General features: G+C 38.2%; 6 protein-coding genes and 2 long non-coding RNA genes across 14 annotated transcripts; 1 reads left to right on the top strand and 7 right to left on the bottom strand.

Annotated features, from left to right (window-relative positions):
• Window positions 1-2254: 2254 nt before the first annotated feature.
• On the bottom strand, window positions 2255-8068 carry zbtb26 (zinc finger and BTB domain containing 26). 2 transcript variants are annotated; one of them, XM_038273651.1, is made up of 2 exons: window positions 7929-8068; window positions 2255-3697 (listed from the first exon to the last, which is right to left on the bottom strand). In XM_038273651.1, the coding sequence occupies exon 2, from the start codon at window positions 3667-3669 to the stop codon at window positions 2329-2331; it is 1341 nt and encodes a 446-aa protein (XP_038129579.1). In that variant the 5' UTR covers window positions 3670-3697; window positions 7929-8068; the 3' UTR covers window positions 2255-2328. The 2 variants fall into 2 exon arrangements, with proteins under 2 accessions (XP_038129579.1, XP_038129580.1); XM_038273652.1 differs by lacking the exon at window positions 7929-8068 and adding an exon at window positions 7766-7906.
• A 2306-nt stretch (window positions 8069-10374) lies between these two features.
• susd1 (sushi domain containing 1) lies at window positions 10375-39120 on the bottom strand. 4 transcript variants are annotated; one of them, XM_038273648.1, is made up of 18 exons: window positions 38730-39120; window positions 38448-38591; window positions 36011-36166; window positions 35760-35912; window positions 35038-35217; window positions 33245-33385; window positions 31376-31555; window positions 31123-31280; window positions 29487-29508; window positions 26970-27149; window positions 25407-25586; window positions 24841-25020; window positions 24331-24495; window positions 22611-22705; window positions 22330-22516; window positions 22104-22197; window positions 10638-11009; window positions 10375-10513 (listed from the first exon to the last, which is right to left on the bottom strand). In XM_038273648.1, exons 1-17 carry the CDS (start codon window positions 38788-38790, stop codon window positions 10748-10750), a joined length of 2538 nt encoding a protein of 845 aa, XP_038129576.1. In that variant the 5' UTR covers window positions 38791-39120; the 3' UTR covers window positions 10375-10513; window positions 10638-10747. The 4 variants fall into 4 exon arrangements, with proteins under 4 accessions (XP_038129576.1, XP_038129575.1, XP_038129577.1 ...); XM_038273647.1 differs by having other exon boundaries at window positions 33245-33424; window positions 38730-39119; XM_038273649.1 differs by lacking the exons at window positions 29487-29508; window positions 31123-31280 and having other exon boundaries at window positions 33245-33424; window positions 38730-39098.
• Window positions 39121-43905: 4785 nt separating this feature from the next.
• Window positions 43906-52728, bottom strand: si:ch211-12e13.12 (paralemmin-2). The gene is made up of 2 exons (XM_038273658.1): window positions 52572-52728; window positions 43906-44654 (listed from the first exon to the last, which is right to left on the bottom strand). The coding sequence occupies exon 2, from the start codon at window positions 44548-44550 to the stop codon at window positions 43981-43983; it is 570 nt and encodes a 189-aa protein (XP_038129586.1). The 5' UTR covers window positions 44551-44654; window positions 52572-52728; the 3' UTR covers window positions 43906-43980.
• Window positions 52729-60811: 8083 nt separating this feature from the next.
• Window positions 60812-67287, bottom strand: LOC119775600. Its single transcript, XR_005279677.1, has 4 exons — window positions 67253-67287; window positions 67000-67163; window positions 62663-63200; window positions 60812-60876 (listed from the first exon to the last, which is right to left on the bottom strand). It is a non-coding gene; the product is annotated as an uncharacterized LOC119775600 (long non-coding RNA).
• Window positions 67288-69380: 2093 nt separating this feature from the next.
• On the bottom strand, window positions 69381-70563 carry LOC119775599. The gene is made up of 5 exons (XR_005279676.1): window positions 70321-70563; window positions 70159-70222; window positions 69901-69954; window positions 69667-69693; window positions 69381-69561 (listed from the first exon to the last, which is right to left on the bottom strand). It is a non-coding gene; the product is annotated as an uncharacterized LOC119775599 (long non-coding RNA).
• Window positions 70564-77435: 6872 nt separating this feature from the next.
• LOC119775612 (immediate early response 3-interacting protein 1-like) lies at window positions 77436-78993 on the bottom strand. Its single transcript, XM_038273657.1, has 3 exons — window positions 78824-78993; window positions 78566-78667; window positions 77436-77741 (listed from the first exon to the last, which is right to left on the bottom strand). Exons 1-3 carry the CDS (start codon window positions 78912-78914, stop codon window positions 77686-77688), a joined length of 249 nt encoding a protein of 82 aa, XP_038129585.1. The 5' UTR covers window positions 78915-78993; the 3' UTR covers window positions 77436-77685.
• Window positions 78994-82060: 3067 nt separating this feature from the next.
• On the bottom strand, window positions 82061-95224 carry LOC119775604 (mothers against decapentaplegic homolog 2). Of its 3 annotated transcripts, XM_038273643.1 has the most exons (11): window positions 95056-95224; window positions 93186-93585; window positions 91431-91520; window positions 91054-91247; window positions 90335-90469; window positions 90114-90188; window positions 89286-89339; window positions 88941-89153; window positions 87732-87869; window positions 87364-87508; window positions 84099-84222 (listed from the first exon to the last, which is right to left on the bottom strand). In XM_038273643.1, the coding sequence occupies exons 2-11, from the start codon at window positions 93416-93418 to the stop codon at window positions 84099-84101; spliced, it is 1401 nt and encodes a 466-aa protein (XP_038129571.1). In that variant the 5' UTR covers window positions 93419-93585; window positions 95056-95224. The 3 variants fall into 3 exon arrangements, with proteins under 3 accessions (XP_038129570.1, XP_038129571.1, XP_038129572.1); XM_038273642.1 differs by lacking the exon at window positions 95056-95224 and having other exon boundaries at window positions 82061-84222; window positions 93186-93418; XM_038273644.1 differs by lacking the exon at window positions 84099-84222 and having other exon boundaries at window positions 87360-87508.
• A 2715-nt stretch (window positions 95225-97939) lies between these two features.
• Window positions 97940-106155, top strand: lrp13 (low-density lipoprotein receptor related-protein 13). Its single transcript, XM_038273645.1, has 21 exons — window positions 97940-98074; window positions 98171-98317; window positions 100094-100309; window positions 100380-100577; window positions 100731-100946; window positions 101019-101248; window positions 101373-101502; window positions 101663-101853; window positions 101941-102127; window positions 102288-102500; window positions 102570-102753; window positions 102823-103024; window positions 103195-103359; window positions 103479-103679; window positions 104154-104697; window positions 104771-104890; window positions 104985-105086; window positions 105163-105390; window positions 105460-105817; window positions 105922-106021; window positions 106103-106155. Exons 1-21 carry the CDS (start codon window positions 97984-97986, stop codon window positions 106124-106126), a joined length of 4047 nt encoding a protein of 1348 aa, XP_038129573.1. The 5' UTR covers window positions 97940-97983; the 3' UTR covers window positions 106127-106155.
• The last annotated feature ends 1776 nt before the right edge of the window (window positions 106156-107931 follow it).

The raw sequence follows: 107931 nt of genomic DNA, 5'->3' as shown, positions 1-107931 counted from the left end.
AACATACAAACAGATACTTTACATGTTTCTGTTGATTTTTTTTTTATGTAAGACACAACACACAGAGCAGGATTCATCACCAGAAGACTTAGTCATTAGATTTGCGGTTCAGTGTTTAAGTTTCAAGTATGACACAAAGGCATCTGTACTACATTGTTCTAAAAAAAAAGGGGAAAAAAAAGTTTAAAGCAAAACTATCTGGTTTGTATTCACAAAGATTTTCAATCCTTTCAGAGAGCTCCTAACCAGTGGCGCCTGCAGAAATGTTTGATAGAGGTGGCCAGATGGGGCCACTAAAATTCTTGGGGTGGCACACTAAAAATAGAAGCCATAATTTTAGGGTTTGAATATACTATTGTAGTAAACCTGACTGAAAATCATAAAGACTTAAGTAAACACCTGCTCAAATCTTGATTTATTGTGTGATTTTTAATGTTACGCTGCTGGCAAAATTGAATGAAATGCTTAAACTGATGCTACTACAATTTACACTGGCCAGTGGGGTGGCATCGGCCCTGGTGGCGCCACTGCTCCCACCTTGGCCTAAACATTCCTGACAAGGGATTTTAGCAGAAGAGGGAATCAGACATCATCTGAGTGAGAACAAAGGAGCGATGAGAGGTAAACTGGTCCCAGGACAACTAGATTTTTTCTGAACATTTTTTTCTCAGCTTTTAAACACCTGATAAGTTTTCATGTACAATATAGCAGATACTTTCTCACCTCCTTTACAACTTTCCTCTATGCACATAGAGAATATATTATTGTATTTAATGGTTTCATTATTTGTAGATTATTCTGTATGCAGAAAAATCACAAGAAAATTTGTCTTGGAGGGATAAGACTAGAAAAGTGCTCTGAATTCAGTCTGAATCTTAGTGTTCACTGAAGTGTGAGCTAAAGGTGCAGAGGCGTTCAGGTGTTGCTGTGGAATCGATGGATATGTGACCGCCTGTAGAGGAATGTTAAAACTTGAGGCTATAAAGTATATTAACATTAAGTACATAAGCTTTCCCATCTACTGTTCTTATTGCTAGCATGTCCTTTTCTTTCACAAAATGCCCTCGATGTTACGCTGCTCCTCCATGCAACACAGCTAATTGGACGCCATTTAGGGGATAACTTAAGCAGTTTATTTAGTGTTTATATTTGCAAACAGAACTGCATAGTCTTCTGCATCCCTGTTGCATATTCATTAAATATTCCCTATCAATTAATCGGATAAGAATTTTTATTGTAGTATTGATCAACAATTAGTACCCTGTCTGCGATTGGTAGAAACGGGAATTTTCTTTCCCCTTAATGTTCTACTAGGAGGCTCTGGGGAGGATTCACTAGAAGTTGCTGTAGATGGGGTTAGTCAACCATGCCAAGCAGTTTACTTTGAGGCATTGCGGGACGGTGTTAAGCAGCTACTTCCACTGTCGCCATCTGGCTCTCTGACTGTTCTGCAGTACTGCCAGTAGATGGTGCACATGTTTATGTCTGCCAATAGTGCCAGTACCAGCTCAAAAATTACTAAATTGGATCTAAACTAGGGATGAAAAAATTAATCAGATTAATTGGTTATTGAAATAATCGTCAACTAATTTAGTAATCGATTTATCGTTAACTGGACTATAGAGACTCTAAAACAGGCCTTTAGCTGACAGAGCAACCCACTTAGAGCAGCAATTATGTCAAAATTGTATATATATATATATATAAACATTTTGCATTGAAGAAAAAAAAATGATTTTTCGTCTGTCAATATGCAAGTTTTAGTTAGTTTTACGTTCATAAAAAATCTTTTTTAAGGAACCTTTTGCTATCCGATTATTATTGATTACTATTGTTAATGCAAAATAATTGTTAGTTGCAGCCCTAGTCTAAGTGCTATCAAGATGGAGGCTTGGTGTTTATCACCCTATTTTATTCATGAATTCTTATTCTTAATATCAAATGGTTTTGAGTATTTTTTTTGTATAGACATTTAACGTAACTATATTCCTATAAGGCTTTGTGAATACCTTTATCACTCCGGGGTAAAATTCTGAGAAATGACTTGGAATTCAGGAAGTTTTAAGATTTTCCCTCAATCGACATCATCATGTATTTTCAGTTTTAGGATTCTTTGTGAATATAGACCTTGGACCTCCGTTCTGTGGTTGCAAAACCTGCAGACTGTCACCAGTATACAGTAAAATACAACAGTCCTTTGTAAAGAAGCCATGGGGAAGTGCAGATATGAATAAATTCCTTTTTTTTAAAAGCATAAAGTCAACCACAGTGACGATCTTTGAGAACTGATCACCTATATCTGAAGAAATAAGATAATTCAAAGGTATTCTACATTCGCCCAAAATCAAACTCCAGGCCGCTCTCATGCAGGCTGCCTTCATTTGCGTTGTCAAAGCTGTTCTTGCCGTGGATCTGTTTGAGGTGCTTTCGTAGCACAGGCTTGTGAGCAAACACCATGTCGCAATAGTTGCAGCGGTGCGGCTTGTCCCCACTGTGCAAGTTTAGGTGATCCAAAAGTGAACATTTCTGGGTGAATGTCTTGCCGCATATTTTGCACTGGAAGGGCTTGATGCCAGCATGGACGCGCATATGTCGGTGCAAGTTTCCCTTCTGGGTGAAGGTCTTCCCACACAGGAGGCACATGAACAACTTATGCATCTTGAGGTGGTTGGCATAGTTCTCCAGCTGGCGGAAGACCCTGGCACATTTAGGGCACTGGTGGTACCACTGCAGCGGTTTGTCATAGTTCCTCTGGTGTCCGCTGTGCTTCTCCGTGGGCGGGGACGAGGGAGGGGGGCTAAGGGGATAACCGGCCATGTCAGGTGGGACTGCTGTCTCGCTGCCACGGCTGTCCACAGTGGAGTTGATGAGCGAGTGTTGGGGCTCGGGGGAGTGCAGCGCAGCGGGGGGGCTGGCAGAGAAGTGACCAGTGATTGTGTTTTCGGTGACATCATTTACAGACTCCACTTTCACTATGGTGATGTCATTTTCCACCAAACCTGGCCTTGGACGCTTCCTCCAAACCTGGACAGGGCTCTTGGGTTGTATTATTACATCATCATCCTCATCATCTTCATCATCACTCTCAACATTGTTTTCTCCCTCAACTTTTCCCATAACTACTGTTTCATCCTCCTCGTCCTCCTCATCCTCCTCCACTCCCTCAGGTACGGTCCGCACCTGAGTACGCTCAAGCTCCCTCTGAGCCTGGGAGGAGGAACCTTCCCCTCCTTTCTCTCTCCTTATTTCCACATCCAACTCCAGCTGGCGGGAGGCCTGAGGTTTGATGAACTTGTTGAGGGCCTGGGTGCACTGCTCCACAATGTGGCCCATTTGGAGAAAGCTGGCCACTGTCAGGTAATGCACAAGCTCCAGTTCAGGAAACTCCAGCTGGCCGGTGTAACAAGAAAGCAGCAGCTGCCTGCCAACTTCTGCCTCTTGGATCATAGAGATCTGGACCTCCTTGGAGTCCTGCTGTAAAATAAACTGGTCCCTCAGGAAGGACGAGCCAGCAGCAAACACTACTTTATGACCAGGGACCTCTAACTGGTTGATGCGGACAATGACGTCACAGAAGCGTCTCTGGTGTCGAAGAAGATTCATCTTCTGCAGCATAGAGTCTCCAAACGTGGCGAATCTGAACTGCAGGATCACCTGGTTCTGGGCCATAGTGAACCACTTGGCAGCAGCAGCACAACTAGTGAGGAGAAATACAAAAGACTGCAATAAATATCCAATTTGAATTATCAACACAATACTAATATGTAGGGCTGTGAATTGGCAAGAAGTTGTCAAGCTGAATAATAGAAGGGGTATAGTTTACGTCAGCCAATCAAGTGACATTCGTGATTCCGACTCCTTGGAGGGCAAAACAAACCTTGAAAAAAACTAGAAACTATTGGAGTTTTTTTTGCATATTATATGGTTGTTCTGCAAAGAGGTCTGCACATGCAATTAATACTCCTACGAGAAGCTTTACTTCATACAGATAATAAAGTACTCCTCGTGGGCATGTTGAGCATGTTACGTGTATAAAGAGTACCAAGGGGCACCCAATATATCACATACGCGTACTTGTTCCTTCTTGCTTCTTTTCTCCCTCTTCCTTGCGGTTGGACCTGTTTCTGTGTGCTCATGTCAATTTCTGACACTTTGAAGGCGTTACCCACCAGACAAAGCAACCTGCCTGGGATTGGGTACGTTTTAGGAAATTTCTCAGCTTTACTTGTGACGCGTTGCCCAGATAACCAGCATAAACTGGCTGTTACTCTTTTCACAAGAATGTGAGTGAGGACTCGTGTCCTTGCCAAGTATGTTCTTGAGATGAGAACAGGAAAATATGGGCTCGGGGAGAACGGGAGCACACAACATAAATAGAACAGAAGCGTACTTGTGACGTCACCACACGCTCGGCTCATCTGGAGCTGCATTTCACCTCCTGTTATTAATAGTCTCTAGATAATAATAAATTATTACTTCCTTCATTTAGTGTGAAAATAATAGTTAACACAGTCAGATAAACACAAAAAAAATGAACATTTTGGCAAAAAAAAAACACGCTATGCCGAGAGAGGGCTGCTGCAGATGGGCAAAAATACACCCTGGCTGCGGTTAGGCTCGGAGGTCCGCTGGTTGCCGCGGTCCTCTCAACATCAGGACTTTTTTTTTAAATGATGCTCTAAATCAGTAAACATACTGAAAGCTTAAAAGTATAATGTTCCTGCCTCAAGTTATCTGAAAATGTACTTTTATAGAACAACAGAAAAGAGAACTTTTAACTTAATACTCTGAGCTCAGCGAGCACTGCCCTGGAAGATGCAGCTGCCGCAGTGCATGCTGGGACAGCTGTCATTCTCAAGAATTGACAAGTCTGCTCTGATGCATACTCCATAAAGGGGGAAGGGCGAGAATTATACCCGGGGACTTTGTCCGTTCTCGGTCTTCATGCGAACTGGAACAGTACTAGGGCTGAGGCTAATGACGTTTTTCGAGTACACGAGCACATGAGAACGCACAAGTACACATTTTGAGAAACGGCCACCGTCATCCCGTTTCCAGCTAACGTTTGAGTTAGCAGAAACTATCAGGCTATATGACGGGAAATTTTTTGGAGGTGTGCTATAACCCTTTTTTTTTTTTTTTTTATCCTACAGCCAGGCAGAATCCAGCTTTGATCCAGACCATGTTATATCTTACTGCTTACCAACTTCTACAGAAGCAGTTGGCCTGAAGCTGCTTTGCTAGTAGGAGAAAGAGTGCAACCTCAAGAGGTGGGATTTCCTGAAAAGTAGGGTGGGTTGTTGGGTGGGTAACGCCTTCAAAGTGACAAAAGTTGACATGAGAACACAAAAACTGGTTAACACACGAGGAGGAGGTAGGCTGCACACGTGGAAATAAACACACGCATCATTTCCACAAGTGTAAAGAAGGAACAAGCACTGCAGTACTCTGTTGCACATGTAACATGTTAAACAGAGGTGAGGAAGAGTTAATGAGTGATATATCCATCCATCCATTTTCTGTCACGCTTATCCCAGGGTACACCCTGGACAGGTTTCCATCGCAGGTGTTTAATATAACGATGCTCTATTTCCACATGTAACATGATAAACATGCACGTGAGGAAGAGAGTGTCTGTATGAAGTAAAGCTGCTTGTAGGCATATTTATAATAATAATAATATATAACAATAATATTAGCTTAAAAACACCTATAAAAACATATCAAACAATCCCATACTCAGCATGTTGATTTACCAACTGATAAGGAGGAAGGCATCTAATTCCCTAAAGACCCAGAAAGGCAAGCGACATGGGTGGCTGCTGTGGAGAGACACCGCTGAAACCAGCTACAACTAGCAGAATTTGCAGTGATAACTTCATAAACAGTTAGTTGTTATGCTCAAATCATTTTTCTTGTTTGTTTTTTTTAACATTCAAACGGATGTGCCTCTGACATGGGTCAAAAACAAGACCAGAGTTTCATCTTTTTGCAGGGTTTCACCCAGCTATCATAAACCTGGAGGGAGGCCAGGATTTTCTTGCACCCCCGCTAGGATGAGCGTCATCTTTACATTTTAAATGCATCAATATTTGAGAGTGAAATAAAACTGAATGAGGTTCCAGTCTGTGAGAAAAACTCCAGGTCCGAATAGCTAACAGGCTATTTGTTATTATAACCTAACACATAGTATGTCCACAACACTGCTGCTTCCAGCCGCATGACGCAGTTCTAATTCACTTGGTATACACGAAAAAGCTTTCTAAACTTTCTTAAAAAGGAAGATTGGATCTTTAGCAAATAATTGTACAGGTTACAGTGGGTGAAGTCGGGGATGTCTGACGGATAGTCTGGTATTGGTAAATAACAAGCAAGCAGGCAAATTATATGGATCCTGCACTCCAACAAGAGAACTTTTTGCTATAAAGTGCTGTTTTAACATCTATAGACAATTTTGGGTTAACTGATTCTCCACTCATTTTGAATTATATCTCCCTTTACCATCAGGTGGCACGCAGGGATTTTTAATGCTGTACAGCATGGCAGCGTAAACAGACAGCGGCCAGGTAAATGCAAACCAGCTGCTGGAGGTTAAACAGTTAGAAGTAAGAAAAAGTCATGGATGTTTCCCTACAAATATTTTATTTTATATTTAAGATCCATTCTGCAGTGTTTTAATAACTATATCTGCTCATGGACTATTACATCATTGGACGTAGTCTATTTTCTCTAACACCCCTACTACTGTGAGGTAGTAGGGGTAAGGTATTAGCGTAAATCAAACATATTTTTATTACTCAGTTCTTAGAATGAAGAACATTAGACAAGGTAAAAATAAAAATAATATTCAAACAAGGAACAATAGTCAAAATTAAAGGTAAAAGAACAACTTACCAATATCTTTTTTTAATAAAGGGTTACATAAATCATAAGTAGAGTTCTTCCATCAGTCTGAGATATTAGATGCAGGCTGCAATATACATTGTGTTTTTTTGACTGATGTCTGCTATAAATACTGGACTGGGATATCACTAATATATTCATCAATCTACTAGATTTGTTTATCATTTAAGTTTAAAGGAATATTTGCTAAATCTAATGTTTTATTAAACATTATTACAAACTTTTAATTAAAAGTAAAGTCTTTTAATAGATGTGTGCAGCATGCACACTTTTGTGATCCAAGGCATGTTGGATAAAAACTTTTCTCATATTTTTAAATGGACACAGATGTACATTTTACATTCTTCTTTTGTTTTTACTGCCTTTCTTACCTAGATGTTTGTTTACAAATTACTGTTTAGAGCCAAACCACGTTACCGCCACTGCACTAATGAAGAAGAGCTGTTCGGGGACTCAAAAGAGTCTCGGTTCCTGTTGGGAAGATGAGCCAACTGATGTGGATCTCGGAAAGATTCCTGCAATTCTCATCGTCACAATGTGAATTAGCCACACATATAAACATAATATTAGACATTGGTGAACAAAAGGCGCCAGCCGAGAGCTGTGATGCACTAAATGATTGGAAATAAAGCAGCTGTTGTTGACAGCTTCAGTCTTATTGAACGTGTTATCCCTGTTCTTCTTTCAAACCTGTTTTTCGATGTCCGAGCACATCTGAAAACTAGATTATCAGTGTAGCTAACGGAACGCTCGCGCTCACTTCCTATTGAGGAAAACATGCTTCCCTAGAACGTTCCCGGCAAAATGACACAAAAATCATCCAGTTTGAAGTAACCGGGGTTTTAAAGATAAAACAACATGCCTGAAATCACCCAAAGAGCCCCGGTAAAGGCCTACTCAGTAGCATTGCGGCTAACAGCTCAGGTGGCTCGCGCGATCATTGCAAACAATGCATCCTTTCTGCCTTCAATGCAGCTTTTAGCTGTTATAAAGCGCTGTTTACAAACTACCTACTGGTTACCAACCTAGTTGTTACTGGGTTGTTGTTGGCAGGATCCTCGCTGTGACCTCCTGTGGAAAAGAGGAAGCTGCTCCGGATGCAAAACAATTAAAGGCCCAGTACCTGTGGACCATTTTTTTTATAGCGAGTCACTGTGGACAGTCAGTGTGGACACAAAGCTAAAAGAATTTGATTAACACTGTTGGATAGCAAAGCCAATCAATCAATCAATCAATCAATCAATCAATCTTTCTTTCTTTCTTTCTTTCTTTCTTTCTTTCTTTCTTTCTTTCTTTCTTTCTTTCTTTCTTTCTTTCTTTCTTTCTTTCTTTCTTTCTTTCTACATATGGCATGGATATTTTCAATCCATCCATAAATATTTTACTAATATGTCTTTTTTGCATTATTCTTTCCAGATGTTTTTTTCGATTTCAGAATATTTTTGATGAATCATAATAGCACCTGGTGTCAAATATGGTGACATTTTTTAAGTTAATGAAAACCTTATATAAAGGGAAGTGGTATTCATAATATCTTCATATTATGTCGAAATTCAGATAATTATAACGTCAAAATTAATAAGAATCGAACCAGTAATTATTGGAAAACAATCATTTATTAGATTTGAGTGTTGTAAATTACAATATGTGAATTAAGTATTTACAGAATGCACAGCTTGGGATCATTGTTATTCCCACTATGAATGTAGAGGCTGGGCTGTGGGGGCTACGTCTTGTTCACACACCTAAAAGAGAACATAGAATAAAATTAATTTCCAAGCTAGATGGCTTACCTTAACTTTGCAGATTATACAGATTTCTTTGTGGAAAATACAAAAGCTGCATTCTCACTGTAGCTAAGAATTACTTGGATAAGAAAAGTCAGAATAATGTAAAGGAAACAGCTAATGGCCATGAATACCTTTAAAAATATATATATTTCATTAGCTATAAAGATTGTTTTAAGCTTAAAACAGGAAAAAGCCCTCTGTTTAACTAGAGTCAGACAAAAACTGACTTTAGTTAAACAGAATAAAATATGAGACATTAAAAAGAAATGTGTCCTCATCTTCATCAGCAGTGATTTAGGTCTCTGAAGTTTCCGACTGAGGCCTTTTTATTATTCTTAATTGTGAACTTAACCAAGGCATGTAGGTAATCCTTTTACTCCTGTTGTGACCTCCTGGATGAATCATTCATATTCTCTTGGAGTCATTTTGGTCCACTGACCATATTTGCTAATGTTTACAAGTGTTCCATGTTTTCTCTGCTTGTAAACAATTGATCTGGTTGAGGTTCTCTGACGTCCCAACAGTGTAATGTTATAACCCTTTCCAAACTTATAGATTTTAATGACTTTTCTTCCTACCATATTTGATTTTTTTTTTTTTTATCTCAGAGCATAAAATGTTGGCTTTGGAATCTTTTTACTAACTGTGGATTTTCAGATTGGTTCTTCTCCAGATTGGTTTTGAACACCAAAATTTTTTCAAAAACAACTTCATGTATTTACTCAGTTCATCAGATGTGGTTTTCTAAAACACGAGTCTGACACAGATTATCTGCCTACATGACATCTCTACATGAGCGACCATCTTTCACTGGGATGAAGACATGAAAATAGTGGTCGACGTTCTTCAAAATGTTTTGAATGGCCACAGTATGTGTGATGGGACCTTTTGCTGTTGCTGTGAGTTTTTGATTTCTGAATCTATCTCTATTCTCCCACTCTGCAGAATCTGTTAGTTCAATCTCTAACGTTCTGCTCTCTCTGCTTTTTCTCATAGTAGCTTCATCTGGTCTGTTCCTGTTTGGCTGTGACTCCATCCTGGAGAGAAATATCAGCTGTGCTGCTTCCATCAACAACCTTGTTTATAGATGTTGGTGATCGTCCTGTTTTCCAGTGTAGTCCTGTTTCTCTGACTGTGACTGGCTGGATGTGCTCTCTTCAACCTCTGACATGGGAGCTGGCTCGGAGCTCGTCTGCCTCGCTGTGTGTTTCCTGGATGGGGCCGCCTTTTACAGCTGCTTTTTGTATCTCTGCTTCTGTCTCCTTGAACCCCAGCCGCTCACACTGAGCCTGGTTCTGCTGGAGGTTTCTTCCTGTTAAAGGAGAGTTTTTCCTCCCCACTGTCGCCACAATTGCATCCGAGTCAATGAGTCTATGCAATCACCTGGTTTTCCTTAGATAGAAAACTTTGAATCGATTTGACTGTATGAAGTGCCTTGAGATGACGTGTGTTGTGAATTGGCGCTATATAAATCAACTGAATTGAATTGAATTACTAACATATTCATACACAAACCCAACCAATCTTTACATTCCAATGTATTTTCTTAATGTTCTTTGAAAATGCTGTAAGAAGAACTCATAATTTTAAATTGTAACAGAAACAGAAGAATAGGAAATGAATGTTTTTAAAAACTTTGGTACCATTAAATATAAATTTATAAACTGCAATAAATATTATTCTAAAATAATTTTAGTGAGAGAAAAAAAAACTATATTGTTCATACCAAGCTAAGCGGTATCCTACTAACGAAACCAAGGCAGCCACTGCTACACATGCAGCAGCAGAGAGTGATGTCACCCTCAGAACGTAAGATGTGCCTGGAAAAAACAAATACATTTTGATGAGTAAATAACATCAGATTATGTTGCTGTTTTTGTACATTCTGCATTTTAAAAGACTAGGTTGTCTTCATGTGTAGGATCAGCAAATAACGTCAGGTACCTGCTACTTTAGCCCAAAGCACACAGCAGCTTCTTGACATCTTGGAGAGAAAACCCTCAAAATAAGTCAGCTGTTTAGTTCTATTATTTGCAATGTTGTATGGAGTTATTTCAACTCACCGTTTTCCACTGACTGATAACTCTTAGGACAATAAAGTAGGTGTTACCACTCTCCAGTGGAGCATTATAGAAGCCACCATAGAGGAATCCATCTCCCACAGTAAAGTTCACATCCGTCGTCAGATTCTGGACAACAAGCTGGGCAGTCATGTACTCAGCTGGTGATTGTGTTATGCTTGAATTTAGGCTTCGTGGAGAAGAGCAGTCAAACAGCAGAGTCTTCTCGACAGGAAGCACAAAGATTTGGTAGAAACTGCCAAATCAAAACCACAAAATGCAAAATTTGATCTTCATTTTTTGCTATAATTTTCAAGTTACTAGCAAACAGATTGTTCTTTTTTTCCAGACATTCATATGTCTGGAAAACAGAATGGATCATTCTAACAACTATCATTTTACTATCTCTGCTATTAACCTACTAGTCCCCGAAAAGTAAATGACCCAACATTTAATTAACATTAATATTTGTAATCTAAGAAGGGTGAAGCACTTTATTGTTTTAGGAAATCTTTGACTCGGAGCCGAGCATAATCTACAACTTTGAGAGTGCAAAAACAGACATAAAGATCATATTTACAACTCCTGTAAAAACCACTGTGCAGCTATATTATAGTTTTTTTATTTATTGACTGTGCAATATCCTGTGCAATATGCTGACTGTCCAATATATGTGAATATAATAGTCATACCACTACCTCACCGTTGTTCCTTACCTAATACACTTTAATGTAAAAGTCAATCCACCTGTATATAAGCCATCCTGATTGTACATATGACACCTCAAATCTCTGTGTTACTCCCTTGTATTTTTTAATTTCTTATTTTATTTTGTTTTTCACTGTGTGTGATACATGTACACTTGCACCTTAATCCTTATTTATCTTGATATACTGTATATACCTTGATATACTGTATATTTATTGTTTATTCTTAATGCAACTTTTTCCTCCTTGTTTGCACCTTCTTTAATTACTATGCCAATATGTGACCAGTGAATTTGTCCGCTGTGAGATCAATAAAGCTCATCTAATCTAATCTAATTTATTGTTAAATTAAGTTAATCAGCAAATTAGGAGACAGAATGTGATATAAATGAGTCTAGTCACTTACTATGACTTTAAGAATTTCTAGGCCAGAAGTTTAGTCTAACAATATAATGGTTTAGATAAAATTTATGCAGATCTACATCTTATGGAGGATCTGTGTCAAGACTTTGCAGTCACTCTTGCAACCTAACAATTATTTTACTGCCCACCCAATCGGCATAGCTGGTTTGTGTGTCTGCTGTTGTGAAGACAGTTCTGTGACGATGTATATCTTGTGACAGGAAAAGCTAATCACTGTAGAAAACCCCCATATATAACAACCCAGTCTCATGGGAAAATGTACCCCCACTACGTTGGTCCACACTGCAAAACGTAGTGGAGGTACATTAATGACCATTTTTTTTTTGTGGTACTGTTACATTTCTTCTGCTTATACGCTTTCTATTGTTTTACGTCCTAGTCACGTGACTTTCAAGATTCCAGCTGGGAGAAGAAAAAAAATATATATATGGCCGACATTCGCTCATTTTTTTTTTGTGGAAAGATTAATAACTTGAGTTTGTTTTTGCATTAAAATGAGTTTTGATTACATTTCTAGTGAGAAATGTATAGTTTGTTGCCAGAATATTTACTCAGGGAATGTACATATTCACTTGCTTGTTCGTTTCTTGCAAAGATTTTTCAAGATAATGTGAAACTGTAACATTTTGGTATAAACATGGCTGAGATTTCTCTAACTTTTAGTGGGAAAATCAATAATTTCAATCAGTTTCTGCATTTAAATGGGTTTTGATTACATTTATAGCGAGAAGTGTAGGGTTTATTTACATAATATTTACTTAGTCAACATACATAATCACCCGCTTGCTAGTTTTTGCTACGTTTTTCGGATCTCGTCAGGATTATGTGAAATTGCAACGTTTAGGCTGCTACCCATCGCCTAGCATTTAGCTGCCGCCCCGATTCAACATTGAATTCTTTGTGATTTAACTCCATCTGACGGATCAAACCCTCGCCACTGCGTGCGTTGCGTCTGAGGTTGATTTTCCGATCAATGCATTACGTCGTGGCATACGGGAGAAACTAATTACAGTAAACTAGTTAAAAAAAGGATCATGGGTTAAGATCGGATGTGGGGTATTCCGGAAAGTTCTACGCCTATTTTCAGCGTTACTCTTGTGTTTGCGTAACAATCCGGCGCGAGGTGGCTTGAAACAAACGGTCAGTGGGTGAGGCCCGGCGTGCAGCGAGCAGGAGAAGGTCGTTGGTTGTGCTTGGAGCGGAGGTTTTTCGGAGAAAAAACTGCCCAGGGAAGAAGGCGGAAAATCAAATTACAAATTGAAATTGTCAAAGGCGGATTGAGCATAAACTGGTATGTGAATGGTTCGGTTGGTAATGGAGTTAGGAGATGAGGAAGATATGGGTTTTGATGGGTGGACGCCAGTGGGGAGAGGAAGAGGGAGAGGACGTGAAAGAAACAAAAAAGACGAAGGAAAGGGAATGAGTGAAAGTCAAGGAAGTAAACGAGAACTGGAAGAAAGTAGCTCAGAGGAAGAAAGGATAGTTAGGAGGAAAGTTGTACGAGAGGAATTTAAAATAATATTAAAACTAAAAAATGAGGAAGGACAAGATAACATTAGCCCCATTGTGGTGTCAAGAGAAATAAAAAAGAAAATTGGGGATGTTGAAATGGTAAAGATGTTGAGAGATGGGAATCTGTTGGTGGTTTGTAAAAACGAAGAACAAAAGAACAAGGCTCTTAACGTGGAGAGTATTTGTAAAAAGAATGTGTTAGAGAAAAGAATCATTGGAGAAAATAAAAAAACTAGAGGAGTGATTTATGGGATCCCTCTAGATGAAGATCTTGATAAAATCAAGAAAAGTGTAGTTGGTGCCAAAGTGAGTAACTTAAAGAGACTGTCAAAAACAATAAACGGGGAAAGAGTAGGGAGTCTGTCAATACTCATGGAATTCGAAGAGAAAGAATTACCACTAAACATCAAAATAGGTTATCTCAGTTTTCAGGTCAGGCCTTATATCCCTCCACCACTTCGTTGCTTTAAATGTCAAAGATATGGTCACATAGCAGCAGTTTGCAAAGGAAAGCAGAGATGTCCAAAATGTGGAGAAGATCACAAATTAGAAGAGTGTAAAGAAGAAGTACAAGAAAAATGTTGTAACTGTGGAGGGAATCATAGAGTTACATTCGGAGGATGTGAAGTCAGGAAGAAAGCAAAAGAAGTCACTCAGATTAAAATGACCAAAAATATAAGCTATGCAGAGGCAGTTAAAAATGTGAAAGAACAGAAAATAAGAGAGGTTGAAAAAACGAGGCAAATTCCACTGCAAAGTGAGATACAGACAGAGGAAAAGATCGTGATACCAGTAGAAAAACTAATATTATTCATGGCATATGTCATCAACTGTACTGACCAAGCCAAGAATAAAACGGAGAAGATTAAAATTATAGTGAGGGGAGCGGAAAAGTTTTTGGGGTTTAAAGAGGGATCATGGGAGAGCATAAACAAAAAATTGGAGGTAGACGGGAAGCCAGGAACGTCTGGTGGAAATAATTCATGTTAATACTACAATGGAATGCAAGAAGTTTGATTGCTAACGGACAGGAACTTAAAGGATATATTGATAGTCTTGAGGAAAAACCAGAAATTATTTGTATTCAAGAAACATGGCTAAAAGAAACGTTGGATTTTGTGATTAACGGATATGGTAGTGTAAGAAGAGATAGGCAGGAGGGAGGAGGAGGTGGATGTGGTATATTTGTAAAAGAAGGGATACAATATCAGGTTTTAGGGAAAGGGAAAGAACTTGAATATATAATAATTGAAATTTGGGAACAAGGTGGTAAAGTTAAAATAATAAATTTTTATAATCCTTGTAAATTATTATCAATTGAAATAATGGAGGAATTAACTGAATATTTGGAAGGAAATGTAATTTGGTGTGGGGATTTTAATGCTAATAGTACATTATGGGGTAAATGTAATGATAGAAATGGGAAAATAATAGAAGAATTAATAGAAAGTAAAAATCTTGTATGTATTAATGATGGGAGGGGAACTAGACTTAATATAAGAACAGGGATGGAATCAGCTATTGATTTAACAATAGTCTCAAATGGGTTAGCTAGTAATTGTGAATGGATCATTGATAAAAATACAACAATAGGTAGTGATCATTATCCCATTACAATAAAAGTAGGATTAAATATAAATAATAAAAATAGAAAGGTCAGTAAAAAATGGGATTTTAATAAAGCAGATTGGATTAAATTTAGATTTTTAAGTCAAATAAAATTAGAAAAAGTGGATATGGAAATGAATATAGATGATATAAATTTAAAAATTTGTGAGATAATCTTGGAAGCAGCAGATAAATCTGTGAAGAAAGTAGGCTGTAAAAATTCTAAGAAAATAGTACCATGGTGGACAAATGAATGTAAAGAAGCAATAAAAGCAAGAAACAAAGCATTTAAGGTATTAAGAGGTAACTTAAAGTATGAGAATTTAATTGATTATAAAAGAAAGCAAGCTATGGTAAGGAGAATAATTAAGAATACAAAGAGAGAATACTGGAGAAATTTTTGTAGCACAATAGGGAAGGAAACAAAAATAGAAAAAATTTGGAAAATGATTAGAAGAATGAATGGCATTAAAAGAGAATTCGAATATCCTATATTAAAAGTAGATAATATAAATATAGTTAAAGACGATGATAAAGTAGAAATATTGGCAAGAACATTCAGTAAAATCCACAGTTCTGACAATATTAGTGAGGAGGGTAGAAAAGGAAGAGAAAATACAAAACTCAAATATAAAGATGTGTTGCAGAATGAAGAAGAAGCAAATAATTTGTTAAATGTTGAATTCACAAAAGCTGAATTGAACTCTACATTTACAAAACTTAAAAATACAGCACCAGGGAAAGATAAAATATGGTATAGAATGATAAGTCAGCTCAGTGAAAAATCTAAAGGGATAATATTGGAATTTTATAATAAAATTTGGGAGGAGGGGAAATTACCAATGGAATGGAAAGAATCAATTATAGTACCAATAGCAAAACCAGGGAAAGATAAATCAATACCAGGAAATTATAGACCAATAGCTTTAACATCAAATTTGTGTAAAATAATGGAAAAAATGATTAACAATAGACTAATATTTTATTTAAATAGCAAGGGGTATATAGTAAATTATCAAAGTGGATTTCGAAAAGGGCGGAGTACTAATGATCCAACATTATGTCTAGAGCATGAAATTAGAAAGGCACAAGTTAATAAAGAAAATGTGGTGGCAGTATTTTTTGATATAGAAAAAGCGTATGATATGATGTGGGTAGAGGGATTATTAATTAAACTATATAGGTTGGGCATTAAAGGAAAGATATATCAATGGATTAAAGACTTTTTACTAAATAGGAAAATTCAAGTTAGAATCGGTGAAGTAACATCAGGAGTATATAGAGTAGAGAACGGTACACCACAGGGGAGTATAATAAGTCCGTTATTGTTCTCTGTTATGATAAATGATATTTTTAAAGGTATTGATAAAGAAATGGGATGTTCACTCTTTGCGGATGATGGAGCGGTTTGGAAAAGAGGGAAGAATTTAGATTTCATTGTTAAAAAATTACAAGATGTTATTAATGAGCTAGAGAGATGGGCATGGCAATGGGGATTTAAGTTTTCAGTCGAAAAAACAAAAGTAATGGTATTTACTAGGAAAAAAATAAACAGGGAAGTAAAATTAAAATTATATAGTCAAGAGTTAGAGCAAGTAAAATGTATTAAATTTCTAGGATTATGGTTTGATGATAAACTAAAATGGAATGTACATATCCAGAAAGTTGTTGATAAAAGTAAGAAAATCTTAAATATTTTGAGATGTTTGGCTGGAAATGATTGGGGAGCAGATAGGCAATCTTTGAAACAGGTTTATACAGGTATGATAAGAGCTAACATAGATTTTGGTTGTATTGTTTACGGTTCAGCAGCAAAAGCACATTTGGTTAAACTAGAGGTAATACAACATCAAGCATTAAGATTGTGTTCTGGAGCGTTTAAAACCACACCAAGAGCAGCAATGGAAGTAGAGATGGGAGAAATGCCATTAGAATTAAGAAGATTAAGGTTGGAATTAAATTATTGGTTAAATTTGCAGAGCAATAATTCAGATCATCCAGCTATGGAAATTTTAAAACCATGTTGGGAAAAAGAAACAAAAGATATGGGGAGTCTTGGATGGACAATTGAAAATAAAATAAAAGAATTTAACATGAATAATCTGGAAATTAGTCATACAACACCAACATCAGTAATACCGCCATGGATTTTACCAGAAGCAACAGTAGATATGACAATCATGGAAAAGAAGCAGGATAAATCTTTCATCATTGATAGTAGTTCAGTACAGGTACATTTAAACAATTACTATCAGTATATTCAAATCTATACAGATGCATCAAAGATAACTGGAAAAGTAGGAATAGCGTTTGTTGTACCAGAATTCAATATAAGAATAGGAAAACGAATTACAGACGATTTATCAGTATACACAGGAGAAATGATGGCAATTTTATTGTCCTTACAATGGGTAGAAGAGATAAAACCATTAAAAACAATAATCTGTTCAGATTCAAGTTCTGCATTATTAAGTATTAAAAACAAGCAATCGGATAGTAGAATGGACATATTATTAGAAATTTTTCACACATTATATAGAATTAAAAATATGGGTGTGATAGTTATTTTTGTATGGGTTCCAGCGCATATTGGAATAGAAGGAAATGAGAGAGCAGATAAAATAGCAAAAGGGGCAATTCAAAAACCAATTAGCATTAAAGTTAAAACAAGTAAAGCTGAAGGAAAGAGTATGGTTAAGGAAAAACTGATGGAAAAGTGGCAGAAAAGGTGGGATGAAGAAATAACAGGAAGATGGTTTTATAAAATTCAGAAGAAGGTTAAAGAAAGAAGAAAGGGAAAAAGAAATAGAAAAGAGGAAAGAGTGATAACCAGGATAAGATTTGGGCATACTGGACTTAACTACTCACTTTTTAAAATTCAAAAACATGCAACTGGTAAATGTGAATATTGTGGAGAATGGGAAACAGTAGAACATGTTATTCTAGAATGTGATAAATATGAAAGAGAGAGAAGATGTATGATAAAAGAGTTTGAAAGTATTAAGGTAAAATTTATGTTAATAGATATTTTGAGGGAAAGTTTGGAGAGCAAACATATACAAATAGTTATTAGATTCTTAAAGAAAACTAAGATATTCAGTAGAATTTGATAGAGTAGACATAAGAGTGAATGTGTGGATGATAGTGATGAGTAGAATATAAATATGGATGTAAGTTTGTTTGTGTGGGTTGGTAGGTGTATGTATGAGTATATATAGATATATATATACAAAAAGAGCGTTAGACCAACGAGAGCCACACTCCATACCAGTAAGTGGCGGTAATGCTACTATTAAGTTTGTTGCCAACCGCCAATAAACACAACAAGAAGAAGAAGAAGAAGATCGGATGTGTTTTATTTGGAAATCTACCGGATCCTTTGTGCATTTAACTTCCTGTTTAGTGCGATCTCATTGATGGGTTTTGACCAGATTTTGACCAAAGAGGAACTAAAAAAAAAAAAAAAAAATTTATATACACAACCAGCATATCTGGAATCAATGACAGAGAGCATACATAATCACCCGCTTGCTAGTTTTTGCTACGTTTTTCGGATCTCGTCAGGATTATGTGAAATTGCAACGTTTAGGCTGCTACCCATCGCCTAGCATTTAGCTGCCGCCCCGATTCAACATTGAATCCTTTGTGATTTAACTCCATCTGACGGATCAAACCCTCGCCACTGCGTGCGTTGCGTCTGAGGTTGATTTTCCGATCAATGCATTACGTCGTGGCATACGGGAGAAACTAATTAAACTAGTTAAAAAAAGGATCATGGGTTAAGATCGGATGTGTTTTATTTTGAAATCTTTCTCCCCACTGATTTCCATTCAAAATGTTTTCTCTCCCACCGGGCTCTAGGGAAGGGGCGTGCATACCGCCACCTGCTGTTCATGAGTGTGTAGCAACATTGTTTTACATCTATTAAATTCTATTTTTTAATTTTGTATTCTGAAGATAAATAAATAATTCTTTCCTTAATCTATAAATATCTTTTATATTTCCTTTATTTCCCAATAATCCTTTAAGACTCCATTCTTGGCCTGTCCTTTCAACTCTTTTCAATTTCTTCCTTTCAGGTCCAGATGTTTTAAAGTTCATCAATACGTGTTCTACATTTTCTATCTCTCCACATCCTTCACATTTATCATTATTTTTCCTCCCTATTAAGTATAAATTGTCATTTAAATAAGTATGACCTACTCTTAATCTGATCATTATTATTTCTTCCCTTCGGTTTCTCTCATTAATATTTCTATTTAATACTGACTTTTGTACTTTATATAACCTTCTTCCTTTTTATCTTCATTCCACCTTTTTTTTTTGCCATTTTTCGATTTCTTTCCTGTTAATAAATGATTTTCCTTCCCCTTTCCCTAAAGGAATTGTAATTGTTATTGCCTCCTCTAATTGCTAATTTGTCTACTACTACCCCACTACTACCCGTAGTGGGGGTACATTTTCCCACTTTGACCTTTTAAGGTTAGCATATTGACCAAAAGCTGACACCAAAAATAAAGCAATCAATTATTTGCAACAATATGCTACATTTAATGAAGACTAATACAGATTTTACTCTCTTATAAGAATTAGTTTTAGGTTTTATAGGGGAGAGTTTGTATCGGCAGTCATCTGGGAATCTTTTATGTATTTACTGGTAAAGAACAACCTCTCAACCCATTTAATGTAAATGTTGAGTCGAACCAGAAAGTTATTTGAAGAGCATAGATGCATAAATATGTGCATAGCTTTAACAAGGGCCTCATGAAGGTCTGTTCTGTTATTCTCTTTTGGAGAATATAGACATTGTGGGCATTCATTTCCCTGATAAGCTGGTGAAGATTCTTAGACATCCAGGTCATAATCATTCAAAAAAAAAAAAAAAAAAAAAAAAAAAAAACTTTGGACTTTGTTTTTCAAGTTTGAAGACTTCCCATTCAGGACGTTTTTCAATTCAAAATTACAGTAGCCCAACAAATCCTTGTTTTGGCTAAGAAAATATGCAAATTGAACCTGATGCCTGATCCCAATAGCTTGACTGAACCGAATTTGATCCCTATTACTTTTTGGCCACATGCACATTATTGTACTGCCTGGTCAACCCTAAGAAAATGTTCTGGAACTGCCACTGAACTGACACCCAATGCATGGAGGGTAACCCAAAAAGGGCCATTGTTAGAGAAACTGGGTGCCTACAAAGTGCTGTTTTCAAGCTAATTAATGGAAAGTTAGGTTGAATGAAAAGTAGACAAATAACAATTACAATTCCTTTAGGGAAAGGGGAAGGAAAATCATTTATTAAGAGGAAAGAAATTGAAAAATGGCAAAAAAAAAAAAGGTGGAATGAAGATAAAAAGGAAGAAGGTTATATAAAGTACAAAAGTCAGTATTAAATAGAAATATTAATGAGAGAAACCGAAGGGAAGAAATAATAATGATCAGATTAAGAGTAGGTCATACTTATTTAAATGACAATTTATACTTAATAGGGATGAAAAATAATGATAAATGGGAAGGATGTGGAGAGATAGAAAATGTAGAACTTGTATTGATGAACTTTAAAACATCTGGACCTGAAAGGAAGAAATTGAAAAGAGTTGAAAGGACAGGCCAAGAATGGAGTCTTAAATGATTATTGGGAAATAAAGGAAATATAAAAGATATTTATAGATTAAGGAAAGCATTATTTATTTATCTTCAGAATACAAAATTAAAAAATAGAATTTAATAGATGTAAAACAATGTTGCTACACACTCATGAACAGTAGGTGGCGGTATGCACGCCCCTTCCATAGAGCCCGGTGGGAGCGAAAACATTTTGAATGGAAATCAATGGGGAGAAATTAATAAACTTCTGGTCCCAGTCGCTCTCTGTCACTGATTCCAGATATGCTGGTTGTGTATTTAAATTGTTTTGATTTTTTTGAGTTCCTCTTTGGTAAAAAATCTGGTCAAAATCCATCAATGAGATCGCACCAAACAGGAAGTTAAATGCACAAAGGATCCGGTAGATTTCCAAATAAAACACATCCGATCTTAACCCATGATCCTTTTTTTAACTAGTTTAATTAGTTTCTCCCGTATGCCACGACGTAATGCATTGATCTGAAAATCAACCTCAGACGCAACGCACGCAGTGGCGAGGGTTTGATCCGTCAGATGGAGTTAAATCACAAAGAATTCAATGTTGAATCGGGGCGGCAGCTAAATGCTAGGCGATGGGTAGCAGCCAAAACGTTGCAATTTCACATAATCCTGACGAGATCCGAAAAACGTAGCAAAAACTAGCAAGCGGGTGATTATGTATGTTCACTAAGTAAATATTATGTAAATAAACCCTACACTTCTCGCTATAAATGTAATCAAAACCCATTTAAATGCAGAAACTGATTGAAATTATTGATTTTCCCACTAAAAGTTAGAGAAATCTCAGCCATGTTTATACCAAAATGTTACAGTTTCACATTATCTTGAAAAATCTTTGCAAGAAACGAACAAGCAAGTGAATATGTACATTCCCTGAGTAAATATTCTGGCAACAAACTATACATTTCTCACTAGAAATGTAATCAAAACTCATTTTAATGCAAAAACAAACTCAAGTCATTAATCTTTCCACAAAAAAATGAGCGAATGTCGGCCATATATGTATTTTTTTCCTTCTCCCAGCTGAAATCTTGAAAGTCACGTGACTAGGACGTAAAACAACAGAAAGCGTATAGGCAGAAGAAATGTAACAGTACCACAAAAAAATGGCCATTAATGTACCTCCACTACGTTTTGCAGTGTGGACCAACGTAGTGGGGGTACATTTTCCAATGAGACTGGGTTGTATATAAGTACTGATGTGAGCTCCAATATCCTTTGCAGCAGTTTCAATACCCTGTTACTGTTTTTCTGGCCCTGTTGTGAAATCCCAGAAATCCCACTCCACAGATATTCCAGCTGAAACTATTTGATAGTTATGTTTTAAAGTCAAACAATCTAAAAAGGTTGAAGAGGTATAAACATTATAGCACTGACTACACAACCAATTGAAATTTCATACACACTTTGTCATAACAGAGCCACAGAGTCAGTGTTGGACAGTGAGATATTACCTAATGGGGTCCAACGTGTTGGGAGATCTTTTTAATCTCAATGTTGGCACTGGAGTTTCCAACTCCGTGTAGTAGACAACTGGTGATGGAGGTACTTCACAGAATAAAGATGTATATATAGTCAGTATTTCATGTTCACTGGTCAATATGAAGAAGGCAACCTATAATTATAGATGCATGAATGTAAAATATTCATAATTTATTAATGCTGGAGATTGCGTCGTACCTGTTAAAGAGGTGTTGGTTGTGATGGTAGCTGTGAATCTGGCTTTTACTGCTGTGATAGAAATGCTGTAGTTTGTCAACGGAAGCAGCTTTAGGCAAACCCTCAGCCAATCATCTTTGGACCTCAACAAACGTCGTCCTTTGTCTAAAAATGATTTCAGGTAATCCCTGGATCCTAAATAAATTACCTAAAATAATTGAATCCACATGCACAGTAGGAGTTAAAAAAGTTCTCTTTCGATACACAGAGAAAGATTATATATATATATATATATATCTTGCCTTATAAAACTCTGTATCTTCCTCATACTTTTCTGCCTTCCACTCCAGACAGTGTCCATTATGAAGCCTCAGCTGGTTGATAGGTGGCTTGATTTCTGTATTACATAAATAGATACCAGTTGTTTTAGTAAGATGTTTACATGTACTCCAAAATATTTAATACATATTTGTTATATTTTATTTAATGCTCATGCATATGTATAGTGAGTATAAGTAATAAGTAAATATTTCTGATGGGACCAATGGCATTAAATTCACAGTATCGCTTGCAACAACTAATAAGTCTTCACAAAGTTTATTCTTTTAAAAATGGATTGGTAAAATATTAGAACACAGTAACAGAAATGTATAATGTACTTTATGGGGGAACTTTTTTAGCAAAGGCAATTTAACGGTATGTGCTGGATAGAGAAAGTAGAATAACTCGCATTCCTTAGCTGGATTTAGACCAATTTTTCACACAAACTGCCCTAAAATCTGGACGTTTCTGAGGATCCTTGTTATGCATCTGATCACCAATTCTTTCCATAGAACTTTCATTGAATCCAATCGAGAGGCTGACTGGGCGTCTCTAGCGTTTTCATATTTTTCTGATAAACAAATAGTGTTTGTTTTTTTTTTGGCTGTGTGTTTCAAACTATTTAATACTTGGAACTAGACTTTTTCAGTCATCAGATTTTCATAAATTTCTGAACATTGCTCTGTTAAGCTTTTCTTTAGTTGCTGTATATTTAAGTCAGCCAGTAGGAGATGCTGTAAGTCAGCTTCCACCATGATGTTCCAAACTGCAAATTTTATATTTTCCATTAGGATGGATCGCTCCATAGTATGTTCAATAAAATCCAAAGGCTTCTTGACCAAATCAGCTGCAGCACATTCTGAACAAGCCTCAATATACATTTTCTTTAGCAATAGAGTTGTTCACAGTGAGTATTCATAGAATAAACTGAGTTTTAAGTCATTGCTTTACCATCATCTACTGATACTGGTCAGAAGGCGCCAGTGTACAGCTTGCTTCTGTCAGGGCAGGGCAGCTGTGGCTACAATGTAGTTTGTACTGTACATCATCAGTGTGTGCGTGAATGGGTGAATGACTGAATGTAGTGTAAAGCGCTTTGGTCCATTATCCTGACTTGAAGAAGCGCTATATAAGTACAGGCCATTTACCAATTGTTTTTATTCGAAAAACGTTTTTAGTCTTTTATTTAAAAGTGAAAAATGGCACACACTGGATAATTCAGAATGCTTAAACTTAGCTAAAGGAATTGCCGTGAGTTTGCATTTTATTCTATGATGCATCATTCTTAAGACACTTTGTGGGGGATGCTTTTCTTTGTTAGTTTTTTACCAATCTAAACTTTCTGTGTAAAATTTTAACAATAGAAAATATCCTTAAGGCCATAAGGTAACATTAAGTCAGCTGATACTGGTTTGCTCATAGCAGCAAATGTTTTTTTTCCTATATGTTTTTCAAATTAATCAACCAAGTGGGTTTCTTTACTTTCTCTGCCTTTTTGCACATTTTCACCTCATTTATTATTCATTCATACTGTGATGTATTCGTATACTGATAACTCGGATTGAGGCAAACATCTGTTGTGAATTTTGTGTTAATGAAATAATTAAGAAAATAAAATAATCAAGAAAAGAACAAAACATCTTAATACCTATTATATTGTTTTACACATGATGACAGCCATACTGCTACCTTTAGACTCACCAATGCATTTCAGAGTAGCTCTCACCCACAATCCAGAGCCGCTGCACAAAGACATGTTGGTGCCCCTCCAGCTGTGATATCCCACTGCACAGCGGTGGACGACCGTACTTCTGTTGTGCCACACTACCTCTGAGTGGGCAAGGAAGGGAACAGGGCCACATTCAGCTGGAAAAAAACAATGCAAACATGCATTCAGAGATATCATAAATCATTCCTCACAGAAAGGTCATCTTTTGTTTTCAGCATGCACCCTAAGGAGAATACAGGTTATATCACTAACAATCTATCTAGTACACACTAATGTGTCCTGTTGTGCTGGTTAAAGTGGATTGCTGAAAGTTGACGGAAAGAGAGTCACATGCTGTTTCTGAAATTGGCACAACTCCACATCTTAAACCCCAAATCCCAGCAAAGTTTGGAAGCACTGACATGCTGGAGAACATGCGGGAAGATCAAGGAAGGGACAGCGGTGAAAAAACATTGTCTGATATATGGAGAACGTGACCCTACCTTTGCATTTTACAGATATTTCCCCCCAAACTCCTGACTTTAAACATGTTGATAAATTATTTCCACTTTCTTGGTAAAATCCATCCACACATGCACACTGTGCAACACTGCCGGGTGTGCTGCTGCCGTCCCACAGCAGCTTAGTGTTGGGAAGACATGTTGGGGGACCACAGTTTACTTCTGTATACAAATAAGAGTTAGTAAAAAACCCATTTCCCCTCTGTTCAGCATTATATCAGCAGCTTATTTAGCTACGATCTTTTGTGTTATGCGCTCCTTGTGGGAAAAAAAAATGATATTCATCTAAAGTATCAGACATGAAAGCTTAAAATACTGCATGTTCTTCTGAATGTATTGAATCTATAAATGAGTTTCTCTTTTTGAAATGAATTTCTGATGAAATATGAATCATTTCCAATTTACTTAAATTCTGCTTTATAATTTTCCAAAAATCTTACAACAGAAACATGTTTAACATATCCCCTTTTCATGGGCTCACAATTATGACTGGGAGTCCAGCATTTACACCAGTAGACCCCCAAACTCATGGTGATAAAAAGAGGCACCTTCACACAACAGATCCACATCCTGCCACAACCCATTTTCTCCACACTCTGAGTAGTTTCTCAGGCCTGTGGTGTAATATCCTTCTTCACATTGGTAATATACCACACTGCCGACTCGTTGTTTGCCCTCCAGCTGCATGTTAGCGTGGTCTATGAAAGGAGGCTCAGAGCAAATGATTTCTACAACAAGAAAACAGCAATTTACCGTATTACAGAGAATTGAAATCAGGATGCATGGTGTTCAAAGTGAAAACATTCACAAATTACAAAAGTTTAAACAAGTTGATGGGAGGACTTTTTTTGGTTTGTTTACTTCTGTTTGATTCAGTAGAGGTGTTGTTAGGACTCGGAAGAATTGAGGGCATTGCCAAGCTTTTTATATAACTACAGTATGATTTATGACTAATTTGAATTCAAAACATGATGAAAATTGTTGTAACAAATATCTGCCAATACCACATTAAATAAAATAACCAAAAAACTACTATTTTGCTGGAGCAAAGAATTAAGGAAACTTTTGAAGTCAGTTGCTGAATCTGTTGCTGATAAATTTTACTGTTTCAAAAGAAAAAAATATCCAATTTCATTGTCAAAAAAATCAGTAAATATGATTACAAATGTTGGTCTCTCTGTTCCTTTTAAAGCAAACAGCTGATTTTCAAAATACATTTCTGACAATAAAGGAGGAGTTTATGTGACTTTCTTTTGTAATTATATTCATGTGTTTACATTTATATTTTTTTTACTATTAGGAACTTATTAGGCACCCCTGAACTTGTAATATCATCTGTTAAGGTTGTTTTATAAAATAAACATTAAATTTCACACATTTATTTTGCTTTAATACACTTTACCATCAGTATTATTCATGCCATTGATGTCCTTTTAATTTTTATTTTCTTTTCAGTGTATTTTTTGCTTTCACTCACTCTGATGTACAGTAAATTCAATAGATTTCCAATCTCTCTACCTCAGCAAACTCTTTTTATTTCTTGCTGTCAAGCTGGTGCGGACAAGTGGTTGAACGCACCACTGTCAGTCTGAGAACAGCAGCCTGTTTTAGCGACATGTCAGCCCTGTTCAACACTGCTAACGATTAGGTACCAAGAAAGCAGGACATTGCCCAGGGGTGCATGTTGTGAGGATGAGCATCTTGATTCTTTAAAATGAGGCCTTACTCTATGTTTAATTAAAAAAGTAGGCGGGTATATGACCCAGAAAACTGTGCTTTGTTTTTTTTTTTTTTATCAAGCTTATACCGTTAATATTCTATATAAACAGATTAATGCATAATTTTGTTACAATCAGAAAATACTTCAAAGCTCAAAATAAGCCCCAAATATTCCAGTCCAACAACACCTTTGAAAAATGAATTCAGAAAAACTTTAAGAAAGTAAAACATGCAGATTCCTCTGTAAGTGTTTTAACTTTGATTTTTTTTATTATGTGGCCAAAAAACAAAACAAAAAAAATTATATGAATTTCTAGGGTTTTATTATACTATAAAAAAATCCAAAATTAAAACCAAAACAATCAGCTTTCTTGAATTGTAAAAAGTTGCACCTTCACACAACAGCTCCACATCCTGCCACAATCCATTCTCTCCACATACTGAGTAGTTTTTCGGGCCTCTGGTGTAATATCCCGGCTCACATTGGTAAAACACCACACTACCGACCTGTGGTGAGCCATCCCATTGCATTGTAGCATGCTCTATAAAAGGAGGCTCTGCGCAACTGATTTCTAAAACAAGAAGACAGAGGGTGAAAGGAGGAGCCTGGAAGCTTGATTTCACATTAAGCAATACCTTGCAAAACTATCCACACCCTTTGATAAGGTTGACTTTTTGTTACATTTCAAACATTTTAGTAAAGTTTATTGGGATTTTATGTGATAGGCCAACCCAGAGAACTGCTTAACTATAAAGTGAAGGGAAAACAATAAATAATTTTAAAAACATGTTAAAATCCGAAAAGTGTGATGTATGTGATTTACTTTTGTTGTCAGCTGCTGATTTCATACTTTGTTGACCCACAACTGTTAGTTGATGTCTCAATTCGTCTAAAATATTTTGCAATTCGTTCTAGCGAAACAAGTTTTATATAATTTAGATTTTGGTCTTGTCCATTAAAACATAAATACGCTTTGATTTGTTTTTAAATGTGTTGTTTTTTTAAGGCTTAAAGGAAAACCACCTTTCAAAAGGATGCATATTTTTTAAAATTACGACAGAACTTTCTTAAATTAAGCTGTAGTTTAAACACAGAGACACCAGAAAGAGCAGCTTGTTTAAATGATTTATTCTATGTTTGTGTGGTTTAGAAAGAATTGTCTTTCTTTCCAATTAGATTTTATTGCCAATGAACTAGATGCTGGTGTAAAGATGTTTCTAATCTTCAGAATAATCTCAGGAAAGAAGCTAGAAGTCTTTGCAGGTTGTCAACCATGGAAAAGAAGACACAATTTTTGTTGTTGTTGATGATTTCGGAAAGGAAATAAAATATTCCCTTGGATTTTTTGTCCTTAACACTAATCTTTTTCACTTCTCACTGATGAATAATTACTTCATGGTTATTGTTTTTGTTATCAGAGGAAACCTTCGACTAAATGGCAACGATGGGATTAATCATGTCTGAAATGTTAGAATGGAAGAAGCAGCTCCTTTCACTGAGTCACAGGACAAAGTGAGAGTGGATGAGTAATCTTGGGTAAAGTTTCAGTTGCTTTGTACTTAAATAATTGTTTTTGAATAACATCATTTTGTCTAATTGATTCAATGGAAATGATGCCTTTAAAAAGTGTTAAGATGGGTTAAAATCATCTACAGACACCTTGGAAATGTTTAGAGCATTAGTAATGATGTTTAGAATGTTTAGGCTACCATGCCCTTGCTGTGTCATGGTAGGTAGGTGGCTGTGCTTCCCTTCACATTATTTGGACTTAACAATGCTTTCATCAATTATGTACAAAACACTACCAAGATTCTCCTTCAGTTAGAAATTATGTTCTTATTTCTTCTGATGTATCACATAAAATCCCTTTTCCTTTAAAGTAGCAAGCCACTTTAAAGGAAAAGTCCGGTCATGTTCAGAATTTTTCTGAAAGTGCTTTAAATCTATAAATGTGTCAGTTAAGAGTAATTTTCATTTGATCGTGCTTTACTGGAAACTTCTATGTTTGTCAAAGAACACTACTGCCACCTTGTGACGTCACGGTGCGTTATCGGCTGTTGAGCAAGTCCCAATGCTGTATCTGGTGCTTGTCACAACGCGCTTTTATCCAAGTCATCTTGTAAACATCTTTCTTCAAAATGTTGGAAACATATTAAGTTTTTTCTCTGGCCACACCTTCAATGGCAAATCCTCCGTCTTCACGTTGAAGGTGAACTGTAAAGTGCCTTGAGATGACATGTGTTGTGAATTGGGCTATATAAATACACTGAACTGAATTGAAGTTGGCAATCAAACGACCAGGACCGCAGTAACCCTTCAGTAGAGGATCATGAATCGGAAAGGTGAAATAACAAAAATTTATTTCACTTTTACCCTATGTATTACAACATCCAACTGCCATGCACTTGGGCATTGTCAATTTAACAAAGTTCTCATAAATTTCAATGGTGAAGTCCTCTCAAAATGTTCAATAATTGTTGTTGATTACAGATGTGTCTAGTAGATCTAGACCGAATAGATCTAGTAGATCTAGCGATTTTGCTTGTAATGCTTGGAGAATGGCGCTAGACTTACCGCACCGTGACGTCACTGCCGGAAGATGTCAGGAGTGAGGTGTTACTATATTTGGGCAATAATGGCCTGTCCCAGACTCAGAGATCACAACGAAAATTATTGTTTTTACGTTTTTACTGATTAATGCTAAATTCTTTAAATCACTGCAAATGTATTAGTTTTAGGTATAGATAATGATGCATTGATTATTTATTGCTGACCGGACTTTTCCTTTAAACATGGTATTTGAGTGGTATGCAGACACATTTGATAAATCTAAAAAAGGATCCAAAAGCCTTTTACTATGAAATAATAACTCATTACACTTACATAAGGATGAATAAATAAATATCACCTTGGCAGGACAGAGAGGGTACAGGTGCTGGTCATAAAATTAGAATATCATGAAAAAGTAGATTGATTTCAGTAATTCCATTTAAAAAGTGAAACTTGTATATTATATTCATACATTACATACAAACTCATATATTTCAGATGTTTATTTTGTTTAATTTTGATGATTACAAATGACAACAAATGAAAATCTCAAATTCATCATATCAGAAAATTAGAATATTGTGAAAAGGTTCAAAATTGATGGCCCCTGGTGCCACACTCGAATCAGCTAATTAACTCAAACCACCTGCAAAAGCCTTTAAATGGTCTTTCAGTCTAGTTCTATAGGCTACACAATCATGGGGAAGACTGCTGACTTGACAGTTGTCCAAAAGACGACCATCGACACCTTGCACAAGGAGGGCAAGACACAAAAGGTCATCGCTAAAGAGGCTGGCTGTTCACAGAGCTCAGTGTCCAAGCACATTAATAGAGAGGCGAAGGGAAGGAAAAGATGTGGTCGAAAAAAGTGTACAAGCAAGAGAGATAACCGCACCCTGGAGAGGATTGTGAAACAAAACCCATTCAAAAATGTGGGGGAGATTCACAAAGAGTGGACTGCAGCTGGAGTGAGTGCTTCAAGAACCACCACACACAGACGTATGAAAGACATGGGTTTCTGCTGTCGCATTCCTTGTGTCAAGCCACTCTTGAACCACAGACAGCGTCAGAAGCGTCTTGCCTGGGCTAAAGAGAAACAGGACTGGACTGCTGGTGAGTGGTCCAAAGTCATGTTCTCTGATGAAAGTAAATTTTGCATTTCCTTTGGAAATCAAGGTCCCAGAGTCTGGAGGAAAAGAAGAGAGGCACTTCATCCACGTTGCTTGAAGTCCAGTGTAAAGTTTCCACAGTCAGTGATGGTTTGGGGTGCCATGTCATCTGCTGGTGTTGGTCCATTGTGTTTTCTGAGGTCCAGGGTCAACGCAGCCACATACCAGGAAGTTTTAGAGCACTTCATGCTTCCTGCAGCTGACCAACTTTTTGGAGATGCAGATTTCATTTTCCAACAGGACTTGGCACCTGCACACAGTGCCAAAGCTACCAGTACCTGGTTGAAGGACCATGGTATCCCTGTTCTTAATTGGCCAGCAAACTCTCCTGACCTTAACCCCATAGAAAATCTATGGGGTATTGTGAAGAAGAAGATGCAATACACCAGACCCAACAATTCAGAAGAGCTAAAAGCCACTATTAGAGCAACCTGGGCTATCATAACACCTGAGCAGTGCCACAGACTGATCGACTCCATGCCACGCCGCATTGCTGCAGTAATACAGGCCAAAGGAGGCCCAACTAAATACTGAGTGCTGTACATGCTCATACTTTTCATGTTCATACTTTTCAGTTGGCCAACATTTCTATAAATCCTTTGTTTTTATTGGTCTTCAGTAATATTCTAATTTTCTGATATGATGAATTTGAGATTTTCATTTGTTGTCATTTGTAATCATCAAAATTAAACAAAATAAACATCTGAAATATATGAGTTTGTATGTAATGTATGAATATAATATACAAGTTTCACTTTTTAAATGGAATTACTGAAATCAATCTACTTTTTCATGATATTCTAATTTTATGACCAGCACCTGTACTTCCCATCCTCCATTAGGAGCACAAACCGACAGATTTCCTTTACCAACATTGATATATCCATTATCACACGTGTAAACAACCTTAGAGCCCACTGTGGACATTTTATCCCACACCATTATTGCATTAGGGATGGATACAGGTGTTCCACAGTCAACCTCTACAAAGAGGGACATTTCATTATTTAGCAGATTGAGATATTTCACATACAAATATCAAACTGAGCTACATGGCATTCTTTTGAGAAAATATTACCTTTGCACAAAATGTCAGGCAATGTCCAGTAACCGTTTTCTGCACACACTGACACATTGCTACCATCATGATGGTAAAATCCTATTTTACAGTAATAGGTCGCTGTGCTTCCAAAGGTGAAGCTGCCATCCCACAGTTGTGCAGTGTGAGGCACAACAGGTGGATCTCCACACAGCATTTCTGAGACAGGGAATGATGCACAATTACAACACAAACATCTCACAAATCAAACCATTTTTAGAAACCTGAGCGGGGCAATTAAGGAAGCTAGTGTTTATTTCTTTGTTTTAACAATGTTTCGTGTTGATTATTTAGGGTGGTAAAAAGCCGCATTTCTTGGAAAAATATATCTGGTCGTTTATTCCCACATAAATTAGTTGGAGAGACATTGAAAAGACGACACGATTTACCTCCAAACAACGTCTATATTTGTTTAAAATGTGAAAGATGAAAATCTGTAATTTTCAGATCGTTGAAAAAATTTAGAAAATTGGGTTTTCAATGCCTGTATTTCTGGATCTAATCAAGACTATTGAGAACAGACCAGATTTAGTCTAAGAACCATCGTCTAAATGACAGAGATGGCCTGTCGATCATCCTTAACACAAAAGGAACCCATCTGGATCTTCTGTTCCTTTCGACAGACTAACACAACCACACTGGTTATTGATAGGGAGGTCTCGTTTGTTAAACTAATAAATATTTAACCCAGTATTGTAGCAATGGGTATCAGCAAACCTCAATAATTCATTCAAAAATATACGGCACAGAGGAAGTATAAAAAGTAGAATAAGCTGTTTGGCAATAGCATGGAGGATTTTAAAAATGTCATATGGTTGGAACCCACATACTCAACTCTGCAAACAATTTAAAATGTCTTCAAAAAGAACCATTGAAAGGTTAAAAGCTAACAAATACAAAAGAGGCAAGATCTCCTATCACATAAAATCTGAGGACATTGAAAATTGTTACAACAAAGAAATAATAACCTAAATTTGGATTTCCTTAGGAGTTTTTAAATTATAAGCATTTTAACAGGCAAACAAAAAAAAAAAAAAACACCTTTTTTAGACAAAGCCTTGCTGAAAAAACTGAATCTATAATGTTAGATTTCTCTCCTACCCCATTAGAAAGTTGCCGGAAGTAAGAACCCATGAACTTATGAGGCTGAAGATAAAATCTTTGTTTTTGAATTTGAATTCTGGCTTACAGTCTATATTAAAACATTTTTTAATTAGAAAGATTCTAAAACAACTGACTGAACATCAGTTTCTCTGCACAGGAATAGTAAAATATGCAATAATAGAAGCTAAAAAGTCCTAATTTAAAGTGTACAACAGCTTTTCTGCACTTGTGCGCTAACATATGTTTTGTACATTTGTGAAAATTCTTAAAACTATGAACTACCCCCACTGTTGTACCAAGTTTCTGTTTCAAACAGGTTGTTGTGTTTTACATTTTGACTTATCATTGCAGGAAAAGCACAGCTGTAACCAAGATTACTTAAAATAAGGTCTAGAAGATTTTTAGAATCACTTTTGTTTTTGTTGTATTCCTGTTTTTTTTTCTTTTTTGCTATAACATCTTGATGACATTCTCCTTAATAATACATGCAGTTGCGTTTCTCTTTTTAAGTACCTTTGATAGGTTGGTTGTTCCACAAATACATTATGATTGAATGGATCTTTTAGCTGTTGATCCAGTTGATTTTTTTTTTTTTTTCTAATTTCTTGCTGGGAAGCTTAATGACACTGTGCTACTCTTAGGTAAGAAAGACTGGCTATGTTTTTGCTGCAACAACTTGCCAAAACGGTTCTATGACAGTTTATGAAAGAAACTTGAGAATATCTTTTTCTTCTTGTGTGTTACCTTGACATGACAAAGTTGGGGATGTCCACTTTCCATTGTTACTACAGATGGATACATTGTATCCTCCATTACTATGAAAGCCCTCTTTACAGAGATACAGAACTGTGCTGCCAGGCGACGAACTTTGGTTCCACACCTGCTCTGTGAATTCAATTAAAGGAGGATTCCCACACAAGATCTCTACAAGGAAAACATTTACCAAGACATATTATTCACGCTGACAAGTACAAAAAAGTACATAACAGGAAAAAAGCTTAGAAGAGAGGGCCTGCATGGGATAGTGAGGGGCACTAAGAAGGTATTTCCTCCTCCATCAACACAGACTTCTCCAATCCACTCAGTGAAATTTAAACCTGTTATTACAATGCAAATCATCCAGAAACATTTACATTTTAAAATCATTTCAATTGATCCATTGGATTTTTTTAAATATTTGACAACAACAGGGACATTGACCATTTGGTGGTTATTTCTACCAAACTAAGGCCATTTTTGGTTGTAGCAATATTACCGAAATGTTAGGGAATATTCACTTAATTTAATTTTCAGCAAATTCTGTTTTTGTTTCGTTTACTTGCATTCTTTGATTTAAAAACCTTTTAAAAATGTTTTCTTTATTTTCGTGTGGTAAAATACAAATTACTGCATTGTCTTTACATATTTTTCAGTTTTATATTGCTTAAATTTACCTCTGATTATACAAATGATATTAGTGGCTTGTTAATCTGGTATTGTCCATTGGAATTTCTATTTGCATTCTTACTGTTTTGTTTTAACTTCTGTAAAGCTATTCGAGTCAAAAAGAAAAATAAAGTTTTTTTTTATTATGATATATCAAACTTCCTTATTTAAAGGCTCTGCCTTCGTTGTACTAAATCTTGTGTTTTTTCCAGATTTGAACACATTCTTGCTAAGTTTAGATCTTCAGCTGCGTCATTGCCTCATCATCTGGTAACAGTTTCAGTTTGAGGAAAGTTTTTAAAGGGGAAAATGAAGCTTAGAATGAGCATTAAGGTGCAATCCACCTATGCTTGGAAAGACGAAATTATAAAAAAAAAAAAAAGTCGAGTATAGACTCTCTCAGAGCCACCACTTAAATATTCTGCGAATTTTGTTTTAATATTTGATAATACCTAATTTAAATCATTTGAAAAAACATTTCTATTTTAGAAAATGCAAAAACTACACTTGACATAAAGAGGAAAGGGACAATTTTTATATTGTGTTCCGTTTGCTCGCCTGACACAATGAATCCTGGTTGCGTTACATGAAAATTCACAAATTGTGTCCCAGAGTGTATCAGGTTGATTGTGAGCATGACAGATTAAGGGGAGACTTATCTTTTTCTTCACTGATTGTAATATTAATAAACGTTTATAGTATATTTTCAATAAGTGATTTATCAGAAAATGTCTCAAATAGCACCAGGTTCAGCTTCTTAAAGCTGCACTATTTCATCAGCCTCTTGGGTAAAACAACACAGCGCACTGCAACATGTTCCTATTGCATTCAAGAAAATGTGTTCCTTAAATTATTTCACACTCAGCAGACAAAAAGTTACATTAATGCAATTTTCACTGTGGATTTTAACACTTTTAATCTCCACTCCACCCTATAGCCAATAAATTTGACCGACATTAAAAATAAAGACAGGTGCTCTCTGCTGTGAAAAAAAAGTGCATTCTTAAGGTGAGTTAATCTGTTGAACTGAAACTGACATGAATTGTGTTTGTTTTAGACATTTTGTGCTTGGTTTAATGTTATAAAGGCATAAAGTATCACAGACATTTTACCTTCACAGACTAGAGTGGCCCCGCTCCACGATCCATCTGCTCGACACACAGAGCTGTTGTCTCCTCTCCGCCACACGAAGCCTTCATCACAGCCAAATGAGGCCATGTCGCCATATTTGGTTCCTGTGATAGACAGGAGAACTGTGTCCTCCACTAAGGAAGGCTGACCACAGTCAACCACTGAGGACAGGAGAAGGAACAGCTTTAATTTTCTGCTTTCAGACTGATGCTAGACATAAAAGAATTCGTGGGAAACACACAGGATGCACAGCACCTAGCAGATGTATCCATGACCCTTCAACTTGTTATACTTTGTCACTACAAACTAAAGGATTTTCTATTTTCCTACAAATTCACATTTTCATGGATTATGATATGAACCTTTGACTCAAATCCCAGTTCAATACGTCTGTATTTAAGAAAATAAAGAAAAATACACATAATTATATATTATCATGATTTAGGGGATTGGTTAACATCAAGCAAGTCACAACTGTAAAGTGGAAGGGTTTTAATTGCTGCAACATTCAAAAAAACCTTTCTCCTTATTCCTCCAACTCACAGTTAAGCACTGTGTTTTGTTGATCTGTCATATTAAATCCATTAATTCATGGTTTGCAGATGTGAGAAGGTTTAAGGAAATATGAACACCACTGAAAGATGGTGTATATTATAAAACATGCATTTATCAGCACCCTTAATGGGGAAAAGACACTTTTAACCTCTACAGGAAGCTCCATCTCTCTGAGGTTGAAAAGGCTCTGATCCGTTGTGGACTCTGTATCCAACATGGCAGCTGCAATCAAAGCTGCCCTCAAGGTTTCTGCATAAACCTCCCTCTCCACATAGCCCTGTGATCCTGCACTCATCAATATCTGCAGAGACATAAAGAATATTATTTATACAAACACCCATCTGTTCCACTTATTCAGACCTACATTTTAATAGCTCACTAGGTGAAGGCTAAACTCACCTTGGCAGTGGGTTCCATCATTTGGGATGAAGACAGCCATGTTGTTGGATGGGCTGTAGCCAGCCAGGCAGGTACAATAGTAACTACCATATGTGTTGTGACATGTTGTGTGCTGCCCACAGATCTTAGTGGCTCCTATCTGACACTCATCCTTATCTGGAAGAACAGCAGAAACAACAATGTCTAAAACAAACCTGGATGCAGAGATATCTTTAAATTCTGCTGCCTTTATTTGAGTCATCTGCTGTGTTTTTTCTCTCAGACCTTCCTGAGTGAGAACTTTGGACGTGGTGCTTTTTAAAGCCATATGCTATTTTATAAATTTCAGTGAGCAACAGCAAAGGTGGTTCCTTGCCTTTATTTGTTTTTGTATTGTGTGTAGGTTTTGCTCCACTCTGCTTTTGTACAGCTTTGAACGCAACCAACTATTTTGCCTATTTTGATATAATCTTGTTATAAAGAACAACAATATTAGGGGCATAATGATCAGCTGGTTTCATCAGGTCTCTTCTCTTCTGTTCTATTCTATTCTATTCTATTACTGAGCTGGTGTTTCTGGTCTTCGAGTCAAAGTGTCTAAAACAAAACCTGTCACTTTGCTACCACAAACATTACAGGCATCTCAGGTATCACCTTCTTTTTTCCTATGCTTGTTAGATATAATCTTTATTATTCATGAAAAGGTTTGAAATAGCTATTAAATGTAATATACGTCTTTACATCTCCATTTATCATAGATATTTTTTTCCTACTCATGCTAAAATGCTTTTAGGTATAAAACCAGCAGCTGGTAGTTCTAATGTTTTATTTCCTCTCCCTCAAATTACAGAATAGCTAAAACAAAAAATATATCCTTTTTCTCAAGAACCGGGTTTGGAAGTAGAACAAAATGTCTGTAATCAGGCTGGAGGAGAAGCCACAGCAACGCCTAGATTAGACTCTTGATAATTACACAATCTTCAGATAATACTAAGTGTGGTAACACCTTGCTTTACTGGCTTTTATGAGAAAGTGGACGCCTCTTCGTGAGGAGGTAACCCAAGATCATAAAAGTCTAATGTCATCATAATTTAAAGCTCTTTGTTAATTTTATATGGCAAGAGCCTCAGAGCTGATTTTGGTAACTATTTCTCAGCTGGGCTTCGAATAAAAACTGTTTAGTGGAATCTTGGAGTTCTCCATTTAAACAGATGTTATTACGGGGGATAGTGACTTTAGTAGAGAACTGGGAGGACCGTATCCATGGAAACCGATCTTTAAAGAAACAGCAACCATTGCCTCTAATCCTATATTCTAGCCTTATCCCTGCTGGGGTAGTGAGGGGTGTCTCCAGCTGTCAAAGGGTGAGAGGCAGGGTACACCCTGGACAGTTCACCAGTCTCAATGCATTTCAAATTTTTCTTATTTGGATCTTTTATTTTAGGCCAACACAGGAGTGCATATCTATAAAACACACCATAATTTTTTAGAGAACTGTTCAAACTTGTGTGAGTATGGTTAACTAAAAACAAAAAACAAAATAAAAAAGTCATGGCCATCCACCTAAACAGATAAAGGAACACAAAAGTAGAGCATTTCTCAGAAAATAAGCCAATAGGCTCAATGTTGATTATTGCAGAAGCTGCAGAGATCATCTTAGTTCCATCTGCTTTGAATTCAGTCCAGCAGCTACACAACAGTTAGTGTCCAAATAGATCTATAAAAATTCTCTGAGGTTTGCAAAAAGCTGTTGGTAAAAAGCAACCATTTGGAGGAAGATACTGTAGTCAGATCAGAACATTAACATTTTTGACTACCTTTGAAAAAAGCTATAAGCAAAGAAAAGTAACCTGTAACTACTTAAGTAACATCATGATGTGGAAGGAAAAAATCAATTAAATACAGACTACTTTTTACTTTGTGGTGGTCTATCACTTAAAATAAAAAAATACAATGATAAATATGGTTTTAATATTTTAGAATGAAAAATATAGATGCACAAACTCCACTGAAAGGCACCGTATTTAATTTGCAGCTGCCCATTTTATCCATTTTAATAATAGGCATTAGGTTAAAAGAAAGGCTCAAACTTTGTGGAAAACAGAGTTTTTAGTCACTTTTACCTCTGGATAAAACACAATAAATGTTACTATTATAAGCAGAACATGACTAGATCATAGAAATGTTTTGATGTTGACCAGATTGGAGCAAAACTAAACATTCAAATTGTTGTTGCCACAAAAAACCATAAGGCACAATTTTCGAAAAACTTAATCTTATAAAATTTACTTTTTTTTAACATTTTAAACAAATTCAAATAGCATGTGGTACAGTCGGGTTATAGTCATCAGATGTTTACATTTTGTATGGCTCTGAAACTTCAACTTGTTTGAAAAAAGCCGATTATGATGAAATGGCCTAATCTGATTTCACATGACTATTGCTGTTTTCTTTTTACCTTGACAGAAGTGTATCCCATTTCCAACAAAGCCGTATTTGCAGTTACAGACTTTACCAGAGCCATCTGGCTTGTCCTCACATGTGGCATTAACGTGGCAGGTTGAACACACATTGCGCACCGTTTGACTCCATAGTGGGATGGCTGAAAGATAGAAGGTGCAACCACTGCTTCATAGATCTGTCCCATCAATCTCCACCAGAAAGTGATATTTTAAAAATTTAAAGACACTTATTGATCAGCAAACCTGAAAGATGGCATGCAGGAAATATGTTTACTCACCTGAAAAGATGAGGAGCAGGAAAGCATTAATCATCAACATCCTTCTGTTTCTTTCATTCATCTTCGCCTTTCAGCAGCTCTCTTCTGTTCATGCAACTCCATCTCACTCCTTCCTCCTTTATTTTTACACTTCCTCTTCTTGTGCCGGTTTGGCACTGAGCTCACTTGATAACTGCTGATAAGACACTGCTGAGAGTGGGTGAACTGAGGTCATACTGAGGATGACTTCTTTTCTCAATGGCCTTCATGCAGCTGCTGCTGTCAAGGCTTCATCAGTCCCCCTCTCTGGCACGGGCTCACTCTGGTGAACTGCACACTCATCCTGCAGCAGCTGATAGTGGCTATATTTGGCCTAACAAACTCTCTGGATTTTGATCAAAGCCAAAGATAGGGTCAACTTTTTTTAGTTTGTCTATGGGATGTTTGGGTATTTAAACTGTTTTATGTCTCATTTTATAGATATAATTTAAAATTATTAAAGTAAAATGAAAATCATAATACTCTTTTTTTTAAATCATGTATTTGGTCCTCTTTTGTTGTCGTCTGACATATCTGGTATAACTTTTAAAAGACCATTACTCTTTTAATTAAATAAGTACCCTAACTCTGTTTAAACCTAGAGCATCTTCAGTATAACACTATTTTTGTGTGTGTTTGCCAGTCACTGACACCAACATCCGTTCTGTACCATTCTACAGTGCAAGTATTCAGAGGGGAGTATAAACTGGTGAGCTGTGGGAGGGGGAGATAAGTGTGGTAAACTCCTATCTTAGCCCAGCAGGGTCCTAACTGGGGTTTTGCTGTCATTCAGAGCAGTAAATAGTTTCACTATCCCTCCCTCTAAAGGGGGGGTTTCTGCCAAACCTCTAAGTGCACAGTTCAGGTTATGAACCTCAATCTAAGCAAATGATAACGCAGAAGATATAATGTGATACATATTTGAGAATTCGTTAGTTAATGCTGTCAGCAGGTTGTACACAATATTCATGTAAAAATAGCTATGCATAGATCTACTTTAGTTTAGTTTGTAAACAATAATTATATTTAAATCATGTTATATTTAATCCCTTCTAAGGGATTTTATGCAAGGAACACATTATGCTCTGATTAGAAAATCAGAGCTTACTTGTATTTAGTGTGCAGATTAAAATGTTGTTTCACATGGCTTCACGACACACATTTGCAGAAGAAAACTGGAATCAAACACCTAAAAAACAGAAAGATGCATTGAAACTCTTATAATGAATTCAGTCTTTGCCATAATGTCCGACTAACATACTTAAAAAAATCCAAACACTCTGAGTACTTTTTCAGCTGAAAGAAAAAAAAACCCTATTAAGCCTCTTTCCCACTGAAAATAGCGCGCTAACAAAGGTTTTTTAAATATGGATCGACCTGCAAACAACCGGCATTTGTCTCCCTCTTAAGTTGGTATTTTAGTTGGTATGATGTTTTTTTTTATTTTTTTTTATTAAATGAAAAGGAAAGACAAGGGATTTTGTTCATTTTGATTTATTTATTTTAGCACCATATGCTGATATGTATGAAATGTGTAGCTTTCACTAACTCTTTCTCTTTTATCAGATCTTGTTTTGTCAAGTGTACAATGATTAGAAAAAAATAGATACTGTACATTTGGTGATTGACTAAACTTAGATTTATGATTTCTATGAATGGAAATTGATTTAATGCAGCATGCAACACTCTGCAGGATTTAACACTCTGGGCATCTAACCTATATTTCAGTGCAAAACACTTACAAATGTGCATAACTTCAAAATGTAAGTAAAAGTCTCCTCAAAAAAAAAGAAAGGCTGCAGGGGAGGTGAGTAAAGGAAAGAAAACAGTCTCATTAATTTTTCCCACCTTGGAGAAATCTGTTCCCTACAATGGGGAGTTCATTGAGCATTCTGCCATAGAGGATCTTGCTTAGACCCAATTTGATGCCTTGAATTTGAACCGGCGACCCTCATGGTCTTTCCTAGACACACTTGCTCTAACCACTGAGCCAGCACTCCCAAGTACTGTCCAACAAGCAGTATTAGTTGCAGTACATTTTTCATACATATGAAGGTTTTACAAAGAAGGAAAACTTGTGTTGAAATATCTGCCTGGATAAATCTATATAAACCTGAGAGTTTAGACTATGGCGTTGTCCAGGACTGCTTCATAGGCCACATGTTAGAATAATTCACTAAAGTATTTTTTGCAAAAGTAACCACAAATCTCATTATACATCATTGGGATTTTAGGTCACAGCACAAACTTGAACATTGCATAGTTTCTCATTTTTTCATTAAAAAAAATCTAAAAAGTTATCAACACTTTCACATCACCCAGTGAACACCATAAAGCATGATGAAGGCAGCATCATGCTGAGAATTTTTTTTGTTTTGTTTTATGAATTTACACAAATGTGTAATAAATAACCTCACTCTTTGCTAATTAAAAGTACAGAAACCTGTGTGAGAAAAGACTTTGGTAAAATTAAATTTACAGATTGAGATCTACATTGTACATAAGTACAACAGTAAAATTAAGTTTTTGCCTTAAAACATACAAAATAACTTTTAAACTTAAAAACTATTCTTAAAAAATACTTTTCTGCAAAGAAAACAAGCTAATTTTCCTCTTTTGGTCACCATATCTGTTTTTTTTTCCTAATTAATACTTCAGACAGGATGCAATAGTAAGAAATGTTGGTGTTATTTTTGATCAGGACCTGTCATTTAATCACATATCAAAGAGCTTTCTAGAATTTCCTTCTTTCATCTGCGGAATATTAGAAAATTAGAAATATCCTGTCCAGGGGTGATGCTGAGAAACTAGTCCATGCATTTGTTACTTCAAGGCTGGACTATTTTAAATCTTTACTATCAGGAAGTCCAAAGTAAAACTGTAGTTAAAAGCCTTCAGCTGATCTAAAATGCTGCAGCCAGAGTTCTGGTGAAAATTAAAAAGAGAGATTATATCTCGCCTAGCTGGCGACCTGTCCAGGGTGTACCCCGCCTCTCGCCCATTGACTGCTGGAGATAGGCACCAGCACCCCTCGCGACCCCACTTGGGACAAGCGTGTAAAGAAAATGGATGGATGGATATCTCGCCTATCCTGGCTTCTCTTCTCTGGCTTCCTGTTAAATCCAAAACAGAATTTAAAATCCTCCTTCTCACATATAAAGCCTTAAATGGCCAAGGTGCTACTTATATCAGAGATCTGATTGTTCCTTATGTTTCTTACAGAGCACTTCACTCTCAATCTGTAGGTTTACTAGTTGTTCCTAGAATTTCTAAAAATAGAATGGGAGGCAGATCTTTTAGTTATCAGGCTCCTCTCCTGTGGAACCAACTACCAGTTTTAGTCAATGAGGCAGACACCCTGTCTACTTTTAAGGCTAGGCTTAAAACTTTCCTCTTTGGTAAAGCTTATAGTTAGAGTGGCTCAGGTTATCCTGAGCTATATCTATAGTTATGCTGCTATAAGCTTGGACTGCTGGAGGACATAGGGACCCTTTTTCATCATTCTGCTTCATTCTGTCTCTAGTTAGTTCAATCTCTAAAACTATGCTCTCTCTGCTTTTTCTTATGGTAGCTTCATCTGGTCTGTTCCTGTTTGGCTGTGACTCCATCCTGGAGAGAAATTTCAGCTGTGCTGCTGCCATCAACAACATTGTTTATAGATGTTCGAGATCGTCCTGTTTTTTAGTGTATTCCTGTTTCTCTGGCTGTGACTGGCCAGACGTGCGCTCCTCATCCTCTGACATGGAAGTTGTCTCGGAGCTCGTCTGCCTGGCTTTGTGTTTCCTGGATGGGGTTTCCTGTGGAGCTGGTTTACCGCTGTCTTTTTTATTTCTGCTTCTTACTGTATGTCTGCTTCAGTCTCCTAATACCCAATCGGCCTCGGCAGATGGCTGCTCACACTAAGTCTGGTTCTGCTGGAGGTTTCTTCCTGTTAAAAGGGAGGTTTTCTTTTCCACTGTTGCTACAAGCATTCTTAGTGTGAGGGATTGCCTTCGAGTCAGTGAGTCGAGGCAATCAACTGCTTTTCCTTAGATAGAAAACTTTGAGTCAATTTGACTGTATGATCTGGTTGAATTATAAAGCGCCTTGAGATGTCATGTTTTGTGAATTGAATATAAATTGGATGGAATAGAGGTCCCCCATGAGCAGTGAAACACTTTTAAAGCTCTAGTATTCACATCATAAATGTTGCAAATTTAGTTCAAACTGAAATCAAACATCTCCTCATCAAAGTCAACATGTAAATGATGATTATGTACCATTTAATAAAGTCGGAATTGGGGGGGAAGTGTCTTCTGTCTCAGAAACTGATCTATCATATGCAACCCGTCATTATTCGTGTTGCTTTCGATGTTTCTCTATAGACAAGCTGGGCTCTAAATAAACAGATTCTCTTTGGGCTCTAGATTTCCCTTCAGTATTTTTGCAGCTGTAATGTCCTGTTGTCAATATGTATAAAAGTAATGAGTTGGTTTGGAGAAAGTAGCGAATAAAAAGTAGAGATTTGTGTTTACATATAGGTAGTAAAAGTAAAAAGACTAAAACACTCAAGTAGGTAAAGTACAGATACCATAGAAGTTACAGCATTAATTAAGTCTTTATATTTAGTTATGTGACACCTCTGTATAAATCTTGAGCCTGGAAGCTTAGCTTCAAGAACACCTTTTAGTCAGGGCTACAATTGGGTATTTTGAATCACAGCCTTTTCTTACGATAGAATTGTCAATTTGAAGTCCAGATCTAAATAATTAAAGATTTTGAAAAAAAAAACTTGAAAAGTAAAGTTCACAAAGACTCCTATTACAATCTGACTGAGCTTGTTTGCAAAGAGAACTGGCTTTACAGCTAATTTTACAGTAAGAGGAGGCTCCACCAAAAAAAGTCTCAGACCATCCATTATAAATGCAGATCAATCAAACAAGATTGCACCTCCACTTCAAAATAACTTACTGCTATTCAATTAAATAAATTGCAATTGAAATACCTAGATTCTTTGTTTTTGTATTTAGGGAAACTCCATATATTATCAGCAACAACATTGGTGCAGGTACGTATGTTTGGATGTATATGTATAATATCTTATCCGTTACATACAATCAAACCTAGGCTAAATCCATTAGTAGTAATGAAATCCATATTAAAAGTTATTAAGAGTTATAACAGTTCAGCAAGAATGAATACTTTAAAAACAATTGTTCTGGCTATAAAGAAGTTAGTCTAGGTTTTACAACAGTCACAGCAGGGTGCAGAAACAGCAGTTCTTTTTGTGCTCTGCCCCGACCTCCTCAGGTGAAGTGGGACCATGAAATGAAGATTCATCCTTGCAGTCAAAGCCAGTGGATGTGGACAGGAGCCTCCGACACACTAGGTCTGCAGCTTTCCCATCCCTGACTGAGAAGTCTGTGACTGTTTTCTCTCTCAGCGACATGTCCCCATCTTCATCGTCATCTATCAACACAAAATCCTTGAGGTAAATCATCCCAACTTCATTCAGACTGTGATTATCCACAGACTCCTCCAGAGTGTAGCTGTCAACAAAGGTAACATTGGAGGAATCTGTCAGGGACTCGTGTGGCTCTGTTGAATTGTCGTCCAGCCCTGAGTACACTTGACTACTTGAATCTAAGATCAGTGCAGAGTTTTTGTAAAATCTTTCTTCTTTCGTGCTCAGTTTTAGCTCCTTTTCGGTATTTGGAATGAGATCTGGAGCAGATGAAATCTTGAATGTTGACTCATCACGGCTTCGTGTGTGAGGATTGTTCTCCATAGCATGGGCATTCTTGGGGTACATTTTAAAACCCATTTGTTGCAGTCACGTCAGATTAACACAATGCTGATCCCTGGTGGAGGAGAGAGGGAGGTGCTGGTAGTGATGTCCACTAGCTTCTTTTATTTTACCTGGTTAACCTAAAACAAAACACAAAAACAGAGAGTAATTTATAAAAGCTAATAAGTGAGGTCTTTGATACATCCAATTGATTTAAAAAAAGGCCTTTGGATATTAGGATAGTTCTGACAAAGAAGCTACATACAGAACAAGTTGGGAGCATGAGAAGACCTGCAATAAATCACCTTTAATGTTCATTAAGACACCTTTAACATAATGCACAGAGGTTAGGAAGAGATTTGGCTCCTCAAAGTTCAAATTATCTGCTTTAGGACGGGGTCTCCTAATTAAGCTCCATTTTTACACCATCTATCATCCATGAACAGGTGGACCATCGGTTTGACAACCTTTGACATAAAGAAAAAACAAGTCTCTATGATGACAGCAATACACATTAGACATTTGCTGTTGCTTTTTACTGCAGCATCCTTTAACAAGGCAAGTTTATGCAAGTATTGAGCAGGGATCTGTTCCAAAACCTCCTGGCAGAACTATGATTAGTGAGGATGTGGGTCCTCCTTGGTCACACACAACTTTTTAGGTGTGAACATTTTCTGAAAAACTGACATCAGGCTTTTTGTCTGCCATTCTAAAGTAATGCTTTTCGTTACTCTTAAAACACAGTTTTTCCACCCAATTCACTTTATTTATATAGTGCCAATTCACAACACATATCATCTCAAGGCATTTTACAGTTCAACCAGATCATACAGTCAAAGATCATACACTTTTCGTGGTGGATAGAGTATTAAAACTGTACAATCATGTAAAATAAGAGCAGGGTCCTATAGGTACATTTTTGTTTGTGATGTTGGAAAACCTCTCTTTTGTAAAGGGAACATGTCTGGCCATCTCCCAGGCTGTTTATACTTACTGATACAACAGATAAATGTGGAACTTTAGGGTATTGAAGACAATAATATGCCAGACTGGTGGAAGTCTACAATCCTCCTTTTTTTATACACTAGAAAACCTGTGAAATGGAATTTACAGCCATCCTGTCAAAGCATATGATTACAGAGGGAAGGAAGAGCTGACCTTTTTAACTGCAAGAGACCAAGGTTCAACACTGGTTGCTGCTTCCACTGTTGCTGCTGCCACTCTGAGGCAGAGTTTAAATTTCAGTCTTCTCCAAGAATTTACTAAATACGACGGAGTATTAGGGCCAGGCTACAGATTTTTTTCCCTTCTATTTCGAGAATAAAGTTGTAATATTATGAGACAGAAAGTCAGAAAATTACCAGAATAAAGTTGCAACGAGAATAGTCCTAAAATTACTAGAATAAAGTTGTAACATTACAAGAATAAAGTCATAAAATTACTAGAATAAAGTCGTAACATTACAAGAATAAAGTTGTAAAATTACATGAATAAAGACGTAAAATTACGAGAACAAAGTCATAAAATTACGAGAATAAAGTCATAATATTACGAGAAAAAAGTCACAACAAGAATAGTCATAAAATTACAAGAATAAAGTCGTAATATTAAGAGAATAAAGTCCTAAAATTACATGAAACCGGTTGTATTTTATTCTTATATTACTCTTACAAGAAGCACTTTCTTCCCTAAAATGAGGAATGTTGCGGATTATGTGAAGTTATACTTTAGCTCTGGTTTCACAAATAAGGAAATCTTTTAGCACACCAGCATCAAATTGGGCAGAATGTCAAAGTGGACTCAGGTTGATGTTTGGTGGTGCTGTTCGTACATCATATGGTGGTCTGAGCTGAAGCTTTCTTCCTGAAATAGGTTGTTGTATGATGACTTCATTCTCCTAATATTACGACTTTATTCTCGTAATGTTACGAATTTATTCTTGAAATAGAAGACAAAAAAATCTCTAGCCTGGCCCTAATACTCAGTCGTAACTAAAAGGTTAATTTGATGTGAAAATACAGTACAAGACTGTTCACTTTGGATGTGGTGGTGACGGCCTGGTGACCTTTACTGCATGTCTTCCCCCTCTCTCTAATCCCATTTCCTGTCTGCTTACTTTCAAAATGATTTTTAAAAAAAGGCCACTAGAGCTTATAAAATAATCTTTTTAAAAAAATCATCCCGTATATGGTCACAGTAATATTTTAATGCTGTAACATAATTTCTGCTGTTTGTTTCATGTACAGTATTACAGTTTGCAGATAATCACATCAAATCATCACAATGTTGTATCAGTGCTATGTTTCAAATGGAAGTCCACCTCAGACCATATTCTGCTTTAGACCTGATTCAACAATGAACAGACTCAGAATCACAGACATATTTGAACGCCATTTTTAAACTAGGAAACTCACTTTCAATATCAAAGTCAGTTATATCTGTGAAAATTCTTTGTCATCCAGGTCATAGTCAAGTTTAAAATTTTAATCTGGGCAACTGAATGTGAAGTTTCCTGGAAGATGTTTTACCTCTCATCTAAGAGGCTTCTTCATTTCTAACTAGTGGTGAGATTAATAAGAATTAGCGGGAACAAAAGGTGGCTCTGATCCCTCCCACTGGATTGGCCATGGAGGTGACCTGGGGGTGTTAAAGAAAAAATCCGGAAATTTTTGCATACTGCTCATTAAATGATAAGTGTTTTTAATTAAGAGTAATTTCATTTGAATGTGCTTTACCGGAGACATCCATGTTTGTCAAAGAGCACTACTGCTACCTACCAGTTTGTGACATCACGGTGTGGTATCAGCTGTTGATCAAGTCCCAATGCTGTATCTGGTGTCTGTCACAATGTGCTATTATCCAAGTCATCTTGAAAACATTCTTTTTCAAAATGTTGGCTATGTATCACATGTTTTTTCTCTGGCCAGAAGTTCGATGGCAAATCCTCAATCTTCAAGTTGGTAATCCAATGACGAACCTGTCACTGGAGGATCATGAATCAGAAAGGTGACTTAACACATTTTTTTCCCCCTTTTACCCGATGTATTACAACATCCGACTGCTATGCTCGTGGGTATTGTCAATTTATAGCTATATAAACTAACAATGCTATAGCTCTCATTTCAATAGTGAAGTCCTCTCGAAATCTAAAACAGTTGTAGTTCATTGCAGATGTGTCTTGTAGTTCCCATTGATTTTGCCGGTCCCGGGCTCAGTGATCACAACAAAAATCATTGTTTTTATTTTATTATTGATTAAAGCCAAAAATTATTAAATCACTGCAAACGTATTAGTTTTAGGTATAGATAATGATCCACTCCTAATTCCTTGGTGACCGGACTTTTCTTTTAATGATCGTTAGGGCGTTTTGAAGGGTCGTTGACTCTTGTCAGATGGTTTCGGTCACATGCCTCATTGAAGTGTGGGTCAGGTGAGGGGTGAGTCTTCTGGGTATTGTTCTGCTTTGTAAGTCGGTGAAAGGTCATGTCTAAGACATGCAATATTCTTGGTCATGACTTCACTATCCTGCTGCAACAATACTCAAAGTAAGCTGTGGTGTTGGAACTAATTGGTAGTACAGAGCCAAAATTGTTTCCACAAAATATGCCCCCACAGCATTACGCCACTAGCAGCCTGAACCATTGGTACAAAGCAAGATGGATCCATGCTCTCATGATGCTGATGACCCTACCATCTGAATTTTGCAGCGGAACTCAAGACTCACCAGACCTGACAACATTTTTCAAATTTTTTTGTCTAATTTTGGTGAGTCTGTTTGAATTTTAAGTCTGTCAGGTTCAGCAAAGCAGTCTGGAGCTCCTTTCCTACCTACAATAGTGCCTTTACTGTTGATTCCATGAAAGGTGAAGGAATTGGAGCATGGAGGTCTAATTTGCCAAACTCATAATCAGCCAATAATTCACTCTATTATACAAAGGGGCAGTCGGATCATCCCAATGAACATGAATTCATCTATAAACTTAACTATTCTAAACTGAAATGTGGACTATGCTAAACAAGTCAAATCTCTTTATATGAATATGTGGCACCCGAGAGGTGCGATCATCTTAAAAACAAACCATAAAAACCAAACAGACTGCGGCGATTGTGAGCAGGGCTTTAAAAAGTTTAATGGATTAAAATCCAATAAAAAAAGAGATAAAAAGATAAGTTAAAAGGGAAAGATTAAAAGAAAGATAAAAATCCAGATGGTGGAGAGCAGCAGAGTCAATGGGCAAGTCTGTTAAAAGACGCACTCTTGGCGGGTATAATGGAGGGCACCGTCCACCCCAGCGCTGGATCCTAGTTCCGGTACGCTGCGCGTGTGGGCCTCTCCAGCGTAGCTGGCCTGCGAGGTCTCCTCCAACACGCGCCTCTCGCCAGCGTGCCTCTGCGCCTTGCTCCATGACGGGCCTCTCTGCACCCCGCTCCGGTGCGCGTCTCTCCGGCGTGCGTCCTTGCACCTCGCTCCGGTGCGTGTCCCTGCACCTCGCTCGCTCCGGTGCGCGTCTCTCCGGCGCGCTCCTCTCCGGTGCGCGTCTCTCTCTCCGGTGCGCGTCTCTCCGGTGCGCGTCTCTCTCTCCGGTGCGCGTCTCTCTCTCCTCGCACCGGTGCGCGTCTCTCCGGTGCGCGTCTCTGCACCTCGCTCCAGCGGGCCTCCTGCCGTCAGTCCCCAAACCTCTCCCGCTGCTTCACTCTTTCACCCGCTCCGTCCGGCTCCCTCCATGATCGGCCTTCCCCAACCAAACCTTCCCATGTCAGGTGTGTCTCTCCCCAACCAACCAGCAGCCCTTTTTAAATCAGCGTCCCAGTCGGCACGCTGCTTGGTTGATTGGGAACACCTGTGCCGTTGCTGTGGGCGTGTCCAGGTGTGAGTGGCAATGTGGCCTCCAAACAAAATCCAAACAAAAACATGCAATACACAAAATTGAAAACAAGCAAACAAGTTCAAAAATAAAGAAAATCAAAAAATTAGAATACATGCAACTAAACAAAAAGGCCACATTACCACAAATACACGTCAGGGTCCAGAGACCCCTGAGCACGCTCTCTGCCATTCAGACACCCATGAACCCAATCATGGATCTTGTTGTAGAACAGAGCTCCAAGGCTGTGAAAGCTCCAAGGCCCCTCAGAGGGAGCTCCTTGCTCCAAGGCTCCTCAGCGGGCGCTCCTCACCTCTGAGGCTCCTCAGCGGGCACTGCACCGCCTCTTCATGGGTCCCAAGCTGCACCGTAAATTCATAGGCACCTGTGCTACATTTCGCGGTCCCCAAGGCTCTGTGCCTAAGTCGATGTTCCCAAAGGCTCCCCAAGGCTCCCAAGGCTCTAACCCGCAGAGACTCTGCCTGGCATCCGGCCTCACAGCCAGCCTTCACGGATTCTGCCTCACCTCTGGCCTCACAGCCCATCTCCTGGGATTCTGCTTAGCCTTCGGCAACCAGAGTCTCTGCCTCACCGTTGCCCAGCCTGGTTGGGTTATTTTTTGTTTATTGGATACTGATTTCGGTTAAGTTCTTCCCCTCCTTCAAGGGCTCCTGTCCGCCCAGCCAGGGTGGATTGTTTTGTGTTTTTAGGACTTTAGGTTTGCGTTTGGACTTTTAGGCATCTGGTATCTGCCCTTGAAAGGAGGTACTGTCAGGGTTCTGCCCTCTGTTTTGGTTTATTTTCATTTATTTTTTTGTAATTTGGTGTCTTTGTAGTTGTTTTCTAGCTGTGTTGAATACTTGAATTACTCTCCTTTGCTCCCTGATCAAATCAACAAAACTCACCTCGCCTCCTCATCTCTGCATTTTGGTCCTCAAAAACCTCCACTCAACCATGACAACACACCTTTCTTTAACCACCAGCCTATCATGCATTTTTATCAAAGTGGGTTTAAGAGTGATAAATCTGAAACAATGACGAAGCAAACATTTAATTCCACACCATATTTTTACCCAGAACTACTGGATCATTTAGGTCTGTAACTGCTGTGCCAATTATAAGTTAGTACTGCAGATAGTCTTGGACAGATTATTTCTTTCTGATATATTCTATTTACAGTAGTTCATTCTCTGCACAAGTCAGCTCTTTTCACCACTATTAATATATATCACTGGCACAGTAACTGGAAGTCATAATAGTAAGTGCAGTGGATCTTTTTCATAAACCAGACAGCTGTCACTTTGGACAAGACTCTTTAAATAAAACGCCTACATTCCTGTAAGAAGCAGAAAATAACTTTCCCTCCCAGAGGATTAGCTTTTTGAAGACAGATACAGCTGATTTGTTCTCTACACAAAGGAGACTGATTGTTTAATCTTTTTAGAAAGAACGTCTCTATTTCCTTTTGTAGAAACAGCCCACCTGAAGTGAAAAAGCTGCAATCTGAAAAGGATGGGTTTGGGTGTAGAGGACATAGTGAGACCCACAGATGCTGGTTATTCGTTAGCCTCCTAGTAATGATATGAATCTTTCATAACAGCTGTCAAATCTCACACCCAACATTTAAAAGAGTCCAACCCATGACTTTGTTTATGGCAAGTGGGTAGCAATGTTGCCTTGCAGCAAGAAGGTTCTGGGTGTGATTCCTGGCATGGGGTCTTTCAACGTGGAGTTTGCATTTTCTCCCTGTGCATGAGCAGGTTTTCTCTGGGTACTCTGGCTTACTACCACGGTCCCAAAACATGAATGTTAGGTTAATTGGCTTCTCTAAATCCACCTTAGGTGTGAGGGTGAGCGTGTCTCTGTGTTACCCTGCAACAGACTTGGGACTTGTCCAGGGTGCACTCTGCCTCTTGCCCATAGAATGCCGTGTTAGGCACAGGCCCCGTCACGACCCTTACAAGGACTAAGTGTGAGAAAATGGAAATAAAATGGAAATATTTCAACAATATTATCACTGCCATGATTACAGGTACTCCAGTTAGTACATGACGTTATTCCTTTGCAATAACATGGAGGTTCCAGTAGGGTGAGGCTTTGAAAGAAAGAGGCATTCATCCTTTCCTCTTTGTAGAATTGAAAAAAGTCAGACTGTTTCTGTGTTAATGGCCTTATTTGTTTTATCCTTCTACTACTAAAAAGGACCACTAATGACCCATTTCCAGTGCATTGGCAGAGACAAATAGGCATTTTAAGTGAAATCTTCAAGTATTTGATGACACCAGGCAAAAACAGACTCGCAGCGGGCATGAGATGTTTTTAGACCTATCATCTGATCAAAGCACATAGTAGGAGTAAAGTAAATATAGAGTTGGACAAACTCGTTGTGTTCATATTTATGATAGGACAGAAAACTTTTTCTGGCATCACTTCCATAAACCAGTTAGAATATTGATAAAGTTAGACAGTTGTTACTGTGTCTTTGCAACAATTGGATTGATTGCTATATTATTTGTTACACTTTAAAATAAAACTGCTCGGTGGGACTGAAGGTAAGATAAACAATTGTTTTATGTATTGGGAGGCAAAACATGGATTATAAATCAAATCTTCATAGATACTGTAATCAGGCTAATGTAGACAAATAAAATGTAATTAAAAAGCTTTAGCTAAGTTTAAGAGTATAGGTACCAATAATTATGGAACCTGTGGCTTTATCTGAATAATGAACTAAAAAACATAAATGCCAACCCACTAAACAAATATACTAAATTCTTATAAATTCATGATAAGACATGTTTCTATGCTCTTGCTTTATGATGCACATGTATTGCATTTTGCACAACAACTGGACAAAATGACGCCGTTACACTTGACTGATTCATATGCATGACAGAATCGGGACTCTATGAGTGAATAATATGCATGTAAACACCAGCCAACTGAGGTTAGACAGGCTGTGGAGTAAAAAAAACTGATAAATGATTAAAAGAATTTTAAATGCCTGGTTAGTATTGCTGCTTTATTTTTCAATGGTATGAAACAGTTTTGTTTTGGGAATGAGGATAAATTAGTTTCTCTGCATTGTGCAAATGTAACTTCCAGACTGATCTATCAAACATGCACATCACAGCACTGAAGCAGATTCAGGTTAAGCATGATGACAAAAGCCACTTTAAAAATGTCTTTTACCTGACGCTTTCAGAGCCGAACCCTTCTGTGGTCAGGGATGATCCTAGCCGGGCTGTGAGCTTCTTTCTGACCTTCCTCTCAGCAGACTTCAAACATTTTCTTAGACAAAGATCCTGGAAACAAAGACTCGTCACAAAAGCCAAGCCCTCCTTTTAAGAACTACAACTGCTCCAGCTTGCAGAGAGGCACTCGGAGAACAAACCACGCCCTTCAATCATATTCATAAACAGGATTGGTTACAAATGTGTAATCTTTTTCTGTATCAGTTGGAGTATAAAGATGTTACTGTAAGATGTAAGGTAGATATATATATATATTTTTACATACAGGCTTCTGCAGTAATTTGGTCATATATAGACACATTAAAAATAGACTGACAGATTTACTACAGAGAGATATATATGGCTTGAAGTTGATAGTTTTGAAGTAATGTCGTCTGCTGTCTTTTATTTAGTGTACATAGTAAACACGGCCATCTATCAGAAGGTATTGGAGCTTCCCTCTTGTGCACAGCTTTAGGAATGCTCTTTGCAATTTCCTGGAGGATTTGACAGTAACCCAACATGCTGATTGTCTCCATGCTTCGCTGCAATGATGCAATATATCCCTATAGAAACTTCAAACCGAAACACCTTATAGTCTTTCCATCTCTATTTCCACCTAACTTCAATTTCTTTTTTTGTTTTATCCATCCATCCATCCATCCATCCATCCATCCATCCATCCATCCATCAGCTCCAGCCGAGAAACATAGTTTCTCTAGCGTGTCCTGGATTTCCTGGAACAACTCACCAGGGAGACATTCAGGAGGCATCCTGAGTAGATACCCAAGCCACCTCTCGACGTGGAGAAGAAGGACTAATCTGAGTCCGCCCCTCTCTCCCGATCTCTAAGAGAGAGCCCAGACACACTACAGAGAAAACTCACTTTGACCGCTTGTATTCAGGATCTGGTTCTGGAACATAACAAGGGTAGAAACTTATATCGACCTGTATATTAAGAGCTTTGCCTTTTGTTGAAGCTCCCTTTTCACCACAACAGACCGGTGCAGCACACACTTCACAGCAGACACCGCACCAATTTTCCTATCAATCAGAAATTCTGTCCGTAAAAGTTATGAACAGAATCGGTGACAAAGGCCGGTGGAGTCCAACCGTCAAGTGTAGCCTTGCCCACCTTTATTCTTTTTGCTCCAGGGCAGGTGAGCAACCCACCTACAAGATTCGCCGGCGCTGTTGTGGTTGCAGAGACTTCCTGGACAGAGACTAAAACAAAAAACAGAGTTTGTGCTAAAAAAAGTAAAATAAAATAAAACAACACTCAGCAAGAAAAGCCATGTTATTTTATTTATAAAAAATAGTCAGAGACCTATTTCATGTTTAGCTCCAGCAGATGATCTAAAGGTTTCAGCTGCTTTAATTATCCAAAAGGCAACAGAAGCAAAAGTCCACAAACCAAATACTTTTGCACTTTTTCAAAAAGTCCATTTTGGACTCCTGCATTTCTGGACTCCTGTCCAAAAACAATATTATGCTACAGTACATGACAAACGTTGAGCACTATCACCAAGTGAAAAACTGCAGCTCAAACTCCACCCCTCTTCCCTGAGTTTGGGGTCCCGCTAAGCTCCTGATTGGCCCTCCGTCTTCTCTTGTATGATTGGCTGCCACGGTTGTCCTCCTGAGAAGCTCACTTTACAAACATCTGAAGCACCACTGAATCGGGTCTTTAATTAGATGGTATAATCCTATGCGCTACTGTACATAGAACTGTAGTGTTGAAAGTCTTTATGTTTAGCTTTCTGGTAGCTTTTGGATGTTTTAAATATCTTAAGTGTTCCAGGATGTGCAAAGACAACAGTTGGTGCTTCTGTAAATTAGGCATTTTTTCTTCTCCTGGGTCACATAATCTAGATTGATGGTAATATCAGATGTAATGATTTACACAAGTCTTTGAATAGGTTTCATGTGTGTGCGTGTGTTTGTGTTTGGTTATTAGACTTGCCGCCAGGATGTCTGAAAAAAGAAAGAGATTATGCTGTTTCAAAAGCCAAAGAGTAAAAGTGGGTCTTAAGAGAAGACTGAAAACACTCCGTTGTGGAGGCTGTTCGTATATGGAGGGGCAGAGTATACCAAAGTATGGGAAAAGGCTTTGTCCCGGCCAGTTTTAATCCTCATCTTAGGCTCAATTTCCTGAGGGTGGCTCCCAGACCTCAAAGCACGTGCCGGAGAGTAAATCAAGAGGCGGTCAGTAACGTATTGAGAGGCCATATGCTCTAAACAACAGCTGAATACAACAAACCACACACAATAAAACATATCACAGAAGGTCGGTATTTCATGGTTTGTTTGGTTTTTATTTTATTTTCACTCAACCAAGAATGCATGCTTCACATCTGATACAGATTTATATGACTCCCTACTCCTGGGGTACTGCGGTCATGCTTTCATGCAAGTCCTTGTTTTCCTTTCATGTGCAGCAGCGGTTTTTTGATACTTCAAAAGGTTGTTAATCTTAAATAAAGATTGAGATACAAAGCATAAAAAACAAATGTATTTTATTTTCGCTTTTCCAAAACTAAAGATAAACAGAAATAAATAAAACACATGTGGTACAGGGCAATGTGTTGACATAGACACAGAGAGCTTTTTGCTGTTGATCTGAAGGCGGTCAGGAGAAAGCTAGAATCAATGGTTCTCTTTTCTTACTGCTTGTACTTGCTGTTTAGCTCACAATAGCTACTTGATTACAATGTGCTCCAACTTCAGTGATAAGAAGTCTTTTTTTTTTCTTTTACTCTCAAGTCATTCAGTGACAGTGCTTTTGCATTTCTGCCTGGGGGCATGCTTGTCTGTGTGCATTTGGATTGAAAAACACATTTAAAAACACCCGCACTCTGTAAACCATCTGTATGAAACCCAGTTGCACTTTCAAACATCAGTTAAAAATAATGTATTCAGCAGGAGGCATTGTGACTGACCTCCCAGTTTCTTTTGTTGTTTCAGCCCAAATAGAGACAATTCCTTCTCTTTCTGCTGGGAACAAAGCCTTTGTTTTAACTAAAATATTTTAGCAGTGCAGCGATGCATGAGCCACTCCTCTCAGTGCCAAGCACTAAGGTTTTCATATGAATAATCCAAGAAGGCAGACTCTCAGAGCCATGAAGCTGAATACTGAATAAAGAAGTGATGAAATATTGAGAAGTGCAGGAATGATGTTTGTTTTAATCTAATAAGGTCAGCGTGTAGACATGGTACCCACAAAGTCTACAATAGGTCTACAAAATGTCCAGCACTCAACAGAAGCCCAGTCTGACTGGCAACATGAAACTCAGACACTTTGCCACAGGAAAATAAAATTCCCTAATTACATCAACTGATTTTTGTAAATATGTCGAAAATATTTGATGATGACTGAAGTTAGTGAGAGATTTCCTGAACCAAGTGTTTTTTTAATATGTTTACTTCCACCAGCCCTTTATTCTACAGAATGTCACTAAACCCATTGCTATGAATAAAACACTCAGAGTGAAACATAGTGGAGCCTGTGGAGATGCATTTCCTAAGTAGAAATAGTAAAGCTCTGCAAGTGGATAAGGTGAAGCTGATTACAGTGTACACAACCCTGAAGGGAAACCTATGCAGAAGAGCATAGACAAGTGTAGAGGTCTGACTTCAAGAAGTACAGCAAATTTAAACATATAGCCAGAGGTGAAACTAAATGTTCTAGATCTAAACATCTGTGTTAGAGAGACATAGTTGGAGCAGAGTAAGAAAATAGGTGGCTATGTTTTTCTTTACAAGAGATGTTGAATTTGAGCCTGGAAATGAAGAAATGCACAAAACTTACAGTTCAGATTTGCCAAACTGGCTGAAATATAATCTAAAAGTAAAAACTCTGTTACTGACAGAACATTAAGATCTAATAGCATTGACTCAGTGTGCAGTTTTCAGTTTATACTGGCATAAAAGGGCTTTGGGTTGGTAATTTTCTTCCTCATCTCCCCCTGCCTATGACATGGAATCCCAATAAAATACTAGGAGTTTGTTATAACAAGAAAATTATTACTTATTAAGTTTAGTATTATTTTAATATTTAATACTATTAAGTTTTTCTTTTTTAGAGATTTGGAAGTTCATAGTGTTCAAGTACAAAGCATTGTGCACCTTGCCAGTAATCTTTTAGTTTCATTCAGTTTAAGAGCCTTAATGTATTTCTGTATGTCTAATATGTTTCAGTTATTCTGGGCTGTCTACCTGCATAATTTTCTGAAATAGGAGCCGACGGGAGTGCTGACATCAGACTTCCAGCGACCAAAAGCTAAAAACTGAAGTTAATGCACAAAGCTCTAAAATAGTAACTGGTTAATGACATTAGTGTTTACCTCAAACCTGCTGTATCATATGCAATTCAGACTGTATTATTTTTGAGTCTGTAAACATCATGAAACAAAGTGATGGGAAACACTAGGTACAACTTTTTCTGCTTCTAAAGAATTTAAGAGGAAAGGTAGAAGCAGGCATTTGATCAGCCTATTAGAAGCAGAAGGTGTGCTACATGCATGGGGTGGAGAAGGCTAAAAAAAAACAGCACCAGACTAAGCTGAAATGGCCCAGTTGTACTTTGGAGCCCACCCCTATTAAAATGCAGTAACAGCACCTAAAGAGAGCATCAGAAGTTAAGATTTTATTTAAGATGAACAATCTTAAAAGATGCAGCTCCAATCAACATTCAGATAAAAATAATATTGATGCACCTTTCCTTCATACATCCTGTATGAAATTCAGGGCAGCTTCAGGTTCCAGATAACCATTCAGGCAGTCGGTAAGGAAGAAAAAAACAGAATCAGTGACTAATAAAAACTAGTGCAGTGTTGGAGGTTTAGGAAATGAGTAGAATTTAGTGATGGGTTCATGAAGCATCTTGAAGCATTTCATCACATTGCCAAACTGTATTGATAGTGCGTTGATACTGTCTCCCAGAATACTGACACCTGCTGGACATTTAAAGACACTACAGGAAGCCTATTTGACAGACAAAACTTAAAGCTACAGTGTGTAATAATTACAGGGATATACAGTCAGAAATGTAATATATTATACATAACTATGTTATTTATAATCATCTACGAGCTCAGCCTCTTAACCTTAATGCCTTAGAATTCGTTATTTCTAATTACATAGGAGCGGGTCTCGCAGCCATGGAGGACGACATCTTTGCGCTACGGCAGCGCAGAGCCAACAAACTAGCGATTGCAAGATCGCCCATTACGCTCGAAAATAACTACGGCAAGTTGTTTAAGTCTACATGAAATCTATACCCTACACAGACTAATGAAATACTATCTGTAAAATTATCTATGTAAACAAACCTCATCACTTGAGAAGGTAGGTGATGCGAACGTCGTGGAAGACATTTTGTCCCGTAACGCTCGCCGTACTGTTGGGGGGGAGAACCGGTGGGGGGGAGATGTTCATGTTGCTGCGGTCTGCAGTCTGGACGTTAGATGTCGCTGAAAATTACACACTGTAGCTTTAATTAATTTGATGACCTAGTACAATGATATAATTAGTGTTGCACTAATACCAGTATTGGGCGGGGCCCCAATCCAGCACTAAAATTATGGTATCGGTATCGCGAGTACCAACAAATAGGGCACCGATACCATTTTGAGAGCCAAAAGTTTATTCAACTATTGTCACCCATTCCAGGTAGGTAATAAAAAGTTCTACTGGATTCACTTTGTATTAGTCTTTTTCCTGCTTCACGAAGGTAGGCAGTAGCTTTACAAAGCCATGATGGCAATTATTTAAATCAAAGTAGTATGCAGTTCTTCATATACACACACACATCAATTTAAAACAGATGGTATCGGTATGGTATCCGTATCGGCCAATACTGCACAGCCAGCTATCGGGGTGAAAAAATGGCATCGGTGCAACACTAGTTACAAATATATCTGTTATTTGTGTGTTTTTGGCTTTCTTCCTACATGGAAAGTTTTTTAATTTGAATCATATCTATACTGCCAAAAAAATGGCTTCGGCACAACAACATAATTAAAGTTATTGTAGATTATATTGTATTATTTCATATCTAAGTTTAAATTGAAAATATCTTTGGTATTTTTAGATACAGCCAATGTAATACAAACAGTGTAAACATATAGCCTATCATAACGTGAAAATTAAGGGGAACATGAATGATGCTTGTGGACTAGGATTTTAAATCATATTTTTGAAACATTAACTATAGTAAAAACGGTATATAAGCTAAGAGTCAATTTGAAATGAACTTTAATTCAGATAAGTTGAGTGATAACTGAGAGGAACAGGATGACACAAGAAAATGAAAATAAACAACAGCAACGGCTGAAATGTACCTATTCCTTTTAGGCTGCTCCAAAATTCTTGATCATTTTAATGATAAACAGCAAAATATGAGACATTTTTTTAAGCAGATGCATCATGTTGACAGATACGTTTTCAAACACATAGTTTAGTAAGTCGGTCATTTAGAGACAACTCCTGTATTGGTCACATGACTTTCTTGAAACGACAAGTGCACCGATAGTGTTTCGTTCTATGGGCTCGACATGGACCCATCACTAGTAGAATTATACAGCAGTCATTCCTCTGGTACAATTTTTATGCTGTCAGTGGTCCACCAGGGTCAGAAGCACCACATGCCTTGAATGTTGAAAATCATCAGTTCACCTGGGAGCTCAGCAATGCTGTGCTGCAATCACAGTGAGAATTGTCCACACTACGAGAGGTATTCATATTCATATTTTTAAGGGGTTCTTCAACAGGTTGCAGATGTTGATTAAGGAGGTTTCTTCCTGTTAAAAGGGAGTTTTTCCTCTCCACTGTCGCTACAAGCATGCTTAGTGTGGGGGGTTGTATTTGAGTCAATGAGTCAATGCAATCAACTGGTTTTCCTTAGATAGAAAACTTTGTATCAATTTGACTGTATGATCTGGTTGAACTGTAAAGTGCCTTGAGATGACATGTGTTGTGAATTTGGCGCTATATAAATAAACTGAATTGAATTGAATTGAATTAAAGGATCCTCTGCAGTGGTTTGACTTATGGAGAAGCCTTTGGTTGAAGATACTCTGTTGTTGTTCGGCAGAGATGGGAAGTAACGAAGTACAAATACTTTGTTACTGTACTCAAGTAGATTTTTCTGATATTTTTACTTTACTTTACTACTTATTTTTATGGCAAATTTTTACTTCTACTCCTTACATTTTTACACAAATATCTGTACTTTCTACTCCTTACATTTAAAAAAATTGGCTCGTTACTTTAGTTTTGAATAATTTCAATGGAGTTACCATTATTATTTTTCACGTCATCAATACCAAATTCAATCTAATTGGATGGGAATCTACGTTGAATTTGACGCACCACTACAAGATGAATCGACAGATTCTGCGGTATTCATTCGTGGCAAATCATTGCAGCTTGGTGGCGGTGGCGTTAGAATAGTAGCATGGACGACGAGATGATTTAAAATGAACACAACGTAGATCTAGTCCTATTGGCAGACATCCATTTAAAATGTAGGCAACGACATGAAAAAAGTGGTTTCTACTTTTACTTTTATACTTTATGTAAATTTACAGCCTGTACCTTGTTACTTTTACTTGTGTACTTCCACTTTTACCAGAGTATTTTTTAACACAAGTATCTGTACTTTTACTCAAGTATGGAAAGTGAGTACGTTGGCCATCTCTGTGGTTCGGCAGTCTGATGGAAGAGGATGCTCAGGATTCTTTATAATGTTCTTCAATTAGTTAGCAATTTCTTAAAACAGGTCAGAGGCCTACATATTTTACCACACATTAATTTTTACACATGCAGACCTGAGAGTGAAATATTGGGTTCGATGGCTTTTTCTGTCTTCAAACATGAGGCGCCTGGGCAGAAATAAAACCTCAAACAGCTGAAGCAACTTGGTAAAGAATGTGACACAAGCATGTGAGAGAGGTGGATGGCCTAATGGAAAACTGGAGTATTTAAAGTGTTGTTCAGACCAAAACAGAACTAACCAAGTCGAAGAAATAAAAAATGCAAAAATTTAAATCATCCGTGTTACCGTAATTAAACCTTGGAAATCAGTCCCATCATGTGAGAGGTGCTCTGTCCTTGCAGATGCACCTGGAAACGTAGGTCTTTGTCAACAGACTGATCCAAATCTTTGCTGGTGTCCCAGAACCTGACTGTTATTTTTCCTGACTCTGGCTCAGTCTCATTAAACTGAACGGTGACATTGGTAGGAGCTGTGAGGATTTCAACACCTGGAGACACAATAGGACAGTTAATTCAATTCAATTCAGTTTATTTATATAGCGCCAAATTCACAACACATGTCATCTCAAGGCACTTTACAGTTCAACCAGATCATACAGTCAAATTGATACAAAGTTTTCTGTCTAAGGAAAACCAGTTGATTGCATTGACTCATTGACTCAAATACAATCCCTCACACTAAGCATGCTTGTAGCGACAGTGGAGAGGAAAAACTCCCTTTTAACAGGAAGAAACCTCCAGCAGAACCAGGCTCAGTGTGAGCGGCCATCTGCCGAGGCCGACTGGGGTTCAAGGAGACGGAAGCAGAGACACAAAAAGCAGCTGTAAAAGGCGGCCCCATCCAGGAAACACACAGCCAGGCAGACGAGCTCCGAGCCAGCTCCCATTCCAGAGGACGAAGAGAGCACATCCACTCAGTCACGGTCAGAGAAACAGGACTACACTGGAAAACAGGCCGATCTCCAACATCTATAAACAAGGGTGTTGATGGAAGCAGCACAGCTGATGTTTCTTTCCAGGATGACGTCACAGCCAAACAGGAACAGACGAGGCAAAGCTACCCTGAGGAAAAGCAGAGAGAGCAGAACGTTAGAGATTGAACTAACAGATTCTGCAGAATAGGAGAACAGAGAGAGAATGAAGCAGAATAATGAAATGGGGGTCCCTATGCCCTCCAGCAGTCTAAGCCTATAGCAGCATAACTATAGAGATAGCTCAGGATAACCTGAGCCGCTCTAACTATAAACTTTATCAAAAAGGAAAGTTTTAAGCCTAGCCTTAAAAGTAGACAGGATGTCTGCCTCACGGACTAAAACTGGTAGTTGGTTCCACAGGAGAGGAGCCTGATGACTAAAAGATCTGCCTCCAATTCTACTTTTAGAAATTCTAGGAACCACTAGTAAACCTGCAGATTGAGAGCGAAGTGCTCTGTTAGGAACATAAGGAACAATCAGATCTCTGATATAAGATGGAGCTTGGCCATTTAAGGCTTTATATGTGAGAAGGAGGATTTTAAATTCTATTCTTGATTTAACAGGAAGCCAATGAAGAGAAGCCAGGATAGGCGAGATATGATCTCTCTTTTTAATTTTCATTAGAACTCTGGCTGCAGCATTTTGGATCAGCTGAAGGCTTTTAACTACAGTTTGTGGACTTCCTGATAGTAAAGAATTACAATAGTCCAGCCTTGAAGTAACAAATGCATGGACTAGTTTCTCAGCATCAACCCTGGACAGGAGATTTCTAATTTTTGCAATATTCCTCAGATGAAAGAAGGATATTCTAGAAACCTCTTTGATATGGGATTTAAATGACAGGTCCTGATCAAAAATAACACCAAGATTTTTTACTTTATTATCTGAAATCAGTTTAATCCCATCCAAATGAAGTGACTGGCTAATCAGCTTCTTTTTCAGAGACTCTGGTCCAAAGACTATAACTTCTGAGCAGAAAGTTAAGAGTCATCCAGGTTTTTATGTCTTCAAGACATGCCTGTAATCTATGTAATGGGTTAGCTTCATCTGGATTTATAGACAGATATAGCTGGGTATCATCAGCATAACAGTGGAAATTAATCCCATGCTGTCTAATAACTCTACCAATTGGGAGCATGTATAAAGTAAAGAGAATTGGTCCTAGCACTGATCCCTGTGGTACTCCACAGGTAACCTGTGAGCATGTGGAAGATTTGTCAGCATGTGGAAGTTACAGTTTTATATCACTTTTCCGCCCACAGATTATTACTCTACTTTCACAGATTGACTGATGTCCTACCTTTGTGCTTTTCTATTTCGGCCAAGCAGACCGACATCATCCAGAACCTTGGTGCTGTTTGAGTCTTTAGACCACAGATCATGGCTGGCAGAGAGAGGAGGCGATGTGGGGAGTAGTCGGTGAAGGACCACAAGCACTGCAGGCCGGTAGTCCTGGGAACTCTGACCTCCACCCGCTTTATGTTTTCTTCATCATTTGGTTGCTCTTCTAGAACAAGAACATCCAAATGTCCTCACACACACAGGACAGTTTTTTTTTTTCATTTTTATATAAAACTGTCATAGCTAACTGTCATATTGGTCACACTTGCCTTTTTTTCTCAGTAAGTGTCTATGGAGCCTGTTTTTGGACAGCAAAGTTAGGACGCTCTCCCACACAGGGCATCCAGAACGGGATGTAACAGACAAACAGACGCCCACCTCGACTCCTGAGTCAGTCTTCCGATATCCTTTGATTCTGACCTGCAGCATAAAAGGACCTTTCTTCACCTCATCGATTGGTAGAAAGGTTTTCAAACTCTGATGCACACGAGTCAAACCTAGAACAGAAGATCGAATGGAAATCAGCCAGGGTCATCCTTTCCCGCAGTTCCTTGGAAGAGTATTTACTACCTTTTTATGCTGATACAGACATATAATTCAATCTATGTTAGATCTATGTGCATGTAGCAAACTATTCTGAAGCTATTCTAAACTAGAACTTTTTTCCTCTTTAAATAAAACTGTAAATGGAAAAATCTGTGGTTTGAGCCTTGACTCTGATGCAATTAAATACTTCAGTAGATTGAAACGCCCATATTATTCGAATTCACTGTGAAACTCGACACAAAGTCTGAATGTTACAAGGCCTCGCTCACAGCAGTGCGCTTGAAACACTTCTCAGTGACAATTCTGCTTCAAAACGTTCAAAGCTGTGTCAAGCTTAACATCATTAGTGGCAGCTGCCAAGCAGCTTGGTGAAAAAAATTATACTGTTGAAAAAATTATTAGAAACTGGGAGAACCGAATCAGGAAGAAGCGTCAACTGGAAGAAGATCCTGATGCTCAGACCGCAAGCAGCAGAAGCAGTAAATACACGCTTTTCATTTTTAAAGCTTGTACAAGTTTAGTTCTAATGCACGTTGGGCAGAGCTACCTTATCCTTTCTTTGCCAATAACAGTGGCGGATGAAATCGAGAGAATTGCTTGACTTATTTTAATGAATAATGTTAAGTTCAGACCGAAAGCACTGCAAGCAGCAAAAAGCTTCTGCTGCTTCATTTTTGATGCCTGTCCACCTTAAGATCCGACGTCCAATAAATGTGCCCAGATGCATCTGCCGCGGCTTTACTATATTAGCTGTTATAAATGGGTAACAAGTAGTTTTAATATGCTAAGTGAGAAAGTCCACCTGAAAACTTCATCTGCACAGTCAGTTAATCGAGATTACGATCCTGACTTCAAATATTTTGCTGTCAGAGCCGCTCAGACCCCTGTACAGCGGCAGTGCGCGGTCACTAGGAATCACGTTCTACAGCAGCCTCTGGCCCGCCAGCCTCTTTGCGGTTTTCCACTACTGTTCGCTGCGATTGGAAGGTGTTTTTCACATACATAATCCAAATTGCAGGCACCAGAATGATAAAATTTAACATATTTTGCCGGCAAGTTTCTACATTTTAAGTTAATTTAGACATTCATAAACTGTTTCAGAGCAGTGACCATAGCGATCTTCATCAGCAGTGCTGTGTGTCTCTCCCTGCCAGCTCCCAGATCAGTTTCTCTGATTGGTGGATGTGGGGCGTCGAGCAGCAAAAGTTAAATTATTCCATATCCAGCAGCTGCTGCTTTTGAAGCACATTGCATGCTTCAGTTGCTCAGAAGCTCTCAAGGTGCGGCTTCAGCTGCTCAGCGGGACCTATTGCTGTGCCTTAATGCACATCAACCATTGACTTTAAATGTAAACTAGCTGCATCTGCTGCATCTGCTGCCTCTGCAGCCTGCTGTCTGAATGTAGCATAAGAAAGGTGAGGAATCAGTCCAGAGCTACACAGGAGGAGCTGGTCAATGACCTGAAAAGAGCTGGGACCCCCGTTACAAAGGTTACTGTTGGTAATATACTAAGACATCATGGTTTAAAATCATGCATGGCTTTAGTCAGCACAGTTCAAGACTTGTCTTAAGTTTCCTCATGATCATTGAGGTAATCCAGAGGAAGTCATAGGAAAAAGTTACGTGGTCAGATGAGACTAAAATCAAACATTATGGTCTAATTTAAACTTGCTGTGTTTGTAGAAAGAAGAATGCAGAATCCCCCCAAAAAAACCACCCCTACTATGGAGTAGTGATCAAAATGAAGCCTCAAAAAGCAATGAAGCCTTCATACCTAAAGATTCATTACTTGATGCTTCATTCATTGCTCACTAGTGACATCTACTGTAGCACAGACATTATGACAGCCCTCATATTTAAAAAATCAGTAAACAGCAATGTGTCTAATATTGTCAAAAAAAAAAGGTTTTTGTTATATACATGTGTAATTATTATTATACTGTATGCTGCTGTATCTCTGCTGATTTGTAACCCAACTACCTACAACAACCCACAAAGCGGAAAGTTTCTTTGCACTTTTACTTTGAAATCCGACACGAGAAAATAAGCAGTGACATGTTAACAGTAATGCGTAGCATCGCTTCTTCCTGGTCAAGCAATCAGCACCTTTATTTATAGATGTTCCATATCGGCCTGTTTTTCAGTGTAGTCCTGTTTCTCTGACTGTGACTGGCTGGATGTGCTCTCTTCATCCTCTGACATGGAAGCTTGCTAGGAGCTTGTCTGCCTGGCTGTGTGTTTCCTGGACAGGAAACACACATACAGCTGCTTATTGTATCTCTGCTTCTGTCTCCTTGAACCCCAGTCGGCCTCAGCAGATGGCCGCTCACACTGAGCCTGGTTCTGCTGGAGGTTTCTTCCTGTTAAAAGAGATGTTTTCCTCTCCACTGGGACTACAAGCATGCTTTGTGAACCTAATTGAATTGAAGCATTAAAGCAGGGCTTTGTTAGACATGCCCCAGTTTTACTGGCTTCAGATGTCCAATCACTACTGTGGAGCATAGGGGTGGAAGCATCATTTTTTGGGGGGTGGTTTTCAGCACAGGACGACTGCACTGTATTAAGGTGAAGGAACAACCTCCTTCCTTAATTTAGAGTATTGGAAGACCCATCCACAACCCGAAAATGATTTAAAGCACACAGCCAGGATAACCAAGGAGTTGTTCCGGAAAAAGAAGAAAATGTCAAAGCCCTCCATGATTTGTCAGTGGGATGACTTGCAAAATTGCAGGTTGTTCAAATACTAATTTTCCTCACTGTATTTGTATTCAGGTCCCCTTATTTACATTAATCCCATTAACAGTGAACATGCCGTCATTCCTGCTTCGAGATTCAGTGGCTACAACATAATGTGCTTGGAATGCTTTTTCTCAACAAAGGAAGACCATAGAAACACTTTGCAGTACAATTTGAACTGCTAACCCTTGTATATTCCCAATAAGTTCCAGTTCCATCAAATCAGAACAGATTTCTCTGACCAGTTTCTTGGACATGCAGCGCTTGTCTTTGGTGCTTATATTATCGGTACAGGTGCAAAGCCATGTCTTAACGAATTTCAGATCTTTTTTTTTTCAGATCATGGAGTAAAATGCTACTTAGTTAAATACTTTGTGATAGGATTTAAACACTTTTTGTTTTAACCCTCGTTTTATCTTCAACATTTAATCTCTGACCTGTCTGCTCTGTTCCTTGATGCTGTCCTAATGCTGTTGCCTTCTTTTCTCCATCTTCAAACCCCTGAGACGGGACCGCTGAATTATACTAAAAGAACATGAAAGTGGACTGGATTTTATTTCTGGTGCATAAATGGAACTGAATACACAGCATTCGTGATATTTATTTTTTTCTAATGGGGGGGGGGTTGCAAATTACTGCACTGCCTTCTTTCTGTTAGTCTGGTTTGCTAAAACATCCATATAGTCCATGATATTTATGTTTGTAACGTGAAACATATTTAACAGGTTCAACGTTTATTGAATACTCCTTTAATGGTCTAGTCCAGGGGTGTGCAACTTCAGTCCTGGAGGGCCTGTATCCTGCAACTTTTAGATATCTCCTTGACCTAACACACATGTATTAAGTATATAGATAATTAAAAGGATTGCATGTTGCATACTAGGGAGGTAATTCAACCATTTGATTCAGGTGTGTTGGACCAAGGATGGACCTAAATGTTGCAGGAAACAGGCCCTGAAGGCCTGGAGTTGCCCACTCCTGATTTAGTTTGTCCACTGTGACATTTCCTCGTACCTGCTGGGTTGAGCCTAAAGTTGCGATCAGTTAACAACATGAGCATGAGTCTGGAGCACAGAACCTCCGGGAAACACAGCGGGATGTCTCTGTATTCGGTGTCCGGATAATCCCAACCATATCCTGCTGCGCAGCAGAATCTCCTCAGCAAGGATCCGTCCAGCCTTAAAAAAAGCAAAGACAAACCATCTGAAAAGTAAATGTTCCACAGCTACCTGCTCTTCCTTTAAACAGCTTTCTTCATGCTGCTCACCTGCAATTGAGGACCGTGTAAACGACGGCGCGCGCCTCGCATACAGCTGCCCTTTCCTGCGCGTTACAGCTCTGCTCAGGTATTTCATGTAAAGATACACTAAACTTGGAAGTTTGTCGCTATTTAGCACATTCTTATCTAGCAGCTTATGTGAGCGGTAAATGTATATGTAACCTAAATACAAACAACCAACCGATAGCGGCGCAATAATAAAGCTTCGCGCGTTTCCCATGTTGGTTAGACTGTTTTTGCTCGGAGGCCACAGCTCTGGACTGAAGTACACTTCGCTGCAGCTAACAGAAAGGGGCGGGGACGGACCACTGTCAGTCTCATACCTTATATGGAAATGGGACCATTTCATTCCGGAACTGACGGGGGCGCTAGTGACACTATTTTCTGTACCGACCGTTTCATAATAATTATAATAATAATAACGTATTTTATTTGACAACGCCTTTCAAAACACCCAAGAACACTTTCAACATTAAAAATACAAATTAAACAGTAAAGAAATGGCTACAAAACGTGATATGTCACGTGGCATGTCTGTCACGTGGTATGTCCCTTTTTTATTTTGAAATCTTTATTTAAAATTATCTTAGTAACAAACAATCTAAAATAAGCAACAATAAGGAATCATTATGGAGATGTATTTATCTATCCTTACACCCTATATATCTCTAACAAAAGTCATAAAAAATAAAATAAATATTTTGGAGACAAATGTACATTACATTAAGAGCACATTTATCCATCCATTAATTTTTATGAATTATCCTCAAGTGGGGTCATGAAGGCTGCTGACCCTGGACAGATCCCCAGTCCATCGCTGATTAAGAAAACAGATATAAACAAATACATGCTGGTGCTGAAGTTCAAATAATATATTTTGATGTTGTGAACGGTACTCTTAAAATAAATAAGTTAAAATCTAAAATATAATAGCCTTTGGCTTATTTAATAAGAACTAGATGGAAAAGAGGTTTGGTCTGTAAAACATTTAGTCGACAATTTTGGCCAACTTAGTACGTCCATTCATGGTGCACTTTTGCTGTTTATTTGCCAAATATTTTTTCTTATTATTCTCATTGTGAATATAATTTACAAACAAACCAAAGGACTTTTGAACTTTTAACAAGTGCCATTCGGTAACTAGAATATACTTGGTTGCAGGTGACCTGGCTCAATTATTATCATTATTGACCATAATGTCTCCTATAAGGACTCCAGCTCAACTAGTAAACTGACTGGTGTCCCACTATTCCATTTAGAAATACCATATTAATTTTATCAATATCAATAAATTCATGAACTGCACTCCAAAAACATGAATATCCAATTGTAGGAAAACCCAAAGTGATTAATTAAAACCTTAAATGTAGCTTCAACCTGGAAAGACTCGCACAGAAAGTAGGTTTTAGAAAGTTCATTTGACAATAATCTTCAACTTTCTGATCCCGGCAGTAGACACTGTACTGGTAACCACCAGAGAGAATGATCTTTGATTCTACATGAAAACCTTTTTGAATAAAGTCTGTCTTCATCTCACCTGCTCAGCCAATCACCTGCTCAGGTGCCTCCCTCCCAGCCTAACGGCGCCGGTCTCAAGTCCTTCACCCTTCATAAAGTCCAGCTTGATGTGTGCAACTGCTCCTCACCTGAGCTTCCATCACCTCCACCCTGATTACACCTTCGCATTGCTCGTTTAATCTTATGTTTGTATCTGAACAATATGTTTCTGCAACTTATTTTTTATTACATAAAACAAGTTGATTCTAACTGTTAAAACATAAACAACTTGTCTGTATGTCAGGTTTGTAAAGAAAATTTGTATTGATTCCAGTGATTGTTCAAAAATGTATAGGAAACATTGTATATTGCAAGTTATTAGCTTTGCTTGCATTTAAAATTTTCCAATTGTCAAACAACGCTGTTACAATATATTTACAACTACTTTATTGGTTCTACTGTCTCTCCAACAAATTACAGCCACAATGTAACTTTGTGGAAACGACACCATTTCTATGAAAACTAAATGATGTAAATCAACTGAGCTACAACAAAAGGAACTTTCAAAAATGTAAATAATATTGAAAGAACACATTATGAAAAAGGAGGACTGCACAAGTCAAAAGGTAAATATTCTTTATCAGAAACGATTTCAAATGGCATGTCACAAAAAAAACTAACAATATGTGACAGATTGTGGAAAGCAACTTATATTTTCTTTGAATTCAATGTTGGCACTCAGGGCAAAGTCCAGGTATGCCATCACAGTAGTAACGAGGGTACTCTCCTCTCCTCCGCATCTGAAAATAAAAAAATAAAAAAACAAACAAAATAAAAAACAGGTGCATTGCAAGACTGTAATACAGGAAGAATGGGTGATACATATGATTATGAATGAATCTTACCTGTAAGATTGGCGGTATCCTTTCTACCTGCATGGTGAAGAGCATTAAACAATAATTAATACTTTATATCTCTCAGTATCTTATCCTTTCATCTCTAATGATATAAAAAAAGTTGTCCAAATAATGAATTTTAATAAAAAAAAAAAAAAAAAATCATTTAGGGTTTTAGTCTCATTTGCACATAAAGATACACAAATCAAAATTACTAGTTATGTGTAAATTTAAAAAATGAACCTCAATTTGTGCCTCGGCTCCTTTGGCATAGGTGTGGTCATCAGCACACAGAGTCTGTAAAAATACAGATATGTTCTAAGTGAAAGATGAATGCAAATCCAAATAACATCAAAACTGCTTCAACCCTTTTAATTCTTCTATACTGATTTTCTTTCAGACTTAAAAAAATAAGCATAGAACAAAAGTACACTGTAAATGGACATAATACAAATTCTATGACTTAAAACAACAAAGTGATGAATTTTAGCTACAGCTTACCTCACATTTTGCCCTCTCATGAACTTTTTTCCGCTTTCTCTCCTTTTGTAGTTCTTCTCTGGACCTTTTAAAAAGGACAAATTGAAGGTTTTCTTAAAAAAACTGAATCTAGAAAACGCATTAATTTACTATGTGAAAAAAATTTTAAGAAGGTAAAATTACCTTTTGTTGATTTTGTGGGTTTTGCATTATGGATCGTGTGCCGAACACCAGTGCAAAAACTTTTCAAACTTCTTTCTTTCTTCTTCCTTTCCTCTTAACCCCGCGTCTTTAAGGCATTTATACTAGTGATTATGAAAATAGCGCCCCCTTCATTTCCGGAATGCAATAGTCCCATTTCCAAATAAGGTATGGGACTGACGGAAAGGTCCGTCCCCGCCCCTTTCTGTTTGCTGCAGCGAGGTCCTTCTCTCTGGACTTCGGACGCCTCTGGTTCTACGGCAAGCGCGTTAAGACAAAACAAGTAGAGAATTTCGAGAATAATGAATCAAAAGCGATGCAATAGTAGGCTTCAACTTAAGCAACCAGTTCTAGTGTGGATTTTAAACATCAAGTCGCACATTTCTAAAGAACGAACATCAGCACCCTTAATTGCATATGCCTCTCAATAATAAAAGTAGTCTGTATGACTTTTAACCACTTTGTAACTCTTAGAATGTACATATTTTACGTTACATAATTACGTTAAAACAGCAGAAGGTTGGTGGAAAAAAAAAAGTTCACGTGTGAAATCTAAGGAGAGCATTAATCAGAGAAGTAGAATAGAATTCAACTTTGTTGTCATTATGTCACAAGTACAAAGCAACAAAATGTAGACTTTGCATCTATCTAGAAGTGCTATACAGGATATATTTATTTACATGTGTACAGAGACTATTTATGCATGGACTATAGATGGTATATATATATATATATATATACATAAACAGAGTAATTGTAAGAGGATTTAAAATAAATAAATAAATAAATAAATAAGGAAGCTATATACAGATTCATCCATCCATTTTCTGTCACACTTATCTCCAGCTGTCTACTGGGCGAGAGGCGGGGTACAACCTGGACAGGTCGCCAGTCCATCTCAGGGCAACACGTAGACGCACAACTATTCTCTCTCACACACTCACCTAAGGACAATTTAGAGAAGCCAATTAAGCTAACAGTCATGTTTTTGAACTGTGGGAGGAGTACCAGGAGAGAACCCACACATGCTCAGGGAGAACATGCAAACTCCATACAGAAAGAGCATGGACTAGGAATCAAACCCAGAACCTTCTTGCTGCAAGGCAGCAGTGCTATCCACTGCCCACCCCATATACAGATTGTAACATTCTGACAGAATGTATTGTTTATGAATGCTGTTCCTCATTTACATATAACGTTGTGATTCGTTTACATAGTCACATGATACAGCACGCATGACGTAGTTGGACATACGTAGTGACGGTTCACGTTGTAACTGTATTCTGAGTATCTGCCGAATAAAGAAGCAGCTCAACAAATTAGCTCATGTCGATTTATGTACACACTGTACACGACGCAGAACACAACATGGTGTCAGAATAAAAGGCTTATCGACGAAAGATGGACGCCTCAGGAGTACCTTCGCCCCGCATGGACTGGGATGCAAAAAACTTGCCCGACGCATGGCGGAAGTTCAAGCAACATGTCGAACTTATGTTCTCAGGGCCTCTAAAGAAAAAGGGGGGAAGACAAGAAGTGCAGCTACCTCCTCCTCTGGTTCGGAGAAAAAGGCAGGGACATTTTCAACACATGGACATTAACCGAAGACCAACATAAGTTATTAAAAACGTACTATGATCACTACGAAGCATATGTTATGCCAAAGAGCAACATCATTTTCGCCCGATATAAGTTTAATGAAAAACTACAAGGGCAAAACGAGCCTTTTGAACAGTTCGTCATGGATTTGAGGCTGCTAGTAAAGGATTGCAGTTATGCTAATAGCGAAGAAATGATACGTGATCGCATCGTGTTTGGGATCCGTTCCCCACGAGTTAGAGAGAAGCTGCTTGATGCCGGATCAGATCTAACGTTGGATAAGGCAATAGACATTGTACGTTCTCATGAAGTCGCACAAGAACAACTCAGAACCATATCAGGCAGCAGTGAACAGTCAGTACATGCTGTTAGCCGACAGCCGCCGAGAGCAGCGCCATGGAAGCCGCACCATTCCAACAGAGGAAATGGTGGAGCAACAGGCTTCAACAAAGCTGATGGTGACAAAAGAGTTAAAAACACGTGTGGCTATTGTGGAAATAAGGCGCATGCACCAAAAGAAAGCTGCCCCGCAAAAGGAAAGCAGTGTAAAGTGTGTAACAAATGGAATCACTTTGCCAAAGTATGCCGCTCAAAACTGAGGAAAACCGTGCATGCAGTATATGAAAAGGAACAAGACGTGTTGACAGATGAGGAAGATCTTTTTATTGATGCGGTAACACAGAAACACGACTGCTACGACAGAGAGCAGGTTTTTGCAGACATTCATGTTGGCCACACTAAAGCTGCAGTCAAATTTAAACTGGACACAGGTGCTTCAGCTAATGTAATTCCTACCAGCGTCTTCAGAAGGCTAGGAATACAGCACACCATAGAGCACTCATCACGCCCCCTCTATGGCTATGGAGGTGAACCGCTAGCAGTGAAAGGGAAGTGCAGCATCGAGTGCCGTTACAAAGACATTAAACTGCCATTGAAATTCCATGTTGTCGACACCGCTGCACCGCCAGTATTAGGACTCAAAGCATGTCTTGACTTTAAGCTAATACAGCTGATAATGTCAGTCTCAAACAACCCAGGCATGTCGATCATGGAGGAGTTTTCTGATGTCTTTACAGGAATAGGCCTGTTTCCTGGTGAATGTACCATCCACATCGACCCTGATGCAGTTCCAGTAATACACCCGCCAAGACGCGTTCCAATCGCACTGAGAGACCGTCTTCACGAGGAACTGAAAAGTATGGAAAAACAGGGGATCATCACCAAAGTCACAGAACCGACTGAATGGGTAAACTCGATGGTCGCAACAGAAAAACCACGCACGGGCAAGCTGCGAATATGCTTAGATCCCAAAGATCTCAACAAAGTGATAAAGCGCCCGCACTATCCACTGCCAACACTAGAGGACATTACATGCAAACTAGCAGGAGCATGTTACTTCAGTGTAATGGACGCCAGATCTGGGTACTGGGCAATTAAGCTAACTGAAGAATCTTCAAAGCTAACCACCTTTAATACTGTGTTCGGCAGGTATCGATTTCTGCGCTTACCATTTGGACTTAAGTCATCACAAGATGAGTTTCAGCGCAAAGTGGATGAGACCTATGAAGGTCTAAATGGAGTCACAGCCATAGTCGATGACATCCTCATCTACGGCAAGAACAAGGAGGAACACGATAAAAACCTACGTGCAATGTTGCAGCGCTCCCGTGAAAAAGGAGTCAAACTTAATCCTGACAAGAGCGTTATCTGCGCCACAGAGGTTAGTTATTTCGGACACTTGATCACAAAAGACGGCATTAAGCCCGACCCAGCCAAGATAAAAGCCATCAGAAATATGGAGCCACCTAAAGACAAAGGGGAACTGGAAACCATACTTGGGATGGTCAACTACTTGTCAAAGTTTGCCCCCATGTTATCAGACATCAATGCCCCCCTCCGCCAGTTACTCAAGGAGTCGAACGAGTTCGTTTGGGACACACAGCACGACAGAGCTTTTCAAAACATGAAAGAGCTAATCACACGTCAGCCTGGACCAATCCTCACATACTATGACCCCAGTAAAGAACTCAGACTGCAAGTTGATGCATCCAAGCACGGTCTAGGTGCAACTCTGCTGCAAGAGTGAAAGTCCATTGGCTATGCCTCCAGGTCACTCACTGAAAGTGAGGTGAATTACGCACAGATCGAGAAAGAGCTCTATGCCATCTTATTTGGATGCAAGCGTTTTCACCAGTATGCATACGGACGACACATCATAGTGGAAAGTGACCATAAACCACTGGAGTCCATTCTACGCAAGCCGCTCACTGCAGCACCCCCGAGGTTGCAAAGAATGATCCTCCAATTGCAGCGGTATGACGTCACAATCACCCACAAGCCAGGTAAAGACATTCCGCCTGCAGATGCCCTCTCTAGAAAGTCTCTACCTGATCCAGACAACAGTCTCTCAGAAGGCATGGACTTACAAGTACATACAGTGTATAGCAACCTGCCAGTCAGTGATGCTAAGCTGAAAGTGATACAAGCCGAAACTGAGAAGGACACACAATTAACGCTCTTAAAGAGGACCATCAAAGATGGATGGCCTGAGGAAAGGAAGCAATGCCCCAAGAGCATTACAGAGTACTGGAATTACAGAGACGAGCTGTCCCAGATGAACAACATCCTGTTTAAAGGGGAAAAAATAATAATACCAACGTCACTACGTGCAGAAATGCTGTCCAAAATCCACACAGGGCATATGGGCATAGAAAAGTGCAAGCAATGTGCACGTGACGTTTTGTTCTGGCCAGGGATGAACCAGCAAATTGAACATTTGGTTGAGAAATGCTCTATATGTTTAGAATATAGACCGTCAAACATCAAAGAGCCCATGATAAGTCACCCCATCCCTGACAGGCCATGGCAAACGGTTGCCACTGACCTCTTCACGCTGGACAACGAGAACTACCTAGTCACAGTCGACTATTACAGCAGGTATTTCGAGTTAGACAAGCTGTCCAGCACAACCGCAACCGCAGTAATACACAAGTTTAAAGCACACTTCGCAAGACATGGTATTCCACAAACTGTGATCTCTGACAATGGCCCCCAATACAAATGCAAGGAGTTTGAAGAATTTGCAGACGCATGGGAGTTTAAACATATAACTTCAAGTCCACACTACCCGCAGAGCAATGGTTTGGCAGAAAAAACTGTGCAAATCGCCAAGTCGCTCATACAGAAGGCAAAAGCTGATCATAAGGATCCATATCTGAGCCTCCTGGAGTTCCGCAACACACCTGTGGATAACTTCAAAACACCAGCCCAGCTGCTCATGAGTCGCCGCCTGCGCTCAATTATTCCTAACACGCATCAGCAGCTCAAGCCCAGAGTCGTCAGTTGTCAGGACACTCGCACCAGAAGAACCCTCCGTCAGGACCACCAGAGGAAATACTACAACAGATCTTCAACACCGCTTTCACCGCTAAAGACAGGACAAAATATTCGTTTTCAGGTACACGGACATTGGAAACTAGCCGTTATTGTTCAACCAGCTGATACTGCCAGGTCTTACCATATTCGAACACCAGAAGGAGCTGAGTACAGGAGAAACCGCCGCCACCTCATGGACACTGGAGAAGCACCCCTTGCTCAACCCAGTGACCACTCCAGCAACCAGCATACACCTGAAGAAACAGCTCACACACCACCAACACCAGCCACTCCAGTGCCGATCACATACCACACACGATTTGGCCGTGTGGTTAGGCCCCGAGACATTTTAGACCTCTATAATTAGTTAACCACTTTGGTGTTTTTCTCTTATATACTAAGATCTCTGTGGTATGTGTGATGATGTACTGAATGATTATGCGCATACTCAGAGGATGTATATTTCGCCTGGTGACAGTTTTGAGTTTCTAGTTCACACTATCAAGCTTTTCAGACGTTTCATATAACCTGTTGTAAAATGTGTTAGTTTGGAATACTTAGCACTCTAGTGCAACATCTTCCACTTCTATGTACAGTAGTTTATACCTTTAAAAGGAAGGGGATGTAACATTCTGACAGAATGTATTGTTTATGAATGCCGTTCCTCATTTACATATAACGTTGTGATTCGTTTACATAGTCACATGATACAGCACGCATGACGTAGTTGGACATACGTAGTGACGGTTCACGTTGTAACTGTATTCTGAGTATCTGCCGAATAAAGAAGCAGCTCAACAAATTAGCTCATGTCGATTTATGTACACACTGTACACGACGCAGAACACAACACAGATTATTCAAGACAATTAGTGGGGTTATAATATAGGACAGATAATAGCAGATAAAAGATTTACAGATTATATACAGCTATAGTTGAGAAGTACAGTCCTTATAGTGTCAGGAGGCGTTCAGGAGCGTGAAAGCTGTGGGGAAGAAGCTGTTCCGGTGCCTGGTGGTTCTAGTCCATAGTAAGTTTCTGTAACGCCTCTCAGAGGGCAGGAGAGTGAAGAGTGTGTGTTCAGGGTGAGTGGGGTCTCTGGTGATTTTCCCAGCCATTTTCAGACAGTAGCAGAGACCCTGGAAGATAACCCTGGAGTGGCAGAGCTCTTTGTCAAATACTCTTTAATTCCAAAATGAGAAGTATAGTTTTCCAAAATGCTGGTGAAGATTCTCAGTCATCCTGGTCACAGATATTCCAAAAAAAGTAAAAAAAAAAGAAATTCTAAAACAAACCACAGGACTTTGTTTTCCAAATTTGAAGATGTTTCCCTTACCATCCAGGGAGCTTTTTCAATTCAAAATGTCTGGATTAGGTTTGAGATCCCAGCGTTATAGAGTAGCCCAACAAAGCCTGGATATGGCTTAGAAAACATGCAAATTAAACCGAAAGAACCGGCCCATCCCTTAGTAATAGGGAGTCATTGGGGTCTTTGTTGGCCTTGCTGTCCAGACGAGATGTTTTGGAATAAAAATTAATATTTAACTTTGACCAAGGAAAACCGTGTCTCAGGCAAACCTAACAGACCCATTCACCCTAAGAAAACAATCCTACACAGTGAAACATGGCGGTGGTGACATCATGCTGTTGGGATTTTTTCAGGTCAAAGTTGAAGAGAGATTAAGATTCAGAAGGAAATCCTGTTTCAGCCTGCCTGAGACTTTAGACTGGGATGCAGATTAATCTTCCACCAATAGGAAAATCGTCAAATCATTCTGCTAAAGCAACACTTAAGTAGTTTTATGGGAATCATTTGGATGACCGAGTCAAAGGTCCAGACCTAAAAAAACGAATGACAATCTTTGGTTAAACATAAAAAATGTTGTTCATAAGCAACAACATCCAACATGAACAAGCTAGAGCAGTTTCACCTTCAGAAATGGTGAAATATTCCAGTGACAAGATATAAGCACCTACTTATTCAAATCAACTTGGAGCTGAAATTGCAGTTAGACATGTTGAAATTGTCTATTGTTCTCTATGGTTCTGTTTACACTTCACAATAACACACATAATATATCTTCAAAGTTAAATGGACAGAAAAGAGGAAAAGCTAAAACAGTTTATTTCTGATCTGAAAAACTCTTTTATTCTTAAACATTGTTACAAAAAAAAACAATATTTATAACAACTTATCACCAGCAATTGTGAGTTTAAATAAACTTTGTGAGCGAAAATCTCAGACAATAAATTGTAAGACAAGTAATTAGCTAATCATTGACTTTATCCCATTTGAAGGAAGATATTTTTCGTCAGAGTGGTTCCTCAGCGACGGCAGGAGGCGGGTTTGGCCAAACTTGATTCACTGCTCTTCATCCAAACAGAAGTAGAAGCACGATGCAGACTGAATTTACTCCTATAAGCGGCACTGCAGGGGGACATGGATAAGGACATTATTTAAAGGAACAATTAACACCTTCAATGGAGATCTTGTATAAGTTCCTGGGTCTAATAAATGATCAGGATGCACATTTTTTTCTCTCCAGCTTTTAGCTGCCTTATCGAACAAATAGAAATCTATCTCCCTTTAATTCAGTTCAGTTTATTACACCCTTTAGGGGAGTTTTGGGTTTTAAATGCTAATTCAACGAGTATTTTTGTATACACTGCATTTGCTGAAATCACTTTATAATCCAATGTTTTGTTTACCAGCATGTCAAGATGTATTATTTATTAGATTTATTGATCTCACAATGGAGAAATTTACCTCTGCATTTAACCCATCACCTTGGGGAGCAGTGGGCTGTACTTTTATAAATTTGAATTCTGAATATGAGCGGACTTTTCCTTTAAACCAAGCCACACACAGACCTTTTTTGTGTGACTTCACTATATTTAAATTTCACTTCCGTAAAGCTTTAAGCTTAAAAACATTGAGGGCTGTTGTCTAAACCTATAGAGACGAATAGACCAAATTTTATTTAATTTAAATAATGACATTGTTCATAGGAGAGAGATACAGCAAATGCTTTTTATTAAACCTCTGGGTTATCTACATGTTGCTGCCAATTTATAATCCCAGGCTCGGATTAGCCAAGTCTTTTTTTCTGAAGAAATACATCTTTCAGATCCTTACAATAAATAAATTTAAAAAAATCAACGATATTCATCCAAATGATTAAATATATTATGTATAATTTTAATGGAACTCTTTAAAAGAGCCACTAAGTGGCTTAAAGAAGGAGCAGGCACCTCTCATCACTGTCCTCACGGAGCGGATCAGGTTCATCAGCTGGACTTTGATGCCTGGTTCATCACCGAACCCCCCAACACTTTGCTCCACTCCCCAGCCGACTAAACAAGGTGGAGAAACACACCGAAACAAACAAGGTTATGATTCTGTAGCATCCTGCTAGCTGGTCACAAAGATAAGCGATCACATCCTGTTTAGGAGGCTAGCACCGGCTAGCTAACAGCTACAGGCAGCTGGTTTGCTTCCGAGCTACTTACTTTTACTGAGAAATCTTTCTTCGTGTAGAACAGCAACGGCGTTAATACACAGAATGGCTGCTTGGATTAGAGAGTACAAAGAGAATGCCATAGTAGGTATCCAGCAGTTCCCTGCAGCCTAGCCGTTTCTATTTACCTATGACGTGGAGTACGGTGGCCGAGAATGGGAAATACTCCCAGCCGTCTAATCGCGTTCGTCTCTGTTCGCATTTTCTTTGGTTACAGTTTGTACAAGCATTTGTAGTCAGTAATTTTTTTTCTGTGCTATTTTGAAATAAAGGGAAATATATATTTTTTTTTTAATGTAAAAATATAAAGATTTAAAGTGTTGAATCCATTTGTAATCAGCACCCTTTATAGTTTATATCCACTGTGCTTATAAATTCCCCTAATCTACCTTATAGATTCAGCCTCATTATAATGTTTCAAAGGCCTCAGAGGTTCAGAAAAAAATAAAAGGCAAACAGCATGATTAAGACCAAGGAACAAATGAGACACCTGTAAAGTTTAAAGCTGGGTTAGGTTCTATTACTATATACCAAGCTTTGAACATCTCTGAGACCAAAGTAAAAACGATCACCTGAAAGTAAATCATGGTATAACTGTTGTTTTCCTACAGTCTAATTAAAAGTTGAATGACATTTTAAAGGCTTACAATTTTTGCTTATGGCATAAACAATTAATTAGTTATGGAAATAATCTTCAACAGATTTGGAAATGGCGTGGTTGATTGTCCCCCTGTAGAAATGGTTTTGGCCCCTGTTATGTCTCCTGCACTGAAAACACACACAGCAAAAATGTTAATGAATAATTAGGTAAACGTTGGAAATGTATTTTCCCATGTATTAAGACGTTAAAATCTCCTCTCCTATCCTGGCTTCTCTTCATTGGCTTCCCGTTAAATCCAGAATAGAATTTAAAATCCTCCTTCTCACATATAAAGCCTTAAATGGCCAAGCTCCATCTGATATCAGAGATCTGATTGTTCCTTATTTTCCTAACAGAGCACTTCGCTCTAAATCTGCAGGTTTACTAGTGGTTCCTAGAATTTCTAAAAATAGAATGGGAGGCAGATCTTTTAGTTATCAGGCTCCTCTCCTGTGGAACCAACTACCAGTTTTAGTCCGTGAGGCAGACACCCTGTCTACTTTTAAGACTAGGCTCAAAACTTTCCTTTTTCATAAAGCTTATAGTTAGAGTGGCTCAGGTTATCCTGAGCTATCTCTATAGTTATGCTGCTATAGGTTCAGACTTTTGGAGGACATAGGGACCCCCATTTCATCATTCCGTCTCTATTCTTTCAATCTGCAGAATCTGTTAGTTCAATCTCCAACATTCTGCTCTCTCTGCTTTTCCTCAGAGTAGCTTTTCCTCGTCTGTTCTTGTTTGGCCGTGACTCCATCCTGGAGAGAAACATCAGCTGTGCTGCTTCCATCAACACCCTTGTTTATAGATGCTGGAGATCTGCCTGTTTTCCAGTGTAGTCCTGTTTCTCTGGCTGTGACTGGCTGGATGTGCTCTCTTCGTCCTCTGGCATGGGAGCTGGCTCGGAGCTTATCTGCCTGGCTGTGTGTTTCCTGGACGGGGCCGCCTTTTACAGCTGCTTTTTGTATCTCTGCTTCTGCCTCCTTGAACCCCAGTCGGCCTCGGCAGATGGCCACTCACACTGAGCCTGGTTCTGCTGGAGGTTTCTTCCTGTTAAAAGGGAGTTTTTCCTCTCCACTGTCGCTACAAGCATGCTTAGTGTGAGGGATTGTATTTGAGTCAATGCAATCAACTGGTTTTCCTTAGATAGAAAACTTTGAATCAATTTGACTGTATGATCTGGTTGGACTGTAAAGTGCCTTGAGATGACATGTGTTGTGAAATTGGCGCTATATAAATAAACTGAATTGAATTGAATTAAAAGAATGTGTAGATGGAATAAGGTGACTTATTTTTTCCAATAAGAAAAAGAAACCATCCATATCATTATTTTAAGTAATTATATACATTTAAAAGCAAAAATACTCATTCATTTGGCAGGTCATCTTATTTACAATTTATGGAAAATTTCAAGAATATTTATACTTTGGATCAGCTGTTGCAGTGTAAGTCTAAATCAATTTCTTATGATATGCGTTCAGAGACTGTTACTGATTCATCCATTGGACCTATTTTTTTATTAACTGTAGCAATTTCCTTTAACAATTATTTAGAAATTGCAGTTTTACAGCTTTAGATTTACGAAGATAGGATCACAGTTTTCATCTTTGCAGCCGTGGCTTAGCGGCTTAACGTTTTACTAAACAATGTGCTCTTACCCTTGCTTCTCTGTGTGTTATTCTATTGTTCTGTGCTTCCATGACAAAACACAGGCCCCTCCCTGGCAAATATCATCTAGACTGTAATTTTCCTTTTTATAAACTAGAGCCATTGATAATTTAAAGTGTGCCATAAATGTTTATACTTTAAACAATATTTTTCATTAAGGGTAATTTACAAAAAATATATTTTTAGATTGTGTACAAATATAACTAATAGGCGCTGAACTATTTTTTATGAATATCTACAACAGGAAGTGCATTTTAACACAAATACAAATACAAAATGTTATGTGACAAAAAAAACAAAAAAAAACTTGCACATCAATTTGAACAAAGCATCCCCACTACTGGACAGGGTACTGCTGGCATCCTGCCATGGAGAAGCTTTTATATCAGCGGGTAGAGAGAGGTTGCCAAGGAGATGGATGGCAAAAGCCTTAAGGGTGAGGGAAAAAGAAATAAGCAGTCTGAAGATATGTAAAGCTAGTAGTCAAATGACACATGAGGCAATAAAGGCTTATAAACAAAAGAAATTAGTCCTACACAATTAGAGTGGGACTGAATTTGTCATTTAAAATTTAGTTCAGTCTGTGTTGCAAAATGCAGTATCCATTAAATGTTAAAGAAAAAAAGTACATCTTCCGTTAGCATTGAAGCTCAAGCTGTAAATTGTTTAAATAATTAGAAATCAAAAGTAATTGTATAAAATTACAGATATTAAGCCTTTATATTTAACTATACAAATGGAGTATCAAATATTAGCATTATCTCTGTCATGTAGGTCACAGAGAGGATTTAAGTGCAATCTGTAATGATTGTAACAAACAACACAAGACCCAATATTTGGAATGTATAGTAAACATCTCAACATATTTATCAATGTGCAAATAATTCAACAGTAAACTGAATTCAATCAATAAACACTGCCAAGTTAATGAGAATAAAAATCTTTATTAGTGTTTTATGAAGTCTGCATAATATGCCACACGCCTGAGAAGCTCATGGTCAAAAAAAACAGAAAGAAAAAAAAAAGAACTCTATCAATACCGCCCCCTATTGGTAAAACAACTGCGACTTCTACAGTACTGACTGGTTTGCAAAAAAGATAACTGTTAAATACACACATAATGTACTACTTTTATGCATATGCACATCTGGTCCACATTGGTTTTTGTATTGTATCTTTTTTTCACATTCATATGTTGTAGGCCAAAGATAAGAACAATGTAACACTGGACCCAAACAAAAGGTTCAGTTTCCCCAAATATCCAAAATTCACTAGGTGCACTTCAAGTACAATCTCTAGTGCCATATGGTAAACACATGTACATTAACAGATGAAACTGGGGACATATCAAACTTGCAACAACCAAGTAATGAGTTTAAGGTAGTAAGTTTCGTTGTACAAGCTGTCCTTTAAAGACTGAACGAACACAATACGCACATTAATACATAATGTCCCAGTGTGCAGGCACATTCACTCCCATCCAGGTTAGCTGTAACATTTTAAAAGCCAATTTTGTGTTTGAGTCTAACTTTCTTGACAAAGCACTGAAAAGTCAAAGGAGGACAAATGTGCTTGGACAAAAATTACAAAAGAGAGAAAAAAAACTGGAAAAAGCAAAACTTAAACCATCTAAAATATCACAAAGAATTGGATTTAAACTTTCGGTCACAGCTGTTTTGCACCAGATTTCGTTGGGGGGAAAAACACAGAGGCTATATATAGGCTACATAAGGGCAGTGATTACTTTGTTTCTCTTCACTGAGATGAAGATATGCCATAAGAATTTGGGATAAAATGTAGGAATGATCTAATCTCTGTCATTTTAGAAATTTCTAAGCTTTTAAAGTATTTTAATAAAAAAGAGGATGACAGAAATTAATATATATAAAAATACACACAAATACAAAAAGTAGCAAAACAATCTGGATGTTGGCTATGGACAAAACAAACTCATTGACGCCTTCAAAAATCATCTGATGAGGCCCTGAATGCTTCGCCTTAGAGCTCAAAGAGTCCCAGTGTTGAATCAAAAAACACCAAAACGGCAAAGAAAGAAGCTTTTTGATACCTCCTGATATTTTCTGGTCCCTGCCCAGCGTGCCCTGTAGAACCTGGCTGATAGCTATAAAACCGGGCAAATATTTTTGGATTCAAATCAGCTAAAAGACTGAGGTCCCATATGACGACCAAATGAAAAACAAAAACAACCAAAATAAACTACAGCCAGTCTGATGTGCAGTTACTTTAGAGCTTTGGAAATATTTATTTTACTAACATTCCTATATGTCTATTTTGAAGGTATGTCTTAGACCGACACACTGCGTCAGTTAAAAAAGGGGCCATTGTGGCAGAGGTGATTGAATTAAATTTTATTAACACATTGTGGTATTTCCTTCAGGAGAATAACGGCAACAAAGGCCATAATTTTTTTCATAAGCCATCCTCCTTCAACAAGAGATAGGGCCCCAAGTCTCCCATAGAGAAGTAAACTTATTTCACAACAATGGTTGTGGTGGGCTGGAACAAAAATCACTTCAGCATTCAAGCAATCTTTAACACTGAGAACCTATTCACAGATATTTTTGGTATTTCCTCTATTTCCCAGACAACAACCAATATACATTTTATTTGTACCACAAATAGATCTAGTATTAAGGATTTGGGGCAAAGCAATTTAACAAGGTGCAAGACATAGATGGGTAACAAAGTGCCAATCTCCTTTTTTTTTTTTTTTTTTTTTTTTTTTCAATAAAAACATCTGCATGTGTTTATAAGCATGTGGAACTGTGTCGATGCATTTGTTCCTCTGCAAATGTGTGTATCAAGTTAAAACTGGGATGTGGAATCAGGCCACAAATACTATGAAACATTTCACAAAAGCAAATTCTGGTATGGATTTTTTTTCCAGTTTGGAGTGTAGTCATCTTTGTAATGGGCTTATTTTGGGTCTTTTTGTTGTGGTTTAGGACATACTGGAGCAGCGTGCAGATGGTGAGCCCATCTGGGTCAGAACTTTGTCCAACCACTGAAGCGGGCCGTTCAGATGCAGTTCGATCCAGCATGGAGTACTTGTGACAGTTTGCCGCCTGGAAAATAAAAGAAACATTCAGTTTGGGGTTTTGCCACCATTACATCATCTGACGTTTAGATCAGAGGTCCTAAACAAGGGGATCATGACCCCCTAATGGGCTGCAGAGATATTGCAGCGAGGTAAACCATAAATTGGACCGAGGTCAGCCTTGTTTGCTTTGCTGTGTTTTATCACAAATAAATCAGGGATAATAAAATCTGCAATGTTGGATTAACTGCCCTTAAAAAAAAGCTGTCTACCTACTTAAAAAAATATTAAATTATTTTTATTTTCTGTACAAACATAATTTAATATGAAAAATTTACTTAAATCAAGATTACAGTGTAAATTCTTAGAATAATAAGTTAAATTATCCAACCCATCTAAATAGATATTTTTTTTGTGGTAGGAACTAAAAAGAAAATGCTTTTGTGTGTTAGCTAAACATGGATCTTTGACGAAAACATAAAGAGTCATTTGTCATTCGTTGATGGGATGAGACAGAATAAAAACATTAGTGGGTGGCCTGTCAGGCATTAAAAATGCATCATTGTGTTGTAATCGGTTAGACAAGCTAAGCAGTATCAGCCGTGCTGCTGCATCCTGGCTGCAGTGCACATTCTGCATGACCACAGATGGACAGTGGCAGCAGCAGGGGTGAAAGTAATCCAGAATGGTCCAGTACAGTATGCACAACTCTGAAAACTTTGAGCTAGCATGCAGACAGTGATGCATTTCTGCACAAACACAGCTGGAAGAGCAGAGTCGGCGCTTTACGATCCACATTGATGGTTGGCTCTCAGCAGTATGGCTCTTCATTCGCTACTTACTAAACTATATCAGGCCGATTATCCTTTGCTAAGCGTAAAAAAAAAAAAATCCTTTTTGTCCGACTATCAGGATTTTATTTCTTTCAGCTCACAAGAGGTGTTGCTAAACCTCCTTTAATTGTATCCAAAGCAAATATTTAATTGCACACTATTTATTTTTGGATAAAGCCCCAGATGAAAGGGTACAAAGATCTTTGAATATTTCTCTCTCATAGTTCTTGTTTCTATCCATTTGAATATGATGTGAATGTTTCTTTGTACTGTCTTTAAAGCATTTTCTCTTTTTCCTTTGAATATTTCAACGTTTTAGGTAACATATTTTAAAAAAATTTAGGTCTGGATTGCTATGAGAATACAAGGCAATTATGTAGGTTCTCTTTGTATTAGGGTTATCAAAAGTATCGAAACTCAAAAAAGTATCGATACTGAAATGTTGTATCCGGATACAATACTCGTTTTTAAAAGTATCGATACAGTGCTACCACCAGTGGCACCTAAACAGTCATTCATCTAAAGTGCAGAATAGAGGACAATGCACTTTCAGAACTCTGTATGATTGAATAATTCTACGCATTTTTCAGTTTCAGACTTTTTTTGTGACAGGTGCAGCTGCTGAGAATTATTTTTGCTTCTTAACCGGTTTGGCTAGTGTCATTGTTATGTGTGCAAAGCATAGCCAAGGAAGGAACACTTAATTTGAATTTTATAAGTTTTTTTATTGAGCTTGCTTAATATTGTGCACGGCATACAACCTTTGTTGTATTTTATTTATTAATGAAAATATTTCTGTAGAATTTTGGAGTCTTTGTTTTTATCCTTGTGGTATCGAAAATGGTATCGAGTATCGAATATTTTCCTTAGTATCGGTATCGAGTTGAAAAGTTTAGTATCGTGACAACCCTACTTTGTATTGTTTTATATCAAGTACCTATGAATTTAAATCTAGTTGTTTGGCTTCTTCGTTAGCCTGCAATGCCCCATACCTATCTATGTCTCTAAAAGGGGGTTGTTAAAGGGAGTTGTTGGCCTTGCTGAATAAGGCTCGCTTTGAAACATCTTCAAACTTAAAAAAAGTCCAGTGGATTCTTTTTTTTTGTTTTATTTTTTGGAGAAACTGTTAAACTATTCCTTTGTTATACATTTATTTAGCTTGTCTGTCTGCTGTTTCAAACAAAATATGACATGTTGAACTAGGTCAGTTATTTTCACAACTTCTGTGAAACACTTTTGTATAAAGTAGGTAGGGTTGTCAAAAGTATCGAAACTCAAAAAAGTATCGATACTGAAATGTTGTATCCGGATACAATACTCGTTTTTAAAAGTATCGATACAGTGCCGTCACCAGTGACACCTAAGCAGTCATTCATCTAAAGTGCAGAATAGAGGACAATGCACTTTCAGAACACTGTGTGATTGAATAATTCTGTGCTCTTTTCAGTTTCAGACTTTTTTTTTGTAAGTGGTGCAGCTGCTGAGAATTAATTTTGTTTCTTAACTGGTTTGGCTAGTGTGATTGTTATGTGTGCAAAGCATAGCCAAGGAAGGAACACTTAATTTGAATTTTATAAGTTTTTTATCAAGCTTGCTTAATATTATGTACAGCATACAACCTTTATTGTGTTTATTTATTGTATTTTATTTATTAATGAAAATATTTCTGTTGAATTTTGTCTTTGTCTTTGTTTTTATCCTTGTGGTATCGAAAATGGTATCGAGTATCAAATATTTTCCTTAGTATCGGTATCGAGTTGAAAAGTTTAGTATCGTGACAACCCTAAAAGTAGGGCATTAATTCATAAAGATTTTATTGGATTTATAGAAATCAGTGTCTGCCAAACAGCAATAATGAACTGCATGGCAGCATCAACTGTAGTATCTAGGAAATAGCTGTCAGTCTGGTTGTTATTGAAAATTTTAAAGGTTAGCTGTTCTTTGAAGTGCAACATAAAGCTAACTAAAACTAGAAATGTATAATTTGGAACGCCATTATGTATTTGGTTATAAAATGTACAGTTCTCCTCCACAAAATTAGAAGCTGAATAAAAGAAAAATGTTTATGATCAGGCACACAGCCATTTTTGGGGTATGATGTCCAGTACTTTATCATTTCAACTTATGTAGTGTACCACCCCCTGTGGTTCTGGAGAGTACTGCTACAATGTCTGATTTAGGACCATAAGCTATAACTGTTGCAGCTTTACCACTTTCCACTAACACTGGATCAAATTGAAAAAAGTTTTCCCAGTAAGTATGAATTAAAATTACCAGTGTAAGTGAGGCAGAGTCTTATTCTGATTGTAATGAATGTCGTTTGAGAAACATCTCACCTATACTCAGCTCCCCAACCTTTGACAAAGCTCATTCGAATGGTGCACATCCTGGTGAGCTGGTAGACGGCCTCAAAGCCCTGATTGACTGACTGAGCCAGTAGGGCTGCAAATTCCTGGTTGTTGAAGATTTTTAGATTACAACCTGAAAGAGAACAAGCAGACTATCAGTTTAAGAAGTGAAACATGTCGAAAAACATGCAAATCTGTGGCCAGTTCTGCTCAGCGAGTTTAATGAGATTTCATTTGACAACTTTTCTGATCAGTGTGGTTAAAAACAAAATATTTCAAAAGAATTTTTATAGTTTAGTAAATTCCACAAAAAGAACTCATTTGAACACTACATGGTGCTATTTTCAGCCTCTTACCTGGAGGAATTTTACACACTGTTGCTGGATGCCAGCCATAGCGCTGGTTGCAGTTTGGACTCTGTACAAAGATAGCACTATCACTCAAGCATTCAGCAAACACCTCGCCTCCAATATAGTACAGTCTAACTCCTCTTCCTGTAAAAACAAACAAACAAACAAACAAAAAATATCCAAGAATGATTATTAGAAATATAAATAATGTATAAACATGTACAGAGAAGTTCTAAAGTCTTTAAAGAATTCAATCCCTCGGTCGTAGATTGTTATAGAACGTAAACCTAATTCTGAACATATAAAAGAATGAAGAAAAATCACTCATTGTAATTTTCTAAAAAACATTGGACAATACTTTGTTAAGCAGTGTTTTGGTGACATATTTTAAAGATTCTAGCAACAAGTTATTAAAAAAACAAAGACAAAAAAAGGTGACCAGAATAAAAGCATTAATTTCACAGAAAGAAAAATATACATGTAATTGTTTCATAAATGTCGACAGGTTCAATTTATATAAATATAAATATGGTTACTATAACTGTCTTTCCATCCAACTGAAATACACATTTTAAGAAAACCTTTAAAAGTTTATACAAAAAAAATAAAATAAAAAAAGCAATGCGAATTTGCGGTATTTCCCTTAACCAAGCAGTGCAAAGTGTAATATTGTCATAAGTCGTTGTCCGCATTACATCAACCAACTGGCTTCAACCAACAAAAACTACAGGCTGCAATCCAGCACTGATCACAGATCAGCAATGGAGGAAAGTTTAACTAAATGTGTGGCGATCAGGCAAGGCCATCATATTATAGGAGCATCCAGGAAGACGTCGACAGCTGATGGGTCATGTGAGGTCATTTTTGCTATTTTAGAGCTGATACAAAAAAAGCTTTCCCATCTTGCGTTTTGCGCATTAACCCTTTTTTTATTATAATTTATCCAAAAAATACCTCAAGCTAGCATTAAAAGCTTTTTTTTGTTGCAAATTTCAGGGAGATTTTTTCCTAATTTTGCAGTGTCTGTCAAGCTTTTTTAAATGTAACATTTCAAAATATGCATTAGAAAAAGCTGATGGAAAGGCACCTGATGTCAACATCAGGTGGAAGGTCGGCACAAGCATGATAACAGACTGCACCATAAAACCTTTAAGCTAAAGGTAACTACACTAGGTTAGTTACATCAAATTGAAGCTGCTGACAGCCGGGCCATACCTATGTGTCGTCGAGTCATCTCCACGGTGGCGTTCCTGTTAACATTAGAGAGCAGTCCGAGGCAAAACCGTTCAGAATTTGATGGGTCTGTGAAGCCATCGACTGTCAACGAAGGCTGAGAAGCGTGGAACGTCTCCCCCACACGTTGGTTGAGCTCATAGTATGCTATAGAGCACCAGAAGGCTGGCTCAGAGTACGTCACTGGCTGCAGGTCTACAGGAAGGGATCACATGAGCTGGTAATCACATTCAGCACGAGATTTCAGCAGTGAACAACTTCCACATGCCATCTGTTTGCAAAATGCTGCTATTTTCCTCATGAAGGCCTTAGTATTAGTACACTCACCCATGCTGTGGTTGACGGGGGACAGAGAGCTGGGAGAAAGTTCTGGTGGTGAACCTGGCAAGGAAAAACAGAAACAATATAATTTTAAAGCAGATGACCACATTACAACCATTGTGTTAGTTTATCATCACTAAAAATATCCCTCTGTGCAATACGGACACAGCAAAGAACTGCTTTGACAGCAATTTGCGTTAGCTTGTTATATTACCACAATACATTTAGGCTCTATGCCTGTAATACATTTGGTCAAGCTTGCTGGTTAATTCAGTATAACATGTTTTAGAAAGTAAAGAGGTAATACGTTTGGGAAAACATTTGAAAATGCCGGCCCAGGTGACAGTATGCTAAAGCAGCTGATGCCGTCAGGAATATCTTCCTCAATGAAAACTATGTGGTTAAGATGGAATATCAAATCTTATTTATTAATTTAACTTTTGCAATAAGTTAAATAGACTTTGTGTTTTATTGAGTTACGTCTGTGTCTTTAAAATTATCCTGAATCCTTGTTACATCTGGACTGAGTCTTTGTACACGCTGTAATAAATTGTAGTGGTGAGTTTTAAGGGAGCAGCCAAACGGACCAACTCATAGAAGTTGGACTGACTAATATGCCTTGAATCCACAGCAAAAAGATTTTATCCCGTTTGGTTTGCTCTCAAATAAAATTGTATTGTTTTCACAGAATTCAATGTTCATTGCAAATGTTTATTGGATCTAATCTTAATATCCTGCAGCTTTTAACAGGTGGGTTCTGTTTTCTGGTTAAAGCCTAAAGGTACCACCAAACTAACCAAAACCCACAGGAGAGGGTTTACCATTCTACAGTACCTGTGTCCATACTTTGATTCATCTGCTGATCACTTGCCTCTCCATCCTCACTGATGTAGCCAGGCGGAGGCGTTTCTGTTGAAAACAACCAGGCTGATCATTTAATACCAACCATTGCGTCCATCACACCAACCAGAGGATGGTGAATTTAAGTTGTAAGCAAATGTAAAAAAAAAAAAAAAAGTTAGGTTTTAAGTGCAGTCAAATCCGTATAGTCCCACCTGGTATATAGTTGTTTGGAGGTTCGATTCCTGCAGGGAAGTTTGTGTTTTCAGGTATGGAATGAGTGTAGTCGTCAAGAGGTGGCAACTCTGACAGGATTTCCGAGTGTCTTGGCACAAGAACAGGAGGCAGCACTAGAGCAGTAGATAAAGAAAAAACTGAAGATGTGAGTTTATTATCCATCTGTGCAAAATACATACGTGTCTAAAGAGTTAAATTTCAAATGATAAAGTTTCTCGTTATGAATGATCCAATAATGTTTCCATCTTTGATAACAATCAGTGAGATTAGATGTGGTATTACCAAGTCTAGGTCTGATTCCTAATAAAGGAAATAAAAATCATTGTCATCAACAGTATGTCCGAAGCTTCTTTGATCATGATGCTCTCACTCAGCTTTGCATTCATTTTCATTGGCAATTTTTCGGATTCTAACATCCTCCTCAAATTTGTTTTTTATTGTGGTAAAAAAAAAATAAAAAAATGCTGATGGTGAAACAAAAAAAAAATAAATAAATAAAAAATAAAAACCCCACCAATAACTCACAAAAACTATAGAAATAAAGATTGAAAAAAAGAAAAATCAAATAAGGATAAAATTGAATTGTGACAACTCCAAATATTCCCCCGGATTAAGATTGCATTTCAAAACCAACTTATGCAGATTGCACCTGAATATGTAGGAATTAGCCGACAACAATCCGTGGCGTTCCTCTCACCTGGGGTCTCCACCCTCTGGTAGTGGTAGGGGTTTATGCACACCTCATCCTTCTTAAGGTGGAAGGCATACTCGCAGGCCTCGATGGCACGTAGCTCGTGGTGGCTGTGAAGGTCCGGCCATCGCCACAAGCGGCAGTAAACAACATGAGGAAGGCCCTTCCTGTGTGAGACCTGCTGACGGCCATCTAAGGATCTGATGGAGCAGCAAATATGATAGAGGGATGAGAGAAACTGTTAAAGGGGAAACAAAATGTTTCCACAGAGACCCCACCAACAGTAATGGACTGAACAGAGACAAGTAGAAAAACAATTAAATAAAAAGCAATATCCTAACAACTCTGACAGTTGTATGCAACATGGCAGAGAGGATAATCACCTGGTTTGGTCGGGGTAGCTGTATAGGCCTGATGTATCCCACTGTTCTATCGTATTCGGTGTACTCAGTCCCCATATTTCAGAGCAATTGCTGTAGAGAGAGGAAAAACATCAACAAAAGAAACAAACAAACATTGTTCATTCAGATACAGCAGTAATGGGGGACTGAAACGAGGCCTCCTTTACTGAAGCTTTGTAGCAAAAGAAAGAGGATCCAGCTGTGGACATAAACTTCATTAGAGAAGGCTTTAAAAGCAAATAAGGAATAAATGCTAAAATAAAAGACAATGTTAGATAAAAAAAAAAGTCTTCAACATTCTGGCATCGTGTTAAATATAAAAATAAGTTCTCCAAAGACATTTACAGTAGTAGCCATTCAAAATTTCCCCACTTTCCTTGATAATTGTTTAGACCCTTCAGTCACAACATCACCGGATAGACTTAATGTTACACTGGGAATCTGTAAAAGTTATTTAAATACCAAGGTTTGGTATCATATAAAGACACTTAAATACTAACATATTGTTTTTTTTTTTTTTTACAAACAGATCATTTTTCAGCACGAGTCGAGCTAATCAAAGGAGACAAAATGGGAAATAAGGTTTTGAAAGTGTGACATATATACTGAATTCTAAAGCCAAACTATCCATTACTATTGTTTGTAGCACATTTAAAATAAATCTTCAACTCTATATGTAGAATAGTCTAATCTAGAATCAGATATATCAAGGTTAAATCACTTCATTTTTTATGGTTTACATATATTTTAAACAGGGTCAAAACTGAAATACTGTTTTATTATTCTACATTAGTCCCATTTTTTCTGACCAATTTTAAGTTTTAAGTCCCAAATCAGATGTTAAATAAACAAAATAAAATAAAAAATAATGAATATTAAATCCTAGAAAATGAATTATTTTTTCTAATTCTGGTTTTACCACTTTTTCAGCTGCTTATCCACTGGTTCTAGTTTAACCTAGTTTACATTCTTTACCATCTGATACTTTATGCAAACAAAAGGTTTAGCGTTGGTCAGCTTAGAGAGAAATTAACCCAAAATAGTGGAACAAGAATTTGCGTTTCTAAAAAATAGGAAAATTGTATCACGGCATTGTGTAGTTTTATAAAGTTGTAGTTTTGAGTTGTGGTGCAGCAGGCATCACATATATGGAGAATATAAGCCTTTAACGCAGCCTTTAGGGTTTCACCCCCAACCTTTGCTGCATGTCCTCCTACTTCTCTTGCATAGAAACTCCAGGCAGTGGAAAAGATTTCTCCTGTTTGCATGTAGCCTAAAATTGCTTCGGTCATCGTATTGTGAGAAGCTAATAGTGGCCCTTGCCAACCCAAAACAAGCCTTTAGCAATAACAATTAGTAGACTAAGTACAGACACATATAAACATTTGAGAGGATTCCTAGAAACTCTTCATTGAGAAACAAATTCTTCCAATGAGCTTTAGTCTGGGTTATCAAGGCTGGCTGGCTGATAAAGAGAACATCTTTCTCTTGGCCTTAATAAAACCTGTCAACTCTGACAACACTGCTGTATTAAAATATACGGCTAAACCTCATCGCTGAAATAATCTGGAGCTTTTTTGCACCCCTGAAGAAATCTTAAGATTTAAGCTTTTGTCCTGACCGCCTTATAGTATTGGAAAAGAATAAGGAAACATAAGAAAGCTTTAAACAAACACATAGAGAGGAACCAAAGTTTTCCTGACGGGTCTGAAAGGTAACTGGGAATCTGCATCTCACCTTGGGATGGTGACACACTTTGTGTTGCAGTTTTGTGTGGTGATAGCTTTCTCCAGTTCCAGCTGACCCGTCTTCTTTAGTTTCTTCACTAGGCTTTTCACAGCTTTTTCACACCATTTCTCCTCTTGTCCGTTCTGTTCACCGCCCCCTGCTAAAGCCGGACCACTTGTTGACTTCCTCCAGCCCAAGAGCCTCTTCACCACAGGAGGGGTGAATGGCAAGATGGACGACATCTTAACCGCTGAGAGTCTCCAGTAGATTTGGTTAAGCTCTCTCTCACCAACAAAGTGGGAACTGGAGCTACAGCTCTGGGCCCTTGCCTTGAGGAGCCCCTTTAGTGAATTGTGAGTCACTGGGTGGGAGCCAGCGCTAGCAGTGTTCAGTCAAAAGATTCAAACACCTTTAAAAAAGAAATAAAAATCACAAAGTTAGAAAGAGCATGAGAATATATTTATAAAAACTATGATATGATATTAGTATTTAAGCAGAGCAACAACCAAATAAAACTACATCCAAGCACAACGTGTTTGTTTACAAGTAAACTACATTAAAAACTGCGAAACATTCGTCAGATCAAATTCAGGTCAAATTGGGAAGTTTGAGTCACAGGTTCACAAAAGCAGCACCCTGTGGTTGTTACAGCTTTGACATACTTTGGATTGTGTTGCAATGAGTGTTTTTAGCTTCTATGTCCAAATGAAATGTTTTGCACTCTTCTTATAAATGATGATCAGCAAGTTAAATAGCTATTTTAAGATAGATAAATAAGCACAGCCTATTTCTTCTAAATTAAACTTATATTTCTCACATTATTTTGAGGCCTGTCGCTCAGCCCTCAAAATAAAAAAATAAACACAATCCTAACGAGAACTGTCCTCAAACAAACACCTGATTGGTCTGATCTCTTCATCTCAATATTTAATTAAAACCTGTCTCTTTAATTAAATATTGATTAATCTGAGTGATTTATCAATAAGACAGAATCACAACAAATGCTAGAGATAACAGCTCGGTTTAAGCAATAAATCAAACCCAATATACATGTTGATGGCAGGTGGCCACGGAGCTTTTCTAAACTTATTAACAAAATAAAATTATTCTTTTCAAAATCTAAAACAGCGTCAGTGCACCGGTGTGGAACTAGACATTAGTTATTAGTCTGTCAGCAGCAGTCCAAGCTAACTGGCTTTTCAGCTGACATAGTTGTAGGACTTTTGTTTTCTATCAGAAATACCAACAGATCCAGAAGAAAACTCAATTGATGCTGCTACCTGACTGTAATCGGACAGTATTATTAGTGACAGGGGCGATAGAGCTTTAATTACCGCCACTGGAGAGGCCCGGCTGTTAGCTACCTGGAGGGGGCCTACTGAACTCAAAACAACATTAGCACTGCTAGCATTAGCTTCCAAAATGCACAAGCAATATCTTTTCAAATAAAGGGTGACGAAGAAAAGCTAAGACTTTTTTCTATCATACACGGCTGATTAACAACAAAAACGTATAGCTAAAGGATCTGACGTTAGCTTAATGGAGCTAGCAGTCAGCTTGTTATCAAAAATCCTTTTGTTATGATCAGCGGAAAACCCTCCCAGTACGCAACAGTCCAGTGCGGCGACAGTTTCACACAAAACCCGGATTATTTAGACCGAGCCTTTTAAACCCGGTCAGTGGTTTTAAATGCAAAGCTGTTTCATTTCAATCCAGCTACCCGTCGACTCCTGGGATATCCATAGCAAAGTGTGTTAGCATCTTGGACGAACTCTTCCAAACTGCTGAGGCTCCCGCTGGCTAACGGAGTAACATCGCCGCAGCTTCAAAACAACTCCATTCCAAGCCGAATAATTAAAGAAAGCATTTAGATAGTTACCCAGGTTTCAAGTCAAGGGAGCCGCTTCAAGAGTGGTTATCGCGTGGAGATATTAAACCCACTAAAATTATCCTTTGGGTGCAGTTTAGAAGCTAAATCATCTAGGGATCCTCTAAAGTTGCTACCAGCGCTACAGTTGGTCGTTAGCTCAGTTAGCGACGCCGGGGAGCATGTTACAAACGTCACAATGACGCAATAACTCCTAATCCATCCCCGCTGAACGACTAAAATAAATATTAATGGTATATCAAAACAAGGAAACAATTGTTTGCAGTATGTTTATTGTCAATCTAACACGCAGTTGTCTATATCTGCAATGTTACAAAATGAAAGAAACCATGTTGGCGATTGGCGATATTTAATATTTTATCTGAGGTAAAATTGTTTGACTTTACTAGGGTTCATTGTAAAGGATCATACATTATTGGTCACGGTCTAAAACTTCATCATACTTTTACCCACGTAAAAGTAAAAAGTATCCTCTAAAAAAATTAAAAAATTAAAAAACTATTTGGAAAAAAGGCTACTCAAGTACTGACAAACTGATGCACTTACTACCAGTTTTTTTTTTTTTTTTTTTACAGTGTCCTGTCTGGCAAGGTGGCAATAAGAATAATTGTCTTGATGCCAAAAGGAGCCCAACAGATTTTACTTTCACAAGTGTAGCGGTATGGCAATTGCCATACTGCTCCACTTGTTTCATGTATATAAATTGCTTTATTATAATTATGCAGGGAGTTTTACAGTTCATATGGACACTGCAATGTAAGTAGAGCAGAAAAACAGAAGAAGAAGAAGGAAAAAGAAAAAGAAAAAAACAGGACAAAAGATGAAAGAAAGAGGAGATAGGAAGGAGACAATGACAAAACATTTTCAGTCTGCTTCAACACCTGTAATGAGATGGAAAAAAAAAAAAAAAAAAAAAAAAAAAGAACAGCACAACCAAAAAACATGGTACGAGATATACAATAAAGCAAACACCTTGAAACTATCGCTAACGTAATATTATTAAGTCTGACATGTACTCTGTGTTACCTGAAGATATGAATGTGGGGTTTCTGTTTGGAAGTGAATCTCTAAGTACCTTACTACCAGTAGTCTAATAAAAAAAAAAAAAATAATAATTGGGAATTAAAATTTTTTTTAAGCATACATAGCCTAATTAATATATTCTATTAATAATAGTGTTGCGCTGATGCCATTTTTTGGCCCCGATACTTGGCTGTGCAGTATCGGTGATACCATACCAATACCATCTGTTTGAAATTGATTTGTGTGTATATATATTAAATATATGAAGAACTGCATACTACTTGGATGTAAAATAATTGCCATCATGGCTTTGTTAAGCTGCTGCCTACCTTTGTGAAGAAGGAAAAAGACTTATATAAAGTGAATCCAGTAGAACTTTTTACTGCCTACCTGGAATGGGTGACAATAGATGAATAAACTTTTGGCTCTCAAAATGGTATCGGTGCCCTATTTGTTGGTACTCGCCGATACCGATACCACCATTTAGGTGCTGGATCGGGGCCCCGCCTGACACTGGTATCGGTGCAACACTAATTAATGTATTCTATTAAATGTTAAAAGGGCAATATTATCGCCATTACTGTAAATATGTAGTAGAAATTTTACACATTCAGTAATAAAATGTCAAAGGGTATGGTATTGCAGGATGGTAATTTAAGAAGAGGAATGATTTTTAGGATTTTTGAGTTATAAAACTTTAAAAATCCATGGTTACATTTTTTAGAATAGGTTAAATTATGGTATACTGTCAGTTAACGTAACCTCCAAATGACACTACGGACTCAGCAGATTAAAAAAACAAAACATTTGACCAATAAGCTTTGAGTACAAAAAAGAGGAGTGTCTTTCAATGTTGCATATTTGTTTAGGAAAAAATCTTGTTTTCATTAGGTGCAGTTAATTATCCAAAATTGCTAGAAATGTTAGTAAGAGTACTGATATTTTATCAGATTTTTACTCAAATAAAAGTAAAAAGTACAATGCTGTAAAATTACTCATAAAAGTACATGTAAAAAAAAAAAAAAAAAAAACTGTATTAGCTGTAACTGTGTAAATGTAACTACTTACTACTCACCTCTGCCAGGATGTGTTAAAAGTTGTCAACGGTATGATTTCAGTGTATTGTTTTCCTGCTTTACCACACCTGGTGCTGATAATCACAGTTCAGTAAAGGCTTGTCATTTAGCCATAACTATACACTATATCAGATTTCATAATCACTTAACCACAAAATCAGTAATTAAACTGTGACTATTTATATGGACCCTTTATTCATAAATATGTTGTAATCAATGACATTATTAAGTATAATATATATATCATGTTACATGTATTTCTAATTTAATAGCAGTGAAATAAAGGAGTCATGAAATGCAAAGGCTTTGGGCCTCTATAATATTACATATCAACTACTGTATGCTCAATATCTTTTGGCAATATTTAGGATTATAACTCATTGGTTTACATAATACATTTTTGTTTCAGCTCATACGCTTTATTTGTCCCTAAATCCCAATGAAAATAACCTGTTGTATATTCTACAGTTCTCTCCTGAAAGACATGTAAAAATCTGGATGACTCTAAATGTTGTACTTTTGAAAGCAGACAAAACAGAAGTTATTGCATTTGGACCAGAGCCTTTAAAAAAGAAGCTAATTATTCAGCCACTTGCCTGTGTACATTTGAATAAATATTTATTTATTGATATCCAGTTTAATCTTATTTGCAAATGCATACATATATATTTCAATTATTGGCTATTTGTTTTTTGTTTTGTGGCAAATTGGGAATTCCATACCCTCCCACCAAACAGCATGAGCAGCTCCTCCCTTTACTCAGGTGTTCAATTAGGCTCAATTGGCCTCCCCTTGGGCCTTTATAGGAGGCCACAGTTGCATGTCCTGGTATCTGGTTTCTTTTGATTTGCCTGTGGCAATGGGTAGTTGGTTATGGCGATGTGTGGTTTTATTGGCGGTGTACCTTCAAGGTAAGATTTTTTTTTTTTTTCTTCAGATTTATTTTTTTTTACAAATGGCTATACTTGTTCTTATGGTTGTCAATTTTATTTTACCCTTTTATGTAGCTGAAGGAGTTCTTAAGCGTTGCCAAGTGGGCTATTATCTGTGTGGGGATGGCTCAGAATGCATCTCCCATAGATATGTCTGTGATGGGGATAAAGACTGTGAAGATGGTTCTGATGAACAGAATTGTGACTCTGCATGTGGTTCTGGTATGTTTTTAATGTTTGTGTTTAACTTAATCATGACACAACCTGAACATAATGATGCTTTAAATACTACAGATAATTAGGTTTTGATTAAAATGTTTGAATACATCAGTGGTATTCATAGCTCAACACCTCGGCCAGTGTTTTTCAACCCTGGTCCTGAAGGCATACTTCCCGCATGCCTTGGAGGTTTCCAAGCTTTCACACCCCTGATATCAATTGATGGCAGATTGAACAGGGTTTGCTGAGCTGCAATCATTTTATTGACTATTGGAACAGGAAAATGTCAAACTCCACCCACCCCAACCAAGGCATGTGACAATTTAACTGGCTAATTCAACAGGTTTGCATATGAAACTAGAGTCAAAGATCTTGTGCTTTCCTTATAAACGGACATTTTTGCTTGGTCCATCTCCATACAAACTAGTTTCCAGAAACTATGTTAAGCTATAAAGACAACATGCTTGAGTCTTGCCTGCACTTCTATAGGGGTGTAAATAATATTCGTTTTGTATCGATCCAAAAGCCGACGATCCGATGCATCGACACGTCCGCAAGATAATCGATTCATGTTTTTTTTTTTTTTTCCTCCGGTCTATTTTTATCCACTTGCTCCTGGGCGTAATTCTCCCTCCCGTGCTGCGGTGCCGCTAAACCTATTTTGCCCTCCTACCGTGCTTCCTGGTTATACTCTTACAGCAGTTTGTTGCAGCAAGCTTGACACAGACATTTTTAAATTATGCTCAGTATTGAAGCGTGGTCTGGGCTACACGCTGTGGGTCTAGATACGGCCGAGGCGATGAGGAAGTGGGGGCGAGTTTAGTCCGACGACGGAGGGACAATGGGGCAAAAAGAGCGGAGATTCAGCTGGAAAAAGGGTCCCAGCGGTCTCGCGCACCTCGCTCTTCTAGCGGGTCGAACTTCAGGAGTTTTTTTTCCCGCAATTTCGGTCATAAAAACAAAACAAGCCGGCCTCCTGTCTGGTGCACTGTTTGCAATCAGCTACAATCTGGGAGAGGTGCAGCGTCTCTCAAGGGGGTGGTGACGTCGACACTGGACCCTTCTTCTTTTATTTAATGGCGGTTGGCAAACAACTTATAGCTGCATTACCGCCACCTTCCAGAATGGAGTATGGACCAGACAAATTATTATATTCTCCCTAAAATACCCGGTCTTCTTAGAAAATTAAAAAATACTACCAAAAACTACATCCCCAGATGACCTTTGAAACAATTTCCTTATATCTAGTTTATTTTTATTCCTGTCTAACTCTCTACGCAACATCTCTCTTTCCTGAGTATATTTATTACGTTCTAAAAAAATATGTTGGACAGTTTCTCTGGAGCCGAGGTATTGCATTGAACTCATTACACTGATATTGTGTAGTATTTTTTGATGCAACTTTTCTACTTCTGTTATTTGCTGTTGTTTCTAAAGAAAATGCATAATGATATTACAGCTTTCATTGATTTATTTCAAACTTGAAAATTTGTTTAGCCTGTAAGGTGTAAAAAAAAAAAAAAAAAAAAATTAATCGAATCGTGGTGTATTCTTGAGTATCGAAAATAATCGAATCGTTGGTTCAGGAAATCGATACTGAATCGAATCGCCATGATGGATGTGATTTACACCCCTACACTTCTAACTTCATGATTTGCCAGTAACATTTCTCCACTGAGATCACTAAAGTCAATCAACATCAGAAATATTTCTATTGGTCTTAAATGTCTTTAAAGGTTAACTTTAACATCACCATTTTCAATATATCCCCTAAAACAGATCAGTTCCAGTGTGCCCATGGAAAGAAATGTATAGACAAGGACCAGGTATGTGATGGTGAGTCTCAGTGTCAGGATCGCTCGGATGAGGAAAATTGCCTGAAACATCCTGAAGACTGTGCTCACCACTGTGACGACAAGAGCCAGTGTCTACCTGCAAGCTTCATCTGCGATGGCGAGAAGGACTGTGTTGATGGCACTGATGAGGCAAACTGTGGTATGTGGATTGTGTTTAATCTCTTTGGCTCTATGGTGTCAAGTTTTCATCTTGACTGTTTGTTTCCCAGCTGACCAAGAGAAGATGGGGGCAACTGAGAGTCCTGTACAGGTTCCCTCTGGACTGTCTCGTCCTCTCAGGTGTGGTCTTGGCTCCCAGATGTGTGAAGACAAGTCAGACTGTGTCCATTACAGATACATCTGTGATGGGGAACCAGACTGTGTTGATGGCTCTGATGAGAAGGATTGCTCTTCAGAATGTGGAAATGGTAAAGTTGTCAAACCTGTGTAAAGGCAAATATTGGCTGTGTGAGCCTCATTAAAGAAACTAGGATGAGGGGTATCTTGTTACAACTGCTCTCCCCTAATCCATTCCTTTTCTTGCCATCTTTGTCTGGGGGGGTATTTGATCCTTCCTGCAGACCAGTTCCAGTGTGCCCATGGTAAGATGTGTATAGAGAAAAGCAAAGTGTGTGACGGGGTACCACAATGTCAGGACCATTCAGATGAACTTGAATGTGCAAAGCGCATGGAGGGCTGTGCTCACATGTGTGACGACAACAGCCGCTGTGTCCCTGACAGCTTCCTGTGTGATGGGGAGAAGGACTGTGGTGATGGCAGTGATGAGGCAGCCTGTGGTATGTCTATATGATCTGACGATTTGTGACAAAGTTTTTAGCAAGAGTTTAATTTATTTGGCCTTCCTGTAGCTGATGTTAGGTGTAGCACTTCTGAATTTAAGTGCGTCAGTGGCCAGTGTGTTCTGGCCTCAATGCATTGTGATGGTCACCCTGACTGCTGGGACCGCTCTGATGAGGAGGGCTGCACCAAACCACCAGAGTGTACAACCAAACACCGCTGTCCACACAGCAAGGAGTGCCTGGTGCAGGAGTGGATCTGTGATGGTGACCAGGACTGCAAAGATGGCTCGGATGAAAAGGTAAGTGTTTAATAAATGACCTGAGTGGTCTCTTAAACCTGAATTTTTAGGACATCTTGCCAAGCTCTTAATTTGGCTTAACCTATATGCAAACCATTGTCATTGTGATATTATCCTGCTTTAGGATTGCCCTGTGCTTCCAGTCAGCTGTGGAAGCTTCCAGTGGTTATGTAAATCAAAGACTTTGTGTATTCCTGGAGTCTGGAGGTGTGATGGCATGAGGGACTGTGATGACGGTAGTGATGAGACTGAATGTGAGTTTTGGGGGGTTGCAGTACTTTTAAGGAACAAATCACTGAAGGTAAATGCAGTTTTAGGATGACTTTGCACAAGACAGGAGTGCCTGATGTATTAATATTTCAGCCAATAAAATGCTGTGCAATGCTTATTGTATGTTTACTATAAACTTGTAAGGTGGAACAAAAGCATGCCCTGCTTACAAGTTCCAGTGTGGAAACCAGGAGTGCTTGGAATCAGCTCTGGTGTGCAATGGTGTTACCAACTGTGCTGATGGTTCAGATGAGGGAGGCAGCTGCCAGATGGCCTGTACAGCTGATGATGACAACCGCTGCTCACAGGGTTGCTACAGCACACCCCAGGGACCGGTGAGGAGCAACTTTAACTGTTTAGATCTTCCCACCTTTACTTCAATAATGCATGCTGGATAACAGTAAAACTTCTTTTTTTTGTAGCATTGTCTGTGTACAAAAGGGTACAGGCTTATGGAAGATAAGCACACATGTGCTGACGTAGATGAGTGTGAACCCCAGGCACAACATGTATGCAGTCATCTGTGTATCAATAAACCTGGGTCATACCGATGTGAGTGCCATCCTGGCTTTATAATGGAGGCAGATGGATACCAATGCAAGATCACAGGTAAAGTATTTTCAGTATGCAATCTAGAAGGCTGTTCCAACATTAGTAAATATAAGCAAGCAAGACTTTTTTTGGGGGGGGTTCTAGTTTCCTTCATACAAGGGCTAGAATGCACAAAGCTTCTGCAAACGTTCTTTGTTAGTAGCTGATCTCTTTATAGGTGAACCATTCCTGTTGATGTCCGTCCAAACGGAGTTGTACATGTATGGCCTGCGCAGTAGAAGCCTTGATATCTTGGCATCTTCTGCCCAAAAGGCGATCTTGTCTATAGACTATGACTGGAGGGACCAGAAAGTCTTCTGGGTCAGTGTGGACACAGAAACAATCAGGTGGTCTTCCATGGACCAGAAAACTGCAGGAATCTTGATTAAAGGTATTTGGTGTGGTCACTTGGTATTACAACTGACAGGAACAGATTTAAAGACCTGCCCTCTTGTTTCAGGTGTCCGGGCCGATTCTGTAGCTGTGGACTGGCTTGGAAGGAACCTATACTGGATTGATGGTGTGAATAGTCAAATAGTTGCTGTCAAACTTCTCAAAACTTCTGTCAAGTCATTGGACCAAAGTATCATCCTGGAGGAAGACTTGGATCAGCCTCGCTCTTTGGCTCTGCTACCACAAAAAGGGTTGGTGTTTTATTTGTATAAAGTCTTTAAGAATAAACTTTAGAGATGACATTCCTACTTGTCTTCTAGGTTAATGTTTTGGACAGAAATTGGTAACCTTGTAAAGATTGAACGTGCTGGAATGGATGGGTCTGAGAGAAAGGCAGTGGTAAACTCTAGCTTGGGCTGGCCAGGTGGCATTGCAGTGGATATACTTTCAGAAAGGATTTTCTGGACAGATGAAAGGCTGGGTGCAATTGGTTCTGCCACACTGGATGGTGATGAAATTAAGGTGAGTGTTAAAATTACTTTCAGGCTTAACTGGAGACTTTTCACTTTTCCAGTAATGGTTGGCTTACAAGATGCTAACTGCATTTGATTTGCAAGATGGTGACTTTTATTGTTATAACTTAAAACTATTCAGCAATTTAATTTGTACAAAAACATTATATTGTCTCTCAGGTCTTCCAGCTGAAGGAAACTACAAATCCATTTTCTGTGACGGTATTCAATGACCTGCTATTCTGGTCTGATGCAAAGAAAAGGGTAGTCCAAGCAGTTGATAAACTCTCTGGTAAGAACCGACAGGTTATACTGAAGAGACCAGGACAACCTTTTTCTGTGAAGGTGAGATTTTTACTACAGAAGTTAATTGTAGAATAAATGTGTAGGTGGATGCAAACCTTGGTGAACTGTAAATTGGTTTCACAAACTGAAGGTAAACTTTGGTAACACTTTGTTTCCAGATCATCCACCCTATAATTCAGATGGATACGGAGAGCCCTTGCAAGAAGATGGCCTGTTCCCATATATGCCTGTTGGCACCTAGACGCAAGGCTGTCTGCAAGTGTCCCCCTGGTCTTTCGCTGGCTGAAGATGGTCTAACCTGTTCCAGTCTAGTCAAATCGACATTCTTGCTGCTCTTGTCACCACCTACTGTGACAAAGGTGTGTTCTCTAGAAGTCTAAATGACAAACTTATAACATGTTGGGCTTTTTTTTTTATTTTTTTTTATTTTTAAATAGTTTAGTACTGGGCACCCAGGAAAGAATGGTGGTTGGCTAACATTCAGATTTATTAGAATAATGTCCATACAAAAGTGCTTTTACTTGATGGAGGAAAGATTTAAAAATGACCATGCATAATTGAATGTACATTGTAAACTTATCACTCTTGTTTAGCTGTCAGCTTTGTATTCCAATCTAATCAAATGTCTGCAAAACTCTGGGTTTGGGTCATTCCAAATCCAAGAGGAAAAACGCCTTCAATTGCTAGTTCAGTATAACCCTGAGGGCTTCCTTAGAACAAGGAATGTGGCTTGTTCCACTTTGTTCTTGTGCTTTCTCCACAATGTTACAATCTTAACTGGTACAAGATGTTAGACTGCAGCACTAATGCAAACCCTCAATTTTTTTCTGCAGATCTACTTGCAGTCCCAACAAGTGAATATAAAAGGCTGGCCTGAACACTTGGCATTACAGATCCCCAGCATTGGCGAGACGAGGCTCTTGGATTACAGCACTCGTGAGAACACCCTCATTCTGACGGGTGACGATACAACATCAGTTAACTCATACAAGCTGAAAGACAAAACTTTAGTTGTTCAGGGCCAGCTTCTGAAACTGCTGGATGACCAAATCACTGCCATGGCACTTGACTGGGTAACCCTAAATGTATACTGGAGCAGCAACAAACAGACCCGGCTGCATGTCACTTCAAAAACTGGGGCATACACAGCCATTCTCATTAAAGAGGGGCTCACCGGAGTGAGCTCTATTGCCCTTCATCCTCAAACTGGAAAAATGTGTTTTACTAATCTAGATTTGAAAGTTCCTGGCAAAAATGCTGCAATAGAATGTGCTCACATGGATGGTGGAGAGCATAAAGTTGTTTCTAAGCAAGCATTTCAGCCTGCATCTCTAGCCTTTTCCAGTAATGGGGATACAATCTACTGGGCTAACACAGGTACAACTTCTTGGAAGATAATGGATTTTTTTTTTCAAAGAATCTACATAAAATGACCTCTAAATTTAAACAGGATCAGGAACAATCGGCTTGATAAAGACTGATGGCTCTGGATATCAGGAGCTAGAGGCTGGTGCTGGTCTGAGTGCTGTGGCAATTGGGGACAATGTGCCAATCTGGATGACTGTTGATGGTAATGTACAGCTATAAGAGTTTGAGAAACCTACACACTTCATTTGTTTTAATGTCTCAATATAACATGAAAAACTTTTTATAATCGTCCCCAGACATGACAAGACTATGGTACAGAGAAGATCAGCAACAGAAGCTATGGTTTGAGGTTGACTCAAAAGTAATGGACTTGAAAGCCTTTAAGTCCACCCAGTCAGGTAAGTGAACAAATTCCCATGGGATGCAGTGTCACCCATAAAATCTAAAATGCAGTTATGTTCTGTAAAATTTCAGATTCCAACCAGTGTGCAAAAAACAATGGCAACTGCGAGCACCTGTGTCTTGCCACTCCAGCAGGCCGGACATGCAACTGTGCCCATGACTTTATTGCAAAAGATGCAACCTGCAGCCCTAGTCAAATCTGCTCACCTGATACCAGACGATGTCTGGACCAAACCTGCCTGCCAGCTGAGAAATTCTGTGATGGTCATGCTGACTGCTCTGATAACTCGGATGAAAACTGTATGAATACTTTATTTTTATCACTACTCATCCTAAAGCGCTCAACTGAAACCTCACTTTTCTTTTAAGGTTCTGGTGTTGAACAGGGATCGGGAACCAAAGCAGCTTCTCCTAGAAGTCCTCAAAGCACATTGTCTCCTCATACAGTACCCCCAAAGGAGGGGAAAAACTCCCTGGAAGATGGCAGTGAGATCAGGAACTTGGAAGCTCAGCAGTGTGACCAGGATCTTTGCAATGGGAATGGAAAGTGTGTTGAAACCAATGGGGTCAGAACATGTGAATGTTTAGATGGCTACACTGGTGTCTCCTGCCAGGATGATGTGAAGAGCATGCAGGGCCCAATAATCTATGGTGCCGCGGGTCTATGTGGCATAATCGTCATCATTGCTGTGATGGCAGTGGTTCTCAAAAAGAATGCTGCATCAAGGTTTCTAAATTTGTTCTATATTGTCTTCCATGTAATATAGCAGCACACGTTGTTGCAGATGTGACTCTTGTAGAAGTGTGACTAAAGTAATCTCATAAATACAGGAGTACCCCAGAAGCAACAATGGATACCAGCATGTCTGACCTGGAGAAAAAAGTTGAATCACCCAGCACAAAGAATGCTCAGGCAGCTTCGGAGAAGGAGGTGAACATTGTGGAATGTAATGGTGGCTTGTTTAAGTTGCATTTAAGCTTGTGACTTATTTCTTTTTCTAATCTTTTGCAGGAACCAGTATCTTCTGTGGATTAAAGAAAATTAACTTTTAATAAACTGTTGGCATTTTCAATTTGCATCTGTTTCTTTCAAAGCATTAAACAGTCTTGACACTGCTAGCATTTGTAATTGCACACAGCCTTTAATTGGTTTACATGAAATGTAGTTTGTTTAGGATTGAAGCAACTGGCAAACCAAAAAGAAAATATTAAAAGGGTTCCATAGACTTCAATGTATGATAGTAAATTGAATTATAAGTTAAATCTCATGCCCTTTAAAAGACTTGAATGTACCAGAAGTGCTCACTTAATCCAGGAACAAGGTCTAAAATTAACATTTTATTTTCTTTGCGTAATCCTAAATGCGCACAACTGCGTGCCATCACCAAAGTGTTTCAAGGGGTAAGGGTTGGCATTAATCAAGGTTGAACAGTAGAAGCTACAATTCATAGCTGTGTATATTGATTGGCTATTTGAGGGAAAAATTTAAATGACTGAGATCAAGCTAGGTGAAAAGGAGAAATGTGAATTTAACATAATTGTACCAAAGTAGCTTGTCTGGTTTTGCAGGAGGTTAACTTGAACTATAAAGTCAAACAAGTGGTTTAAAAGGTTTCCCCAATACAAATTCAGAATGTACAACACTGAAGCAGGACCACAGAATTAAAATTGGGTGGCAAACTAAAAGGTTTTTTTTTCTTTTTCCACAAGGATGTAATTTCTTTTAGCCAGCGTATGCCTGATGTCCCAGAATCTTCAAACACTGGCATACATGGTATATATATTCCCCCCCCCCCCCCCCCCCCCCAATTCTGGCCATATAAAGCATTCATAACAAGTCCAACAGCCTAACTTATAACACATGGCAGCGAAATACCACCAGCCAGTGTCCTGAGGGGGGGGCAGCGACGTAAAGATTTTATTTTATCCAGTATTACCAGTGGTCTTTGTAATAGGAATAATCGTACAAAATTGGTTTGTTTACCTCCAAACTCATGTGATAAGTTATGAAGTTGCTCTTGATTGACCTAGCTGTTTACTGCCTGCAAAAGGTTTGCAAGTCTCAGCAGATTTAGCATGTCTGCTAGGAAGTTTGTTGGCCGTAGGTGTGAACACGGAGGATCCATCACACTCACCTTCATGCTCACTATGATGGGGATGAAGTCTGGTATGTGAACGATCAGATAACTTTCCTGTAACTTAAGCTCCACATATGGCATACGCTCGCTTAAGTTGAAAGTTTGAATATGCTCAAAATTTCTTGACATATTTGCTGTATGACGTGTTTCAGCGTGCTCATAACTTATACACAACATTGCTTATCCGTTTGCCAGCATTTTCCCCAGATTTTTCGTACTTCAGGCACACACTGGTCTAAATCAAGGTGTGACTGGCTTTAATAGATGTTGAAGTTTGGCCTATTTTTCAACATAGTCCTGTTTCTCTTACTGTGATTAACTATATGGTGCTCTCTGTCATCTTCTGACATGGGAGCTGGCTCAGAGCTCATCTGCCTGGTTGTATCTTTCCTGAACCAGGATTGACAGTTACCTTTTCTGTATCTGCTGCTTTTTCTATGTCAGCTTCGGTCTCCTTGAACCCCAGTCGGCCTCAGCAGATGGACGTTCACACTGAGCCTGATTCTGTTGTAGGTTTCTTCCTGTTAAAAAGGAGTTTTCTTCTCTGTCGCTAAAAGCATGCTTGATGTGAGGGATTGCTTTCGAGTCAATGAGCCAATGCAAACAGGTGGTTATCCTTAAACGTTTAACCAATCTGACTGTATGATCTGTTGAATTGTCTCTGAAAAGTGCCTTGAGACGACATGGGTTGGGAATTGGAAGT

This window comes from Cyprinodon tularosa, unplaced genomic scaffold (assembly GCF_016077235.1).
Source record: "Cyprinodon tularosa strain WSP-4 unplaced genomic scaffold, ASM1607723v1 ctg880, whole genome shotgun sequence".
In the NCBI taxonomy this organism is placed as follows: domain Eukaryota; kingdom Metazoa; phylum Chordata; class Actinopteri; order Cyprinodontiformes; family Cyprinodontidae; genus Cyprinodon; species Cyprinodon tularosa.
The sequence above is the reverse complement of the archived record's forward strand: the minus strand, read 5'-3'. Positions and strand labels throughout refer to the sequence as shown.

Excerpts from the sequence above, each read along its gene's own strand:
- LOC119775612 (XM_038273657.1), bottom strand. The coding sequence starts at position 78,914 with ATGGCATTCTCTTTGTACTCTCTAATCCAAGCAGCCATTCTGTGTATT. Across the intron at positions 78,668-78,823 it reads AGAAAGATTTCTCAGTAAAA|TCGGCTGGGGAGTGGAGCAA; the intron begins GTAAGTAGCTCG and ends CACCTTGTTTAG. Across the intron at positions 77,742-78,565 it reads CGTGAGGACAGTGATGAGAG|TGCCGCTTATAGGAGTAAAT; the intron begins GTGCCTGCTCCT and ends GTCCCCCTGCAG.
- lrp13 (XM_038273645.1), top strand. The coding sequence starts at position 97,984 with ATGTCCTGGTATCTGGTTTCTTTTGATTTGCCTGTGGCAATGGGTAGT. Across the intron at positions 101,249-101,372 it reads AAGATGGCTCGGATGAAAAG|GATTGCCCTGTGCTTCCAGT; the intron begins GTAAGTGTTTAA and ends ATCCTGCTTTAG. Across the intron at positions 102,754-102,822 it reads GCTCTGCTACCACAAAAAGG|GTTAATGTTTTGGACAGAAA; the intron begins GTTGGTGTTTTA and ends CTTGTCTTCTAG.
- LOC119775604 (XM_038273643.1), bottom strand. The coding sequence starts at position 93,418 with ATGTCGTCCATCTTGCCATTCACCCCTCCTGTGGTGAAGAGGCTCTTG. Across the intron at positions 89,340-90,113 it reads GAATCAAAGTATGGACACAG|GTTCACCACCAGAACTTTCT; the intron begins GTACTGTAGAAT and ends TTTCCTTGCCAG. Across the intron at positions 87,870-88,940 it reads GATGACTCGACGACACATAG|GAAGAGGAGTTAGACTGTAC; the intron begins GTATGGCCCGGC and ends TTGTTTTTACAG.
- si:ch211-12e13.12 (XM_038273658.1), bottom strand. The coding sequence starts at position 44,550 with ATGGGTTTTAAAATGTACCCCAAGAATGCCCATGCTATGGAGAACAAT.
- zbtb26 (XM_038273651.1), bottom strand. The coding sequence starts at position 3,669 with ATGGCCCAGAACCAGGTGATCCTGCAGTTCAGATTCGCCACGTTTGGA.
- susd1 (XM_038273647.1), bottom strand. The coding sequence starts at position 38,790 with ATGAATGAAAGAAACAGAAGGATGTTGATGATTAATGCTTTCCTGCTC. Across the intron at positions 36,167-38,447 it reads TGGGATACACTTCTGTCAAG|ATAAGGATGAGTGTCAGATA; the intron begins GTAAAAAGAAAA and ends CTGTTCTTCCAG. Across the intron at positions 33,425-35,037 it reads GGCCACTCTAGTCTGTGAAG|AGATCTTGTGTGGGAATCCT; the intron begins GTAAAATGTCTG and ends TTTTCCTTGTAG.